Below are 103,328 nucleotides of genomic sequence, written 5' to 3'. Positions count from 1 at the left end.
ACTGAGACGGGGTTGACACTGCCTGCAGGTGGAGCGGAGTGGTGTGGAGACCCAACAGCACCTTCACCAGTTCCAGCCCTCATTCCCCGCAGGTTGAGTCCTGGGTGCCAGGGCCGGCTGGACTTAGGCGCAGGTCTCCGAGTGACGAGTCCAGGAAGACGGCATGCGAAGGCAGGGTCAGACGGGCTGGGGTCAGGGGCAGGCAGCAAATGGACGAGTCCAGGAAACAGGCTGAAGGTCAGGACCGACCGGCGGCAGGCAGGCGAAGTCAGAAGCACGTACCGAAGTCAAGGCCAGAAGATTAATCCAAGGAGCAGGGACGGGAGCTGGAGCAGGAGCGTGGAGGAGCTGGAGTAGGAACTGGAAGTGGGGCAGGAACACACGCTGAGCAACTCACGAACTCTGAGGAGTCCGACCTGTGCAAAGCTTTGTTCATTGCATGATTTAAAAATTCCAAAAAACAGAAAGTTAAAAATAATAATAATAATAATCTTTCTAACCCAGTACGAGGATGAAACTGTGCGTCAGCATCGAGTCAGCGTGCGTAATAATTCAAATCACAATTTTCTAACTTGGGTCTGGCCTATTGCCCACCCGGGTACTGGAACATAATTCTTCACCACTAATTCAGCTTCTTGCCGGTAATCACGGTGCTCCTCTCTCGGCTCTAGTGTTGTTAGGAGATTTGAATCCACACGTTGACAAAACCCCAGGTTGCGGAGCTTTGCAGTGAGAGCGGGTGGCAAAGCACCGGGGATACCTCAGGAAAAGGCTGGCGTAGCGGAGCTGAGGCAGAGGGGTTCGAGGTGGGGCCAGCGGATTTCCATTCTCTGAAAGGGGGCCGGAGCACACACCCCCCCCCCCCCCCCCAGGCCCCGGTATCCTCATCCTACACTTGGGAGGGAAAGGAAAAGGGATCAGACAAGACGCTGACCGCAGCACAGTGCCAGGGGGCGGTCACCTCTGGTCACCTCTGGTCCCCCCTTTCCTAGCCTGCTCTGGGGAAGGCGCGAGTCCCAAAGAAACAGGGATAAAGAAGAAAGCGTCCAGGCCTGATGATGTGACGGAAAGAACAAATGGAGCGGGAGAGCCGAGGTTGGATGGGGCGGAGGGGGGAACCTGTCTTATGTCACATAGAGGGAGCCGGAGGGGGAGAGGGGGATAAAACATAAGCATTGTCAAGTTAAGTGTAAAACATTGATAAAACAAGCGAAGAGAGAATTTGAAATGAAGTTGGCCATAGAGGCAAAAACTCATAATAAAAACTTTTTAAAATATATCCAAAGCAAGAAACCTGTGAGGGAGTCGGTTGGACCATTAGATGACCGAGGGGTTAAAGGGGCTCTTAGGGAAGATAAGGCCATTGCAGAAAGACTAAATGAATTCTTTGCTTCCGTGTTTACTAGTGAGGATGTTGGGGAGATACCAGTTCCGGAGTTGGTTTTCAGGGGTGATGAGTCAGACGAACTGAACGAAATCACCGTGAACCTGGAAGATGTAGTAGGCCAGATTGACAAACTAAAGAGTAGCAAGTCACCTGGACCGGATGGTATGCATCCCAGGGTACTAAAGGAACTCAAAAATGAAATTTCTGACCTATTAGTTAAAATTTGTAACCTATCATTAAAATCATCCATTGTACCTGAAGACTGGAGGGTAGCCAATGTAACCCCAATATTTAAAAAAGGCTCCAGGGGTGATCCGGGTAACTATAGACCAGTGAGCCTAACTTCAGTGCCGGGAAAAATAGTGGAAACTATCCTCAAGATCAAAATTGTAGAGCATATAGAAAGACATGATTTAATGGGACACAGTCAACATGGATTTACCCAAGGGAAGTCTTGCCTAACAAACCTGCTTCATTTTTTTGAAGGGGTTAATAAACATGTGGATAAAGGTGAACCGGTAGATGTAGTGTATTTGGATTTTCAGAAGGCGTTTGACAAAGTCCCTCATGAGAGGCTTCTACGAAAACTAAAAAGTCATGGGATAGGAGGCGATGTCCTTTCGTGGATTACAAACTGGTTAAAAGACAGGAAACAGAGAGTAGGACTAAATGGTCAATTTTCTCAGTGGAAAAGGGTAAACAGTGGAGTGCCTCAGGGATCTGTACTTGGACCGGTGCTTTTCAATATATATATCAATGATCTGGAAAGGAATACGATGAGTGACGTTATCAAATTTGCAGATGATACAAAATTATTCAGAGTAGTTAAATCACAAGCAGACTGTGATACATTACAGGAGGACCTTGCAAGACTGGAAGATTGGGCATCCAAATGGCAGATGAAATTTAATGTGGACAAGTGCAAGGTGTTGCATATAGGGAAAAATAACCCTAGCTGTAGTTACACGATGTTAGGTTCCATATTAGGAGCTACCACCCAAGAAAGAGATCTAGGCGTCATAGTAGATAATACATTGAAATCGTCAGCTCAGTGTGCTGCAGCAGTCAAAAAAGCAAATAAAATGTTAGGAATTATTAGGAAGGGAATGGTTAATAAAACGGAAAATGTCATAATGCCTCTATATCGCTCCATGGTGAGACCACACCTTGAATACTGTGTACAATTCTGGTCGCCGTATCTCAAAAAAGATATAGTTGCAATGGAGAAGGTACAGAGAAGGGCAACCAAAATGATAAAGGGGATGGAACAGCTCCCCTATGAGGAAAGGCTGAAGAGGTTAGGGCTGTTCAGCTTGGAGAAGAGACGGCTGAGGGGGGATATCATAGAGGTCTTTAAGATCATGAGAGGTCTTGAACGAGTAGATGTGACTCGGTTATTTACACTTTCGAATAATAGAAGGACTAGGGGGCATTCCATGAAGTTAGCAAGTAGCACATTTAAGACTAATCGGAGAAAATTCTTTTTCACTCAACGCACAATAAATCTCTGGAATTTGTTGCCAGAGGATGTGGTTAGTGCAGTTAGTGTAGCTGGGTTCAAAAAGGTTTGGATAAGTTCTTGGAAGAGAAGTCCATTAACTGCTATTAATCAAGTTTACTTAGGGAATAGTCACTGCTATTAATTGCATCAGTAGCATGGGATCTTCTAGGTGTTTGGGTAATTGCCAGGTTCTTGTGGCCTGGTTTGGCCTCTGTTGGAAACAGGATGCTGGGCTTGATGGACCCTTGGTCTGACCCAGCATGGCAATTTCTTATGTTCTTATGTTCTTATGCTCCCAGACCCGGGCTCTCTTGTCACCGGGAGGATGGGGAGGGCAGAGAGCCCAGGACTCTCCCACATGCGGAGTCGCCAGTTTTAACGGTTTTGTTGCTAATTCTTGAGTCTTTTTGAATCCGATGCAACAATTTACTTTCAAATCCGGCATCTGGCTCTGCTCCCAGCACCCGACTCCTCACCGCAGGCAGGCTGGGTCCTGCCTTCCCCCTTCCTGCATCGTTACTGCCAGGGGGGTTAACAAGGAGGAGCTGGGAAGCTGGCAGCGGATTATAAAACGAGCTCAGCAGATTGCACTACAATTACCAGTGATGCGCCCTGACCGCAATGTGAAAATCTCGTTTTCCAGCCTTCACCTTCTGTCTCTTGTTTAGCCCACCCTCATCCCCTCAGCAAAGAATCAGTTACAAAATGTTTATATGATGTCCCCGAGGCATTCGTCCTTATTCCTCCACCACTAAACTGAGACCCCTCTCACCCCTAAGTATCCCTCCCCATGAATTCCTTCCACATCACCCACTAAAGACGCAGCTTCCAGCACCAGGTGAGAGACCCTGAATATATTTCTCTCACTGCAAAGGTTATGAAGGTAGAATCATTGTAAGAACCTTTCCTTCCCCGTTCAGTGTTCACACTGTGGTTTTAGCTAAGTTTTTTACTCAAGTTGGACATTTTTCACAGTGGATTGGGAGATTTTCTTCACGATGGAGTGGGCGACCCTGTCTCCCAAATAGGGCTGCTTTGCAGAAACCTGAAAACCTCCTGTCCCAGAGAGCCACGCCCTGAATTTCAAAGAAATCCCAGGTCAGCACAGGAAACTGAAACCCACAACCTTGCTTTTCTCTCCTGCAAGAGGCATGGCTGCTGAAAATCCCGCTGAGAGTCTGCGAGGTGAAGCGACTTGTCCCATCTGTTTGGATTATTATACAGATCCGGTGATCACTGAATGTGGACACAACTTCTGTCGCTCCTGTATCACTTGGACCTGGGAGGGGAGAGACACAAACTTCCCCTGTCCCCAGTGCAGGAAAACCTCAAAGAGGAAGAACCTCAGGACTAACAGGCAGCTGGCAAGTGTGACAGAAATAGCAAAAAAGCTTTCTCAGTGCTCAGTAAGACAGAAAGGGGAGCATCTGTGTGAGGAGCATGAGGAGAAGCTGAAGCTGTTCTGTGAAGAGGAGCAGAGACCAATCTGTGTTATTTGTAGAGAGTCCAGGGACCACAGATCTCACACTGTGACCCCCATAGAGGAGGCTGTGCAGGAATACAAGGTGAGTGTCAGTATCTTTATTATCACAGTGTGTCCCGGGGTCACAGATCTCACACTGTGATCCCCATACAGGAGGCTGTGCAGGAATACAAGGTGAGTGTCAGTATCTTTATTATCACAGTGTGTCCCGGGGTCACAGATCTCACACCGTGATCCCCATACATAGAAATGAAATGAAACATAGAAATGACGGCAGAAGAAGACCAAATGGCCCATCCAGTCTGCCCAGCAAGCTTCACTCATTTTTTCTCTCATACTTATCTGTTTCTCTTAGCTCTTGGTTCTATTTCCCTTCCACCCCCACCATAAATGTAGAGAGCGGTGATGGAGCTGGAGCTGCATCCAAGTGAAATATCTAGCTTGATTAGTTAGAGGTAGTAGGGGTAGTAACCGCCGCAATAAGCAAGCTACACCCATGCTTATTTGTTTTTACCCAGATTATGTTATACAGCCCTTATTGGTTGTTTATCTTCTCCCCTGCCGTTGAAGCCGGGAGCTATGCTGGATATGCGTGAAGTATCAGTTTTTTTCTTCTCCCCTGCCGTTGAAGCAGAGAGCTATGCTGGATATGCATCGAAAGTGAAGTATCAGGCACATTTGGTTTGGGGTAGTAACCGCCGTAACAAGCCAGCTACTCCCCGCTTTGTGAGTGGGAATCCTTTTTTCTTCTCCCCTGCCGTTGAAGTTATGCTGGATATGCGTGAAGTATCAGTTTTTCTTTTCCCCTGCCGTTGAAGCAGAGAGCTATGCTGGAAATTTGTGATGTATCAGTCTTTCTCCCATGCCGTTGAAGCAGAGAGCCATGCTGGATATGCGTCGAGAGTGAAGTATCAGGTACATTTGGTTTGGGGTAGTAACCGCCGTAACAAGCCAGCTACTCCCCGTTTTGTGAGTGCGAACCCTTTTTTCTTCTCCCCTGCCGTTGAAGCAGAGAGCTCTGCTGGATGTGTGAAGTAACAGTTTTTCTTCTCCCCTGCCGTTGAAGCAGAGAACTATGCTGGATATGCATTGAAAGTGAAGTATAAGAATGGAGTGATCAAGCTAGTTGAAAGGCATCAGGAATAGAGGAAGGTGGAGGTAGTAATTTGGATATTTGGTTTGGGGTAGTAACCGCCGTAACAAGCCAGCTACTCCCGTCTTTGTGAGTGCAAATCCTTTTTTCCACATTTCCTCTTGCTGTTGAAGCTTAGAGTGATGTTGGAGTCACAGTAACCATGTGTATGTTTATTGAATAAGGGTATTGTCTCCAGGCAGTAGCCATCATTCTGGCGAGTCACCTACTCTTCATTGGCGGCCTCTTGACTTTATGGATCCACAGTGTTTATCCCACGCCCCTTTGAAGTCCTTCACAGTTCTGGTCTTCACCACTTCCTCCGGAAGGGCATTCCAGGCATCCACCACCCTCTCCGTGAAGAAATACTTCCTGACATTGGTTCTGAATCTTCCTCCCTGGAGCTTCAAATCGTGACCCCTGGTTCTGCTGATTTTTTTCTTATGGTAAAGGTTTGTCGTTGCCTTTGGATCATTAAAACCTTTCAAGTATCTGAAAGTCTGTATCATATTTATTTTATTTATTTATTTAAGTTTTTTTATATACCAACATTCAAGACAGAAGTCCCATCATGCTGGTTCACAAGGAACAGGGGTGCACAATATAATAAACTTTACAATTTGAACAATAGTGCAGAAAAGCAGTTACATGTAACAGGGAAACAATAACTTGGATTAAGAAGGAAAAAGAAGATCAGATAATTATATATGTAAATGATAACATTGTAAGAGGTGGTTATTAATGCTATAACTAGTGAAGCATGATGATTGAAGGGAGTTAAATGATATTGGAGTTAGGAAAGGCTTGCGTGAACAACCACGTCTTGAGTCTTTTCTTGAAGGTTGAGATGCTAGGTTCACCTCTGCTCTGCTCTGCTCTGCTCTGTTCATATCACCTCTGCTCCTCCTTTCCTCCAGGGTGTACATATTTAGATTCTTCAATCTCTCCTCGTACGTCATCCGATGAAGATCCTCCACCTTCCTGGTCGCCCTTCTCTGTACCGCCTCCATCTTGTCTTTGTCTTTTTGTAGATACGGTCTCCAGAACTGAACACAGTACTCCAGGTGAGGCCTCACCAAGGACCTGTACAAGGGAATAATCACTTCCCTTTTCTTACTCGATATTCCTCTCTCTATGCAGCCCAGCATTCTTCTGGCTTTTGCTATCGCCTTGTCGCATTGTTTCGCAGACTTCATATCATTAGACACTATCACCCCAAGGTCCCTCTCCTGCTCCGTGCACATCAGCCTTTCCCCCCCCATCGAATACAGTTCATTCGGATTTCCACTCCCCATATGCATGATTTTGCACTTCTTGGCATTGAATCTCAGCTGCCATATCTTCGACCACTCTTCCAGTTTCCTTAGATCCCGTCTCATTCTCTCCACTCCTTCCGGCGTGTCCACTCTGTTGCAGATCTTAGTGTCATCTGCAAAAAGACAAACCTTACCTTCTATCCCGTCCGCAATGTCGCTCACAAAGATATTGAACAGGACCGGTCCCAACACCGATCCTTGCGGTACACCACTTAAAACCGCTCTCTCTTCAGAGAAGGTTCCATTTATTTATTTATTTATTTATTTATTTTTGGTTTTTATATACCGGAAGTTCCTGTATACAATACATATCACTCCGGTTCACATTTAACAGAAATAACTATCGCCGGGGAGGCGGTTTACATGGAATTTACCATCACACATTGTCTTCTGTCCGTCAACCAATTTGCAATCCAGGTCACCACCTCGGCACTCACTCCTAAGCTTCTCGTTTTATTCACCAGTCTCCTGTGCGGAACCGTATCAAAAGCTTTGCTGAAGTCCAAGTATATGACATCGAGCGCTCTTCCTTGATCCAATTCCTTGGTTACCCAGTCAAAAAAGTCAATCAGATTTGTCTGACAGGATCTTCCCCTGGTGAATCCATGTTGCCTCTGGTCCATCAATTCTCCTGACTGTAGATAGTTCACTATTCTCTCTTTCAGCAGAGACTCCATTACTTTTCCCACCACCGAAGTGAGGCTAACCGGTCTGTAGTTGCCAGCCTCCTCCCTGTTCCCACTCTTGTGAAGCGGGACCACCACCGCTCTTCTCCAATCTCTCGGCACCACTCCCGGGGTCACAGATCTCACACCCTTCCATATCTTATTCCATATCTTATTCCTTCCATAGCCTCCCATACAGGAGGCTATGGAAGGAATAAGAGGTGTGTGTCAGTATCTTTATTATCACAGTGTGTCCCGGGGTCACAGATCTCACACCCTGATCCCCATACAGGAGGCTATGGCAGGAATAAGAGGTGTGTATCAGTATCTTTATTATCACATTTACATATTCACAATTACATATTATTATTATCACATTTACATATTATCACATTTACATATTATCACATTTACATATTCTTTATTCTCACATAAATTATTATCACATTTACATATTCTTTATTCTCACATTTATTATCACATTTACATATTTATGCAGCAGTTTCCCGTCTGGTGCTTTATCCTTATCTAGGGTTGCTACGGGTCCAGTTTAGAGTCAGACGGGGAGGAGGAATTATTTTCTGGGGCTCTGGTTGCAATCACTCTCTGGCTTACTTACAGCTCACACTGTAGGTAGAACATCTCCCCAAGGTGCAGTATTGTCCGGATAGGCTCCTTGTAAACTTCAGGATCCTTCACAAATCACTGACAATTATCCACAAAAATATTCACTATCAGACTCCTGTTGATCTTTTACACCCTCTCAAACTGCACTCGACGACCAGACCCTTAAGAGATGCCTACAAGGGATTCTTACATGTTCCCCCAATCAAATTTGTACAACACGCAAACATCAGAGACAGGACATTCTCTACCGCAGGACCCTCCATCTGGAACGCTATACCCCCGGACCTCAGGCAGGAAACCTGTCTACTAACTTTTAAAAGAAACTAAAGACATGGCTATTCTGCCAAGCCTTCCCTGCCAATAGCCCAACAGCCTGACCTAGAATTATCATATCGCTTATGTAAATAATCAAACACTAATCATGCTCAAAAGTCATCACGAGATTCTGCCTCTTCCTCCCTCCCATACGACATTGTATATAGTAATTTATTGTATATAGTAATTTATCTTTGTTCTCCCCCTCTTTTTTTCCTTCTCCCAGTTAAGGCAACCTTGTTAGAATGTAACTTTTATGCTCCTTCAAATTGTCTCTTGTTGTATGGTTGGTTATAGTTCTGCTTCGTTTGATGTAAACCGAGTTGATTTGATCTGTATCAAGAAAGTCGGTATATAAAGGCCTTAAATAAATAAATAAATAAATAAAATAGGGAGTAAGGAAACAGTCTGAGTAGGATCGGCAGGATATAAAACTCAACCAGTGAGACTCAGCCGACAGGAGATTACAAAAATAAAACAGGGTTTCCTTGTCCATGGTGAACCTTCTCCTCACTCTCCTATCTCTTACTCCTTCATCCTCATCCATGGGATGTGACAACCAGAGTGTGGCTTCCAGCGTCTGCCAACCTGTGGGAAAAATATTCCCAATCCAAAAATATAAAAAATGGGTTCCAAACTTCCCAGCTCCTTAAACTGTAATCCAGTTATCCAACTCTGAGGCTCTCGGTTCTCTCTTCAGATGTCTCTGAGTCCCTCTCACCCCTCGCTGTCTGCTGGCTTGGGGTAAAAGATATCCAATCCCAATCCTCAGGGAGACAGGACCCAACCTTTCCCTTCAGACCAAGAAGTCCTTAAATCTCCAAAAATCAACACACTTCATAAGAACATAAGAAATTGCCATGCTGGGTCAGATCAAGGGTCCATCAAGCCCAGCATCCTGTTTCCAACAGAGGCCAAACCAGGCCACAAGAACCTGGCAAGTACCCAAATACTAAGAAGATCCCATGCTACTGATGCAATTAATAGCAGTGACTATTCCCTAAGTAAACTTGATTAATAGCCATTAATGGACTTCTCCTCCAAGAAGTTATCCAATCCTTTTTTTAAACCCAGCTACACTAACTGCATTAACCACATCCTCTGGCAACAAATTCCAGAGAAATTTAAATGTGCTACTTGCTAACTTCATGGAGCGCCCCCTAGTCCTTCTATTATCCGAAAGTGTAAATAACTGATTCACATCTTCTAGTTCAAGACCTCTCATGATCTTAAAGACCTCTATCATATCCCCCCTCAGCCATCTCTTCTCCAAGCTGAACAGCCCTAACCTCTTCAGCCTTTCCTCATAGGGGAGCTGATCCATCCCCTTTATCATTTCGGTCGCCCTTCTCTGCACCTTCTCCATCGCAACTATATCTTTTTTGAGATGCGACGACCAGAAATGTACACAGTATTCAAGGTGCGGTCTCACCATGAAACGATTATAGAGGCATTATGATATTTTCCATTTTGTTAACCATTTCCTTCCTAATAATTGATAACATTCTGTTTGCTTTTTTGACTGCTGCAGCACACTGAGCTGATGATTTCAAAGTATTATCCACTCTGATGCCTAGATCTTTTTCCTGGGTGGTAGCTCCTCATGTGGAACGTAACATCGTGTAACTACAGCAAGGGTTATTTTTCCCTATATGCAACACCTTGCACTTGTCCACATTAAATTTCATCTGCCATTTGGATGCCCAATGTTCCAGTCTCGCAAGGTCCTCTTGCAATTTATCACAATCCACATATGATTTAACTACTCTGCATAATTTTGTATCAATTGCAAATTTGATGACCTCATTTATCGTATTCCTTTCCAGATCATTTATAAATATATTGAAAAGCACCGGTCCAAGTACAGATCCCTGAGGCACTCCACTGTTTACCTTTTTCCATTGAGAAAATTGTCCATTTAATCCTACTCTCTGTTTCCTGTCTTTTAACCAGTTTGTAATCCACAAAAGGACATTGCCTCCTATCCTATGACTTTTTAGTTTTCTTAGAAGCATCTCATGAGGGACTTTTTCAAATGCCTTCTGAAAATCCAAATACACTACATCTACCGGTTCACCTTTATCCACATGTTTATTAACCCCTTCAAAAAAATGAAGCAGATTTGTGAGGCAAGACTTCCCTTGGGTAAATCCATTTTGATTGTGTTCAATTGAACCATGTCTTTCTATATGCTCTGTGATTTTGATCTTTAGAATAGTTTCCACTATTTTTTCTGGCACTGAAGTCAGGCTCACTGGTCTATAGTTTCCCGGATCGCCCCTGGAGCTCTCTTTAAATATTGGGGTTACATTGGCCACCCTCCAGTCTTCAGGTACAATGGATGATTTTAATGATAAGTTACAAATTTTAACTAATAGATCAGAAATTTCATTTTTTAGCTCCTTCATATCCCTGGGATGCATACCAGAGTAGTCCAGGTGATTTACTACTCTTTAGTTTGTCAATCTGGCCTACTACATCTTCCAAGTTCACAGTGATATGGTTCAGATCATCTGACTCATCACCCTTGAAAACCATCTCGAACTGGTATCTCCCCAGCATCCTCATTAGCAAACACGGAAGCAAAGAAGTAATGTAGTCTTTCTGCAATGGCCTTATCTTCCCTAAGAGCCCCTTTCACCCCTCAATCATCTAACGGTCCAATCGACTCCCTCACAGGTTTCTTGCTTTGGATATATTTTAAAAAGTTTTTACGAGTTTTTTCCTCTACGTCCAACTTCATTTCAAATTCTCTCTTTGCCTGACTTATCAATGTTTTACACTTAACTTGACAATGCTTATGCTTTTTCCTATTTTCTTCATTGAGACTGTGGTTGAATCTGAAAACAGCTTTCCTTCTCTGTCCTCTCTGCTCTGAGATCGAGGGGTGATCTGCAGCTCCTCCTTCTCTCGGTTCAGATCCTGGGAGGGATCCCTGATTCCTTCCTCCCGGCTTCTTCAGCCACACCTAACCCTCTGACCCACTGGCCATGCTCCCAGGTCCTAAACCCCCCTCCCCCCAAAAAAAAAGGTGGGGTTGAAGCAATGGGAGAATTTCCAAACCAATTCTCCTATTGTTCCTAGCTTAGAAAAATATACTTTTGGGGAAAATATTAGTGATGGGCCAAGGCCCTCATCACACATCTATTTTGTTACAGAACCTGATATTCCTCTCACTTGATGCACACATCTTGTGCCTGGAAATCAGGATGTTTAGTGCATGTTTGAAGTTATACACATACCTTTGCATTTTCACCCATTATTGACCCTTTTACCTCTAAAATCTCACAAAAAGCGGATGAATTAGCACAGGATGGAAACTAGTGAGCAGTAACACCTTTTGTTCAGACTTCAGCCCTGGCTACTGTGCACTGACCTGTATTTGAAATATATTCATAAATCAATCTGCTTTTTAAAGATTATCTAAACTGGTGATATTATCTCACCAGTTCTGTTCTTAAAAATAATATTACAACAATAAACAATGGAGACATTCTACTCTCCAGTAATAATCCACACACGAAGACGTCTTAAAAATAATATTGAAATTTATTGTTCACAGAATAAAATCCAAATGCACTTGGAGCCTCTGAGAAAGGAGCTGGAAGATCTTCTGAAGCTTAAATCCAGTGAGAAGAGGAAAGCTGAGGAGTTCATGGTGGGTGTCTGTGTCTCATCAATGCCCTGAACCAGATCAGTCAGAGAATCCTAGGATCCAACCTGCCTTGTTACAGAGGGCCTGGGAGTATTTCTGGTGCTTATTTATTAGCTGAAAACAGGCAGATTGGGAATCATTTCTGCTCTCTCCCTTACAGGCCAGGGAATACCTCGGCCCTGATGCTTTTTAACCAGTTGCACTACAGGATGTACATTTACCCCTTAAATACGTGTGAAGTGAGAGATAACTTTCCTTTTATGTAAGCATTTGATATTTGTAGCTTTTGATTGAGTCCTGAGAGCTGTGACAGTTTCTGGTGGTGGATCCTCTGGTGACACAAAGCTCAGGAGGGCTCTGGGAACAGCAGAGATTCCTTGTTCACTGCAGGAGCTGCATCCAGAGCTCTGTGCACCTAAACCAGGGCCGTGTTACTGAGATTTCCATCTCTTTGTTCCATCCAGAGCCAGACAGAGATCAAGAAACAGAAGGTTGAGTCTGACTTTGAGGAGATACAGCAGTTTCTGGCTGAGGAGAAGCAGATCCTTCTCTCCAGCCTGGAGGAGGAAGAGAATAAGATTCTGCAGAGATTCGTGGAAAATCTGACTCGGCTAGAAGGGCAAAGCTCCTCCATCAAGCTCCTGATCTCCGAGATAGAGGAGAAGATTCAGCGGCCAGCCGCAGAGTTACTGAAGGTGACAGCTCAGAGAGATTTCTAACAGGTCAATCCAGTAACGAGCGGTAGGAAGAGCTGCGTTAGTGCCCGGCGCACCTGCGGTTGCCGCACGCACAGTGCAGCTCACCTACCGCTCGATCCTGTATGTAAATAGCTTGCAAATGCAAGCTGCGTCCAAGAAGCGTCCGTGAAGCGTTAGGCCCGCGCAACCCATTTTACTGTATAGAGCGCTATACAGCGCCTATACAGTAACGCTTCACGGACACGCTGGTATCTGTCATTTCAAATGTCATTTCAAATGACAGGTACCAGGAAGTGGACGGTTCTCCGACGCTCGGGATTGTCAGCCCTCTCTCCCCTCCTCCCGAAGCAACAAAAGCGAAAAAAATAAAAAAATAAAAAGTTGCAAGAGAGAGAGGGAAGAGAGGACGGGCAATCCTATGCTCGGGATTGCCAGTCCTCCCTGCCCTCCTCCCGAGGCAAGGCGCGAAAAGCAGCCTTGCTCCGGGAGGAGGGGAGAGAGGACTGGCAGTACACTGCACGGGAAGAGCACCAGAATCTGCTGATCCCTCCCTGCCCATGTGGCTTCCCAGCTCCAACCAATAGCATCAAAGCGAGTCAGTACTCCGAGTCGGACGGAGGCAGGAGCTAAGAAATGCAGGCAGCTGCCCAGACTACCAAGCGACGAAGCGACTTACGTTTTTTTGCAGCCCCCCCTCCGGAGACGGACATCGGCGAGGACGACCGCAGCTGCGGCAGCTGGAGGCAGGGGAGCCGCGGTCGTCCTCACCGATGTCCGTCTCCGGAGGGGGGGCTGCAAAAAAAGTAAGTCGCTTCGTCGCTTTACACTGCCCGTCCTCTCTCCCCTCCTCCCGGAGCAAGGCTGCTTTTCGCGCCTGCCTCGGGAGGAGGGCAGGGAGGACGGGCAATCCTGAGCGTAGGATTGCCCGTCCTCTCTCCCCTCTCTCTTGCAACTTTTTTTTTCGCTTTTTTTTTTTTTGCTTCGGGAGGAGGGGAGAGGACTGGGGCTGCCCCGGAGACCGGCACCCATGGACGCGGCCAGGGCAGGTGAGCGGGGGCTGGGGGAAAGTTTGCCGCCTACCCTGACCCCTGCCTCTACCGCAGGGGTCAGGGTAGGCGGTAAGTTAGCAGGTTAAACGCTCGGCAAAACGGCAGGGAAAGATAGCGATAGTCGGGGCGCGCGTTACTGGATGGTAGGGAATAGCTAATTCGATCGTTTACATGCAACATACATGCCGCGTGCGGAAGGGGTTACCCGGGGATTTAAGGACGCAGTAAGAGTAGGTTCAAGGGGATTGGGGATCACAGGAAGGGCTAACGCGGCCGGAAAGTGAGTAGAAAGCTGTAGAGTATGGAGGCAAGGAACACACTTGAGACAGCTTTCATCGCAGGCAGGAAGAGAAGGGAAGGGGTGAGCCCTCACGAGGCTCTTCCTTTTATTGTACATTCATACAAAGGCAGATGATGTGTCATTACATGATTGGCTACTTTCCCATAGCAACAGACGAGTCCCTACACTATTGGCTTTGGCTCAGGGGGTGTGCACGGATCATTTCATTGGCTGCTGAAATCTATACCTCCTGACTTTGTTCTGCCTCTGACTAGGGAACACCCAGCCCCTCCCCCAGGAATTCAGGGCTAAGCACAAGCCAGAGAAATACATGATGTCAGGTATCCTTTCCTAGGCAGAGAGGCTTAAGCACAAGTGATGCTTTTATTCAGGCAAGGCCAGGGAGAAGGGAAGATAGTGTTTAAACCCTGATGAAATGGCTTGCTGGCAAGCGCATATTTCCCACATCTCACCCTTTCTGTTTTTGTTTAGGTAGCTCAATAAAGCTTTAGACCCTTACTGAAATCTGTTATGTCTTGGTATGGGCTGGAAATAGGGGAAGGGGGATTATGGAGAGAAGAAAGCTAATTCGACGTGGTGTGCCAGCTGCCGATGAGCTCCTGAATCTCCATATCACCCAGAGCTGGTGCAGGTGGTGTGCCAACGCTGCAGGGCTCATGATTCCCTATTAGGCATCTTACAAGACATCTTTGTATCCGGGCTGAGAGCAAGGTTTCAGTATGGATATGAGGTTGGGTATGCACTGAATACAGCATCACAGGCAAATAATTAAGATAATTATGGTCATTATAATAGAAATCACCCCTTTGAGACCAGAAATAGCAGGGAGCCAGGACCATAGCCAATCCCATGGAGAAGTTGGTATTCTGTCTGAAAATGGTGCATCAGCAACCATGGTTTCTATCTGCTCTATGGTATGTGTGAGGTTTGCTTTATAAACTGATATGTACACACAGCAATGAGATCCAATTAATGCACAAACACCACCCTTTAAGGCTAAAATGGTTTCTAAGGTATAGCTGTTCTGTAATACTACTTCTCTAATCTGAGAGACTTTTGTTGTAAGTAGTTTTAATGCATGGACTGTCTGATTAAATATGGCAGTCGTCCAGTTAGCTAGGATGTGTAAGTCTCTGTAATTCATAGCTGTCCCCATTGGGGGAAACAGGCTTCTAGCTATCTGAGTTTCTGTATACTTTTCTATGGGATTATTTATCGCCTCCCTTTTGTTACAGAGCCTTGCTTTGGGTAAATTTTTGACTGCATAGTATGAGGGGAGGATGTAGCCTAAAGTGCATCTGTCTTTCCATCTTGGGGAAATGTACATATATGCTCTACGCCCACATAACATCCATATGTTTCCTAACAGATTAGTGGGCATGTCATTGGTTATCATTTGGGCTATATAACTACAAAAGGTAAATCCCTCATCCCCTCTATACTTTCTGTACCTGCTTGGGTCTCCCACTGCACATCCTGAAATCTGCCAATTGCATACATATATGTGGTATAATTATGTAAGTGTTCAGTGATTAATGCAAAAGTTCAGTTACAATATGGACATTTCCCACCTGAATTCCCTTCCCATCCCCTGTATCATAGTCCCAACAAAGAGCGGCAGTCTCTTGAATACAGCTACCAATGTGTAGTATGGTATTATTAACTGGAGAGTTAATGAAAACCTCTCTGTAAAGGATAATTAGTCCATACTGTAAGGTTAAATGGTACAGCATGCATCAGTCGTTCTCCGCGGGCTTGGGTTGGCATGTGTGCGCAGATCCAACAGTCTGTTCGATTCAACAGGTGTGAAAAGTTCTGTGCATCGAGAATGTACATGTTGTTCTGTCAGAGTCCTTGTTCTGAAATCGCCATAGCTGGAGAAATAAGGCAAAGGAGGAGGATGCAGAACACAATTGTTAATGAGTTGGCATTCAGGCAAGAAAAAGTGGCTAATAAGTTCTCTGGAGTTTTCTCAAGGCCTTGTTGTTCTAAGAGTTGTGCAGATTGGTTGGATAGGGCCTTGATCTGTCCCCAGGTCATGTGGTGCTGCTTTTTGCAAGGAATCCGGTCTCTGTCCTTCTGAGGGCTGTGGAGGCTCAGGGAGAAGTTGGGGATCGGGTCCTGTAGACCTGGACACCTTTCCATCTTTCCACGGCTTGATATACCTGTGGAAGCAAGCAGAGAAACATATCCTCGTTCCCCATTTTAAGGGAACGGGACCGTACCAGACATTAAATATTCTATACAAAACTGATGGCTGTGGGTGACTAACCCTAGTCCCATAATGATTACTCATGGCTGTGGTCTTAAATTTGATATGTTTGGATGATTTAAAGTGATTTAAAACAATACTTTGTTCTTGTTTAGCCAGTCCTTCTTAGGGGGAAGTCCAGGGGCAATTATCCCTCCTTTTTGTTTTTGTTTTCAAGAGCTCTTAAGGGTATGATTGGCTCTCTCCACAATGGCTTGCCCTGTGGTGTTGTAGGGGATGCCAAATACATATTTAATGTTCAATTATTGACAAAATTCATGTAAAGGAATGGCTGCAGTAAATAGAGCCATTATCAGTTTTCAGGACAGAGGGTAGCCCCATTATCAAGAAAGTTTTTATGCAGTGATCAATTTTCATTCAGTAAAATAGCAATAAGTGTAAATTAATCATTTAAAGGAAAAGTCATTTGCAGTAATCACAAATGACAAGTATATTAGACATTACATTAAACATATGTTACACAAGACTGACACATATTCATATGTCCTGCAAATATTCATTTACACAAAACTGATACATATTCATCCATTCTGCAAATATTCATTCATAGTCTTCTTGGCATCAAGACAGACAAAAGATAACACATAATTTAAGCTAAAAATCTTATTAAAAAGTTATCAAAAACAAAATTAGATCAAGGATCAAAAATCAAAAGTCAAAAGGTGTTAGAAAAATGTTAAAATAAACTGCAAAGTGTTCACCTTCACATCTCCTCATGGCAGGAAGGCTGTAAATCTGGAAAATATTAAAAACTGGCATACAGCAAAAAATTACTAAGGTAAGAATTAAAGTGAAATTCTTACTTTTTTAACCTTGGAGAATCAATTCTATCATTCAATTTAATAAAATAAATTTGGATTTGCAAGAAAAGGCTTGGGAGGGATTGCTTTAGATGTAGCAACCTCTATCAGTAAAAATTTTAAGGTTCAGAATTCTGTATAAATTTGTGAAAAAGAAAATAAAACTGAAAAATAAAAACTGAAAAATAAAAACTATTATACAACAGAATTATTAAAACAATAATATAATATAACTTGTAGAATAACATAGCGCCTCCTAGTGGAGACCCCATCATTACTTTATAGATTGCAACTATTGTTCCAGGTTGCAATCAATAATACTCTGAGCTTACTTTCAATGTGGAATATCAGAATAGAATTTCTTCTTATAATTATTAGAATAGGAAATTAAACACGCTGTTCGCTCTGCTCTGTCTGCTGCACGCTAAAGTTTGAAAGTATTAAAAGATTAAAGACAGATTGAGAGGAAGGGCTAGTACAGGAATGCTGAGTTATAACATATAGAAGCTAGAGAGAGAAACTGCAGGACTAAGTCCAGTTTTTTTTTTCTTTTCAAAAGTTCTCCCTCCCTCCCCCATGAGTGGCAAGCAAGAGTTACAGTAAAGGGGGGGAGGAGCAGTGTTTCTCAAAAGAAAAGAACTGCACCCAAGGAATTAATCCTTCAGTCAATAGGAACTGAAAGATAGCTTTGTTTAACAATTTAGATAACATCGACCACAGACAATGGCTTGGCAAGGACTTGCTGATTCCTTGCAGACATACTATTTTTCTCCTATAGGGAAAATTGCAATAAGAATCTGTGCTCTGGCAATTCAAGCAATTGCTTTAAACTTAAATCTCAGAGAAATGGAGTCATTTTAAATGTGAGCCAAATAAACTTTGCAAAAGGGAAACTTTCACATGTAATTTATACAGTATATTCAAATTTCAGTACAGTTTTAACATAAGGCTATGCATACACTTTGTGGGGGAAATACTCTCAAAGTATGCAGATTTTTTGTAACTGAATTCAAAGACTAATAGAAACCATTTTTTTCCAAATCAGTACTGTTTGTTAAGAGAAACCATTTTTTTTTTTTCATAGTGATATTTTCTTTGCTTGTAACGCAGGAGTCTAATTAAATCCTTTTTTTCATATTGATATTTTCTTTGCTTGTAACGCAGGAGTGCAGCTGCCTGGCCCAAGGTCTTATACGCTGATTTCTTTGAAGACCTGGGGGCATAGTCACTGCTCATGGCACTCAACTCTATTGCTGCCACACCCAGCTCTTTAATCCCTTTTGTAATAGGAGAGGCTTGAATCCCTTTCAATAATTCCTCTCTTGTGAGATTTCCATGTTCTAGATGAAATCCCATGCTGACCACGGCACATAAATTGTTACCGGGAGCAGTGGTTTGAGATGGTAATTTACCTGGACAAATTGATGATGCAGAATTAATGACTGTCTCAGGCAATGGCAAATGGGGGTACAGGGAGTGGTTGGTGGGGGAAGGGGGTTGCAGGCAAGATGGAGGAAGGCTAGTTTTTCTGACCTCAGTGTTTTCAGTTTCCTGGGGCCTTTTCTCTGAGGTGGACGCAGAGGAAGCCACAGGAGCCATGTGAGTGTGTGTCCCCAGATGTTCTATTTCATTTTCTGTCCCCCTTTGTTCATGGTTCTTTTCTGTGATGGGGAAGGCTTGAAGTCCTTCTAATAATTCTTCTTCTGTAAAGTTTTCTTTCTGCTGAAATTCAATGCTAATCGCCCCACCCAGGCCAGGTTGTGGCTCTATTGTTCTCAAGGGTTGCTTTTCTAAAGAAATGGGGAAGGTGTGAATGGGCTTGGGTGTGGGTATGGAGAGCTGATACAAAGAATTTGCTGTCTCTGAGGGAGACTGAGCATAAGATGGGGGAAGGGTATTCTGATTGAGTCTGCCTGCTTCTAAAAGCACATGGTTTGAAACTGCTGTCTTTAAACTTTTTTTTTCTATGTGTTCGATGGCCTCTGTACATTTTTGCCAGATTAATCTTTGCTTTATGGGAGCTCTGGGAGCCGTATGAAGACAATTGCCGATTGAAATCCATTCCTGGGTATTTAGAGTTCCCGCCTCCATGGAATACCAAGGGCAATGGCAAGCTATTTCACTTATTAATTTTTCTAAGTCCCCCAGGCTGACTTGCGCTATTTTTCTTCTGGTGATGAAATAAAGATTATTGATGATTTGCTGCAGCTCCCTGGCATGTAGCCTCTGCTGTACAGTCAAATCATTGCCCATGCTCACGAGTGTGGGGAACAAACTTGCTGAGAAATACTTTAAAAATTACTAAGAAGTACTTTTTTTTTTTTTTTTTAAATTATTACGATTGCAAATCTGTTGTACCTTAGCTTTGACCAGCTGAAATAAGCATGGAGTTTATCATCACTGTCGGGCTCACCAGATGTTGAATATGGAGGCAAGGAAGACACTTGAGGCAGCTTTCATCGCAGGCAGGAAGAGAAGGGAAGGGGTGAGCCCTCACGAGGCTCTTCCTTTTATTGTACATTCATACAAAGGCAGATGATGTGTCATTACATGATTGGCTACTTTCCCATAGCAACAGACGAGTCCCTACACTATTGGCTTTGGCTCAGGGGGTGTGCACGGATCATTTCATTGGCTGCTGAAATCTATACCTCCTGACTTTGTTCTGCCTCTGACTAGGGAACACCCAGCCCCTCCCCCAGGAATTCAGGGCTAAGCACAAGCCAGAGAAATACATGATGTCAGGTATCCTTTCCTAGGCAGAGAGGCTTAAGCACAAGTGATGCTTTTATTCAGGCAAGGCCAGGGAGAAGGGAAGATAGTGTTTAAACCCTGATGAAATGGCTTGCTGGCAAGCGCATATTTCTCACAGAAAGCGGGTTAGGAGCGGGGAAACCGCGGACGCACTTTACAGGATTGACCTGTAAGAAAGTTACCGATCTGCCATGAGGGCTGCTGGAATTCACTTACAATATAAAAAAACCTAAAATAATCATTTCCCTTTGAATATCACCTAGTGATACATAAGGCATGCTGAAACACATTATAGAAACATAGAAACAGAAATGATGGCAGAAAAAGACCAATTGGCCCATCCAGTCTGCTCAGCAAGCTCCCACACTTATTTTCCCATTCGTATCTGTTTCAACAACCATCAATTTCAGGGCCCCTGTTGGTAAGAACATAAGAACATGCCATACTGGGTCAGACCAGGGGTCCATCAAGCCCAGCATCCTGTTTCCAACAGTGGCCAATCCAGGCCATAAGAACCTGGCAAGTACCCAAAAACTAAGTCTATTCCATGTTACCGTTGCTAGTAATAGCGGTGGTTATCTAAGTCAACATAATTAACAACTTAATTAATAGCAGGTAATGGACTTCTCCTCCAAGAACTTATCCAATCCTTTTTTAAACACAGCTATACTAACTGCACTAACCACATCCTCTGGCAACAAATTCAGGAGTTTAATTGTGCATTGAGTAAAAAAGAACTTTCTCCGATTAGTTTCAAATGTGCCACATGCTAACTTCATGGAGTGCCCCCTAGTCCTTCTATTATTCAAAAGTGTAAATAACTGATTCACATCTACTTGTTCAAGACCTCTCATGATCTTAAAGACCTCTATCATATCCCCCCTCAGCCGTCTCTTCTCCAAGCTGAACAGCCCTAATCTCTTCAGTCTTTCCTCCTAGGGGAGCTGTTCCTTCCCTTTATCATTTTGGTTGCCCTTCTCTGTATCTTCTCCATCGCAACTATATCTTTTTTAGTCCGCAGAGCGGGGTAGGCCGAGAACCCAGATGCAGATGATATGCCAGTGAGGGTAGATCCAGTAGTGGTCCGTGATGCGGGGTAGGCTGATAATCTACTTCGGAAGAGATGAGACAAAACAGAGACAGACCAAGAGCAGGAGTACTCACTCTGAGGCAGGAAGTTGCTGTAGAGAGGAACCCCCGAGAAACAGATGTCCGGGTCAGAGCAAGTTCCCTGAGGAGCGGGTACCTTAGGTGTCCTTGCAGGAAGCTGGTAACCCGAAGGGTAGGTAGGAGCGAGGCAAGGCCCCCGAGGAGCGGGTACCTAAGTCGTCCTTGCTGGAAGCTGATAACCCCGAAGGGTAAGTAGGAGTGAGGCAAAGCCCCCGAGGAGCGGGTATCTAAGTTGTTGGAGCGAGAGTACACAGAGCGGAGACATCTGGAAACAGGCAGAGATCAGCAGGAAGGATTCCTTGCTAACTCGTAGCTGGTATAGCAAAGGGGGTTTAAATATCCGGAGTCCGTAACGTCATGCGGAGGGGACGCCCCCGAAGTTCCCGCCATGACGCACATAAAGGAAGGGGCTGCGCGCATGCCCTAGGTGAACGCAATCGCCCATGCCGGTCTGGGGACGCCGGAGAGGTCAGCGTGTGGAAGCGAAGGCAGCCATCTTGCCCAATGGAACTGAACCAGGCAGGAGAAAGGTGAGCAACAGAGGGTGCAGCCATCTGCGACCGACTGGCGCAACACTCACCATCGGAATATTTTGCTTTCCTGCAAGTTCAACACTTTATATGCAGCAGAACCACACAGTTGCAAGACAACACTTGTGTTAAACAGATTAGGGAAATCCTACACGAGGAGAAGATCCAATGCCCATCTATATCTACCTGAGGAATGATTACAAAACAAAATGTCTTGAAACCCTTTACTTAAAATGGATCAAAAGGCCTCCATTTCGCCTTTCACTCACTGATTTAAAAAATCTATTCAGCAACCTCTACACATTAAATGACAATATCATGTTGAAAGAATCCTATTATAAATTTCTGTGGCAAATATATATTCCACCACTTCGTGAAGCACAGATGAGAATAACAATCTCCAAGCTATGTCCCAAATGTAAAATAACTGACGGAACATTTTATCACAGTTTCCTGGGAATGCCCTATCATAAGATTGTTTTGGGGGAAAATACAGAAACAATGTGAACAACTTTTACACACCAAATTACCCAATAATCCCAATTTATGGCTTTTTGGGACCATTGTAAATTCTAACTCGAATTCAACACTGTTATGGTTAAGCGGTGTTTGGGTGGATTCTTGGGTACTGTGGCAGATGACCACACCCACGGGGAGGAGCCTCGTGAGGCGCCACAGTACTGGGCTAAACGCAGACGCACAAACACAGAGTTAGTTCTTTTATTAAACAGCTTAAACTAAACCACCAGAGGTGGCAGTAGTGAGGAAGTCTGGATATAGCAGTCTCAGGACCCTCGGCAGAGGGGACCCTTCTCACCCCGTTGGTATTGGGGAATTCCGGTGTAGGTTTCCCAACAAGGCAGTGCTGTGGATGAGACAGACTGAAAGTTAGTTTACTCACTAGATGGTTGCTGTAAGTATGCGATTCCACCAGGTTGAAGAAGATGGTACAGGCACCGAGGCAGGGAGAGCAGGCCCTCAAGGAGCGAGTACCTGAACCCTGAAAGGCACCTGAAATAAAGCAGAGAGCCCCCGAGGAACGGGTACCCAGGTTAGCAATTACCCCGAAGGGTAGAGAGAGAGCTTCCATCGGCAGCACGGAAGCGGCAGAGTAGCTTAGACCGGTCGAGACCAATCTGTTGCTAACTCAACGAGCTAGCAAAATAGTATAGGCTATATACGCGGATGGTGTGACGTCAGTAGAGGGGAACGCCCCTGAGGTTCGCACCAATGCTGGAATAAAGACGTGGGTTGCGCGCGCACACCCTAGTAGGTCCTTGGGAGGAGCATGGCGGGAGGCAGCACCATAGCCGTTCCGGGGACGCAGGAGAGGGCGACTTGTAGACGCGGCGGTAGCCATTTTCCCAAGTGTTGTGGATGAAAGTAAAAACAACACTTTTCCCTTGCGGGAAAGATTACAGCGAACTTACAAATTTGTCGGCAAAAGCAGTTTTTATTGCATATCATGATATGGGTGCACATACAGAGCCAACATTTGAGTATGCTGACTGAGAAGGCATGAGAAAGCCAGGAAACAGGAGGTCTTCTTATACCCCTCTTGTTCCGGGTTTTAGCCTTGGGGTTTCTTCTGCTATTAGTTGATAGGCTTATGATTTACAAGTATTTTAATTGGAAGGGAGAGGGGTTGGGAAATCTTGGTACTTTCTGGAAACAGGGAGGGGAGGGGTAGAGGAGAGGGGATGCTTTAGCTTTGCTGTTATTTGTGTGGGGTTGCACATATACCTTAACACCACTAGATGGCAGTATTAATCACCTAAGAGTTACTTCCCTTTTTCAAGCCTTGCAAGTTCGCTCTTTTCTTTTGGTAAGCTAGATACACATCAAATAAAGGAAAAAGGTGGGGGTATCACAATACTACCACAGGGTACAGAGGGATATTTACAACATTACTTTTCTTACGAGTACATCTTATCAGTTTCTGCAGAAATCAACTGTCTCGCTTAAGCGAGACAGTGGGTCATTGCTTGGGTCTGCTTATCTCACCAGCCGTTGGCCGTTGTTTCTCAAGGGGGATTTTTATATATTTAAAAAAAAAAAAAAGGGTTTTCCATATAAGGTCACTGAATACAGCAGTTTATTGATTTCCAGGCTAGCCTGCTGGCTACTTCACCACCTGTCACAAGTTAAGCTCCTCTCTCATTAGGATCAGACACTCAAATTGATCTCTGTTTAAATTCTAGTAGCTTCTATATACAATTCTTACTATTTGCTTCTATCTTTTATTTCTGTATTGCAACCAAACACAAAATATAAAACTAGCTTAGCTGTCAGTATCTCTCCCACCCTATTTATAGTGTTTCTGATCAGGTTACCTGTTAGCAGCATAGAGCTTTTCAAGCATTTTTATTACTGTGTTAGCAACACTAATTTCTATTTATCACACAAGGTACACGGGAGGAGCCGTGAACAAGGTGAGGCAAACGGGGTGAAGCCGTCTAGCACCGATGGAAGCAACAAATGCTTTCACCGGCAGACACAATATTTCTTCATAAAGCAGGAATGATGGGCCAAAATGTTATCTTATCTAAATGGTTGACAGATCGCAAACCAGAATACGAACTCTGGTTCCAAAAAATGCTCGCATTAAATTCTCTCAGAATCTGTGACAGCGCAAAATGCTTCTCACAGAAAAAAGTGAATTACACCGGAACACGTGGGCGGCCTTCTGCAAATATATCGCCCCACCTACAACATGAAAGGTGTTCGGTGGAGACCCCACAACACACGAACGGGTATATACGGCCTTGAGTTTCCCAAGATGCTTTACGCTTACTTCATTTATGCTCACCACTTTTATAATGCTTATTAGGCTATATAGTGCCTAGTATCATTTGCCTTGTAAGATCTTTTTGAAATTATGTGCTTTTACATACAACCCTGCGCAGTGTTAATGGGGATAGTCAGTTTATCACAGTCTAAAGAAGTCTGCAAAGATAAATGACAGAGATGGAACACACTGGGTATATAGACCACACTTAATCTTTTTCTTTTTTCCCTACACATCCCACATCACTTTAATCTCTATACTCTATGAAATTTTACCCTTCTGGGGCCCAACGTTCAGCACTTCAACGGCAGACTGTAGGTACAACACCTACACCTCAGAATGCGCCTACACAAAAGATGAGAAGGGAAGGATGGGAGGGGGAAGAAAAGAGGATTTAGATCACAGAAATCACTTGTTCCATAGACAATTATAGCTCAATTACGTGTTACATGGATTTTTAGATCTAGAAATTTATAGCAGTATCTTCTTTATCTAAGATGGGTATGTCAGCAATGAACCACTCAAAATCATACGATTTATGCATTGGTTACATGATTATTTTGTGATATACTCATGTTCTGTATTATAACTACGTTCAGTATCTGTTTCAATGTTCAAACGTTCATTAGCAAGAGAACGAAAATGGCTGTATTTGAAAATCAGCCTCTCCTTACATCTTCCAGGGGAGCTCTCATAAGAAACCCCTCAGTCCCAGCCTCTCTTCTTACATCTTCCAGGGGAGCTCTCATAAGAAAACCCCTCAGTCCCAGCCTCTCCTTACATCTTCCAGGATAGCTCTCATAAGAAAACCCCTGAGTCCCGGACTCTCTCCTTACATCTTCCATGGGAGCTCTCATAAGAAAACCCCTCAGTCCCAGCCTCTCTTCTTACATCTTCCATGGAAGCTTTCATAAGAAAACCCCTCAGTCCCAGCCTCTCTTCTTACATCTTCCAGGGGAGCTCTCATAAGAAACCCCTCAGTCCCGGACTCTCTCCTTACATCTTCCAGGGGAGCTCTCATAAGAAACCCCTCAGTCCCAGCCTCTCTTCTAACATCTTCCAGGGGAGATCTCATAGGAAAACCCCTCAGTCCCCGACTCTCTTCTTACATCTTCCAAGGGAGCTCTCATAAGAAACCCCTCAGTCCCAGCCTCTCTTCTTACATCTTCCAGGGGAGCTCTCATAAGAAAACCCCTCAGTCCCAGCCTCTCTTCTTACATCTTCCAGGGGAGATCTCATAAGAAACCCCTCAGTCCCAGCCTCTCTTCTTACATCTTCCAGGGGAGATCTCATAAGAAAACCCCTCAGTCCCAGCCTCTCCTTACATCTTCCAGGGTAGCTCTCATAAGAAAACCCCTGAGTCCCGGACTCTCTCCTTACATCTTCCATGGGAGCTCTCATAAGAAAACCCCTCAGTCCCAGCCTCTCCTTACATCTTCCAGGGGAGATCTCATAAGAAAACCTCTCAGTCCCAGCCCTCTCCTTGCATCTTCCAAGGGAGCTCTCATAAGAAAACCCCTCAGTCCCCGACTCTCTTCTTACATCTTCCAAGGGAGCTCTCATAAGAAAACCCCTCAATCCCAGCCTCTCTTCTTACATCTTCCAAGGGAGCTCTCATAAGAAAACCCCTCAATCCCAGCCTCTCTTCTTACATCTTCCAAGGGAGCTCTCATAAGACAACCCCTCAATCCCAGCCTCTCTTCTTACATCTTCCAAGGGAGCTCTCATAAGAAAACCCTTCAGTCCCAGCCTCTCTCCTTACATCTTCCAAGGGAGCTCTCATAAGAAAACCCCTCAGTCCCAGCCTCTCTCCTGTTCCTTCTCAGGCCGCTCTGTTTAGGAGCTCCCAATGCCTGCTCCTCATCAAACTGCTCCCTGCCTGTGAGAAGGAGGAAGGAGGATCCTCTTTCATTGCATGGAGTTTCTTTGCTCTATAAACAGGTTTATGATTGCACAGAGCTGAGTGTTGAATATCTTTGTGTATAACGGCTGCTCATGATCTGTAGGGTGGAGCTAGAAATAATCTCTGTCTCATTTCTCCTCTAGGATGTGAAGGACACCCTGAGCAGGTACAAGTTACTTTCTCATCTTTTCTATGTGGTTGGAAATTTGTATTTTTTGGTGATAGAGTTTGGAGGGGATAGTGGGGTAACAAAGGATCTTATTGATAGGTGAACTGGAGGGAGAAGTGGGATTTGGTTTGGACAAATTCCTGGAGGAAAAGTCCATAAACCATTATTAAGGTGGAGCTGTAGGAATCCCCTTCTCACTGGGATGAGCAGCTTGGAATCTCTTACATTTGCCAAAATCTCAACCTCTCCTCCCCCCTCATAACGCCCCCCCCCCCCCAGATGCTTTCTGTAAATAATTCACCTGTATATAATGTCCTCATTGTATATATCTATCCATACTATATCGCTTGTTAATTTGTACAGTGTACCTTTGTTTTCTTCCCCCCACCTTCCCTGATACCCAGTTCGCCTATCAGTTCATTGTAAAGCCCAGTTGGCTACCTTATGTTATATGGAAACCGATGTGATGTTCCCCGAACGAATGTCGGTATACAAAAAATTGCAAATAAATAAATAAATAAATAAATAAATAAATAAATAAATACCCTTTGGGATCCTGCCAGATACTTGATGGACCTTTGGTCTGACCCAGTATGGCAAAGTCTTTTGTTCTTGTAGAACCAGCACCAAGGCAGGCCCTGATCCCCTTCCCACTTGGGTAATGGCTTAGGCTGTGTAACCCAGAACCCAAACAGGGGAACAACTCCAGATAAACACTCCTACTCTCTTTAACTCTTATCAATGAATGCCACAACTAGAATTGCTGCAGCCGGCTTTTGTAAGCAGCAGGGGGGGTGGCTGTTCCAGCAACCTCAGTGGAGGAGCTGTTCTGAATAGTACACCCCTCCCTCCACTTCCTCTCCCATTCTAGCTCACAGGGTTCAAGACCAGGGCATCATCGGGATGATCCCATCTGCTCCATCTCTATCCCCTGGGGTTGAACATCTCCCAGAATAATCCCAGTGACTCTCTTACCTATAGGTGTCAGCCTCCAGAGTTTCCAAAACCAGAGGCTGTTTCTACTGACCTGAGATTGGATTTCCCACTGAGATACCCTCAGCAATTGAAGAAACTGACCAGAAGCTTTGGAGGTAGAAGAATCTCTCTCTCTCTTACTTTCGCTTTATTTGTTTGCATTAAATCATTACCAGTCAGAATGTGGAGTTTCTCAGATACAGATCTGCAATCTGTCTGTACAGATGAAAGATTGCTCCTCTCTTCCCTTTCCCCTTACTCTGTTTGTGCTCCTGATCCCATTGTCTCCTGTCTTCCCCGATCTCTTATTTATTCTTTCTCTTACATTTGCCAAAATCTCAAATTGCAAAGCTTGCTCTATGAAACACATTTTAAATGTAAATCTCTGAGTTCTCTCAGTATATTCTATAGGCAGACTTGTGGAGGAAGAGAAGGCAGAGAAGGGCATAGGATTGGGATTTATAAGTTACGAGTGGGGTGGAACGGGTAAATAGGGAACGATTATTTACCCTTTGAAACTTCACTAGGATGATTGCATCTTTAGCACCCTCCTCCCAGGAACATCGCCACTCGCTGCATAAATCTTTAGCACCCTCCCATCTGGAAACATCTCCACTCGCTGCATGCATCTTTAGCACCCTCCCCCCGGGAACATCTGCACTCACTGCATGCATCTTTAGCACCCTCCCCCCGGGAACATCTGCACTCACTGCATGCATCTTTAGCACCTTCCCCCAGGAAACATCTCCACTCACTGCATGCATCTTTAGCACCCTCCCCCAGGGAACATCTGCACTCACTGCATGGATTTTTAGCACGTTACCACCTGGAAGAATCTCCACTCACTGCATACAGCTTTAGCACCTCCCCCCCAGGAACATCTTCACTCACTGCATAAATCTTTAGCACCCTCCCACCTGGAAACATCTCCACTCACTGCATGCATCTTTAGCACCCTCCCCCAGGGAACATCTGCACTCACTGCATGCATCTTTAGCACCTTCCCCCAGGAAACATCTCCACTCACTGCATGCATCTTTAGCACCCTCCCCCAGGGAACATCTGCACTCACTGCATGGATTTTTAGCACGTTACCACCTGGAAGAATCTCCACTCACTGCATACAGCTTTAGCACCTCACCCCCAGGAACATCTTTACTCACTGCATGCATCTTTAGCACCCTCCTCCCAGGAACATCTCCACTCGCTGCATAAATCTTTAGCACCCTTCCCCCAGGAACATCTTCACTCACTGCATGCATTTTTAGCATCCTCCCCCCCCCACCCGGGAACATCTCCACTCACTGCATCTATCTTTAGCACCCTCGCCCCAGGAACATCTCCACTTGCTGCATAAATCTTTAGCATCCTCCCATCTAGAAATATCTCCACTCGCTGCATGCATCTTTAGCACCCTCCCCCAGGAACATCTTCACTCACTGCTTGCTTCTTTAGCACCCTCCCACCTGGGAACATCTCCACTCACTGCATGCATCTTTAGCACCCTCCCACCTGGAAACATCTCCACTCACTGCATGCATCTTTAGCACCCTTCCCCCAGGAACATCTTCACTCACTGCATGCATTTTTAGCATCCTCCCCCCCCCACCCGGGAACATCTCCACTCACTGCTTGCATCTTTAGCACCCTCCCACCTGGGAACATCTCCACTCACTGCATGCATCTTTAGCACCCTCCCACCTGGGAACATCTCCACTCACTGCATGTATCTTTAGCAGCGCCCCAGGAACATCTCCACTTGCTGCATGCATCTTTAGCAGCCTCGCCCCAGGAACATCTCCACTTGCTGCATGCATCTTTAGCACCTTACCACCTGGAAACATCTCCACTCACTGCATGCAACTTTAGCATCCTCCCCCCACCTGGGAACATCTCCACTCACTGCATGTATCTTTAGCAGCCTCGCCACAGGAACATCTCCACTCGCTGCATGCATCTTTAGCACCTTACCACCTGGAAACTTCTCCACTCACTGATGCATCTTTAGCACCCTCCCCCAGGGAACATCTCCACTCACTGATGCATCTTTAGCACCCTCCCACCTGGGAACATCTTCATTCACTGCATGCATCTTTAGCACCTTACCATCTGGGAACATCTCCACTCACTGCATGCAACTTTAGCATCCTCCCCCCACCCGGGAACATTTCCACTCACTGCATGTATCTTTAGCAGCCTCGCCCCAGGAACATCTCCACTCACTGCATGTATCTTTAGCACCTTACCATCTGGAAACATCTCCACTCGCTGCATGCATCTTTAGCATCCTCCCCCCACCCGGGAACATTTCCACTCACTGCATGTATCTTTAGCACCCTCGCCCCAGGAACATCTCCACTCACTGCATGCATCTTTATCACCTTACCACCTGGAAACATCTCCACTCACTGCATGCAACTTTAGCACCCTCCCACCTGGGAACATCTCCACTCACTGCATGCATCTTTAGCACACTCCCACCTGGGAACATCTCCACTCACTGCTTGCATCTTTAGCACCCTCCCACCTGGGAACATCTCCACTCACTGCATGCATCTTTAGCACCCTCCCACCTGGGAACATCTCCACTCACTGCATGTATCTTTAGCAGCCTCGCCACAGGAACATCTCCACTCGCTGCATGCATCTTTAGCACCTTACCACCTGGAAACATCTCCACTCACTGATGCATCTTTAGCACCCTCCCCCCGGGAACATCTCCACTCACTGATGCATCTTTAGCACCCTCCCACCTGGGAACATCTTCATTCACTGCATGCATCTTTAGCACCTTACCATCTGGGAACATCTCCACTCACTGCATGCAACTTTAGCATCCTCCCCCCACCCGGGAACATTTCCACTCACTGCATGTATCTTTAGCACCCTCCCCCCGGGAACATCTCCACTCACTGATGCATCTTTAGCACCCTCCCACCTGGGAACATCTTCATTCACTGCATGCATCTTTAGCACCTTACCATCTGGGAACATCTCCACTCACTGCATGCAACTTTAGCATCCTCCCCCCACCCGGGAACATTTCCACTCACTGCATGTATCTTTAGCAGCCTCGCCCCAGGAACATCTCCACTCACTGCATGTATCTTTAGCACCTTACCATCTGGAAACATCTCCACTCGCTGCATGCATCTTTAGCATCCTCCCCCCACCCGGGAACATTTCCACTCACTGCATGTATCTTTAGCAGCCTCGCCCCAGGAACATCTCCACTCACTGCATGCATCTTTATCACCTTACCACCTGGAAACATCTCCACTCACTGCATGCAACTTTAGCACCCTCCCACCTGGGAACATCTCCACTCACTGCATGCATCTTTAGCACCCTCCCACCTGGGAACATCTCCACTCACTGCTTGCATCTTTAGCACCCTCCCACCTGGGAACATCTCCACTCACTGCATGCATCTTTAGCACCCTCCCACCTGGGAACATCTCCACTCACTGCATGTATCTTTAGCAGCCTCGCCACAGGAACATCTCCACTCGCTGCATGCATCTTTAGCACCTTACCACCTGGAAACTTCTCCACTCACTGATGCATCTTTAGCACCCTCCCCCCGGGAACATCTCCACTCACTGATGCATCTTTAGCACCCTCCCACCTGGGAACATCTTCATTCACTGCATGCATCTTTAGCACCTTACCATCTGGGAACATCTCCACTCACTGCATGCAACTTTAGCATCCTCCCCCCACCCGGGAACATTTCCACTCACTGCATGTATCTTTAGCAGCCTCGCCCCAGGAACATCTCCACTCACTGCATGTATCTTTAGCACCTTACCATCTTGAAACATCTCCACTCGCTGCATGCATCTTTAGCATCCTCCCCCCACCCGGGAACATTTCCACTCACTGCATGTATCTTTAGCAGCCTCGCCCCAGGAACATCTCCACTCACTGCATGCATCTTTAGCACCTTACCACCTGGAAACATCTCCACTCACTGCATGCAACTTTAGCATCCTCCCCCCACCCGGGAACATCTCCACTCACTGCATGTATCTTTAGCAGCCTCGCCCCAGGAACGTCTCCACTCACTGCATGCATCTTTAGCAGCCTCGCCCCAGGAACATCTCCACTTGCTGCATGCATCTTTAGCACCCTCCCCCAGGGAACATCTGCACTCACTGCATGCATCTTTAGCACCTTCCCCCAGGAAACATCTCCACTCACTGCATGCATCTTTAGCACCCTCCCCCAGGGAACATCTGCACTCACTGCATGGATTTTTAGCACGTTATCACCTGGAAGAATCTCCACTCACTGCATACAGCTTTAGCACCTCACCCCCAGGAACATCTTTACTCACTGCATGCATCTTTAGCACCCTCCTCCCAGGAACATCTCCACTCGCTGCATAAATCTTTAGCACCCTTCCCCCAGGAACATCTTCACTCACTGCATGCATTTTTAGCATCCTCCCCCCCCCCACCCGGGAACATCTCCACTCACTGCATGTATCTTTAGCACCCTTGCCCCAGGAACATCTCCACTTGCTGCATAAATCTTTAGCATCCTCCCATCTAGAAATATCTCCACTCGCTGCATGCATCTTTAGCACCCTCCCCCAGGAACATCTTCACTCACTGCTTGCTTCTTTAGCACCCTCCCACCTGGGAACATCTCCACTCACTGCATGCATCTTTAGCACCCTCCCACCTGGAAACATCTCCACTCACTGCATGCATCTTTAGCACCCTTCCCCCAGGAACATCTTCACTCACTGCATGCATTTTTAGCATCCTCCCCCCCCCCCCACCCGGGAACATCTCCACTCACTGCTTGCATCTTTAGCACCCTCCCACCTGGGAACATCTCCACTCACTGCATGCATCTTTAGCACCCTCCCACCTGGGAACATCTCCACTCACTGCATGTATCTTTAGCAGCGCCCCAGGAACATCTCCACTTGCTGCATGCATCTTTAGCAGCCTCGCCCCAGGAACATCTCCACTTGCTGCATGCATCTTTAGCACCTTACCACCTGGAAACATCTCCACTCACTGCATGCAACTTTAGCATCCTCCCCCCACCTGGGAACATCTCCACTCACTGCATGTATCTTTAGCAGCCTCGCCACAGGAACATCTCCACTCGCTGCATGCATCTTTAGCACCTTACCACCTGGAAACTTCTCCACTCACTGATGCATCTTTAGCACCCTCCCCCAGGGAACATCTCCACTCACTGATGCATCTTTAGCACCCTCCCACCTGGGAACATCTTCATTCACTGCATGCATCTTTAGCACCTTACCATCTGGGAACATCTCCACTCACTGCATGCAACTTTAGCATCCTCCCCCCACCCGGGAACATTTCCACTCACTGCATGTATCTTTAGCAGCCTCGCCCCAGGAACATCTCCACTCACTGCATGTATCTTTAGCACCTTACCATCTGGAAACATCTCCACTCGCTGCATGCATCTTTAGCATCCTCCCCCCACCCGGGAACATTTCCACTCACTGCATGTATCTTTAGCACCCTCGCCCCAGGAACATCTCCACTCACTGCATGCATCTTTATCACCTTACCACCTGGAAACATCTCCACTCACTGCATGCAACTTTAGCACCCTCCCACCTGGGAACATCTCCACTCACTGCATGCATCTTTAGCACACTCCCACCTGGGAACATCTCCACTCACTGCTTGCATCTTTAGCACCCTCCCACCTGGGAACATCTCCACTCACTGCATGCATCTTTAGCACCCTCCCACCTGGGAACATCTCCACTCACTGCATGTATCTTTAGCAGCCTCGCCACAGGAACATCTCCACTCGCTGCATGCATCTTTAGCACCTTACCACCTGGAAACATCTCCACTCACTGATGCATCTTTAGCACCCTCCCCCCGGGAACATCTCCACTCACTGATGCATCTTTAGCACCCTCCCACCTGGGAACATCTTCATTCACTGCATGCATCTTTAGCACCTTACCATCTGGGAACATCTCCACTCACTGCATGCAACTTTAGCATCCTCCCCCCACCCGGGAACATTTCCACTCACTGCATGTATCTTTAGCACCCTCCCCCCGGGAACATCTCCACTCACTGATGCATCTTTAGCACCCTCCCACCTGGGAACATCTTCATTCACTGCATGCATCTTTAGCACCTTACCATCTGGGAACATCTCCACTCACTGCATGCAACTTTAGCATCCTCCCCCCACCCGGGAACATTTCCACTCACTGCATGTATCTTTAGCAGCCTCGCCCCAGGAACATCTCCACTCACTGCATGTATCTTTAGCACCTTACCATCTGGAAACATCTCCACTCGCTGCATGCATCTTTAGCATCCTCCCCCCACCCGGGAACATTTCCACTCACTGCATGTATCTTTAGCAGCCTCGCCCCAGGAACATCTCCACTCACTGCATGCATCTTTATCACCTTACCACCTGGAAACATCTCCACTCACTGCATGCAACTTTAGCACCCTCCCACCTGGGAACATCTCCACTCACTGCATGCATCTTTAGCACCCTCCCACCTGGGAACATCTCCACTCACTGCTTGCATCTTTAGCACCCTCCCACCTGGGAACATCTCCACTCACTGCATGCATCTTTAGCACCCTCCCACCTGGGAACATCTCCACTCACTGCATGTATCTTTAGCAGCCTCGCCACAGGAACATCTCCACTCGCTGCATGCATCTTTAGCACCTTACCACCTGGAAACTTCTCCACTCACTGATGCATCTTTAGCACCCTCCCCCCGGGAACATCTCCACTCACTGATGCATCTTTAGCACCCTCCCACCTGGGAACATCTTCATTCACTGCATGCATCTTTAGCACCTTACCATCTGGGAACATCTCCACTCACTGCATGCAACTTTAGCATCCTCCCCCCCACCCGGGAACATTTCCACTCACTGCATGTATCTTTAGCAGCCTCGCCCCAGGAACATCTCCACTCACTGCATGTATCTTTAGCACCTTACCATCTTGAAACATCTCCACTCGCTGCATGCATCTTTAGCATCCTCCCCCCACCCGGGAACATTTCCACTCACTGCATGTATCTTTAGCAGCCTCGCCCCAGGAACATCTCCACTCACTGCATGCATCTTTAGCACCTTACCACCTGGAAACATCTCCACTCACTGCATGCAACTTTAGCATCCTCCCCCCACCCGGGAACATCTCCACTCACTGCATGTATCTTTAGCAGCCTCGCCCCAGGAACATCTCCACTCACTGCATGCATCTTTAGCAGCCTCGCCCCAGGAACATCTCCACTTGCTGCATGCATCTTTAGCACCTTACCACCTGGAAACATCTCCACTCACTGCATGCAACTTTAGCATCCTCCCCCCACCTGGGAACATCTCCACTCACTGCATGTATCTTTAGCAGCCTCGCCCCAGGAACATCTCCACTCGCTGCATGCATCTTTAGCACCTTACCACCTGGAAACTTCTCCACTCACTGATGCATCTTTAGCACCCTCCCCCAGGGAACATCTCCACTCACTGATGCATCTTTAGCACCCTCCCACCTGGGAACATCTTCATTCACTGCATGCATCTTTAGCACCTTACCACCTGGGAACATCTCCACTCACTGATGCATCTTTAGCACCCTCCCACCTGGGAACATCTTCATTCACTGCATGCATCTTTAGCACCTTACCATCTGGGAACATCTCCACTCACTGCATGCAACTTTAGCATCCTCCCCCCACCCGGGAACATTTCCACTCACTGCATGTATCTTTAGCAGCCTCGCCCCAGGAACATCTCCACTCACTGCATGTATCTTTAGCACCTTACCATCTGGAAACATCTCCACTCGCTGCATGCATCTTTAGCATCCTCCCCCCACCCGGGAACATTTCCACTCACTGCATGTATCTTTAGCATCCTTCCCCCAGGAACATCTCCACTCGCTGCATGCATCTTTAGCACCTTACCACCTGGGAACATCTCCACTCACTGCATGCATCTTTAGCACCCTCCCCCCCCGCGAACATCTCCACTCACTGATTTTTATTTTTATTTATTTATTTATTTTTATATACCGGTGTTCGATTTTACTTATCACATCAGTTTACATTTAAACAAAATTTGCAGGGACTCATGCGTTACCTTTGTCAAATACATTAAACATTTAAATATGGAGATTGTTAACAAGGGATATAAAAGAACATGTGGAATGGCTAACACTACGGGATGCACAAAGGGGCGCACAAAGGGGAGTGCCCCTTTGTCGCGTCCCTTCGGTGCGCAACGCCTGGTGTTCTGGCGCCATTTAACGTCCGTCACAGTCTTCAGTGATGTCAGAGGGGGCGGGTCTCCTGATCGAGGATCACACACCGTTCCGCCCTCCCCTCTCAGTTCCAGATGGATTCTTTCACCTTTTTTTTCTCTCTTTCTGTCTTTCTTATCACTGTTAGTTGTTTCAGGGAGCCCGGTGGTGATGGTGTGTGGCATCCCTGCATCTTTAGCCCCTTACCACATGGAAACATCTCCACTCACTGCATGCAACTTTAGCACCCTCCCACCTGGGAACTTCTCCACTCACTGCATGCATCTTTAGCACCCTCCCACCTGGGAACATTTGCACTCACTGCATGCATCTTTAGCACCCTCCCCCCAGGAACTTCTCCACTCACTGCATGAATCTTTAGCACCCTCCCCCAGGGAACATCTCCACTCACTGCATGCAACTTTAGCACCCTCCCACCTGGGAACATCTCCACTCACTGCATGCATCTTTAGCACCCTCCCCCAGGGAACATCTGCACTCACTGCATGCATCTTTAGCACCCTCCCCCCAGGAACATCTCCACTCACTGCATGAATCTTTAGCACCCTCCCCCAGGGAACATCTCCACTCACTGCATGCAACTTTAGCACCCTCCCACCTGGGAACATCTCCACTCACTGCATGCATCTTTAGCACCCTCCCACCAGGGATCATCTCCACTCACTGCATGCATCTTTAGCACGTCACCACCTGGAAACATCTCCACTCACTGCATATAGCTTTAGCACCTCCCCCCCAGGAACATCTTCACTCACTGCATGCATCTTTAGCACCCTCTCCCCAGGAACATCTCCACTCACTGCATGCATCTTTAGCACCCTCCTCCCAGGAACATATCCACTCGCTGCATAAATCTTTAGCACCCTCCCATCTGGAAACATCTTCACTCCCTGCATGCATTTTTAGCACCCTCCCACATGGGAACATCTTCACTCACTGCATGTATCTTTAGCACCCTCCCCCAGGGAACATCTGCACTCACTGCATGCATCTTTAGCACCTTACAACCTGGGAACATCTCCACTCACTGCATGAATCTTTAGCACCTTACCACCTGGGAACATCTTCACTCACTGCATGCATCTTTAGCACCTTACAACCTGGGAACATCTCCACTCACTGCATGAATCTTTAGCCCCTTACCACCTGGGAACATCTTCACTCACTGCATGCATCTTTAGCACCTTACAACCTGGGAACATCTCCACTCACTGCATGCATCTTTAGCACCCTCCCACATGGGAACATCTTCACTCACTGCATGCATTTTTAGCACCCTCCCACCTGGGAACATCTTCACTCACTGCATGTATCTTTAGCACCCTCCCACATGGGAACATCTTCACTCACTGCATGCATTTTTAGCACCCTCCCACCTGGGAACATCTCCACTCACTGCATGCATCTTTAGCACCCTCCCACATGGGAACATCTTCACTCACTGCATGCATTTTTAGCACCCTCCCACCTGGGAACATCTTCACTCACTGCATGTATCTTTAGCACCCTCCCCCAGGGAACATCTGCACTCACTGCATGCATCTTTAGCACCTTACAACCTGGGAACATCTCCACTCACTGCATGAATCTTTAGCACCTTACCACCTGGGAACATCTTCACTCACTGCATGCATCTTTAGCACCTTACAACCTGGGAACATCTCCACTCACTGCATGAATCTTTAGCCCCTTACCACCTGGGAACATCTTCACTCACTGCATGCATCTTTAGCACCTTACAACCTGGGAACATCTCCACTCACTGCATGCATCTTTAGCACCCTCCCACATGGGAACATCTTCACTCACTGCATGCATCTTTAGCACCTTACAACCTGGGAACATCTCCACTCACTGCATGCATCTTTAGCACCCTCCCACATGGGAACATCTTCACTCACTGCATGCATTTTTAGCACCCTCCCACCTGGGAACATCTCCACTCACTGCATGCATCTTTAGCACCCTCCCACATGGGAACATCTTCACTCACTGCATGCATTTTTAGCACCCTCCCACCTGGGAACATCTTCACTCACTGCATGTATCTTTAGCACCCTCGCCCCAGGAACATCTCCACTCGCTGCATAAATCTTTAGCACCCTCCCACCTGGAAACATCTCCACTCGCTGCATGCATCTTTAGCACCCTCCCCCCGGGAACATCTGCACTCACTGCATGCATCTTTAGCACCTTACCACCTGGGAACATCTCCACTCACTGCATGCATCTTTAGCACCTTACCACCTGGGAATATCTCCGCTCACTGCATGCATCTTTAGCACCCTCCCCCAGGGAACATCTGCACTCACTGCATGCATCTTTAGCACCTTACCACCTGGGAACATCTCCACTCACTGCATGCATCTTTAGCACCTTACCACCTGGGAACATCTTCACTCACTGCATGCAACTTTAGCACCCTCCCCCAGGGAACTTCTCCACTCACTGCATGTATCTTTAGCACCCTCCCCCCAGGAATGCTTGCAGTCAGTTCAATGTGTGCAACTTTAATACCCATACCCTGGGAACACCTTCACTCAACACGTGCACCTTTAACAACTCCCCTCTGGAATCCTCTCCACTCAGCCCTTGTTCCTTCAGCCACATTGAGGGGACACAATTCATGCTTTTTACCTCTAGAAATTTCTTTGATAATTTCCCTGAGATGTCCCAACAATTTTATCCTGATTGTATCCTCAGCATCAGCCTTAGAACAGGAGACAACATGCAGAATCAGTTCAGAGAGAACTTCCTGGCTCAGAAATCAATAAAATTCCAAAGAGGAACCTCTGACAATTCTGAATTATCTGTCAAATAGCAATAAGAAGACAACGTGAATTTGTCTGGGATTTCTGTTATACGTCTGATGAACATAAAAACAGAGAATTATCATTTTTATAAATATCGGTTTATGATTCTATTCTAGTGCATAAAAATGCCAAGTTCTTTCTTTCTAACAGAGGAAATGTCACAAGTTCTCTGATGGACATTTTATAAACTGGAAGCTCTAACATTTCTCTATTTCTTACTGTTTCTTCCCACCCTGCAGGACTGGATAAGTTTTATTCACAGTCTGATAAATATATTTCTGCCTGGCACTGTATTTATTTCTCTTCTCTGACCTCTGATCCGTGTTTCTCTTTGTTTTAATTCAGAGTGGTGGATGGATCGTTTCAGATATGCAGGTAACTGCCTCTGACATAACTAATTATACAAATGATTCAATCTATGTATGAGAGCTGCTACAGTGTCTCCTCCAGCCTCACCCTTCCCCTCCTGCCCCCTGTATGCTTCCTGGGAGGGGAGGGGTTGGGGCAGGAAGCAGAGGGCAGTTCTCTGTTACCTGAGATTCAGGGCAGGGGGGCAGAGCCCTGGTGCTCATGCAATGGGTCCCCTGCTATGCAGAGTCAGGGCATAGGTAACCCCAGCACTCTCCTCCCTCAGACACCACAGTATCTTCCTCCCTCTCCCCTCCAAGCCTGATCTAAACATTCTCCTCCTCTTCATCCCCCCCCCACAACCTCAGCAGTCTCTTTTCCATAGGCTCCCACTCTCAACTGTGAAGCTGCTGCCCCTACAGCCTCCTGAGCAACCCTGGCACTGCCTCCATTTCTGTCACCACCCCTACATTCCCACCCCTTACTCCCCTTCCAACTGAAATCATCCTCCCTCTCCCCCCTGCATGCCCCAGCCCTCTCCCCTTCCCAGCTGTGAATCTGCTGCCCCTGCAGCCTTCACTCTCCTCTGCCGCTTGCTCTGTGCTGGCCCCGCTCTTTCCGCTCTCTGCGTCTCCCTCCCGCCTGCGTGGCCGGTGCAGCTTCTCCCAGTGCAGACCCCAGTGCCAGCACCGCTGCCTCCTGCCGCACGGGGCAATTACTGCACTTCCTGCCACAGGAGCACATGCAGGAATTGACAGAGACCCCACCCCTTATACTAAGGACTGCCCCTGCCTTTATTGCGGGAGGAGGGGGGGGTGTCATGGGGGCGAGGTGTTTTCAGTGGAAGGGAAATATAAATGGGAAGAGGAGGCCAATCGGGCTGTGAATTGTAGGAAGCCCGGCAGGGAATTAGCCAATTAGAAACTCCTTTCACTGATGATGTCAGGGGAATCAGTCCAATGGGAGATACTGGAGAGCAGCCGGCCAATAGGATCACTGGTATGGCTGAGCCCTGTCAGTGAGTGGCAACCAATAACAGAGCTCCTCTTATAGACTACGTAAGTGACTCAGGAAGCAGCCAATGAGGTTTAGGGGTGGGAGAGTGAAGAGCCAATGAGAGTTAGAGCTGGGGGGGGGGTATAGGGAACCAATGGGGGTTAGAGGTGTGTGAGGAGCCAATGATGAGTGTGTGCTCATGTTTATTCATGTGTCTCCTCTCTGCAGTGCCTGTGACTCTGGACCCTGAAACTGCGCATCCTGAGCTCCTCCTATCTGAGGATGGGAAAAGTGTCAGAGAGGGAGGGGCAGGGCAGAGCCTCCCTGACAGTCCCCGGAGATTTGATACTGAGCCCTGTGTGCTGGGGCGTGAGGGCTTCACCTCGGGGAGACATTACTGGGAGGTGGGGGTGGAGCTGCAGGAGGGGGGTATCTGTCAGCTGGGGGTGTGCAGAGACTCTGTGAGGATGAAGGGGGAGATCTCACCATCACCTGAGGAGGGATACTGGGGAGTGGGGCTGTGGCCTGGAGGTAAATGCTGGGCCCTCACCTCCCCCAATACCGAGCTCCCCCTGAGTGAGAGCCCCCGGGCAGTGGGGATTCTCCTGGACTATGAGGGAGGGGAAGTTTCATTTTACAATGCAGAGAATAAATCTCATCTCTACACCTTCTCCCACACCTCCACTGGCCCTCTCCTGCCTTTCTTCTGTACTTTTAAAGCAGCTCTGAGGATCCTCCCAGTGCAGGGCTGGGAGTGAGAGACCCCGGGCAGTGAGGATTCTCCTGGACTATGACGGAGGGGAAGTTTCATTTTACAATGCAGAGAATAAATCTCATCTCTACACCTTCTCCCACACCCTCACTGGCACTCTCCTGCCTTTCTTCTGTACTTATAAAGCAGCTCTGAGGATCCTCCCAGTGCCAGGCTGGGAGTGAGAGATACCGGGCAGTGGGGATTCTCCTGAACTGAGGGAAGGGGAAGTTTCATTTTACAATGCAGAGAATAAATCTCATTTCTACCCCTTCTCTGGCACTCTCCTGCCTTTCTTCTGTCTTTATGAAGCAGCTCTGAGGATCCTCCCAGTGCCAGGCTGGGAGTGAGAGCCCCCGGGCAGTGGGGATTCTCCTGGACTATGAGGGAGGGGAAGTTTCATTTTACAATGCAGAGAATAAATCTCATCTCTACACCTTCTCTGGCACTCTCCTGCCTTTCTTCTGTACTTATAAAGCACTGAACTCTAGGAAGGTATAGGGATGAGTAATATTAACTTAGTAACCTCTCTGAGGCAGGGACACATTGTACTTGTATGTAATTGGTGGTAAATGATGTCTGTAATACTGCAGCAATGATAAGAGGAATATTAATAATAAAAATAATAAAATTAATAAAATCTGTTTTCCATTTGCTCCTCACTCCTCCCCTGTACATTTCTCTTGGGGGGGGGGGGGGAGTGCTTGCTATCACAGCACATACACTCTACACCAGTGGTTCGCAACTGGTGTGTCGCCAAGCACACGCAGGTGTGTCGCCACACTTCCCGGTCCCCCGCTGACCCTGCTGCTCCCCCACCCAAGCAAAATAGGTCCTCCGCCCGGGCGAAACGCGGCAGGACAGCTGGGGTCAGCAGCACCGGCATGCTCTCTTCTTCCCGCGCCCAGGAAGAGGATGTGGTGAGCAGCAGGTGCATGCACGGGAAGAAGAGACCATGCTAGTGCAGGCAGTATCGGCCTGAAGAAGAGAAGAGAGGTGCAGCCTGAGGAATGAGCAGCGCAGCTTGGAGAAAAACAAAGAACAATGTCAACCCTTGTGGCCGATGGGACTCTTTCTCCACGAGGGCTGAAAGTGAAGGAGGTTGCTGCTGTCGCTAGTTTGGGGGGAGGGGTAAGTGAATGAGCAAACATATGTGTTTGAGGTGCTGTGTGTATGAGTGAGACAGCATGTATGTGAATGATTGAGGCCTGTATATGTGAAAGAGAGTATGTCTGTGACTGAGAGCCTGTGTGTCTAAGTTTGTGATTGAAAACCTGTTTGAGTGAAAGAGTATGTGTGTATGATTGAGATCCTTTTTGTGTGAGAGAGATCATGTGTATGTATGATTAAGAGCCTGTGTGTATAAGTAAGAGAGAGAGCATGTGTGTCTGTGACTGAGAGCTGGTTTAGGTGAGGGAGCATGTGAGTATGTGATTGAAAGCCTGTGTGTAAATATATGAGAGAGAGAGCATGTGTGTCTGTGTCTGATTGAAAGCTGGTTTAGGTGAGAGAGTATGTGAGTATGTGATTGAGAGCCTGTGTGTAAATGAGAGAGAGAGCATGCATGTAAGAGAAAAAGACAGCATGTATGTGTGCGATTGAAAGCCTGTATGTGTAAGCATGAAAAGACAGCATGTGTGTAAATGTGTAACTAAGAGCCTATATAAGTGAGAGAGAAAAAGCATATGTATATGTGAGCGATTGAGAACATTGCGGAGTGCGCTCATTGGGACCGAGCTTATGGCCTTCAGGTACTGTTATGAAGCACACCCTCGGGCCTGGTCAGGAACTCGGAAGTGCGATCCATCAGGAGAGGAATGTGAGCCCTTGAGCTGTGGCATGACTCAGGGAGGAGCCCCAAGACACACCTTGGGAGGTGAGCTGGTACCAGCACGGATGGAGCAGGAACAAGGCTGGAGCAGAGACAAGGCATGGATTATCTGGGAATGGAACAAGACTGAAGATACTGACCCTCCACCAGACCTGCATGCTACAAGAAGACCAACAATGCAATGGTGGTCAATGAACAGTCCTCCGACTGTTCCAAGCCCTTTCAGACCTGCCGCTGGGTAACAGCAAGAAGCGGCAGGCCAGACGGAGGCCAGGCAAAGACATGGATACTTGGGCGAAGACTCAGATGAAGACGTAGGTGCTTGGACGAAGACTCAGGCAAAGACGTAGGTGCTTGGACGAAGATTCAGGATTAAAGTTCAGAAGACGAAGACTCAGGTTCAAAGGTCAGGATCAAGTACTAGGTTGAGGCTGTGACGCAGCGTGCCCTACACAGCCCACCCGCGGGACTGGTCGTGGACCATGCTTGATACGGGGCAGACTCTATACAAGATAATGGAGCAAATCAGAAGGTGTCCCAGAAAATGAGAGGCCTGCCCTACACATCCACTTGTGGCTGGTCATGGACCATGCTTTGTCGATGCAGGTACCAAACAGAGCCCAACCCATGGACAGAGCAGACACAAGGAATCAGAGGGCCAGCAAAGTTCAAGACACAGGACCAAGACAGGACTTGGCTTCGGAGGCTTGCGCAGCAAACGACGAAGGGTGGACATCAAGGAACCAAAGGTACAGGACATGAAGGCTGGATTACAGGACATCAAGGACGTCAGGACTGGATCACGGAGCATCTCGGTCGTCAGGAACATGGACATCAGGAACATCAGGGCTGGATTGCAAACATCCCAAACTACAGACGAAGGAATTCTGATGAGGGACAAGACTAAGACATCAAGACGAGGAGACCAGAAACATCAGAAAACATGAAGAACACGAAGCCATCTACACAATGAAGACCACGGAAAACCTGGACTACCAGACAGAACATAACGATGTGCAAGCTGATCTGAAGGCCGGAGTGACTAAAGAGGAACCCTTATATAGAGCTGGAACCTCTTCAGTGTATTTAAAGGGCCCACGGCCTGGGGCATATCCAGCCACGGGCCCTTTAAATACACTGAAGAGGTGCGAGCCGGACAGCGAGCCGGACAGCGGAGTCCCTGCCGTGCAGAAGCAGACTGAGCAGGCAGGCTTCGGGGCAGCCTCCTGGCTGCAAGATGACGTCAGAACGACAGAGGCAACGGTCCTCCCCTGCCGCTCAGGAGGAGTTTGACGGTGGCTCCATGCCGCAAAGAGAACAGCTGACCAGCGCGGCCTCCAGGCCGCACAAGAAAATCTCTGCGGGGCTTCCTCGCTGCAGAGGCGGAGTCTCTAGTGGCGGACATCGGGCAGGGTCGGCCCGCCACAAAGGATGGCAGAGGCGCAATGGTCCAGGCCATGAGTGCAGCAGCAGTGGTGGCCTCCTGGCTGCTTGGGTGGGCGGCGGCACGGCCGTCCAGGCCGTGACTGCCGCAGGACGGCTCCAGCATCAGCAGCAGCAGCTTGGGTGAGTGAAGAGGCCTGCTCGCGGAGATTAGCTCCGCGGGCAGGAATCGTAACAAGAACCAGTGTGAGAGAGATAGAGGAGAAAGTTGCAAGCAAACCATCCCTCCTCCTGCTAATTCAAAACAATCTCAGGGCACCTGGATATCAACCGTTCCCAGGTATGCAGAGCAAAACATTTTTTTTTGTATCATTATTGGGCCTTTGTGTCTGCTATTTTGAAATATTTTATTGGTAAAACATTGACAAGACAGGCGAAGAGAGAATTTGAAATGAAGTTGGCTATAGAGGCAAAAACTCATAATAAATCTTTTTTAAATATATCCAAAGCAAAAAAACCTGTGAGGGAGTCTGTTGGACCATTAGATGACTGAGGGGTTAAAGGGGCTCTTAGAGAAGATAAGGCCATTGCAGACTAAATTAATTCTTTGCTTCCGTGTTTACTAATTTATTTATTTATTTATTTATTTATTTAAAAACTTTTATATACCGGTATTAGTATGCATACATCATACCGGTTTACAATGTAACTTTAAAGGTAGAAATTACAATGAACAGGGAGGGCGAACAAGGAGGAGTATTTTATTTTTATTTATTTGTGTTTTTCTATACCGGCATTCACGGCAGTTCGTATCATGTCGGTTTACATAAAACAAGGGGTGAGCAATACATTATAACGTACATAGCTAAAACGTAAGAGTATACATTACAAAAGTATAACAAATGCGTAGAAGAAAAAGTTACAATAAAACAGGGGTTATTCTAACTGGGATTAGAGTTAGAGGAGAGATAAAAAGTTTAACAAGAAGTAAAACATTGTAGTGATTGGTTGGTATTGTCTGTTTCAGTTTAATAGAAGATGCTCAGTGTTGCTGCATTTGATGGAAGTGAATCATTAAGGGTCCGGAAATGCTTTCATGAACAGCCATGTTTTAAGTCTCTTCCTGAAGGTTGGAAGACATGGTTCCTGTCGTAATTCTAAGGGGATTGAGTTCCATAGTGGGGGACCTGCTGTGGAGAAGGCCCGATCTCTCAATGTTATATGTTGGGTGGTATTGTTGTGAGGTACTTGTAGATATTCTCTATATGCTTCTCTGATGGGTCTGTTGGAGGAATGTTTTTTGAGAGCTATTTGTAGATGGAGTGGAGCCAGTCCATGGATATTTTTGTAGATTGTGGTGAGGGACTTATGAATTATTCTGTAGTGGATTGGTAACCAGTGAAGGTCTTTGAGGACTGGTGTAATGTGATCTCTTCTCCTTTTGTTTGTTAGAATTCTTGCTGCCGTGTTCTGTATCATTTGGAGAGGTTTAGTGTGGGATGATGGGAGGCCTAGAAGGATAGAGTTGCAGTAATCAATTTTCGCAAATATTATTGCTTGGAGCACTGTTCTATAATCATGGAAATGAAATAGGGGTTTTATTCTTTTTAATATGTGCAGTTTGTGGAAGCAGTCTTTGGTTGTTTGGTTGATAAACGATTTTAAATTTAGCTGGTTGTCTATAGAAACTCCTAAATCTCTTACTTTTGAGATTTGCAAGTTGGCTGGCGGGTTTGTAGTGATTTTGCAATTATCTGGAGAGATTAGCATGAATTCGCTTTTTGATTGGTTTAGAATAAGATTTAAGCTGGATAAGAGATCGTTAATTTCTTGAAAACAGTTTTCCCAAAGTTCTAGAGCTTTAGTGATGGATTCTTTGATGGGGATCACAATCTGGACATCGTCGGCGAATATGAAGTGTTTTAGGTTCAATTTGTTTAGCAGTTGGCAAAGCGGGAGAAGGTATAAGTTGAAAAGTGTTGGTGAGAGAGAGGAACCCTGAGGAACTCCTTGTGAAGATGGGTATCTGGGGGATTCTTTGTTGTGGATTTTAACTTTGAAACCTCTGTTTTCTAAGAATGTCTTGAACCATGTTAGTGCTGATCCTGCAATACCGATGTTCGCCAGTTGCTTTAGTAATATGGTGTGGTTAACAGTATCGAAAGCTGCCGATAGATCCAATAAAATCAGTAGGAAGGCCTGTCCTTTGTCGAGGCCCAGTATAATGTAGTCAGTCAGTGAGATTAGAAGGGATTCTGTGCTTGAAGCTTTTCTGAAACCGAATTGAGTAGGGAATAGAATTTTGTGTTCTTCTATGTATTCAGATAGTTGTGAGTTAACTAGTTTCTCCATCACCTTGGCAATGAAAGGCAGATTGGAGATTGGACGGAAGTTGTTAGGATCTTTGGGGTCCAAGTTAGGCTTCTTGAGGAGCGGTTTAATGGATGCTAGTTTGAGGTCGTCTGGATAGAAACCCTGGGTGAATGAGCAGTTTATGATGTCCGCTAGGGTTTTGGTTATGGTGTCCGGGATTAGCAGTAGTAGTTTAGATGGGATCTGGTCTAGTGGATGAGATGAGGGTTTCATTTTCTTAAGAAGTGTTTGGATCTCTGAGGAAGTGGTGAGTTCAAGAGACTGGAGGGAGATGTCTTTATTATGGAGTGCATAATTGCTGGCTGGTGTGCCTGTATTAGGCTTTAATTGTGTTAGCAGGTTTGTGATTTTCTTACTGAAGAAGAATGCCAGCTCATCAGCTTTTGTTTGAGCTTGGTTAGGTGGTATGTCAGGAAGGTTGGCCTGAGTTAGATTGGAGACAAATGTGAATAGCGCTTTGGAGTCGAATATGATGTCATGAATCTTATGTGCGTAGAAGTATACAAAGAGCAGGAGGTGGAGGAATTAAAGCAATAAATAAAAACTGCAACGGACTATTTACAGGAATATACAAGGCGTAGGCAAGATACTTGCAGAAGTCGGTGTACTTAATCAGGGTAGGCTTGTCGGAAGAGCCATGTTTTAAGTTTTTTTCTGAACTTGGCGTAACATGGCTCTAGCCTGAGAGTGGTAGGAGGGCGTTCCATTGTTTAGGGCCTGCAATGGATAGTGCACGGTCCCTAGTAGAGGAGAGGTGGGCTTTTTTTCAAAGGGGGAATGGAGAGGGTGCCTTTGTTGACAGTGCGAGTGGGTCGTTCAGTGCGTATAGGACGAAAGGGTTCATCCAACCAATTGGAATTGTGCGAGTGGATGGACTTGTGCACTATGGTTAGAATTTTGAAGAGAATTCGGGATGCGATGGGGAGCCAGTGGAGTTCTTTGAGTATTGGGGTAATGTGATCAGCTTTCCTTGAGTTGGTGATGACCCTGGCGATGGCATTCTGGAGCATTTGTAAGGGCTTGGTGGTGGAGGAGGGTAGGCCAAGGAAGAGGGCATTACAGTAGTCCAGCTTTGAGGAAAGGGTGGCTTGGACGACGGTGCGGAAGTCATGATAGTGGAGGAGGGGTCTGAGTTTCTTCAGGATGTGAAGCTTGAAGAAACCTTCTTTGAGGATGGAGTTGATCTGTTTTTTGAGATTGAGTTGTTGATCTATGATAACCCCAAGGTCTCTTACTGTGGGTTGGGGTGTTATGACGTTGAAAGCTGGATCGTTGGAGATCGGTGGTTTGGGAGGGAGGTGAGGAGAGATAAGGAGCAGCTCTGTTTTGGAGGAGTTTAGAGCGAGGTGGATGTTGGTGAGGAAGTCATTGATGTTGGCAAGACATGTGTTCCAGAAGGCAAGGGCATCTGAGAGAGAGTTGTGAATGGGAATGACGATTTGAACGTCATCTGCATGATGGTAGAATTTGAGGCCGAGGTCTGTGAGGAGCTGACATAGAGGTGTGAGATAAATGTTGAAAAGGGTGGAGGAGAGGGAGGAGCCTTGTGGGACACCTTGAGACAAGGGATAGAGTGTGGAGTTGGCGTTTCCTATCTTGACGGAGAACTTTCTGTTAGATAAGTAGGATTTAAACCATAGTAGGGCTAGGCCTGAGATGCCTATTTCGGATAGCCGGTTGATGAGGAGGTTATGGTTGATGGTATCAAAGGCAGCTGAGATGTCGAGTAAGGCGAGGAGGTAACAGTTGCCTCGGTCCATGCCTATGAGTAAGTGGTCCGTGAGGGAGAGCAGGAGGGTTTCTGTATTGAGGTATTTACGGAAGCCATATTGGGCTGGATGCAGAATGTTGTTGCTTTCTAGATATTCTGTAAGTTGGATGTTTACAATCTTTTCCATAATTTTGGATAGGAAGGGCAGGTTAGAGATAGGGCGGAAGTTAGCGGGGTCTTTAGGGTCTAGTGTTGGTTTTTTTAGGAGGGGCTTGACAATAGCTTGTTTAAGAGCATCTGGGACAGAGCCTGAAGAGAGGGAGGAGTTTATGATGTCTGCGATGGGTTTGGATATAGTGTTCGGGATGGAGAGGAGGGATTTTGTGGGAATGGTGTCTGAAGGGTGGGAAGCTGGTTTGAGTTTTCTGAGAATAGATTCCACTTCTTTAGCGGAAGTCAGGTCAAGGGTTTGGAGGGTGGGTGAAGTGGGGGAAGGTTGGAGGGAGGGGGAAGGGGAGGTGGATGGAGAAGGGTGTTGAAATCTGCGGAGGATGTTGGTGATTTTTGTGAGGAAATACTGGGCGATTTCTTCGCTCTTAGTGGAGGCATCATTCTCAGGGATAGTGGGCTGAGAGGATTTGGTGAGGTTGGCAACATAATTGAAAAGGGCTTTCGGGTTGTACATGTATTGGTGGATCTTAGCTGAAAAGTAGTCTCTTTTTGTTTTGAGGGTGGTTATTCTATATTGGTGAAGGGTAGTTTTGAAACTTGAGGCGAGTTGGGGTGAGGGGGCTTTATGCCAGTTTCTCTCACGCTGCCTGAGGGTATTTTTTAGGGATCTTAGTTCAGTCGTGTACCAGGGTTGATGATTTTTTGTGGGTTGGGTAATGTTACGTCTGGAGATGGGGCATAGTTTGTCAGCAATTTCAAGAGTCATGCTGAGCCAGGATTTGATGGCAGTCTCTGGACTGGAGCAGTCAAGGCTAGTGGATGTGTTGGAAATGGCAAGAGCCAGTTCATCTCCAGAGCAGGGTTTCCTGAAGGTGAAGGTGGTGTTGTTTGAGGGAGTGGGGGTAGTAGGGAAGTTAAGGGGGAGGAGGGCTTTTATGAGGAAGTGGTCGGACCAAGGTACAGGGGAGCAGGTGGGGGGGGTGGGATGGTAGGAAGCAGTGGTTGATGAATATAAGGTCAAGGGAGTGACCAGCTTGGTGCGTGGGGGAGGCAACAATTTGTCTAAGGCCTAGAGCTTGGAGTGCAGTAAGGAATGCCTCACAAGAAGGGGTAAGGGGGGTGGCATCGACATGGAGGTTGAAGTCTCCTAGTATGATGGAAGGGATTTCAATGTTTATGTTGGCAGATAAGAATTCAATTAAGGGGGAGGGGTCCCGTTCGATGGATCCAGGAGGGGCATAAATGAGACAGATTTGCAGTGAGGGGGCTTTGAAGAGGCCAATTTCTAGCTTGGAGGGTGATGTGGTGTGGGAGAGTTTGAGATTAAGGTGTTTCTTGAAGGCTAGGAGGATGCCACCTCCTCTTTTCTTGGGTCTTGGAATGGATAGGAATTCGTAGGATTGTGCAGGTAGCTGGTTCAGGAGGATAATGTCTGTTTCTTTGAGCCAGGTTTCCGTGATGGCACAGATGTCTGGCTTGGTGTCAGTGAGGAGGTCATTTAGGATGGGGGTTTTTTTGGAGAGTGATTGGGCGTTGAACAGAATGATGGAGAGGGTAGTGAGTCCAAGGAATTGGTTGAGGGGGGTAGTGAGGATAGGGAGGAGGGATTTGTAAGGGGGGGGGGGGGGGGGGGGGGGGTCTGTTGTGGGGGAGGTGGATGCGGTTGATGTGTTGTGTGGTCATAGTGGGTGAGTAGGCAAAGGAGGAGGGAGGGAGAGGGGGTAGGTAAAAAGGAAACTGAGAGGATATAGGGTAGTACAAGGCGGGGATTAAGGTATCAAGGAGTTAAACTGAGAGAAGGGCACTGAGGGAAGGGCACAAAGCTGATTAGGTAGGGTAAGAGGTGTAAATAGTGTACCATGCAGGTTATACAGCTTAGATAACATGCACAAATAACAGAATAGAGCAATTTAAGGTGTTAGGGGGAGTAGTCCAGTGGCTGGGAGGCAGGCTCATGAGCACCTGTGAGAGGTGAGATAGGCACTTTGAGGAGGTGCCCACTCACTCGGAGGTCCTGGAGCTGGATGGGTCTTGGCTGAGAGGCTGGCAAGTGAGCAGCGATACCTCAGGGTCAAAAGGGACTGCTGGGTGAGAAGGAGGTCCGTGTAGTACTTTAGGGTCTTCCAGGGTCCTTCAGGGCTGCCCGAAGGGGCGCTCAAAGGGGCAGGCCCCTTTGTCGCGCTCCTTCGGCGCGTGACACTTGACCAGGTTAGATTTTTATAGATGACTCTTTTCTGTGTCGCTCAAAAGTGATGTCATCAATATGGGTCTTAGCATCCAGCACAGAGATTTAAAAGCGGAGTCGTTAGAAGCAGGGCAGTCTTCCAGCTGGGGGAGGGGTCAACAGCCACGAGGTGGAGGAGGAGAGGGTCCAATGGAGGGCTGGGTGCAGGAAACAGCTCAATCCAAGCCCTGGATCCTGGCTTGCAGAGCAGAGAAAAGAAAGGCATGAAGATGTTGGGGAGATACCAGTACAGGAGATGGTTTTCAGGGGTGATGAGTCAGCCGAACTGAACGAAATCACTGTGAACCTGGAAGATGTAGTAGGCCAGATTGACAAACTAAAGAGTAGCAAATCACCCGGACAGGATGGTATGCATCCTAGAGTACTGAAGGAACTCAAAAATGAAATTTCTGATCTATTAGTTAAAATTTGTAACCTATCATTAAAATCATCCATTGTACCCAAAGACTGGAGGGTGGCCAATGTAACCCCAATACTTAAAAAAGGCTACAGGGGTGATCCGGGTAACTATAGACCAGTGAGCCTGACTTCAGTGCCAGGAAAAATAGTGGAAACTATTCTAAAGATCAAAATCGTAAAGCATATAGAAAGACATGATTTAATGGAACACATTCAACATGGATTTACCCAGGGGAAGTCTTGCCTAACAAATCTGCTTCATTTTTTTGAAGGGGTTAATAAATATGTGGATAAAGGTGAACCGGTAGATGTAGTGTATTTGGATTTTCAGAAGGCGTTTGACAAAGTTCCTCATGAGAGGCTTCTAGGAAAAGTAAAAAGTCATGGGATAGGTGGCGATGTCCTTATGTACACTACATCTACCGGTTCACTTTTATCCACATGTTTATTAACTCCTTCAAAAAAGTGAAGCAGATTTGTGAGGCAAGACTTGCCTTGGGTAAAGCCATTTTGACCATGTTCCATTAAACCATGTCTTTCTATATGCTCTGTGATTTTGACGCTTAGAACACTTTCTACTGTTTTTCCTGGTACTGAAGTCAGGTTAACCAGTCTGTAGTTTCCTGGATCGCCCCTGGAGCCCTTTTTAAATATTGGGGTTACATTAGCTATCCTCCAGTCTTCAGGTACAATGGATGATTTTAATGATAGATTACAAATTTTTACTAATAGGTCTGAAATTTCATTTTTGAGTTCCTTCAGAACCCTGGGGTGTATACCATCTGGTCCAGGTGATTTACTACGCTTCAGTTTATTAATCAGGCCTACCACAACTTCTAGGTTCACCATGATTTGGTTCAGTCCATCTGAATCATTACCCATGAAAACCTTCTCTGGAACAGGTATCTCCCCAATATCCTCTTCAGTAAACACCGAAGCAAAGAAATCATTTAATTTTTCCGCGATGGCCTTAACTTCTCTAAATGCCCCTTTAACCCCTCGATCATCTAATGGTCCAACTGATTCCCTCACAGGCTTTCTGCTTCAGATATATTTAAAAAAGATTTTACTATGAGTTTTTGCCTCTACGGCCAACTTCTTTTCAAATTCTCTCTTAGCCTGTCTTATCAATGTCTTACATTTAACTTGCCGACACTTATGCATTATCCTATTTTCTTCTGATGGATCCTTCTTACAATTTTTGAATGAAGATCTTTTGGCTAAAATAGCTTCTTTCACCTCCCCTTTTAACCATGCCAGTAATCATTTTGCCTTCTTTCCACCTTTCTTAATGTGTGGAATATATCTGGACTGTGCTTCTAGAATGGTATTTTTATTTATTTATTAAACAATAACCATGCCTCTTGCACACTTTTTACCTTTGTAGTTGCTTTCAGTTTTTTTCTAATAAGTTCTCATTTTATCAAAGTTTCCCTTTTGAAAGTTTAGCACAAGAGTCATGGATTTGCTTACTGTCCCCCTTCCAGTCATTAATTCAAATTTGATCATATTATGATCACTATTGCCAAGCGGCCCCACCACCATTACCTCTCTCACCAAATCTTGTCCTCCACTGAGAATTAGATCTAAAATTGCTTCCTCTTGTCAGTTCCTGAACCAATTGCTCCATAAAAATATCATTTATTCCATCCAGGAACTTTTATATCTCTAGCATATACACATGAGTCATTTACCCAGTCAATATTGGGGTAATTGAAGTCTACCAATTTGGTTAGCTTCCCTAATTTCTCTTAGCATTTCACTATCAATCTCACCATCTTGACCAGGTGGACGGTAGTATACTCCTATCACTATAGTCTTCCCTGACACACAAGGGATTTCTACCCATAAAGATTCAATTGTGCATTTAGTCTCGTGCCATCCCGGACATAAAGCACCACACCACCTCCCGACTGCTCCTCTCTGTCATTGCGATATAATTTGTACCCCGGTATAGCACTGTCCCATTGGTTATCCTCCTTCCACCATGTCTCTGAGATGCCAATTAAGTCTATGTCATCATTCACTGCTATACATTCTAATTCTCCCATCTTACTTCTTAGACTTCTGGCATTAGCGTACAAACATTTCAAAGTTTGGTTTTTGTTTGTATTTTCATTCTGCTTTTTAATTGATAGGGATGATGGAATTTTTAGCTCAGATGAGTTTTTAGTTACAGGCACTTGGACTACTTTTCTAATTATTGGAACCTCACTGTCGGGATGCCCTAATTCTAATGCATCATTAGTATCATTTAAAGATACATCTCTCCGAACCATGCGCTGCTGAGCGACTGTCGGCTTTCCCCTTTGTTCTAGTTTAAAAGCTGCTCTATCTCCTTTTTAAAGGTTAGCGCCAGCAGTCTGGTTCCACCCTGGCTAAGGTGGAACCCATCTCTTCGGAAGAGACTCCCCCTTCCCCAAAAGGTTCCACAGTTCCTAACAAAACTGAATCCCTCTTCCTTGCACCATCGTCTCATCCACGCATTGAGACTCCGGAGCTCTGCCTGCCTCTGGTGACCTGCGCGTGGAACAGGGAGCATTTCAGAGAATGCTACCCTGGAGGTTCTGGATTTAAGCTTTCTACCTAAGAGCCTAAATTTGGCTTCCAGAACCTCCCTCCCACATTTTCCTATGTCGCTGGTGCCCACATGTACCACGACAGCCGGCTCCTCCCCAGCACTGTCTAAAATCCTATCTAGGTGACGCGTGAGGTCCGCCACCTTCGCACCAGGTAGGCATGTTACCAGGCGATCCTCATGTCCACCAGCCACCCAGCTGTCTACATTCCTAATAATCGAATCACCAACTATGACGGCCAACCTAACCCTTCCCTCCTGGGCAGTAGGCCTTGGGGAGATATCCTGGAGAGCACTGAGAGCTTACACTGAAAATTAAATTACTGGGTCCGAGGTAGAGTAAACTTACATTCTGTTGGCCAAAGTTATTCTATCGCTGTGCCCAGTCTGCTAGAAGCAGCTAGTCACTACCACACTAGGCACAGCAATAGTATAATATGGCAACCAGAAATGTGAGTTATGTTTTACTCCTGTTCTGACCTAGAAGTTAAATTTCCAGGGTTAAGCAAATGTGCTTTAAGCCGTCTGCCCTTTAATGCAGCTCCCTGCATTGCTGGGGAATAGCTAATGCCTTCTTTTACACGGGATTTGCATGCACTCACACTAAATTCAGCGCTGGTTTGAACTCTTGGTTTAGTGCAGATTTTTTAGGAGTTAAAATCCCTGTTAAATACCAGAACTAAATCCAAGGGAGGGCACATATATTCTGCTTATAGCATAGATGAATTGTCTGATGTTTCAGGACCCAGATTAAAGCTCAGGTGTTAATTGTAATTTAAAAAAATAATAACTAGCTATGCAATATGTGAGCTGCAAGAAGACTGGTACTGAAACTATATTATTTAAACATGGAAATTACTATAGAGATAAGACCTCAGTATTGGCAAGAGATCTGAATTAACAGAAACTTCTGATGGCCAATTGGTCCAATCATCGGTCTTATAATCTCTAGTTTTAATTTTATTTTGGTATTAACAAACTTGCGTGTTATTTTATTAATTAATTGCATAGCTAGTTATTTTTTTGTTTCGACTGTATACTAGTTATATCCCTTTATTTTGTTGGTTAATTGTAATTTAAACTTTTGATTATGACCTGCCTTGAGATTATCTTTGGAAAAGGCAGAGTGCGTGACATGTTTGAAAGAGCCATGCCATTTTGATTTGCCAGATTTTCATTCTTAGACAATTACCTGCTCTCTACCACTTCACGTGATCTTTTGCAGGTACAGCTGCCCACTGACACGTGGGAGTGTGTGTGTGTGTGTGGGGGGGGGGGGGGGGGGGGGGGGGGGTTGACATGAGCTGGTTTCTGCAGAATCTGAGCATCCCCCAGCTAATGCCACTCATGCTTGCATGCACGTTACCCAATGTCCACCTTTGAGCATGAATACAAAAAAGCCAGGCTCCCAGCAAGTGTTTTATTATCCATTGCATAAATTAAAAACTGGCACACAACCTAAGAGCAGATTAAAAGCCAAAATTTTAAGAGAGAGTCTTGAGATTAATGCCTTTTGTCTTATAAATGACAGCAAAGTCCATTAAAACCAAACTGGCAGTGGTGCTCCCCTGCAACCAGTATGCAGGATCCTCACTTCAGCTACCACTATTTTAAAATCCCATGTATGGTGTTTACAGCAAGTATCAGCATCTTCTTCCTTAAAAAAAAACCAAAAAACCCCAACATTCCGCCTCCCACAACCCAATCAAAAGGATCCTCCGTCTTAACCTGGAGCCTGTCCTCTGCAGGCTGGTTCTGCATTTATGGGTCCATTCATGACTGCCCTAGACATCTTCCATTAGAGCAGAGGCAGCAGCTCCCACGGTTCTGCTGGAGCTGTAGGACGTTTGCCCCAAGGAGTGGACGTAACAGAAGTCCTGCCCAGCGACAGTCCTGTTCCTGCAGGGATGACCCGCCTTGGTGGTGGCAAAGCACAGCAGTCGCGGTGACACCGAAGAGACAGACCTGAAGGTAGAAAACAAAAAGGCCATTACGTCCACGTTCTGGGAAAGGAGGCATGTTTTAGCAGATCAGTCTTATGTTGGCCTAATAAGAAAAAAAAAAAAAAACTAAAGCTGCATTGTTGGCAGGTCCTAGACTATTAATGGATTATTTCCACCAGCAGGACTACACAAATAAACCCAATCACCATGTGGCATGCTATCCTGCTCTCTCATACATGGAACCCCAGCAACTCCCGTCACCGTGCGGCCCGTTGCCCTGCCCTCCTGTACACAGGGGCCTGCCGGTTTTCAAAGAGAAGATACTTGCACACATATGGAAAGTTGCCTAAGGAAAAAAAGAGTAACCGCGGATTTGCACCTCCTTTTTCCCTGCAAAAACTACATGCGACGTTGCCACCCCTGGACCTCAGCCCAGCCCGGAAATGTTCCCACACAACGCAGGCAGCTTCTTTCCACACCTTTAGCCACGTGAAGGGCGGGCAATTTCAAAAAAAAGCCTCATCTGGGTAAATGGCTTCTGAAAATTGTCCCGAATGCAAAAGGAGAACTTAAAAAACGACATTGCTTTTCTTTGCAAGACCTAAGAGACGGACATTACAGCCTGTGGTCGAGCATGAAGCTGGTTTCAAACTCAACCTGAATTCAGCTTTTATTGGTTCTCAGTTATGCATCAGTGCTAGTGTCCTCTGCATTCAACAAAGATTCCCTTTAGGTGGTGCTCATATCAGGTTTCAGATCAGGAGCCCCTCCCTTTTTTTTTTTTTTATATATAAAATTTCTGTTTTGCATCATCTGTAGACCTGGGCTGTGCCTTATCTAGGCCCAGTTGCAAAAAAGCATTTTCATAAAAATAATGGAGGTTCTCAAATATACCCAAACCATAGCCAGTGCCTCCTGAGCATTTGAACCTTTTGTTTTAAAATCTCTGTCCTTAATATAAAGTGGTCCCTGCACCTTCTCCCATTCGTGGTTCTAACTGGAGAGGTCTGTGATAATTAATTCCATCCGGATGTAATCAGGCCGTGTCTGCCCAGTCTCGTAGCGCCTCCTCTCACATCCTCCACCCTGCGCCTTTTCATTCTAGAGGCAGGGCATTCCTCATCTTCTATTCTAACCTCGGAAGACCGGGAGCATCCATGTTCTCTCCCCCTTCAGAAGAATGCGTCTTCCAGCCAGCGGCAGGGTTAAAGATCTTTTTTTTTTTTTAATATATGTCAGTACTGATCACCGATCAGCTCTGGCATAACTCCCAGAATATGCACAGCTTTGCTTCCACATTTACAGTCAGGATCCACCACCTTTCGTTATTTCAGTCCAATAGCCACAGGGCTTGCTATATGTGAAGCAGAGTACCCCATGCCCTCTACATTGGGATTTTCATGCGATATAAAATGCAAGGGGGCTGTAATAAAACTATGCAATATCTGGAAGCGGATCAGCCTAAATCTGCCACTCTTTACCATTTCTTTTCATCTGGCCCAGCTCAGCCTTCCATCATCCATCTCCAATTTGCAGCAGCTCCGGAGAGTAAAAAAAAAAAAAAAAAAAAAAGTGTATATAATGGAAACAGACTTACAGTTCTGCTCCTGTATCAAAGTCTTTTCAAATTTCCAATAATTGCTCTTTGCATTTTCTGTTATTTAAGGACAGCAGAGAGCCTGCATCTCTTATTGGGAGATATTTATGGGACTTGTAAATTGCTCATTTGCATGTCATCTTTTTTATGAATGTTTAAAAAAACAAACAAACCTCTTGCTGAAATAGAAATCTTTCCGATATTAACTCTCTTTTTTCCCCATAGGCATGCCAAGTTCTTCTCTCTTGAGTTATTCCATAGGGGTGTGCAAGCCATGCATCCTATCTCAAGCTGGCACCCTGTGTTGCACATACAGGGGTGGATTTTAAATGGCCCGCGTGCAGGGCCGGCGCGCGTAAGTCCCGGGGTGTTCCCGAAACGACGTGGCGTTTCAGGGGCGTGGCGCTGGCCCAGGGGCGTGGTCGAGGCCTTCGGACCAGCCCCCGGGACCAGAGGACGGAGCGGGGCTGCTGGCTAACACACACAAAGTTACGCCTGCTGAAAGCAGGCGTAACTTTGCCGACAAAGGTAGGGGGAGGGCGAAGAAAAGTTCCCTCCGAGGCCGCTCCGAAATCGGAGCGGCCTCGGAGGGCACAGGCAGGCTGCGCTCGGCGCGCGCAGGTTGCACAAATGTGCACCCCCTTGCACGCGCCGACCCCGGATTTTATAAGATACGTGCGGCTACGCACGTATCTTATAAAATCCAGCGTACTTTTGTTTGCGCCTGGTGCGCGAAGTACGCGATCGCATAGTTTTTAAAGATCTACCCCACAGTGTAGAAGCACCGTATCTCTGCCATAAAGCAGACACCTTGGTGGCACTATGGAGAACCAGTCCTGCCCTCACCCCGATGCCCCGGTCAGAAACGAGACATCCTCTCTTTTCCAAGGCAACTTGTGTTTCAAGATCCTATCCCAGTGGCATACCGAGGGTCTCCAGCGCCAATGCATTTGTGTGCCACTCCAGCATCTCCCCCCAGCCTTCTTGTACTAATGCTTAAGATTACAGAAAATCAGTGGCGTCTCTAGACAGAAGAATTTGGAAGGGGGAACCAAAATGGCATTTCCTCATCACACCCATCTCCATCACATGGCCCCCTGCTATAAAATTGGCTATAATAAAAAGCCTTATTAAAGAAAGTCCAAAGGGTCTTCTGCGTAATTAAAAAAAAAACCTGGCAAATTTTACACTTCTAGTAAAATTTAAAATTATCTGATAACTTCATTCAACTAATTCTCTATGGCTATGAGAGTGAAGTCTGGAATGAATACAGGAAGGAAAACAATGTCAATATAAATCCACACCTCACTGCTATGTCCTTCTGTCTTTTCCTCACTCTGCTTGGCTGACCACACACACACAAAGACAAACTTTATTTTATACCTAATTTAAAAAGTTCATTAGCAAAATTGATCCCCTGCTCCTCAATGGCTCTGGTCAAGGATTATACCCCAAGTTCTGATTCCAAGAACTACCATCTGGGAATCCTCCTCTCTCTCAATCAACAAGCTCCTAACCAATATACATCTTGCTCTCAACACCGCAAAAACTGAACTTATGCTCATTTCACCACAAAATCACCCCAACATCCTCCCCCTGAACTATTCGCTTCCACCCTCAATTTTGTTCTCTCAACAGGTACTAGATCTAGGTGTCACTAGACAATCAAATCAACCTAAACAAATTCATTAGTTCAACATTGAAAAGAGTGTTTCTTCAAAATACACACCCTAAAAAAACCCCAAAAAACAAACCAAAACCCCATCTCCATCTCTCTGACTTTCGCATGGTACTAGAAACAACTATTTTTCAAAATCGGATTACCGCAACTCACTTCTCCTAGGCTTACCCCAAAACACCATCCACCCACTTCAAATTCTGCAAAACACTGCTGCCCGTATCCTCACTAAACACCCGCAGAAATGAGCATATATCTCCCGTCCTAAAGGAATTACACTGGCTCCCAATCGCATCCCGTATCCAATACATGACCCTCTCCTCTATCATACATAAAGCACTACATAACCCCAACATGAAATGGTTCAATGACTCTACTATTCCACTCTACCTCTAGACTGACCAAAGATCAATACTTTAGCACTTTAATAAAATAAATAGTAGCTCATAAAGTGTTTTGAAGCAAGTGACAATAAATGATTATACAAGAATTGCTCTAAAGGCTGAAAACTGCCTGCGGCCCATTGCGTGGCGAGAGACAGCAGATTATAATTACTGGAGCATGTGCTTATGATATTGTTGCTTGCTGGGTAAGAATTATTGGTAAAATTGGATTATATCCGATTTCCCTCTCTTTCTGTGTTTGTGGTGTGATTGATACAAGAGGTGGTTGCTTCTATTTGTGTGATAATATTAAAGATAACTACACAGACAGCGGACCCAATACAACTGATGAGAAACTCAAGAGTTCAGTCAAAGGCAGACGACTGCAGCCACAAAATGAAGTTGTAACTGCCAGTAGATAGCAGAAACCAGCAGCAGGAGGAAAAAGGAAGCAAGGTGAAGAGAGCAATGCTTCCAAGAGCCTGCAGAGGTTCCAGGAGAGCTGCAAGGTTGTCCAGAGCCAGTTCCCAAACTCAACTTTCAGCAGGAAGTAGGATCTCCAAGAGGCAAAAGACCAAACAGGAAGAAGTAAAAATCACAGACTGAAAGAAGGGGAGCAAACAAACAGGAACAGATGCAATCAGAAGCTTAGCAACATTTAAACAACCAATAAGGAGATTTAGTTCTACAACATGTAGAGAGCCTAAGCAACGACTAACACTCTATACATTCAAATATGCTGCAGCGGCAGAACATCGTCCTTTATCACTCAGCACACCATCAAGCTGTGGAATCAGATTGCCAAAGTACTTTCTATGATGTTTTAAATCGGTGTGGTTTTTAGTTTCATGGAGTGCCCGCTTATTTAAATATTTGAAACCGCCCTTAAATTACCCGCCCTCCCCACTTATGATTTTATAAGACTTCTGTCATGTCTCCTCTCAGCTGTGGCCTTGGGGGGTGGTTTCTACCTCTGCTGGGACAGCAGGGTATATGGGGTAGTTTTTAATATTTCCTCTGTTGTCTTGAAAGCTCTCTCCAGCTTGGCTTTCAGAACACCTATCATTAAATCCTCCATCATGACCTGGTTACCATCTGAACTTTTCTGGTTTCTTTAGAAAAAAAAATTCTCAGCTTTAATGGTCATTACCTCTGGTATTCATGTGAAAATTCAGGCTGAGGAAACTGTCTTGGAGGGTCAGTCTGAGAAAACTGAGAATTTGGAGCAGTGTACGAGTCATGGGTCCTTAGTATAATAGATAAGGCTGCAATGCAAGGTAGAGTGACCAGCTGACCGGTTTTGAAGCGGACAGCCTGGTTTCACAGCTTGTTGTAAAACCCGGTCAGCATTGAGCCAGCCTAATAGCCAATCAGCAGTGGAAGCACGTGGCTTTACTAGCGTAAAACTGATCAGCTGCCTTCCGTTTGCTTTGTTTATTTGTTTAAAGTTTTTTTATACACCATCTTAGCAAATGAATTTGAACAAAAACGGTTCACAACATGGATCATAAAAATCGTTGTTGCGTTGATGCAGGTGAGAAGAGAGGAGAGGCCAAATACCCTGCCCTATGCACGCGCATTTTCCATCTTTTCCTCCTCTCACAATCCAGCATGACCTCCGCCGCCAGCCTGCTGCAGCCCCGTTCCTTTATTCACCAACCCCGCCGCAGGCCGCCTCCTCCTTCCCTAAGCGGTGGCTTGCCTGAGCTTTATTGCGATGGCTCCAGAAACTCCGGCAATTGGAACACAAAGCCCAGCTATACAGCCCCACCTGCGATGCTCCCGAGCCAGTCATCCAAACAAACCCCACCACCACCACCAGGAGGTTATGCCATGAAGCTGTTAAGTGGGTAGACGTGGGAGAAACAATTAGTATTTCTTCATGGAAAGGGTGGTGGATACATGGAGTGGCCTCCAGTGCACGTGGAGGACAGAAGAGAATGCAAGAAGGCCTGGGATAACATGGGGGGGTGGATCCAGAGATTAACTGGGGCCTATGGCATTCATCAGGAAGGAAGTTGGGCCTTATCCGCCGTCATGTCCTATGGCTCTCCACAGTACCCTCTTTAGATGAGGACACAGGAGCAGAAGTCTGTACTCACAGGTTGCTGGCCATGGAACGGTTAGGGCTGAAGGTCTTGCACACTGAAAACGCGTCAAATACCATGCCCAGGTGCTGCTGGGGGACTACGTCCAACGTGGTCTGCGGTGGAAGGAACACACAGATTAATTATTAGTGCGGGCATGCTGAATAAACCAGGCCTGGCCAGAGCAAAATAAGAGCACCAGACCCTCAGGGCTGTCGCTGGACGGATAACAGCAGCCCTAACCTGTTCTCTTCCCCTGCCAGTCACCCGGAACCCCTCTTTATAAGGCTGATTTTTGGCAGTGAACAAGGGTTTTAGGACGAGTCCTGAAGTTTGTAGCCCGGAAACATTCACTCTGATTTTGCTGCCTGCAGCTCACGTATAAGTGGCAGCAGTTCCGACGTGGATTCTCGTGTCCCTTTCATTAAAAGGGAAAAAGGATTTCATGGGACAATAAGCGTCCTCGACCACGGAGGGATGTTTCCCACCTCGTGGCCAGGGCTCTAAAGGGCAAGAGAGGTCTCTCTCGCACCACAGCGAGAAGCAGAAAGGTGCGCCACACAGGAAACGATGGGGCTGGCCCCGTGGTTCAGAAGTGTGTTTTCCACTGAGGCCAAATGAAGCCAGGAGCATCGAGGGAGGGCGACTGCTGCTATGGGGGTAGAAGAGCAACACAGAGATCATCTTGGGGGGGGGGGGGGGGGGGGGGAAACAGGCTGGTGAGTTCCCAGTGCCACCCAGGTGATAAGATCTGCCCAACTCTGCAGGCCATAAGAATAAATGCTGAAACATTTCAAACTAAAAAAAAAAAAAACACACACACATCAGTCTTAAAAATTAACCCATTAAGCCACCATTATAGAACTGCGTGATTAACATGGAGTACCATGGCAGCTTCCTCCTGCGGGAAACTATTCACAATCTCTGCTTTTTAACTCCTCACCCAGCTCAGCCATCGCAGAGACCATCCTCGGGCCAGGGGCCACAGACCCTCGCTCCTTCTGGAACCCAGGACGCATGCGTAGTTGCACAGCGACACCTAGTGGCCAGTCCTATCGATGGCTGAGACTGCCTGCCCCCTCCTCCCTCCCCCCCCCCCATGGGGTTGTGAACGCCACCTCTGCAGCAGTCCCAGCCAGCACGAGGAGCACATCGAGTACTTCTAAAGATTTAATTATTTATTTATAACTTTTTTTTATACCGAAGTTCAGGTAACAGAATTACTTTATCACTCCGGTTTACATTACAACAAATAGAAAACAATGACAACATGTGTCTTACAATGAACAAGGGAGTGATCAACTTGGATAACACAACATAACTAGGAACAGTAGCAGCATGCACTATTAGAGCAAGACTAGGTCATGGGGAGGGAGAAATTTCTTATTGATGAGTAAAAACAAGAGCATAGATTCTGGATGTCAAAGGTATGAAAACAGTCTATGGGAGCTGTGGGAGACTAAGTAAGTTAAGGGAATGCTTGACCAAATAGCCATGTCTTGAGTCTTTTTTTGAACATGTTGGGGCAGTGTATCATGTACCTGCGAGGAAGACAAAACGTTGGTCAAACGCAGATCAGAACACAGGATTCCCATCCCCAGCAGTCTACTTCCTCCCATGAAAGGCTGAGATCCTGCAGCCCTGCGGACTGGGTCCATTTGCTTCAGATCGTTCCCCACTACTCTACCACCACACAATATGCTCGGAGCCCCTCAGAGCTGGTTAGGGATCGGCATCTCTCGGTCCCTTCGCAAAGGGGCAGCCCAGACACCCACCTGCCGCTCCGACACCTGGTGCCTGGTGCAGTCAGTCATACTGATCAGTCTCCGTTTCAGAACGGACGTCGACGAGCCCAGTGTTCCCATCAGATCACGTTGCCCCTTCCAAGCCACAAGAGAGAGCGGTGGCGCCAGGAGAGAATTGGCCTTCAGCGGGGACTCATCCTCCAGGTCAGAATCTGCAACGGGTGATGGAGAGAAAGAAATCAGACTAAAGAAATCCTGCTTCTGATCCCCTGAATGCACCCTCCCCACTCACGAGTCTTTCACATGCAGATAACTTCACTGGCACGGACATTTTACATGTGTTTTACAGCCACTACAGAATATGGGGTCAAATTTTCTACAGATAACTGCAAAACACGGGATGCATATTCTTGTAAACATGCCTAAAATAAGCCAATTTTCAAACAAATTAAGCATGATAGCAGCATGCCTATAACACATGTACCTGCAGTTCCCACACATGCTTCTGACACACTCACAGAAACACGTTTGGTTTATGCAGGCAGAAATCCAACCAACCTCATTAACACTTTTTATCCATGTACCCAAGTGTCTGAAAAACAAACATACTCCTGGTTTTCAGGCTAGCTCCTTGTCCCCGAATTAAAACTGGATCACGGGTCCACGAGAAAGATGACCAGAAATTAGACTCCCTATATTTGAAGTGGCAAAACCGATCCAGGAACTACTTTGAGCAGGTACAGAATTCAGTAGGGCCAGAAGCCAACACGCATCCACACGCAGCTGCTGCCCAGTAAAGCCCACCCCCAGTACGTTAAAGGGGACCTTCAGCCGCACAATTCAAGCTGGACTACGGAGGAGCCGGGAAAGCATTTCAAGTTGATATGGCGCCAACTTAGGCCAAAGGCAGCTTCCGAGTTCCCCCTGCTGCAACCATTGTGCGCCTCTTAACAGAGCTGTCATGTCACCATGCTCCCCCCCCACCAATCCCTCCAACCGGCTTTCCATCACTGCTCCATAGGATGGATTCCCCCCCCAATGGGAACAGGAAGATTACGCAAGGGCAGCAAGTGCCTGAGTTACTTGGGTCTAAACGCCAATGTCCAGTCATTGGAATTCCAGGCAAGAGTTTCCCAGCAACCTGCCAGGACACTCATTGCATCCTCTCCCCCTGCCTACATCTGGTCTCTCTCACCAGGCAAGCAGTCTGTGCTTTCCAGCTTCTGCAGCTCTTCTTTCAATAAATTCATGTCAAACTTTCTGGAAGAGAAAAGAAGATTCGTTGGAGGTTTCAGATGCTCTGCGATCCTGCATCTCTACCAAGCCTGGGAGTATTGTCTCCCTTTCATCTTGGGTGGGGGTGGGGAGTTCTTTGAATTCCTCTCCCTTCCTCTTAGATTAGATGGGGGCAGCAGGGGTGTGGTGGTCACAACATATTCCTGTTTCTCATGGGTGGTCTCCCTCTTTATTTATTTATTTTATTTATTTATTTTTAATTTTTATAGACCGAAGTTCTTGTAGGAACTACAAATCAATCCGGTTTACATACAACTTTTAAATGCCCAAAAAGAGTAGTGGGCTTTACATAGAACAGTTGAACAATAAAACAGGTAACAATAGAACTAACAATAAATTATGGAACAAATAGAATAGATAACCAATTAAACATAGTAATGTAGTAATAAATATTATATAGAAAAAAAAAAAAAAAAAAAATTTAAAAGAGATAGAGTAAATGGAGTGTGAGTAAAGTATAAATACAAAGATGAAAGAGCTCAAAAATTAAGGTACAGTTGAAAAAAATTGTAATAGGAAAAAACAGTGAGATAACCCATGATTTGGGTTAAAAGACTTGATTAGGTAGCATTAGATATCTGGGAAGGCTTGACGGAAAAGCCATGTTTTTAGCTTTTTTTTGAACTCCTGATGACTTGGTTCTAGTCTTAGATCTGGGGGGAGCGCATTCCATTGGTGGGGGCCTCCTGAAGATAGTGCTCTTTTGCTCAGTGATGATTTTACCTGAGGGGCTTGCAATGTGCCTTTGTATGCGCTTCTAATTGGTCTGGATGAAGTATGAGGTTGGAGTTGGGTGCTTAATATGATCGGAGCAAGATTGTATGTTGCTTTGTGAATAATTGTGAGCACTTTATAGAGGATCCTGTGGTTAATAGGAAGCCAATGTAGGTTACGAAGGATTGGAGTGATGTGATCTCTTTTATTAGAGTTTGTGAGGATTCTGGCAGCGGCGTTTTGAACCATTTGTAAGGGTTTGATGGTATTTGAGGGTAGACCGAGAAGGAGGGAGTTGCAATAATCGAGCTTAGATAGTATGATGGATTGGAGTACTAGCCGGAAGTCAGAGAAGTGAAGGAGGGGTTTTAGCTTTCTGAGGACTTGCAGTTTGTAAAAGCAGTCCTTTGTGGTATTGTTTACAAACTTTTTTAGGTATAACACAAGTATCCTCTTGTGTTATACATTCCTTCCTGGGTTGAGATAAGGGGAAAGAGTGGTGGATCTACCTCTTGGATTGGTGGTAGGGGGAGATTTTTTCCTCCTCCCTCTCAGGAGTGGAAGAGCAGTAGTATTTGTCTTGTGCCTTCTGTTTAGTAGAAACAGCGACAGGAACATTCAGAATGGGGGATAGCTCTGCGACGACTTTGACACTCCTCTTCTTGATATTACGGAGAAGAGACAGCAACATCCAGTTACCTAGGTATGGAAAAAGACAAGTCATTAGAAGAACACCTGCTCTGGTGTAATTCTGGAAGCACAGTCCTACTTCTGAATCGCCTCGCTGGCTGCAGAGAGTCTTCCAAGCCTGCTCTAGTGCAGCTTAGGAGTTTCAGCCAGGGATCTCCGCTGATAGAACCAGTGACCACTTTCTTCCATAATCAGTGACCCCACCACTGAGCTAAAGCAACTCCCAAGCTCAGCCAGTGGGTCTCCGTTTTGCCATTCATTCCCCTCCCTTCCCTATATCAGTTCGCTCAGTTTGAAGAAAAAAAAAAAAAAAAAGGGATGATCATGGTTCAGATGCCTTCAAGAACTTCAACGTTACTGTCACTATTTCCGACCTGTCTCCAGGGGGCAGGTTTCCCATTGCATACTAGCTTCCTACATACAGATGACCACGTATTTCTGAACACAAGGAAAAGCAGACTCCGTGCTGGATTTTGCACTTTGTTTTCAGAGCAACCAAGAAACTCCTAGAATGCTCAAGCCAGGATGGACGGACTAGTCCAATGATCCAGGCCCAGCGGATCATCCAGTTACCATAGCTGGCCTCGCCATGTAGTCACACAAGGGCACAGTACCGAGCAGTGATGGAGAGCCTGCTCCTGTCCCAGCACATCATCTCACGCCATTCTCTCCATGAGGAAGTACTTCATATGCACCTTAATTATGCTTCTAATTTGTCCTTCTCGCTATGTTTTAGGGACATGCAAAAGAAGTGCGCCAGGCTGAACCATCTCCCTTGGTGCCACCCACCCTGGGAAGCAACGATGCATATTCTAAAACTAAAAACACAAGCTTGCAGGGATCCTCACTCTTGCCTACTCCTGTGTCTCAGTTTGCGCGGGTAAAACTCAGGTGGCTTCTGACAGGCAGCCACCTTCCCTTTGGCTCCCAGCTGAGAAAGAGGCATCTGGAAGAGACATGCAGTCATCACTCTGGACTAGGACCCTCAGCCACCTCCATGGACTGGATGGAAACCTCCCGTGGGCCAGTCAGACTGCGGGCTGCAAGTTTGACCACCTCTGCTGCTCCAACAGGTGGTGGGTCAAGAGGCATCTGAAGAAACATGGGCCTTGTGTTATCAGGACAAGCTGAAGTCTCGTGATTAGAATCAAGAAGTCAAGAGTTCTAATCCCAGCTCTCTCACTGCTTGCCTGTGTGGTCTTGCAACAGTCATTTTCTCTTTTTGAGCACCATGTAACCCACTTGGAATAAGGCTATAAAGAAATCAGAACAAAACCATCATACGATTTCCTTGAGTAGCGGTGCATACGCTGCATTTATTTGAAAGAACGATTATATACTGGAGATGGGGGCAGGACACACCTGGCATGTAATAGAAAAGAAATATTCCTCTTCCTCACCTTGCAGGTCGTATTTGGACCCCAAATAAAAATGACCAGATGTATTCTGGTCCTTATCTGTTTCTTACTGTCACCAACTGCTACGATATTTCTGTACTACAAGTCCCAGCATGCATGCAGGCTGCCCATGAAGCTCATTGGAGCCTCGTTGTGCCAGGAAGCCCCTTGTTGGCTTATAAAAGAGAAGCAACTACTCACCGGTGACCAGACAAACCAGGAGAACGGTGAGACCCCGAAAGCTCAGGGAGGCAGCATGGTTGAGCTCCGACAGGGCATTCATGACCACTAAGAGAAGGAAGAGCACGCGAGAGAAGCCAGGGGTCTGCAGGAAGGTCATGAGCAGAGCCAGCAGCAGGAAGTATCCGCCATGCAGGACGCAGGTATAGATGGCACTCAGATTCATCCCTGGGAAAAAAAAAACAAAAAACTGGCGAGAGGTTGCCAGAAAGCTCCAGTAGCACAGGGTCAAGAGGGGGGAAGCTGGGGGCTAAATCCAAAACAAGAACCTCTCCCCCCCCCTCCTCATATATATTGCTCTAACACATTACAGGGATGGCGGGGGCTCCTGCTCCACCCTCCGCATGCAATCCTTCCACCTCCTCCTTTCCTCCTCCCCCCCATCACCTGCCCAGCCGAGAAAGCCCTGGATGTGCCCGAGTTGCAACTCCACGCTGCTCTGCAGGCGGTCCATGGCATACAGCACCAGCGCCAAGCTCTGGTTCATTCTCTGCAGCTTCCCCATCAGCGCCTCATAGTACTGGGCCGTCTGGTTCTGGTAGGCCAGGAAGAGAGCCAGGTTGGACTCTGCGGAGACAAGATGTGAGCTTTTCAGTGCACCCAGCAGAGTCCCTTCTCCTCTCACGTGGAAGGCCACGTTTGATGTCTTTAACGCTCCCCCCCCCCCCCCCTCTTCTTTCCTGTGGTAATCACAGGCTTTGATGGCTCCGAAACATGTTTAACCGAGGTCTAATTTTTCGTTATCTCCTACTCCTCAATGCTGTCGAGCGTTGGCATGCTCTGTGGGGTAGTGCTAGTACCATACTCAACTGCCACAAGCAGAGGAGGCCTTAAAAATCAGGAAGGCTCTGAACTGTTTCAGCTATCAAACAGGCTTCCTAGGTTCTTCCTGGAAAGAGGCAGATTTAAACAAGTAGGGAAGGCATGCGAGAGGCAGGGCTCTCCAGCACCGATCTGTAGAAAGGGGTGCTGGGAGATGTGGCATATATGGATAGAGGGAGTGTGCGCGAGTGAGAGAGTGGAGTGTGCGCGCGTTGGGGGTCAGGACCATTGCTGACTTAAAGGGCATCTCAGGTGGTTGGATTTGAGGGGGTGGGGTATGCCCCTTTATGGTGTTATGACAGACTAAAAAGGAGTTTCCCCTCTGATGTCACAGGTGGTCCAGGACAGGATAGAGGCGAGTAGGCCCCTTCCTATGAGCGTTACACAGGAACAGCCATGCAGTAGTTGTGAAAGCAGCTTACGTGGCAGCACGCCCAACTTGCCCATTCGTGACAGCCTTGGTTTGGGATATGGATGAGGTAGAGTGTGTGTGTGTGTGTGGCAGGGGAGTATATATGGAGAGGCATGTGAGGATACATGAGTAGGCCCGGTGTGTAAGGCATGATAGGTTTGTATATGGAGGAGGTTTGTGTGGGTTGGACATGTGGAAGTGCGAGTTGGTGAATGTAAACATGGAACTTTTCAAAGCCACCTAACACCACACTTTTAAACACATTTTAGTGTCATCATTCAACTGCTTCATTTTATTTTTAAGAACCTAAGATTTGTTATTCTGGATCACACCAAACTACTAGCGAGCCCAGTATCCTGTTTCCAACAGTGGCCAATACAGGTCACAAGTACCTGGCAGGATCCCAAAAGGTCAACAGATTTAATGCTGCTTATCCCAGGGATAAGCAATGGATTTCTCAAAGTCCACCTTAGCAATAGTTTAAGGACTTTTCCTCCAGGAACTTGGCCAAAACTTTTTTTTAAACCCAGCTACACTAACATCTTTCACCACATCCTCTGGCAACAAATTCCAGTTATGCATGCAGTAAAAAAAAAAAAAAAAAAAAAAAAAAAAAGTCTATAAGTCTTAAAGAATTATCTTGTAATTTCATTATGTACCCCTTAGTCTTTATTCTTTCAAAAAGTACATTCTAATTTGCATTTACCCATTTCACTCCACTTATTATATAGATCTCTATCAGATCTCCCCTCATTTGTCTCTTTTCCAAGCTAAAGAGCCCTAACCTCTTTAGCCTTTCCTTTTAGGGGAATTGTTTCATCCCCTTCTCTGTATCTTTTCCAATTCTGATATATCTTTTTTGAGCTGCATAGACCAGAAGTGCACACAATACTCATGGTGTGATCACACTATGGAGCAATACTGAAGGAAGATGATATTAACCATTTTATTCTCCTTTTGACCATCACTGCACACCGAGCAGACTGGTGAAGAAAGATTTGAGGAATGGAGTTGACCACTGACGTTTTAGAGGTCAGGGCAAAAAGCCAGTTGAAAAAAAAAACTAAACAAGAGCAGTGCCATAGAAGAAAAAGAGCAAGGCTGGCCTTAGAAGACAGGAGGAATGGGACCTAGGGGAAGGTAGGTTCTCTTAAGCAATTATGCGATATCTTCAAATAATAGAGGAGTCTGTGAAGGAACGTTTGGAAGGGGAGAAAGGAGAAGATAAGAATAAGAGGATGAGACATTATACCAGATCTTTGATATTTTGTCTTCAAAGAAGGATGCAAACACCAAACTCAAAGTACTCGAATAATATAGAAGAGGGAACTGGGTTTCCAGTTTCTTTGGTGACGAGATGCATGGAATTTAAAAATGTTTGTTTTCTTACTTCTGGGACCTAAGAGCTGGGTATCAAGTCACTTTTTTTCCTAATGTTTGCTTGTTCAGAGACATGGTTGAGCTCCCCAGTATGTTATGAGGACAGAGGAGCATGGACGACACTGGTTGAAGTGCTCTTGACAGGAGAGAGATTTTAATGTGTCAACAGAAGCCAAGACAAGATACTGTAGGAATTGGAGAATACAGCGTCTAAATCAGTGGTTCCCAACCCTGTCCTGGGGACCCCCCAGCCAGTCGGGTTTTCAGGATATCCACAATAAACATGCATGAGAAAAATTTTGCATGTTATGGAGGCAGTGCATGCAAATTCTCTCTTATGCATATTCATTATGGATATCCTGAAAACCAAACTGGCTTGGGGGGGGGGGGGGGGGTCCCAGGACAGGGTTGGGAACCACTGGTCTATTAAGTTGCAGACCTCAAGACCAAGCCAGATGTTAAGAATGGCGAGTTAATGATTTCTTTCTAGGAGATTGCACAAGGAGAGGAAGCAACTGAAGATTAAGGAGTGGACAGAAAGCGGGGAGGAGAAGCAGAAGAGATGCCAAGAATAAATTGATGCGTATGACCTCGGGAATGATTGGGCGAATAGATGGGTGAATTACCATCATCTTTTTCCTTCTCATGGTGCCTAACGATCCAAGGAGGGGTCTAAAACTAGAGGATTGACCGTATGGATACTGAGTAAACAAAGCAATCTGAGAAAAATCTGAAAATAGGGATAGGACAGCGGGCAATAGGAAGAGGGGCTGAAACTGGATAATTCACAGCAAGCTGTCTAGCACTCTAAGAGATAGGAGTGGCGGGGAAAGCAGATATTTCAGAAATACACACACACACACACAAAATCAGAAGTAAGAGTGCTACCAAAAGGGGAGAGAGAGAACCCAAACTAGAGCCAACCATATTGGAACAGGTAAATAGGGGATGGCGATTGCAATTTCAAATACTAGAACGAGGGGACATTCTAGGGCTACAAAATTTGTCAAAAAATAACCAGCAGATTAAAAAACAAAGATTTAAAGTCTGAGAAAGTACTTTTTCCTTTCAGTGCCCAAGCTATGGAATTTGTTGCCAGAGGATATGATCAAGGGGACTAACCTAGCAGGGTTAAGAGGTTTGGACCAGTTCCTGGTGAAAAAGTCCAAAATGTGTTAGCCAGGTAGACTTGGCAAAGCCAGCACTTATCCCCTGAAGTGAATAACTAGAAATAGATTTTTTTTTTGGGGGTGGAAATCTGGTAGGTACTCGTGACCTGAACTGGCCCACAGTTGGAGACAGGATGCTAGGCTCAATGCATCTTGGTCTGACTCAGCATCGTATCTCTTATGGTTTTAAATGGCTTCAAAGTCCTCTAAAAATAGCATTTCTGGGCCGGCCCTGTACCTCAGGCTGAGAGCTGCACCATAGACACTGGTTCGAGTCTGACGTTCTGTGGTGCCAGAAGGACTCAGGTACTCAAATCTAGCCTAGGTATCAACTCATGGTGGCTGTGGTAAGAATCTGTTTTATAAGCTGAACAAGGTAGGTATTCTTTGCCTATTTACATTTAATAATAGGCCCAGTGACATACATAACCAGAATTCTTTTAAAGTCCCAGCATCACATTTGATGATACTCAGGTACAAACTTAGACTGTGAGCCTTCTGGGGATAGGGAAATACCTACAGTACCTGAATGCAATCCACTTTGAAGTGCCAAAAAAGCACTTCAAATATAAAAATCTTTATCAAAATGCGCTAAGGCTTTTTCACATATCATATGGTGCGATGAAAATAGGAGGAGTTAGGTGGGAGAGAGAGAGAGGAGAGAGGGACTCAGCATCAAGCTAGGTTGAGAGAACATTGCCCAAATCTCATCTTTGGGAGTTTCCTCACTCCGAGGGTCATCAAATCTTCACAAGAGAGCAGTGTTCTGTTCGTACATCTAACATTGAATGTCAAAGGGGCCCCTAACCCCCTACACTGATACCTAATCCTCACCTCGAGTTACTAGGTGGGCCTACCATAGGTATACAAATACCTATCTAGGGAGAGGACATTCTGGCCAGGCTCTCAGTCTCTCTCTCCCAGTGGTTGTCTGTGGGAAATACAACAGGTTTGGCTCCTATCGCAAAGTCTGATAATGTTATCACAATTTGCATTAAGTTCTTCGCATAGGTAACTACCGCAAACTGCGATAACATGATTATTTGCATAAACCACACCCCATTTGCTATTGCATGCGATACTTACCACATTTTGATAAATCCAGGCCTAAATTAGGTAAAAAAAAAAAAAAAAAAAAAAGAGAACCCCCAACAACTAAAAAATCCTCCATTCAACCCCAACTAAAATCACCAAAATTTAAACCTTCTCAGTCATGGGCTTGCTCTCTTAGCTCAAAGCTTAATTTGTTTTTCGTGTCCTGTCTGTCTCAGCTTGATTGTAAGCTCCAAGAAGTAGGGATTGTCCATTGTGTGTCCCCCTGTACAGCACTGCATACATCTGCTGTGCATTATACAAAGTGATCTGATTATTAAATTAGGAAAAACAAATTATGCCATGAAGGGGACACACTCAAGCCAGGGAGGGAAGAGGATTACCACCACCACCACCACCACCGTTGTGACTCCTGCCAGGCACAGAATACCACTGAGGGATAATCTTAGAGGTAAATGTTTCACAAGCAAGGGTGAAACAGAGAAACGGTTAAATATCGCATCTCCCTGCATGAGTAGCTAGAGTCTACGCAGGTCAGAAGGAGTTATCTTGTCACCAGGAACTCACCCAACCTCTAACAGTAAAGGATGGAGCCTATTATTGCCCAACGAAAGAGCAACCTACAATACCACAAATGGCAGAGTTACCCATTTTAGAATAAACTTCCTGGGCTCGGGCTTGGACCTCCGTCAGGTCTGCCAAGATGACCTGGTGTCCCTCCTGCAGCTGGGTGTCCCGGTCCAGCAAGTGAGCGTTCACATTCTCTGTGCAGGGAGAGGAGACAGGGGTCAAGCACAGCACGGCTAATGCACACAGAGTCCTCTTTACAAGCAACAACGCCATGGATCCCGGCCGGGGTGGAGATTCATTCCTTTGGTAGATGTTGCACATAAAGATTCCCAAATGCAACTCTTGGGTTTCCCCACCCAATCTCTCAACCCTCCTCCTGTCTCCATCCCAAGCATGGCCACCACACTGTTGGGCTCCCCATGCTTTCCTGGAGCCCTGATGAAGTCCTACCACTGCTGTATTGAATTACAACTGATGCTCAGTGCAGGTTATCCCAATTAAACTTCCTTTCCATCTTCTTGCCACTTTTTTTTTTTTTAATTTCCTCTACCATTTGTCATCTATTAATATAAAATACTTATGAAGGGGAGCTGCACCCTCCAGGGAGTGACATGTCCCATCCCCGACTCTGGGATTTACCAGCTTCTGTTCCAAAAGGATTTATCCACTGCTCCTCCCCATGCTGAATGGGCTATAGAAATGTTGCTGGGGGAATCACAATTTTCTATGTCCCCCACTCCCAAGTTCTGTGTCTATGGGATAAAACCTAGAGGAGCAGACCCTTAGAGTATGATTATTGCTACAGACATGAACCCACTCAGATATAAATGGCATTGAAGTGGGTTCAGTCTCATTTAGGTTAATTCCCTTTCTAGACCTCAGCCAGAGGGGACCCAATGACAACTGAGAAAGAGGAGGAAGTGAAACTGCATTTCTTCCTAGGAAAGCAGGAAAAAGGAAAAAAAAAAAAAAGCAGTTTCACTACACCGTCAGTTTTGCTCTTCCACATTGCACTGCAAAGTCACAGCACAAAGCGAGGCAACCCATCTTGTCTGAACGGCCTCTCACCCATTTTCTCACTGATGCCTTCGATGAGCTGGGCCAACAGTTTGTGGCCGCTGGCTATCAGGGCCTTCTCTTGGGCTAGCTGCTGCAGGTTGTCTGTGATGGAGGACTCCATCTGCGTCTGGCTGTCCTGCAGCTGGTCCTGCTGAAGCAGGAGCTCCTGCTGACTGCTCACCACCTTCTGCAGGGACTCTGCTGTCAGCTCCTTCAGTTCTTCCTGCCCCACCTGCAAGATTACACACAAATCCTAGCAAAGCGAGGTCCTTACACTAATCCAGGACCTCCCAAAGCTGGTTGGGTTTTCAGGATCTCTCTAATGAACATTATGCGTGAAATCTGCATGTCTCTCATGCACATTCGTTAGGGATATCCTGCACTAACCAACAAGAGAACATCAGGGACTTCCTTCCATTCCAGGATGTCTTGCATTATGCATAACCCAAAACAACAACGAATGGAAATCTCTCTGATCAGAGCAACAAGAAATCAGATCAAGGGAGGTAAAGCTATATTTCTTCCCCTCAAACACGTAGGGAATGAGGTGAATTGTTATAGTCTCCATAGTGTATTCTTACCAACTCATTGTAGAAAGGAAAATCCATCCCTGAATAATTTACATTAAAAAAAAAAAAAAAAAAAGAGCATGAGGAGAGGAACAGATTGGTCAATACCTACTCTATACATCCACAGGGAAGGAATGAGGTAAGTACGGCCACAACCACAACCAGCAATATCCTACTCAAACATAGCAGTCAAATGTTTTCAAAGGCAATCCTTTCCATAAAAGCCCTCTCATCATCGTACACACCACAAAATTAGAGCCCATCCCCCATCCCACCTTCACCTAACCTTGAGTAATTTCATGGCCTCCAACTGGCCGACGGCCGTGGACACCAGCGTGTTGACGGTGAGCTCAGTCCTGCGCCTGAAGTGCAGCTGCCGGGTGGCATAGCAGACGGAGTGGGCACGGTTACTGACAATGTGATAGGCGTTCCAGGTGTCGGGGTCCATCCCAGCAGTGCATTCTGCCAGTGTCTGTGCCAAGGGGGGAATCACAGGCTCAGTGGTCAGACATATGGAGGGGGGCGGGGGGAGAATAGAGGGAAGTCAACACCGGCCTGAAATTTTATCTGTCCTGTAGTAAAACTCAATATTCAGGCACCTTCAGCTTTCATCTTGTGCTGTGAAAGTTAAGGAGTCACAGACATGCCGAAAACCCAGCATCTGTGCTCATTGCAGTTTTAAAAAAAAAATGCTCTGTTTTTTAGCATCAGTAAAAATTGGCATACTCTGCAAGGTACATTTTTCAGCCCTTTGGGTAAATGACCAGTGTAAGTGAGCAGTAGCATTTGAACATGCTTTCTGCCCTCATTGCATCTCAACCAAGCATGTAGCATGGCTTTTAGATACAACCAGGAGTGCCCTGGCTGGTCACAAGAGCTCACACAGCCCAGCTGATCCCAAGGGGACACAGCAAGTCTCCCAACCCAGCCAGACTCCAGATGTGCTCAGAATCAGGACCATTCCAAGTACTGAAAGACCCAAAAATCTCATCATTTAGTGAACACCCTATTCATCATATCTGTGTGTAGACTGGAAGCTCTTCAGGGCAGGGACTGCTTCTTGTGTGTATTGTGCAGCACTACAAACATCTAGTAGCACTATAGAAACGATCAGAAACTGCAAGTACTAGGAGATTAAGTACACCGTGAGATATGGAGACAGAGGAACCAAATCATGTACCCCAGGGCTGCAGCTCTGTGCTCCACGCATACTATACTGCCTGCCAGATAAAGGAGCACCACTCACTTTTTGCTTATTAAAATGTCAATTTTGTGTAATCTTTATTAGCTGCTTCCCTGCAAGCCAATGTATTTTCCACCAAGAGCCTTCCTATTTAGCAGGAAATTAAAGCATAGCCTTCGTGCTGTTGGTGTAGTCCTGAGGCATAACTCTGCATGTGTACCCTGTAAGGTTTTTTCACCCAGGGATCACCCCCCTGAGAGAGAAGACTCTCTGGTTGTTTGATGAAAACTTCTCCCGGAGACAGAGAACTCTGGAATTGAGTGGTGTAGAGTCAAGTCAGCGGGGTCCCGCTTCCAATGACAATTGGGGATGGAGACTATGCCCAGGACCCATCTGAAGAGAGTACAGAGTAGGGATGTGCATTCGTTTCATACGTTTCCCATTACATGCCAATTAGATGTGCATTCGTTTCATATTACATGCTTGTATAGGAAACGGATGAAACAAATGCACATCCCTAGTATAGAGGAACATTATCTTTTCACAGTCAGAAGGTTACTTACCCCAGGACCCCTGATGTACCCTTCAAATATTAACTTTGTATGGAAGCTGAACTAGCTTCTATCCTAAACCCTTGCTACCAACAGGGCCACCACTACCCAGCAGACAAAATGGGCCCAGGAAGACAGAGGCAAGAAAGGTGAACCATGTACCACTTGACCCCCCCCTTCCATACACTTCACCCAGACTTGCTTGCATGCTCCTTGGGCTGGCCAGTACCTGCCCAGTCTGCCCACAAGGTGGAGGTGGTTACAGGAATTGCATAGCCAGCTGGGGAGGCTAAGCGACACGGGACTGAAGGAGGCTCTATAATGTGTCAGCAGCAGTCCATTCCGTAAACAAAAGTGAAATGGTTTAAGCTTTGTACCCAAGTATGAATAACGTGTGTAAACTGTCCCAGCTCTGGGAGGATTATTCTTCCAATGTTAAAAGATATCTTGCAAAAATAGCATTCTTAGAAACTAAAAATGCTTACGCCCCTGAGATATTTAATTCCAGGAGATAGGGACAGAAGGACAGTATGAAACCTCTCTCAACTACTGTAGCACAATTTGTATAGGCTTGCTGGATAAATCCGTGCGCCGCTGTTCAACATTTACTGTGCGTTCCCTCACACAGAGCGTACGGGCTCCAGCAAACAAGAGCTGCAGCGTTTTTTGCACGTTGCGCCCGTTTGTTGGACTGCACGGCTGCTCCAGCTTCGGACATCAAAAGGTTTCAGGAAGAGCATAGAGGCTCTGCTGCTCCTTAAGGAGGCATTGGGACGATGTACAGTCACATTTTAAATATTTATTGTTTATGGTATATGATATTTGTATGTTCTTATGTAACCCACATTAAACTCAAAATTTGTTGAAAGTTTGCAATATAAAAGTTTTTTTTAAATAAAAACACATTTTTTTAAAGTAATTTTTTTATTATTTTCTTTGACCCTGCTCAATTGCAGCGAGGGCTGGGATCTGGCACCATGAGCTTTCATTCACAACTATCTAGGGACCACCCCCCCATGAATCTAGTCTGGCCACCATTAAGAGTCCTGTGCCAGGGGGAGCAGTGGGCTCCCTGCAATCATGAGCACTGGATCCAGCCATTAAGCATCCCCCTTTAATGACCACCACAGTTTCCTATCCCTCCCACCTCCCCAAGTGGCTGTGAGCGCTACCACTGCAGCATTCCTAGCTGAACGCACAGCACCGCTACCGAGCTGGCCTGCGAAGTTATGCTTGGTGAAGCTGCTTGTTGCAGAATCCTCCTCCTCTTACGAGAGCTAGGTCAGTTTACACACAGTACAGATGCTTGGTTGTAGTGCTTAAACCATTTAGCACCCAACTTTTAGGAATATCCAAATAAATGGATTCTTCAATCCCAGCTAGCTCCAGCTGATCAGATTTATTTTTCTAGAAAAAATTCAACGCAACTGTACTTTTAAAGCTACCTGAGATCAAGAGCTATAGACCTAAGAGAGAAACCCCTGAGCCATTCAGGACCCTCCCCCTGCCCAATAGAATACATAAGGCTTTGCGAATATATCATTCTTCCCATTTCCTTACATGCCTTATAAATGCAGGGTTCCTTAGCCCCTACACCTTTTCATTTACTTCCCCAATCCTACCAGCATGCCAGGCCCCGCTCCTCCACTGTCAAGTCACATTTTCTAAAGGACACCCTAACGGCCTTGGTAAAATCTACACCACCACGCCTCTCGTCCCATCTTCATTCACTCTACTACAGGGGGTAGGTAACTCCGGTCTGGAGCGTCACAAACAGGTCTGGTTTTCAGGAATCAACAATGAATACGCAATAAGGTATATTTGCATACAGTGAAGGCAGGGCATGCATATATACCTTATTTATTGTTTTTATATACCGACATTCGATCGAGATCACATCGGTTCACATGTAACTAAAACAAATAAGGCATGAATTGCTTATTTTACATTAAAACAAGGTAACTGTTTGTAACATGGTAAAAGGAAGGGAAGAACAAGAGACTATATATATGGTATTTGAAGAGAACGAACAATAAGCTGAACATGTGGCTAACTAGGTAGGTAACTAGGCTAACTAGGTAGGTAACTAGGTACCTCATGCATATTCATTGTGGATTTCCTGAAAGCCAGACCCGTTTGTGGCCCTCTAAGACCGAAATTGCCTACCCCTGCTCTTGATAATCCCCTCCTTCCCACTTGGACTCTAAGATCTTCAGGTCACGCGAAGTCCCTTCGTGTCTGCACAGCCTGTTAATCCCATAGCACCTCTTCTCTGCTGAACTGCCTGGCTCATCTATCCCAGGGCTGCAGCTCCGCACTAATCTGGTCCCCATGGCCGTGACTTTGGCAAATCAATCCTACAAATATACCACAGCCGCGACTCTCGCCACCTTACACCTCTACTGCAGTCTTCTTACCATGTCGCTGCTGCAGGGGTATGTCTTCCGATCCTCAACCTCTGCTTGGCAGTTAAACAGGGCCACTCCCAGCTTGGCAAGCTCCTCTTCGGATAGCTCCGTGCAGGAGGATCGCAGCTGGTTCACAACCTACCGGCAAGACAGTGGTTGGAAAAAGAGATAAAGAGAAGTCGAGTAGACATGATCCTTTTACAAGGCTAACCACATTAAATTGCCCAAATAATTTGGTAAAAGATCATATGAATAGGAATGGCTAGGACTTAAGAGGAATTTGCAACATTCAACAATCTGAAAAGTAACCAATAAATGTTTGGCAGACCAATCTGGACTAAGAAGGGATCCTCAAACCATTAATACACAAGGAAATTCATACAAGACACCAACAGGTTCATCATCAAGCTGCTCCTGCCCGATGCACTCCTGGTCACAAGGAATGTAGAACTGTTATACAGCAACATCCCCCACGCAGACGGCATAGCTGCCCGTAACAAACTCCTGAAGTTGTCATCTTTGGACACTCAATCCACAGAGTGACTGAATTCATCTTCAGTGCCGACATCCGTATACAGACAGCGGGAACTGCTGTGGGCGCCAGGATGGCACCCCAGCATGCCAAACGTTTTAGGACCGCATTGGAAGAAGTCGCCTTCCTGAGTGGATGCCACACCAAACCTTTTAGACGTCACCCTACATCAAAATTTTCATGATCAGGACCAATGAGAACCTCAAGCATCTTTACAAGCCTGCTCCAAAATCAACTTCTCCATGGAAGGTGCTCACGTTTAAGACGCTACAGCTTCAGTTAACAGACTGTTGGTTTGCTGACAAATGCAACCACCTTCACAGCTCCAGTTTCCACAAAAGTCCTTAATACACAGTGAAGCTATGCATAACAATCACATGTCATCAGGAAAAGACTCAAGTGGTCCATCCAGTCTGCCCAGCAAGTTTTTATTTTGGTTTTTTTAGGGTAGTAACTGCTGTGCCGTACCCCCCTTTAACAGATTACTCTTTTCTTCATTTCCTTTAGCCACTAGGGATCTTGTGTGTTTATCCCATTCCTCTCATCTTCACCACCTCTGGTTTTACAGCTTTCTTGCCAATGGAAAGAAGTTTAATTCCTGTGTATCATTAATTCTTTTCAGATCTTTAAAGGTCTGTATCCTATCTCCCCTGTCTCTCCTCTCCTCCAGTGAATACATAGACATCTTCTATGGCTTTTGATGCAGACCCTACATCTCCTCTCTGATCTGCTTCAATCCTCTCTTTTTTTGAGATATGGGCTCCAGAAATGAGCACAGTACTCCCATCTGAGGCCTCACCAAAGACCGATGCAAGGGCATAAACACTTCAAAAGTTCTAATTCAGTTTCTCAAACAAAAAGGGTAACACCCAAATTCATCTCCAATAAGAGAGGGGGGTGGAGGAGTACCTTAGTGGTTAGAGCAGACCTTGGGCAAATCTCATCACCTTCCATTGCCTCAGGTACAAAACTTGGATTTCCTGTCCCTCTGCCATTAAGACTTTTGAAACACATTAGGTCTGTGCTTGACCCTCAGAAAGCCACGAGTAAGCTGAATTACAATATAAGCCTCACATACCAAAACAGCACAAACAACTGTATCTAGGAAAAGGGGAAACTACTATTTACATCAGGCCCTAAAAGACCAATAACTCCTTTTAGGAAAAGAGAACAAGCCAGACTGCTAGCAGCTCACCCTGGTCACACAAACTGAACACAGTCAAACTCTAATACAGAATAAAGAGACCATAAAGCAGAAACAGAAACTGAACTGGAAACTGCAAGAAGCCAGACTCTGTATGCAGTGCAACAATGGGAAAACAAGAACATTACTATGCCTTATAAAATATCAAACAAAATTTAATATAAAAGAATAGTAAAGCCATACTAATAAAAATAAGTATTTCAAAACAGCTGAATACAATAATCTCCAATAATTTAAAATATTTCCACATTTAAATATTTAAAAACAGCAACCACCAAAAACATCAACCACCACCCAATAAGAAACTTATAAGGATTACAAAGTCTCCTGCTCATCATGCTTGGGAGCTTTTGGTTTCCAGTCAGATTGTCATGGAATAGTTGGGGGAAGGGCGCACACACACACTACTCTGTCTCACATACATACACTCTCATTACTCACACATGGTCTCATACACACAAGCTTTTTCTCCCACATGCTCTCTTTCAGATTCATACTCTGTCACACACACCCATGCATGCTCTTGCACTGGCAGTCACAAGGAGGTAGTTGCAATCTAAGCCTCCAACCGATGGCCTGGGACAGTAGAAGGAGGGAGACTACTACACCACCTGCAAGAAGCCTGTGTTCTCACACTCTGTCTTGGTAGGTCAGGTCTCCACCACCTTCTCAGGTTGCTGTGCTCTCCGAATGCACATGAAAATATTACAGAGACGAACACAGTGACACCTCAGAAAGAGAGTACTAATTAAGAGGTGCTCACTCAATGACGCCACAATCAGGGTAAATGCTAAATATTTGAAATTAAGATAATCTAATATTTGAGGACTTGTCTTGGTTTCAAAATAAAACATGATTCTCAATCACCACAATAGACCCTGGGGAACTAATGTTTTGTTGTCTGTTACCTATAGCAAGCCAGCCCCACCACACACCTCTTAACTGAGCAGTAAGAGTAATATAACCCACAACTTCCTGCCTAACTGATTCTACTATTTAAATCCAGGGCAACCATGCCATCTCTTCACTGACTTAACGATGGGAGATTAGCTCTTGAAAACTAATCACAGATGGATTAAATTAGTCCAAAAAAGAGTTGAAGACTTATTTCTACATATTCGAGTGGATTAAATACTTTTTTTGAAGATATCCCAAGTAAATTTATGTACACCAGAGGATTAAGAGCACCTACAGACTATGATCAATAAGAAATCACCTTCCCAGATTTAAAGATACAAGATGGTAATCTGAATAGATGTCACCTCTATCTTGTGGTCTTAAAAAAAAAAACAAAAAAAAACAAAAACAACCAGGAATACTGCCAAGATAGAAAAACAATGTTAAACCTGGACAAAAAATGTTTAAAAAGTTGCAAGAGAAGATTATTAAAGAACTGTTTGAAAAATAAAAACTATTTAGACCACCCTAAATAGGTTTGTGTTGGTCTGTCTGTGTCCGTTGTAGTGAGGCACTCTGGCCAATAGATGGCGTATGAATACTGGAAATTGCTTAGAGCGAACGTAGCCTTTATGTTAAAATGTGCAGTTTCCCAGATTGAGGGGTGACGTGGAGGGCGTGCCAGTGCGACTCAGTCCCAGAGGGGAAGGTGTCAGTGGTACAAGAGAGAGGTTGTTCCATGAGGATTAGCTACTGGTCACTCAGGAAGGAGTCTCAGGCTGGGGGGGGGGGGGGGGATTCCAGAAGCAGTTAAGGAGTGAAAATCCGAAAGGAGACTTGGGGTTTGCATACTGAATCTCCTGCAGAGGTGCAGGGGAGAGCAGATACCTGAAGGATTCATTAAAACCTAGCCTCAAAACTTCTCGGTTGGAAAGAAATCAGTAGAACTAGGGTTCATGAAAAGAAACTCCAGGGAGGACTCAGAAACATCGTCAGGAAATATTACTTCACGGAGAGGGTGGTGGATGCCTGGAACGCCCTTCCAGAGGTGAAGATGAAAGCAGTGAAGGAATTCAAAGGGGCATGGGATAAACACTGGATCCCTAAAGGCTAGAGGACGGAAATGAAGAAAAGAGTGCATGGGGGTAACTTGCTGGTGTGGCGGTTACTAACCTTAATAATTAAGCCTTGATACTGCTAATGCATCTCCATCATTGATCTCTGCTTCAACGGCAGAGGAAATGGATTTACACAGCAACCAACCAGGGCCCCGACTTATAAGGTTTGGGGGAACAAATAAACATGGGGGTAACTTGCTGATGTGGCCGTTACTTCCCTTCATCACTAAGCCTGATACTTTTGATGCGGCTCCAGCATTGCTCTCTGCTTCCACGGCAAGGGTTAAGGGAAATTGGATTCAAACAGCATCCGAGGGCCCTGAATTTTACAGTCTGGGAAACTGATAAGCACGGGGGTAACCTGCATAGTGCAGCAGAGACTGGCATAAGCTTGCTGGGCAGACTGGGTGGATCATTTCCTCTTTTTCTGCCATTATTTGTATGTTGCCCTTGCATTCACCACCCTCAGATTTGGTTTTTTTTTTTAAAACAGCATTACTCTCAAGTCTGCCCCCTTGCAGCCTCATATTGTATGACTTCTTGTTCCAAAAATGTATTTCCACTGAAAAAAAACCTGTTTGCTTGTGTCTAATTTATACCTTTCAATCATTTGAATGCCTTGCCCCTCTTCTCTCCCCCCCGGGGTACCTGTAGTTAGGGCATTAAGTCATGTCATCGGGCTTTGGTGCAGGCCAGTTTTGTTCCACTTCTCTGACCTGCCTGTATCCCGTAGGAGGAAAGACAATGACAACATGGATGAGCTTTCAAGCAATGGAAGAGTAAAGGAGGAGAGGATAAGAACATGCCATAGTGGGTCAGACCAAGGGTCCATCAAGCCCAGCATCCTGTTTCCAACAGTGGCCAATCCAGGCCATAAGAACCTGGCAAGTGCCCAAAAACTAAGAAGAACCCATGCTACTGATGCAATTAATAGCAGTGGCTATTCCCTAAGTAAACTTGATTAATAGCCATTAATGGACTTCTCCTCCAAGAACTTATCCAAACCTTTTTTGAACCCAGCTACACTAACTGCACTAACCACATCCTCTGGCAACAAATTCCAGAGCTTTATTGTGTGTTGAGTGAAAAGAACTTTCTCCGATTAGTCTTAAATGTGCTACTTGCTAACTTCATGCAGTGCCCCCTAGTCCTTCTATTATTCGAAAGTGAAAATAACCGAGTCACATCTACCCGTTCTAGACCTCTCATTTATTTATTTATAGACTCTTCTTTGCAGACATTCGTGAGGCACATCATACCGGCTTACATTGAACTGAAAGGAGGAAAATACAATGAACATGATTTTAAACACTATCAAATCCCCCCTCAAGCCGTCTCTTCTCCAAGCTGAAAAGTCCTAACCTCTTTAGTCTTTCCTCATAGGGAAGTTGTTCCATTCCCCTTATCATTTTAGCCCTTCTCTGTACCTTCTCCATCGCAATTATATCTTTTTTGAGATGCGGCGACCAGAATTGTACGCAGTATTCAAGGTGCGGTCTCACCATGGAGCGATACAGAGGCATTATGACATTTTCCATTTTATCTATCATTCCCTTTCTAATAATTCCCAACATTCTGTTTGCTTTTTTGACTGCCGCAGCACACTGCACCGACGATTTCAATGAGTTACCCACTATGACACCTAGATCTCTTTCTTGGGTGGTAGCACCTAATATGGAACCCAACATTGTGTAACTATAGCATTGATTATTTTTCCTTGTATGCATCACCTTGCACTTATCCACATTAAATTTCATCTGCCATTTGGATGCCCAATTTTCCAGTCTCACAAGGTCTTCCTGCAATTTATCACAATCTGCTTGTGATTTAACTACTCTGAACAGTTTTGTATCATCTGCAAATTTGATTACCTCACTCCTCGTATTTCTTTCCAGATCATTTATAAATATATTGAACAGTAAGGGTCCCAATACAGATCCCTGAAGCACTTCACTGCCCACTCCCTTCCACTGAGAAGGTGTCCCATTTAATCCTACTCTCTGTTTCCTGTCTTTTATCAGATGTGGTTCTATAGAGAAGCGAGCAGAAAAATAGTTCAAAAAGAACCAAAGCAGCACACCAAGGTTATGAACAGAGAATAAAAGTGAGACCAAATGCAGTGAACGAGGTAGGGGAAAAATTTGTTTTAAAGGCAGGAATTTTAGGGGAAAAAAAAAAAAAAAAAAAGCTTGCTTTAAGAAACTGAGGCAGAGCCAAAAGATAAGGTGCCCAAGGATACCACACAGGCACTCATTCTCTAACCCACTCTGATTTCTTGCTGAATGCTTGAGTGGTCTCATTTGGATAAGAGCATGAAGTTACATATCTGAAGAGGAGTGAAAGAAGGTGCATCTTACCTTGTAGTGACAGCTGTCCAGTGGAGAAAGATCCAGATTTTTTCCTTCTGCCAGGAATTTCTCATCCACCATGGTCATCTCAAAAGGAGCACTGGGCAGGACCTTGCTATCGGCAGCGGGACCGGTCGAGGGGGTCTCTGCGGGCGCTCTGCGGTTCAGCCAGCCAAAGAACCCACAGCTTGAGCCGACGAGAGAGACGAGCAGGGAGAGGAGGAGAGTCCAGCTGAGAGGCAGCATCTCCAAGCTTCCCAGGAGCACTTCGTTCAAGATCTGCTGATGGGACACAGAGGCAGTTAGTGGGAAGGGAATGGCGGGCTCTGAGCACACAGACCTGACATTTCACTTATGCCACTCTCATCTGGCTCTACACGAAGACACACAAAATCTGGCTGAAAGACCGGTCTAGTGGTTAGATCAATGGATTGCAAGGCAGGGAATCCAAGGTTACAAATTCCACATATCCTACTGACACTCCTTGCGACCTTAGGCAAGTCACAGTCTCTTCTTGCTTTGGAACTCAGATCGATTGTAAGCTCTTTTAGGCAGGAAATTATTGTACCTGAATTAAAAATAAAATAAATAATATGCAGTAAGCCACCTCGCGTGCTACTTGGAAGAAGCTAAAAATCTAAATTCTGTTTCCCTTCACGTGACACGCATGGCAGACCACGGATTTTATAAAATGGGGTGATGCATCATCAACTCCCTCATCTTCCTGTCTGCTCTCTCACAGGTACCTCTCTCGCTCATCCGCCTAGAACGAGACCCGCTTTCAGCTTTGTTTCCTGTACAGAACACGGCCACACGAGTACTCTGCTCCGAACACGGCAGCACTCGTCATCACATCCGTGGTGGGACGTGACCAGAGCACCACAAACACGGAAACCAGGAGTGTGCTGCATCAGTACCTGTAACGGGGGTGGCGGCAAAGGAACCCAGGCATCTCCATGCCCCTAAGCATCAGAAGGAGAATCGCAGAGTAAGACTGCCAGTCCTTGTGACTTCACCCTCCATTGCATCGGGAACAAAAAAAAAATTAGTTTGAGAGCCCTCCGGGGACAGGAAAATACCTACAGTACCTGAACGTAACTCTGCTCTGAAGTGCCTGAAAAAGCAGAGTATAAATCTAATAAAAGAATTTAAGCATATTTGGGGGGGGGGGGGGGGGGGAGAATCAGGGATAAGGAAAGTCTGTTTAAGAGATGCCTGGATATTGGATTAGGTAGGGAAACCTGTATGGGGTAAGTATGGTTATTAGGGATGTGAATCGTGTGATCGATCGTCTTAACGATTGATTTTGGTTGGGGGGGGGGGGGAAATCTGATAGTCATGGTTTTTTTGGTTAAAAATAGTTTTATCGGGGGAGGGGGGAAAACCGGCACACCAAAACAACCCTAAAACCCACCCCGACCCTTTAAAACAAATCCTCCACCCTCCCAAACCCCCCCAAAATGTTTTAAACTACCTGGGGTCCAGTGGGGGGTCCCGGCGCGATCTCCTGCTCTCGGGCCACGGCTGCTGTGAAGAGAAATGGCGCCGGTGGCCCTCAACCCTTACCATGTGACAGGGCAAAGGTAGCGCCGGCGCCATTTTGGTTCCTGGCACCCGACATCACGCGTGCAGGAGATTGCTCCCGGACCCCCGCTGGACCCCCAGGGACGACCTCCTGCACGCGGGCCATATTGCCAATATTCAAAATGGCGCCGGCGCTACCTTTGCCCCGTCATATAAGGGCAAAGGGCCACTGGCGCCATTTCTATTAACGCAGCCGTGGCCAGAGAGTGGGAGATCGCGCCGGGACCCCCCCACTGGACCCCAGGTAATTTAACACATTTGGGGGGGGTTCAGGAGGGTGGGTTTTAGGGTTGTTTTGGTGTGCCGGTTTTCCCGCCCTCCCCCCCCCCAATTTACAATTTTTTGACGATAAATCAGGGGAATTGCTATTGTATCGCGGCTCTAATGATTTAAAATATATCTGACGATTGTTTTAAATCATCAAAAAACGATTCACATCCCTAATGGTTATCCTGTAGGTGTTCAGGCTGGTTGGGCTGACAGCTGGGAGAGATCTCTAGCACAGTGAGAGGCCATAGGATGCGAGAGTGCTAACCACAGCTAGAGCAGTATAGGTGGCATCAGCCAGGCTATATTGTTTAGACTTTTTTTTTTTTTACTTGCAATATTTCTAAAAAAAACCCAACCCCACCTCAAAAGGAAGAGTGAGAATTCAGCTCTTCAGCACCAGTGGTTTCATGATCTCTTAACTCAAAATTCACTCGGGGGGGGGGGGGGGGGGGTAGGTAAGCATCAGCACCTCAGCGTTGCCAGGCACCTACCAATGCCTGCTCCTAACCCGGCACCCAGAGCTCTGTTACCCTTCCTCGGCGCCGGATCTCCTCAGGCATGCACGTGGGCCCATCACAAGAAGGCAGAGGCCACCGAATGCCAGAACGGCTGGTGCTCCTCCTCCCCAAGCCTCCTTAAATAAGCAGCTTTATTTCAAAGACAAGTAATTATGAAACGAACGGTTCCAGACTCAGCGTGCGAGCATAAATTTTATGCCCCTGTTTGCTATTGCCACGCCCTCCATTTCAAAATGAAGAGATATGAACATATTTATATAGTACAAACATATCCTCTTAATATTTAGCTTGGTACTTACGAAAAATGTGCATTCATTTATTTCAAATTTTATTAAGAAGATCTTCTTGAAATACCTGCATATCATTATTTACAGATATTCCTTATAATTACATCACTTTTAGTATATATATATATCATTCACATGCTGAAGCCCCTCTTTACTCCTGTCCGTTGTCCGGCCTGTGCGCAGGGCTCCTTATTGACATGACAAACTTTTTATGGTGCTTGAGAATAACAGACCATCAAACCCAACAAAATGCCTCTCTCTGGTCCATTGTTTGACCACATCTCGAGCAAGGTGTGCAGTTCTGGTCACCGCATCTCAAAGATCCTTGAACTAGAAAAGGTACAGGGAAGGGCAACAAAGGGGATGGAATGGTTCCCCTATGAAGAAAGGCTAAATTGGTTAGGGCTCTTCAGCCTGAAGAGGATGGGAGTAGATATAATAGAGGTTTATAAAATCATGAACAGGATGAAACAGGTAAATAGGGAACAGTTATTTATCTTTTCCAATAGTACTGGAACCAGGGGATGCACCATGAAGCCAATAAATAGCACATTTAAAGCAAATCTGAGAAACTATATTTTCATTTTGTGCACAAACTGTGGAATTTGTCACCAGAAGATGTGGTGAAAAAAGTTATTGTGAGTGGGTTTAAAAAGAGTGAACAAATTCCTACAGGAAGAGTCCATAAACCACTATTAGCCATGTAGAGGTGGGAAAAGCCCTCACTTATCCCCAGATATGAGCAAGAAGGATTAGATCTACCCTAATGGGTACTTGTGACCTGCTTTGGCCACTGTCTGAGACAAGATACTGGGCTTGGAGGAACTTTGGACTGATCCAGTATGGTACTTCTTAACCAAATCCACTGCTTGGCTTATGTATTACTTCCCAGCTCAGTGGGAATATCCTTAGGGCTAGATCAAACAAGAGGCCCTGCAGCATCCAGCCCATTTGGCCAGGCCCAGAAGCAGACTGCAGTGTGGCCACCAAGCCAGCACTCTGGGGCTATCACTGCTATGCTATTACTGGTTGCCCTTTACTCACAGGGGCCCCCTGATGAGGTCGCCTCAGATGTGCTAGCCCAGGTAGATGGAACTCTGGCCACTGATCCCAAGAATGACCATGGAGATGAAGATCACTCCTTATGGGAGAGTGCACTCTAGGGCACAGGAAAGAGAGGGGTCTCTTGCAGTCTCAAATCTCCTTCCCGATTCCTCTCCCTGGTGCTACCATGCCAGTCTCTCTACACTCTTCCACCTTCTGGCAGCTTCCCAATGGGAAAACTACTGCCCGTACTGGAGGGGAACATGTGAAACCGGAGGGGTGACCTGGATTATACCAGGCCCTGACAGAGAGCATTTGGGTTTAAGGGCTACACAGAAATTCAGCAGATAAAATTAGACAAATGATTTTGCTTAACTTTAAATTGTCATGCTGCTCCTAGAGAAATGATTACTGTTTTACGTTTGTGCAAGCTCCTTTCACTTAGGAACAGGCACCATTTGTAAACTTAAGTTAACGGAGCGAGGTAGCATTAGTCTTATGAAAACCTCCATGCAGGCAAACCTCCTCAAAAAAGAGGAACTTTTACGTATTTGTTAAGTGTGCAAATCTTTTATTCCAGAAAAATATTAAAAGGGGTAGAAGAAAATAAGAAAAAAAAAGGAGATCTAGGAATAAGATCAAAATAAGAAGCTATAGAAACAGATTAAGTGGCCTCGTGATCCATCTCTAGAAGATACTTCTTGAAACATGTTAGAACAGCAAAGGGAGCAGAGGAGCTCTCTATTAATATCTGCTTAGTTACCCCCCCCTGCTGGATCGCCGGTCCCGCCCCCGGTGTCAGTACTAAGCAGATCAGAGTTCAGTACTGTAGTGCGTCCCATCATTCACCTCCGCAGAGGATTTCCTCCAGGATGGCATCCTCTTAAAATTCTCTCTGTAAAAAGTGCTACATTTCCTTCCATCTTATTCATGCCCCATAAGTATTCGAACGTTTCTATTGTTTATATCTTCTACATCCCTTCAGAGCAATTTTTTAAAAATCTTTCCAACAAATAGAATATTTGAAAGAATTATATATATATTAATTTACTAAGCTTGACATGCAGGAAGAAAATCAATATCTTGAATGAGTTTGAAAACCAGAAACATTGGGTCACTATATTCAGAGAACCAAGCCCCCAACAAAACTCAACATAACCCCCTTCCAACACTTTAGCATAGAGCAAGATGGGTGGGGCAGGGAATTAACTAAAGCAGCTAGCAAAGGAACAAGCACAAAAAAAAAAAAAAAAGACTTCCACAATCACACATACCCCATGTATGACTCCCCATTTCCCCTGACAAAAACCACAGCTTATACTCATAGCCCACGCACCACAGTGCCCCACCAAAGCTCACACATATGGCCACATACTCCCCTCCACTATATATATATATATATATAGACACACAACCCCCCCCTTATCCCTATACACAACCCACATACCCCTAGCACACACACAGACAGCCCCACTCCCTTACCACCTACCTATCCCCTATGCCCCCACTGACGCATCCACCATCCAGCACATGCACACTCCATAAACATCTACACCTCCATACGCCCCCTCTACAAGCCTTCCTGAAGTCTTGTCTCTGTATTCATTCCTACCAAGGAGGTTAGAGCAGCAGGTTATGAACCAGGGTTCAAATCCACAGACTCTCCTTGTGACCTTGGACAAGTCATTTACCCTCCGTTGCCACAATAGTAGATTGTGAACCCTCCGGAGGCAGGGAAACGCCTACAGTACCTGAATGTAATCCACTTTGAAGTGTCTGAAAAGCAGAATATATATTAAAGAGAGAAAGATACAGCAGACACTCACCAGCAGTGGGGGTAGCAGAACCACACGTACCAGGCTTAGGATGTCCTGGGATCACACTCTGGCAAGCACTATAGCCTCCAGAGTATTTAAATTCCTTAAGGCCAGCACTACAAGGCTTGTAGCATTTCAGTGACCCTGAGTGGGGCTGCTTCCATCCTTATAAAACATTAGGAGGTAGCACATTTAGGGCAGAGCGCACACACACGTTTCAAATTTAACTCATTTCCAATTGCAACGAGGCCAAAGCATGACCACCACCTCCAAAACTAAGAACATAGAGTATTTGGATGACCATAAGAAATTCACATTAAACCTAACCCCAAGTAATAACAAACAAATATATATAGGGAACTGTGAGAAGCTGGAACCAATATTAGGTACTCACAAACCAAGTGAATCTGATATTGTATTCAGTATAACAAAATGTCCTTAAGTAGGAAATGGTGGTGGCCATATAAACTGTCTTTTTATATCCCTAAAGCTTCAGAAACCGAACTAAGCATGGTTTGACATAGAAAGTCACGAGGACAAAGCAGCTGACAAAAGCAGAGTTAAATTCCTTGCCTGGAAAAAAAAAAAATATTACCACACCAGTTCTTTTCAATTGTAATGATGCTTTGGATTGCCAGAATAGTTAAATTGGACTCCAGGCCCGGCGCTAGCCACCATCGCCCTGGTGTTTTACCTGCCCTCTAGGGCTGATTAGGATCCGGAGGTCTTTGTCTATGAGTCAAGGTCACCCACCCAGAAGTCAAGCCTTTCACTCAGTCCTCTTATCAACCTCTAACAAGTCACAGCTGGCTAGGGCCTTCTTTCCAGGTCGCCCTGGACTGCCTGGCTCTCTCTTTTTCCCCTTTAAAAATAAGGTAGGTTGGTAACACAGAGAAATCACATTTTAAAACATTTAAAAAAAAAAAAAAAGTAAACAGAGATGGAAATAGTAACCAAGTAGATGCAGGCAGCTAAGGATTAATTGGCCTCCAGCTTGGGATAGAGGAGCATATGCGTTTTCCATGCTTAAATCAACACCAGCTCTCAATTCACCTCCCTCCCCTCCAACATCTTTTCTCCCACCTCTGCTCTCTGTCTGTCCTAGTGCCGGCCCCTTCCAGCCCTGCTGCTAGGCAGTCAGGGGCTCTGTCCTCTATTTCCTAGCTTCTTACCAGACCCAGACTGAATTCAGCACCCAGGGTCCTTCCGGTAGGTCCCTGCCCATTCTAGACACCCCCTTCCGCACTGGCGGCTCTTCATGTTTTCTATTTGTGAATATTAAACCCTTTCTTAAGATGGATTCATTAAAAAGCTGATTTCCTCATATAGTCCTTCCCCAAAGGGCCTTAAGAACCGGCGTGACCAATAAATTGACCATTTAACTGAATAAAGCTTAGTGAACATACATCAATGCAGCTACATGAATTAGAGTTTGTTTTTTTTTTTTTTTTTAATTAGTGGCACAAAAAGTACAGAGCATTGATGATCTTCATCTTTTCCATAATCCCTCCTTCTCCTCCTCCTCCCTCATTATACAGTGGCACTGAGGAGGACATAGCCCTGGAATGGTCTTCATGTTTTCTATGATAACACCTTTTCCTCCTTTCTCACATTAAACTGTAGCATCAATAATCCTCATTCCCTCCAGAATAATTCCACCTCTCTCATTAAATAACAGCATTGATAATCCCCATCCCCACCACAGTAATTCCTCCTTTTCCTGCTCTCCTATTAGCGCACACAGCATTGATGATCTTCATTTCCTCCACAATAATCCCTCCTCTATCATTATATAGCACTGTTTAAAGCACACAGCATCAATGATACTTGTCCCCTCATTTTCTCCTCTATCATTATACAGCAGTGCTTACAGCACACAGCATTGATGATCCACCTATCCCCTCTACAATAATTGTTCCTTTTTCTTCTCTATCATTATACAACAGTGCTTAGAGCACACAGCATCGATGATCCCCCATCCCCTGTACAATAATTGTTCCTTTTTCTTCTCTATAATTGTACAGCAGTGCTTAAAGCACACAGCATCGATGATTCTCATCCCCTCCACTATAATTCTTCCTCTTAGAAACATAGAAACAATGATGGAAGAAAAGGACCAACCGGTCCATCCAGTCTGCCTAGCAAACTTATGTTAGCATCTGCCATGCCTTACAGGTCACCCCCATATTTAGTTCCCCAAACCTTCAAAGTCAGGGCACTTGCTGGTTGCTGTCTGAGTCCAATTCCCCGTTCCCTCTTGCTGTCCAAGCAGAGAGCAATGATGGAGTTGCATCAAAAGTATCAGGCTTATTGGTTAAGGGCAGTAACCGCCACACCAGCAGGTTACCCCCATGTTTATTTGATTTCCCAGACTGTAAAAGTCAAGGACCTTTGGTTGGTTGCTGTCTGAATCCAATTCCCTTTTTCCCCCTGCCTTTGAAGCAGAGATCAATGATGGAGATGCATTAACAGTATGAAGGCTTACTGGTTAAGGGTAATAACCGCCACACCAGCAGGTTACCCCCATGCACTCTTTTCTTCATTCCCATCCTCTAGCCTTTAGGGATCCAGTGTTTATCCCATGCCCCTTTGAATTCCTTCACTGTTTTCGTCTTCACCTCCTCCTCCGGAAGGGCGTTCCAGGCATCCACCACCCTCTCTGTGAAGAAATATTTCCTGATGTTCGTTTATGAGTCTTCTTCTCTGGAGTTTCATTTCATGACCCCTAGTTCTATTGATTACTTTCCAACAGGAAACGTTTGTCGATTGTGCATCATTAGAACGTTTCAGGTGTCTGAAGGTCTGTATCATATCTCCCCTGCACCTCCTCTCCCTCAGGGTATACAGATTTAGGTCCTTCAACCTCCCCTCATAGGTCATTTCATGGAGACCCACCACCATTTTGGTCGCCCTTCTCTGGACCACCTCCATCCTATCTCTGTCCCTTTTGAGATAAGGGCTCCAGAACTGAGCACAGTACTGCAGGTGAGACCTCACCAAGGACCTGTACAAGGGGATTATCACCTCCTTTTTCTTACTCGATATTTCTCTCTCTGTACAGCCCAGCATTCTTCTGGCTTTAGCTATCGCCTTGTCACATTGCTTCACCATCTTCAAGCAGGAGCGGCTCAAGGCAATCTGCTGCCTGAGGCGAAGGATGAAATGCCCCTCCCCCATGGCCCGGTGCAGGTGAAATCATTGAGGGCCAGGGCAGGAGGAAGAAAATGGAAGCTGAAGTGACTTGCCCAAGGTCACAAGGAATGGCTTCCCTTGTTTGCAGCCCACTGCTCTAACCACTCAGTTTTTGGGACTGTTATTTTTTTGTTCTCAGTCTTTGGCGTCCGCAGTAGGGGTCATTGGAGAAATGTTTAATGGGGCGGGGTGGCCTTTGGCTGCCCTACCTCCTGGGTCTAGAAATAGGCCTCCTCCATTCCCTATTGCCTGCCTCCCACCCTTCTTCAGGATCTGCCCCCTGTTGGTGTGAGAGGTTGGTGAATAATGGGAGCCTGTGTGTGTGAGACACACTCTCTCTCAGGGCTGAAACAAGGGTATTAGATGCCCTAGACAAACCTTACAGCCTTTCATTCCCCCTTCCCGCCCCTCCTCACATAATTAAAACTTATGCATTCTTTTCCATTTTAAAATGTATCAACTTTCCCAACCTAAAAATATAGATTGCACATAGAAAATAGACATTCAAAGTACAATCTTGTGAAGTAAAAATATCACTTACAACAACATATATATTATATAGGCATGCACTGCAAAAAAACCAAACCACACTTTCAATAATAATAGTTTAATAGACTTAATAAACTACCTTTCTCATAGTAATCAAGGTGGTTCACTGGATCCCATAAGGTATTAGGCCTATGGTAAAGTGCACTGGGTGTGGACTTGGCCCACAGAAAGCCAGGAATAAACAACTACAATTCCAATATAGTAAGCCTTCCATATCATAACTGCCAGCACTCAACCTATGAAAAAGTCATACTGCAAATATTACATCAGGCCCTAAACACCAATACCCCTCCTAGTAGGAAAACAGATTAAAGCCAGGTTGTTGTAAATCCCTACACAGAAACGACATGCTAGCAGAATACCTAAAGCCTCAGTCACACAAGCAGAACACAGATAGACTCTCACCAAATACAGAATAAAGAGATCATAAAATATAAACTGAAACGTGCAGACAAAAACTGAACTGGAAATCACAAGAAGCCAAACTCTGTCAGCAATCCAAACATAATCAAGAAATAGAAAACATTAAGGGGCGGATTTTCAGAGCCCTGCTCGCCTAAATCCGCCTAAATCCGAGCGGATTTAGGCGAGCAGGGCCCTGCGCGCCGGTGCGCCTATGTTCAATAGGCGCACCGGCGCGCGCAGACCCCGGGACTCGCGTAAGTCCCGGGGTTTTCCGAGGGGGGCGTGTCGAGGGGGCGGGGCCCGATCCGCGCTGTGTTTTCGGGGCGGGCCGTAGCGTTTCGGGGGCGGGCCCGGGGGCATGGTTACGGCCCGGGGTGGTCCGGGGGCGTGGCCGCACCCTCCGGACCCGCCCCCAGGTCGCGTCCCGGCGCGCTAGAGGCCCGCTGGCGCGCGGGGATTTACGCCTCTCTCTGGGAGGCGTAAATCCCCCGACAAAGGTAAGGGGGGGTTTAGACAGGGCCGGGCGGGTGGGTTAGGTAGAGGAAGGGAGGGGAAGGTGAGGGGAGGGTGTTAGAGAATTCCCTCCGAGGCCGCTCCGATTTCGGAGCGGCCTTGGAGGGAACGGAGGTAGGCTGCGCGGCTCGGTGCGCACCGGCTATACGGAATCGATAGCCTTGCGTGCGCCGATCCCGGATTTTAGCGGATACGCGTGGCTACGCGCGTATCTACTAAAATCCAGCGTACTTTTGTTGGTGCCTAATGCACCAACAAAAGTACGCCAAATCGCGCTATTTGAAAATCTACCCCTAAGCATACCAAAAAAAAGAATGTCAAATCCGCTGATAAATTCAGCCAATTAAAAACATGTATAAAAATGTTTAAAATATTACCAAACACTAATCAAATATTTCAAAACAGCAGATACATCACATTCAATAATTAAAACTAATAAGGATAAAAAAAACATCTCCCAATCTCCATACCCGGGAACTTTAGATTTCCAGACCTCCTGAGATTGTCATAGATTGGAGGAGGGTGCACAAACTTTAACCTCTCTCACACACATATACAGGTACTCACACACATGTACACACATGTGCGCAGGCACTCTCATAGACACACATATACACACACACCCTCTCATACACACACATCACCTCACCACCTTCTCATACATACCATACACTCATCCCCCACACCCTCTCATACAGGCACTCCCACCCTCCATCTCATACACACACACACACACACCCTCTCTCATACACACACATCACCCCACCATCTTCTCATACATACCATACACTCATCCCCCATACCCTCTCATACAGGCACTCCCACCCTCCGTACACACACACACACACCCTCTCATACACACACATCACCCCACCATCTTCTCATACATACCATACACTCATCCCCCATACCCTCTCATACAGGCACTCCCACCCTCCATCTCATACACACACACACACACACACACCCTCTCATACACACTCACAAAGTCTCTCTCCCACACAGGCACTCACTCTCACAGGGCAAGTCTCTTTCACCCACACATTTTGGACCTTTTCTCTGACTGCACAGCAAGGCCTCTTCTGCCGCCAGCTGTGGGGAAAACTCTGGTGGCCCCTCAGTGACTCTTCTTTAGCCGTTGAGCAGTGGCGTACCTAAAGTATTTGGAACCCGGGTTAGATACTTTCTTTGGCACCACCCCAGATTTACCTTCCCCCGCCAGATTCAGTTCTTTGTCTGCCTCCCTCCCCTGGGTCACTTCTCCATCCCTCCTTCCCCCCCAATTATCTCTGGTTCCCCTCTCCTTCACACAGGCTCCCTCTCTCGCACACAAACATGCACCCGCTCTCACTCCCATACACAGACACACACTCTGTTCCAGACAGACACACACACAGACATGCTCACTGTCACAGACACACACACACACACACACAAACATGCACCCGCCCTCACTCCCATACACCGACATGCTCACTGTCCCAGACACAAACACACACACACACACACACAGACATGCTCACTGTCCCAGACAGACAGACACACCCACACACACACACATACACTGTTGCGTACGTCGGTCGCAGACGGCTGCGACCGCTCTGCCTCACCTCTCTTTTACCCTTTTCCTCCTCCCTTGGAAAAATGTCTGTCTGTGTGTGTGTGTCTCGGACAGTGAGCATGTCTGTCTGTGTGTCCCTCGTCCGCCATGCTTCTTCCTGAGGCCTCCTAGGGCACAAGTGCGCGCGCTGCCTACGTTTTTGAATACGTCATGGCGGGAACCTCGGGGGCGGCCCCACCGCATGACGTCAGTACCTCCAGGTATTTAAACCTCTGCTCTGCTCCAATTCAACAAGTTAGCAAGGACTTTGGTTTTGCTACTCTGACCACTTCTAAGCTGCTCGCTTGGATTCCTCACTACCCTTCGGGGTATCTCGCTCCTACGGAAGCTCTGGGTACCCGATCCTCAGGGTCCTCTCGCTTCTACTCACCCTCCAGGGTTAATCTGCCTAACCTTAAGGACAACCGCTCCTCGGGGGTCCTGTCTGCTTTCTTTCAGGAACCCTCGGTGCTCCTAGGTATGCACTCCTCGAGGGCCTATTCTGCTCAGGATATCCTGCATCTCTGACCTCAGGTCCCTCTCTTCAATCAACTACTGAAGGAAGTTATCAGCACTGCTACTCTGTGAGTATCACTACGCTCCAGCTCTCCTCATTCCACCCTTCAGGTTCACGGCCTATTCCGCGCTGCCGTCACCACCGGAGACAGCCGTCACCACCGGAGACAGCAATTCTTTCACTGGAGTTGCTGAAGTATTCAGTTGTGCATGTAACTGACTGAAGGCAGCAGTCAGGCTTTCCAGAGACTTTTGTTGCTCAGTAATCCGCAGGGCTAGGCCAGGAATGGCCTGCAAGGCTGCGAGCTGAGCCAAGTCCATGGAGTTAGCAATCTGTTGGGTTTGTGGCATATTGTGGACTCTTGGTCGAAGTGGCGATGACTCCTCCCATGGGGAGAGGCCCCGTGGGGAACCACAACGATTGGCTAGACTCTAGTAAGCAGACACTGAGGAAAAGAAAGCTTTATTATACTGCTGTTGATGAGTTGAATCATGCCGAAGAAACGGACAGTGCAGTAGTCCAGCGATATCTCATTAAGCTCAGACAGTCTCTGTAGTTGATGGTCTCGCCCAGATGTAGCAAAGGTCCGGACCTTTGCTACATCTGGGCGAGACCATCAACTACAGAGACTGTCTGAGCTTAATGAGATATCGCTGGACTACTGCACTGTCCGTTTCTTCGGCATGATTCAACTCATCAACAGCAGTATAATAAAGCTTTCTTTTCCTCAGTGTCTGCTTACTAGAGTCTAGCCAATCGTTGTGGTTCCCCACGGGGCCTCTCCCCATGGGAGGAGTCATCGCCACTTCGACCAAGAGTCCACAATATGCCACAAACCCAACAGATTGCTAACTCCATGGACTTGGCTCAGCTCGCAGCCTTGCAGGCCATTCCTGGCCTAGCCCTGCGGATTACTGAGCAACAAAAGTCTCTGGAAAGCCTGACTGCTGCCTTCAGTCAGTTACATGCACAACTGAATACTTCAGCAACTCCAGTGAAAGAATTGCTGTCTCCGGTGGTGACTATCAAGACCACCGTACCATTATCCACGCCTACCCGCCTCACGGGTGAAGCAAGGATGTGTAGAGGGTTTGTTAACCAATGCAATATGCATTTTTCTTTGCAACCTACCCTCTTTCCCACAGAAGCTTCCAAGACCACCTATATCCTATCTCTACTTGAAGGAAGAGCCTTGGCTTGGGCTTCACCGTTATGGGAATGTGAAGATCCTATCCTGAATGACCTATCAGGATTTCTGAAACTTTTCTTCTGTCTTCGATGACCCGGCTCGCCACATCGTCGCTGAATCCGCTCTGCTCAATCTCCAGCAAAGTAATAAGCCGCTAGAAGACTATGTGATTGAATTCAAGATTTTAGCATCTGAACTCCACTGGGACATAGGATGTTTACGTGCTATCTTCATGGAGGGTTTCAACTCTCACTTAAAGGACAAACTGGTGGCTCGCGATCTGCCTGATAACCTTGAATCTCTCATGGAACTGGCTGGGAGAATAGACCACCGGATTCGAGTCCGGACTCAAGAGGCTAAGAGTCCTCGGAAGCCTGTCCCGGGAGCTACCATCCTAAACCTGTGCCAATTGCCTCAAGCCTACCATCTACACCCTTATAAGACGACGAGCCTATGCAATTAGGAAGAAGTCATTTAACTTCTAAAGAAAGATGATTCCACAAACACATGGGGTTATGCATGTACTGTGGCCAATCAGGCCACACTGTCCAAACCTGTCCCATCCGTCCGGGAAACTGACAGGCCTAGGATCCTCAGGAGGACTCCTCCTAGGCCTCACCGCTCCAACTCCTCCATTGTCTCTACCAGTCTCACTCCTCTGCGGAAGCCTTGAGTTTCAGACCCTTGCCCTCATAGACTCTGGTGCCGGAGGAAATTTCATCTTAAAATGCTTAGTAGAACATCTACAGATTCCTACCACACCAATAGCTAAGCCATTGCTATTATCTTCAATCCATGGGGAACCATTGCCTGGAGAGGTTTCGTTGATTACCCAGGCCATCGGCCTGCGTACTGGAGCTTTACACTCTGAAACCATCTCTTTCCTCATATTGGAAAAGGCCATGCATCCAGTGGTACTTGGACTGCCCTAGCTACAAGATCATATGCCACAGTTTAACTGGGCAACGCTGGAATTATCCCGGTTGGGACCTAGCTGTCATGGCCGGTGTCTCACGGAAGTCTCACCGCTAATATGCATGCCCACTACACCATCTTTACCAGGTTTACCTCCACAATATGCCTCCTTCCAGGATGACTTCTCTAAACAAGCAGCAGATGTACTTCCATCTCATAGAGTTTTCGACTGTTCTATAAACCTGAAACCCAATACGGAGCCTCCAAAAGGGAGAGTTTACCCTCTTTCTGCAGCTGAGACTAAGGCCATGTCCGCCTATATACAAGAGAACCTTCAAAAAGGTTTTATCAGACCCTCCAAATCCTCGGCTGGTGCAGGATTCTTTTTTTCTGGGAAGTAAAGATGGCACCTTACGTCCCTGCTTTGACTATAGGGGTCTGAATGAAATTACCATCAAGGACTGGTATCCCCTACCGTTAATTTCCGAACTATTTGACACACTCCAGGGAGCCAAGATATTTTCTAAACTGGATCTCAAAGGAGCTTACAACTTGGTGCGCATTCGTGAAGGTGACAAATGGAAGACAGCCTTTAACACCCGCGATGGACACTTCGAATATCTCGTCATGCCCTTCGGACTAAGTAACGCACCTGCAGTCTTTCAAAATATGATGAACGACATCTTACAGGACTTACTATATCAATGTGTAGTAGTATATCTTGATGACATTCTGATCTTCTCCCAGGATCTCCAAACACATTAAGAGGCTGTCGAGAAGGTTTTAAGACGCCTACGGGAGTACCACTTATACGAGAAACTCGAGAAGTGTGAGTTCCACAAGGAATCTGTACCCTTCCTGGGATACATTGTTTCAAAAAACGGGTTTCAGATGGACCCCAAGAAATTAGAAGCATCCGAGATTGGCCCCAACCTACAGGCCTGAAGGCACTGCGCTGTTTCTTGGGCTTCACGAACTACTACCGTTCTTTTATCAAGAACTATTCATCATTGACAGTCCCTCTCACTGCAATGACCAGAAAGGGAGCCAACCCTGCCAACTGGTCTCCTGAAGCTATATCAGCCTTCCTGTCTCTCAAAGAGGCTTTTCAAAAAAAGCTGTGCCTCCGCCATCCAGATCCGCATCGCTCATTCATCGTCGAGGTCGACACATCGGACGTTGGCGTGGGAGTGGTTTTGAGCCAGTACAGCAAATCCAATGTGCTCTATCCATGCTCCTTCTTCTCAAGGTGGTTCTCACCCGCCGAAAGAAATTACGGAATCGGAGACAAAGAGTTACTCGCAATTAAGCTGGTCTTTGAGGAGTGGATTCCTTGGCTGGAGGGCGCACAACATCAGATAGTAGTATACACTGATCACAAGAACTTGGAGTACCTCAGACATGCCCAATGACTCAATCACTGTCAAGCAAGATGGTCACTGTTCTTTAACAGATTCGATTTCCTTTTGAAATACCGTCCAGGAGAGAAGAACATCCAGGCTGTTGTCCTGTCACAATCCTTCTCACCTCAGGATGTGCCTGACGAACCCCATCACATTATTGATCCCGGGAAGGTGGTTCTTGCAGGCACTCATGCTGTACCCGCTGGAAAGACGGTTGTGGCTAGAAATCAAAGGAAGAAACTGTTGAAGTGGGCGCACGATTCCCGCCTGCCTGGCCATCCTGGCCAGAGTCGTACCATGGCCATGTTACAGCGGTATTACTGGTAGCCAACCATGAAAAAAGATGTACAAGCTTATGTGGGTTCCTGCACTGTCTGCGCCAAGCAAAAGCCGCCAGCCGGATGTCTGTGGGGTCTGCTTCAACCCCTGCCAGCGCCGGATTAACCCTGGACACGTATAGCAACTGATTTTGTGGTATACTTACCACTCTCCAATGGGAACAATACCATTTGGGTCACCATTGATCGCTTCTCAAAGATGGCACATTTTGTAGCCTTACCAGGATTACCCTCAGCCATGGTGTTAGCGAGACTCTTCATCAAACATATCTTCTGTCTTTATGGAGTGCCTAAGCATATTCTGTCCGACAGAGGAGTGCAATTCACTGCTAAGTTCTCGAGAGCCCTATGTCAAAGGTTTGACATCTCCTTGGACTTGACCTCCGCTTACCACCCTCAGTCTAATGAAAAGACTGAAAGAATGAACAGAACGCTTAAACAGTTTCTATGGTCCTACGTTAATTCAAGACAGAGTGACTGCGCGGAACTGCTGCCTTGGGCAGAATTTGCTAACAACTTGAATTCTGCTACATCTACGGGGTCTGCTCCCTTCCAACTCGTCTATGGACGACAACCGCTTCCTCCTCTGCCAATTCCCTTATCAGTGGCTTCTCCTGCCACACAGGCCACTGCAGTAGAATTATCTCAGCTTTGGAAGCAAACGAAGGATCTATTCCTTAAAGCAGGACAGAAAGCAAAAAAGATCTACAATGCTCACCATCGAGAGGCACCTCAGTTTCAGCCTGGAGACAAAGTCTGGCTGAGTACCAAGTTCCTCTGTCTTAAACTACCTTCATCACGTTTTGCACCTCGCTATGTAGGACTCTTTGCTATTCTTTGGTGCTTGGGAAATCTGACGTACAGTTTAAGACTACCTCCATCAATGAGAATACATAACGCCTTCCATGTCTCTCTGTTAAAACCCTTGATGCTCTCAGAGTTCTCTAAGAAGACTCCAGAACCCACTAACCTGGACACGGAGGACGATATTGAATATGCTGAAGATGACATCTTGAATGTCCATAAGAGAGGCAAGACGTGGGAATACCTCATCTCCTGGGAGGGTTATGGACCAGAAGAAAACTCATGGGAGCCTTTGGCTAACATCATGGACAAAGACATGGTATGTCAATTTCATCTCGCACACCCTCGAAAACCCAGACCACCAGGAAGAGGTCCTGGAGGGGGCCCTTTGAAGGGGGGTACTGTTGCGTCCGTCGGTCGCAGACGGCTGCGACCTCTCTGCCTCACCTCTCTTTTACCTTTTTCCTCCTCCCTTGGAAAGATGGCTGCCTCTGCTGCTGTTTGCCGAAACCCTCGGCATCTCCGAGCCAGCATGGGCATCCCCGTCTGCCATGCTTCTTCCTGAGGCCTCCTAGGGCACGCGCGCGCACGCTGCCTACGTTTTTTAATACGTCATGGCAGGAACCTCGAGGGCAGCCCCACCGCATGACGTCAGTACCTCCGGGTATTTAAACCTCCGCTCCGCTCCAATTCAACGAGTTAGCAAGGACTTCGGTTTTGCTACTCTGACCACTTCTAAGCTGCTCGCTTGGATTCCTCACTACCCTTTGGGGTATCTCGCTCCTACGGAAGCTCTGGGTACCCGCTCCTCAGGGGCCTCTCACTTCTACTCGCCCTCCGGGGTTAATCTGCCTAACCTTAAGGACAACCGCCCCTCGGGGGTCCTGTCTGCTTTCTTTCAGGAACACTCGGCGCTCCTAGGTACTCGCTCCTTGAGGGCCTATTCTGCTCAGGGTATCCTGCACCTCGGACCACGGGTCCCTCTCTTTATTCAACTACTGAAGGAAGTTATCAGCACTGCTACTCTGTGAGTATCTCTATGCTCCAGCTCTCTTCATCTCACTCTTCAGGTGCTCGGCCTATCCCGCTCTGAGGAACACTACCGCACCTTTGCTACATCTGGGTGAGACCATCAACTACAGAGACTGTCTGAGCTTACTGTGATATCACTGGACTACAGTACTGTCTGGTCCTTGGGCAAGATTCAATTCATCAACAGCAGTTTAATAAAGCTTTCTTTCCTCAGTGTCTGTTTACTAGAGTCTAGCCAATCGTTGTGGTTCCCCACGGGGTCCCTCCCCGTGGGAGGAGTCATCGCCACTTTGACCAAGAGTCCACAATATGCTGCAAACCCAACACACACACACACAAAGACATACACTCTGTCCCAGACAGACAGACACACACACACACACAAACATACAGACATGCTCACTGTCCCAAACAGACAGACAGACAGACATGCTCACTGTCCCAGACAGACACACAAACACACACACATAGACACAAACCCACTCTTTCTCACTTCCTACCCAGCTCCCCATCTGAAGTACAGCAGCAGCTTCCTCCTTCAGCCCCCACGACAGACGGATTTTCTTCATTTTTCTTGAGGCCACGCAAGGACCGGTGCAGCTCTGCTTCCTGCACTTGGGGGGGGGGGGGGGGGGGGGGGGGCAGCACTGTTGTCTCTAACTTGCAGAGGCAAAGTAATGTTGTGTTTCCGGGACAGGGAAAAGTTAAAAAAAAAACAACTGACGACAAGTAATGTGACTGCTTCAAGTTTACCCAGGTGCCAGAAGTGTATAATACATGTGGATAGGGATTGCTGTGTTGTATCTGTGGGGTATTCAGACTGCCTCTTCCTGCAACCCAGGGCACGCGCTGATCTTCTGCTTTGGGCCGAGTGCATGACCTTTCCTTTTTCCGGCCC

The 103,328-nt window shown here is 46.2% G+C and overlaps 2 protein-coding genes across 9 annotated transcripts; one reads left to right on the top strand and one right to left on the bottom strand.

Moving 5' to 3' along the window:
* The first annotated feature begins 4,021 nt into the window (after nucleotides 1–4,021).
* LOC115083409 (E3 ubiquitin-protein ligase TRIM39-like) lies at nucleotides 4,022–43,495 on the top strand. The gene is made up of 8 exons (XM_029587214.1): nucleotides 4,022–4,453; nucleotides 11,989–12,084; nucleotides 12,546–12,776; nucleotides 26,490–26,512; nucleotides 27,497–27,606; nucleotides 38,968–38,997; nucleotides 40,195–40,674; nucleotides 43,155–43,495. Exons 1-8 carry the CDS (start codon nucleotides 4,040–4,042, stop codon nucleotides 43,493–43,495), a joined length of 1,725 nt encoding a protein of 574 aa, XP_029443074.1. The 5' UTR covers nucleotides 4,022–4,039.
* An 11,319-nt stretch (nucleotides 43,496–54,814) lies between these two features.
* Nucleotides 54,815–91,258, bottom strand: LOC115085788 (protein brambleberry-like). 8 transcript variants are annotated; one of them, XM_029592199.1, is made up of 14 exons: nucleotides 90,569–90,680; nucleotides 89,983–90,138; nucleotides 84,463–84,732; nucleotides 78,364–78,492; nucleotides 74,499–74,684; nucleotides 73,653–73,875; nucleotides 72,662–72,778; nucleotides 67,566–67,745; nucleotides 67,140–67,346; nucleotides 65,361–65,550; nucleotides 64,037–64,101; nucleotides 62,872–63,053; nucleotides 61,112–61,212; nucleotides 54,815–55,373 (listed from the first exon to the last, which is right to left on the bottom strand). In XM_029592199.1, exons 3-14 carry the CDS (start codon nucleotides 84,697–84,699, stop codon nucleotides 55,193–55,195), a joined length of 1,998 nt encoding a protein of 665 aa, XP_029448059.1. In that variant the 5' UTR covers nucleotides 84,700–84,732; nucleotides 89,983–90,138; nucleotides 90,569–90,680; the 3' UTR covers nucleotides 54,815–55,192. The 8 variants fall into 8 exon arrangements, with proteins under 8 accessions (XP_029448059.1, XP_029448063.1, XP_029448061.1 ...); XM_029592206.1 differs by lacking the exon at nucleotides 90,569–90,680 and adding an exon at nucleotides 56,833–56,890 and having other exon boundaries at nucleotides 55,236–55,373; nucleotides 89,983–90,549; XM_029592203.1 differs by lacking the exons at nucleotides 89,983–90,138; nucleotides 90,569–90,680 and adding an exon at nucleotides 91,146–91,258.
* Nucleotides 91,259–103,328: the final 12,070 nt, after the last annotated feature.

The sequence above is a fragment of the Rhinatrema bivittatum genome, chromosome 2, assembly GCF_901001135.1.
Source record: "Rhinatrema bivittatum chromosome 2, aRhiBiv1.1, whole genome shotgun sequence".
Taxonomy (NCBI): Eukaryota; Metazoa; Chordata; class Amphibia; order Gymnophiona; family Rhinatrematidae; genus Rhinatrema; species Rhinatrema bivittatum.
Note: the sequence above shows the minus strand (reverse complement) of the source record. Positions and strands in the feature narration are given on the sequence as shown.

Excerpts from the sequence above, each read along its gene's own strand:
- LOC115085788 (XM_029592203.1), bottom strand. The coding sequence starts at position 84,699 with ATGCTGCCTCTCAGCTGGACTCTCCTCCTCTCCCTGCTCGTCTCTCTC. Across the intron at positions 78,493-84,462 it reads TGGACAGCTGTCACTACAAG|GTTGTGAACCAGCTGCGATC; the intron begins GTAAGATGCACC and ends TCTTGCCGGTAG. Across the intron at positions 61,213-62,871 it reads ACCAGGTGTCGGAGCGGCAG|ACCACGTTGGACGTAGTCCC; the intron begins GTGGGTGTCTGG and ends CTTCCACCGCAG.
- LOC115083409 (XM_029587214.1), top strand. The coding sequence starts at position 4,040 with ATGGCTGCTGAAAATCCCGCTGAGAGTCTGCGAGGTGAAGCGACTTGT. Across the intron at positions 12,777-26,489 it reads CAGCCGCAGAGTTACTGAAG|GATGTGAAGGACACCCTGAG; the intron begins GTGACAGCTCAG and ends TTTCTCCTCTAG. Across the intron at positions 27,607-38,967 it reads ACTGACCAGAAGCTTTGGAG|AGTGGTGGATGGATCGTTTC; the intron begins GTAGAAGAATCT and ends GTTTTAATTCAG.